The sequence below is a fragment of the Heteronotia binoei genome, chromosome 21 (assembly GCF_032191835.1).
Source record: "Heteronotia binoei isolate CCM8104 ecotype False Entrance Well chromosome 21, APGP_CSIRO_Hbin_v1, whole genome shotgun sequence".
Taxonomy (NCBI): Eukaryota; Metazoa; Chordata; class Lepidosauria; order Squamata; family Gekkonidae; genus Heteronotia; species Heteronotia binoei.
In genome coordinates, this window is record NC_083243.1 from 173,250,307 (window position 1) to 173,359,603 (window position 109,297).

Sequence of the window (109,297 nt, forward strand, 5' to 3'; positions counted from 1 at the left end):
GTGTGAAAAACCTCAGCTTGAGACCCTGGAGAGCCGCTGCCGGTCTGAGAAGACAATACTGACTTTGATGGACCAAGGGTCTGATTCAGTATAAGGCAGCTTCATATGTTCATATGTACAGTTCCTTTAATTTCGGGGGGGGGGGGGGACAAACAATATGCTGTTTATTTTTTAAGTCAATTGAGCATGGCTAATGTCACTTAAATACTGGCTACGGCTACATTTCCACTCAGTTGAGCTGTTAAGTATTTAAGAACGTTGTAGGCAGGCCTGTAGCCACAGGGGGGCCTGTGGGGGCACTGCCCCCTGACTCCTGGGGGCCCTCCAGGGCGCAGTCTACTTTCCCCCCCTTTTTGCCATGGCTGAGATGGCAAAGTATCACCAGCGGGCAAAGTATCAGCAGCAGCAGGTGGAACCAGGAGAGCTGAGCAGGGCAGTGCCCTGCAGCAGGAAGAGAGGAGGGAGGTAGAGGAAGCCACGTGGCATGGGGCTACTGGCTGCAAAGTGGGGGAGAGGGAGGTGGAAGGAAACCCCTACCCTGCTTGCAAAGTTTTAGGGCTGGCTCCTCGGCTTGTCCACTTTCAGAGCCTCCAGCTTTTGCCCCTATCCCAGAAAGCTTCAGAGAAGAAGCAAACCCTGCAGGGGATGGGAAAGGGTGCCCCCTGACTTTTTAAAAAAGCCCCCCAACTTTTGAAATCTTGGCTACGGCCCTGGTTGTAGGTCTATTCATGTAGTGTATTACTACTCCGTCTCCCCCTCCCCTCTTGGAGCTTAAGGCGGTATACGTAGGGTACTATTCAGGTACTAGACTTCCTTTAGCTTCGGAAAATGCTGCATCTTGTGGCTCTAACACTAAATCCTAGAAGTAAACCCTTACTTTCTTAGCATTGGGCTACAACTTTCAGCAGTAAATTGCACGCTTCGTACAGATCCTTGACCAAATACGCCGTGACACGCATGAAGATGAACACGAGCTGGGCATCCTCCGCGGGCAGCACCACGCCTACTTTTTCCTTTTGTGACGTAGCAGCCTGCGACGCCTTCCCTCGACGCTTGCCCGCCTCCTGTTTTCCGCATCCCGTGATGCATCGCGAACACAGCTCTGCATGCTTCCTTCCACCATCCCGTCAGCCTTTGCGGCTCCGCGCGCGGGAAGGGAAGATGGCGGCCGCTGTGGTCCTGGCGGATCGAGGGTACCTGGAACTGAACGCGGCGGAGCGAAGAACGCGGCGCAGGGTTCGGGAGCTCGTGTTCAGCCTTCCAGGTGCAAACTAGGTTTGGGTCGGTGGGTCTGAGTGGTGATTATGATTGCTAGGGTTGCGCTTTCGTTCTGCGCGCGAACTGACCGACCTGCCTCCCTGGTCCATACCATTGCAGGTAGTGGTGTGTCTCCTTCAACTCTGCGATACGCTGACAGCGCTGGCGGGTACTGGTACCAGAGAAGTGGGCAGTTGGACTCCGTGACCAGAAACCGTTTCATCCACTGGTGAGTGCTGAGGGACACGGTCTCGCCTTCCTGCTTTATAGCCAGATAAGTTGTCTGTCAGTATCAGATGTGCTAGCCTATGCATTCTATGCATAGACCAATGCGGGACAGGCAGGTCCGGCCACTGCAGCCGCTGTGGCCGGACCTGCCTGTCCCGCATTGGTCTTGTCAGCCACCAGCGAGCCTGCAGCAAACGTGGACTATTGCACCCTTCTTAAATCTTCGTTCGCGAAGCCAAGCCGAGAGAGAGAGAGAGCCTATGCATTCTACCCGTAACGGAGTTTCAGGCTTAGGAGAGAGTGACTTATGCAGTTATCCAGTTGAGTCCTGTTTTGCAGCAGACAGTGTCAAGCCAACCCCAATTTTAAAAACAATTGAAGATCCTATCCTAGGGTGAGGAAGTATGTCCAAAGAGTGGCAGGTAACTGAGCAGCTACTAATAAGTACGTCTGAAAATTGAATGGCTTTGAAATTAAAGGGTCAGTATCAGACGTCATAGGAGATCAGCTTTAGATAAGGGTGCAAGGGATCAAGGGTAAGTGTGGTGAAAGAAAAGCAGAGAGTGATCATGTGAAAACTGAGTGTCAGCAAGCTGGTTATGCTTGCTGATGGCAGCTTTATCATTTGAACAAGTGAATGGCTGTCATGGCACAAAGGGAGAGACAAACAGGACATATCCCTGATCTTGTGCTAGGCTTTGAATTCACTCCGAAAGGTACTGCTGTAATGAAGCTTAGCATCAGAAACAATAATCTCTCACCCAAACTGGAGCTAGTTGTACTACATAGTTTGATTGACTACTAAGATTTGTCAAAATTGCTGTGCTCTGTTGAGAAGGAGGAACTGCATGTCCAGATTGACAGTGGTTTCTACAGTAGGTGCAAAATGCAGCGATGGAACAAGTAGAATGACTGTTAAATGGCAGTGTGCAGAACTGACTGGTATTCTGATCATGAAGCGTTATGTCTGTAGACCACAGAGTAGACTACTGAGATTTGATATGGCAAGGAATTTGTAACAATGACAGGGGCTTACTCTTTGGCAGTTGTTAGGAAAAGGTAATATTAATAGAATTAATGGGGAAAGAATATCTGCTTGTTGCCAATAAATTAATTCTCAGTTTTGTATGGTTATTCAGATACTACCCATTCTGTTTTATCATTAATGTTCTTGTCCCTCTCACAAGTTGATTTGCTTACTTTTAGTGCTAAATGTTATGATCTGGAATTTCATAGCCATGTTTGTTTTGGTTCTGGTGACTATTTCCTTGAGGAGGATAGAATGTGATAAATGATTGCTTAGTGAAACAACCTACTTGCCATAAGGGTGTGCAGAAAGAACTTGTGATTCTCATAAGGAGTTGCTTGTGAGTGGCCCCCAAAGCTTTTAGTAATTTCTCAAATCCCTATTTGTGTTATTAATCTATATCCTGATGCAGAGTTGAACCTGTTGGCAGTTGGGGTGTATCTTGGCTTTAAAGTGCTACTTCAAGGAATGAAAAGGTTCATTCAGTGGATTAACTACTATGAGGCCCATATTTAAGGCTGCATTGGAGTTGGCTTGGCTGCTCCACATCCGGGTCAGAAAGCTTATACACACACTGTTCTTGCTCACTTTACCTCTTCCTTCATTCCTCAAGTGCATGGAGCATGGTCGCTATTGTGGGGGAGCCTTTGTCCCAGTGCACAAATCTTCCCCAATGTAATCAAAGAGTGATTAAGCCGTGTAGCTTTGGATGGTACACTGCAGGATTATACAAAAGTTCTCACACACACACAATGTTTGTGGTATGTTATACGGTGAGACCTGTATACTGGCTCACGGAGAGCCGTAGGCCATATTTGCAATTACCATCAACCATATATACAGTTAATATATATGGCAGCCCTGCCATGCCAAACACACATATACAGCAATATAACATAACTATTAATCTTAAATATGTAACTGTAATCTTTGTAATTGCCTTGTGTATCTAAAGCAGGGGTGTTGAACTCATCTGATTTGACATAAATGGGACTTTGTTGGGCCAGGCCATGTGTGTCATAAAATGTGAAGTCAGGTACCAGAGATGTAAACTTTATAAAAAAAACGCAAACATTAGCTCTTGCAATATCTTGTTTATTTATCTGATGCCCCCGTGCTGCCTTTCCCCAGCCTGCTCTCATGGTCACTGCTCTGAGCCTAAGACCCAGGGGGAAATATGAAATGTCTGGGCACTGTGAGCTTTGCAAGCTGGCATGACCTCTTTGAAACAAATACCTACCTTCCTTTCTAGCTGGGACTCTGGCAGCCCAATGTACTGATGAAGATCTGAAGAGGTGGATGGTGTAGTGTTTGGAATTGGCTGGAAAGTACAGGCACCAGTGTGCTCAGTGTGTCCAGCCACATGCAGCCAGAAGCAAGGGACAAAACAAAGGAACTTCTGAGAGCACATGGAAGAGAGGCCACTAGGTGGGCAGGCAGCCTCTGATTGATGCCAAAAGAGACAGGGAGGGAGGCGTGGTGCCTGTGTAAAGGCTTCCAAGAAGCTGATTAATAATAAAACTCATTAGGGAGACAGCAGCACCAATTTCAAAAGATGCACACCTGCTTGGGTGGAAAAGAGACTTCTCTCCTTCTTGCTTGCTGTTTCACCCATCCACCAGGAAGAGCCACATGGGTCTGCATCTGCTTACTTCCCCCCCACCCCACCCCAAAGCAGCTTTTGTTGTCCTGCACTGATTGGAGTAGCTGGTTTTTATATTGCCTGTTTGCTCTTATCAACAAATCCACTTTTCATTTTTAATTCTGTTCTTTAATTATTAATAACACAACACATGAGAGAGGCAGCTCACGGGCTGGTTTTGGCCGATGGGCCGTATGTTTGACACCTCATCTAGAGTGACAGGAAGGGCTTCTCTCTCCCTCCCTCCCTCCCTCCCCTCAGCATGAAGCACAGCTACTCAGGTTGAAAGATTGCCTGGGTATCCAGAGAGAAATAAGACCTCCCCCACTGTGGCCAGCTTGCTCTTTTCCCAGGTGGCTGCCACAGTGATTGAGCGATGTCTTCTGTGTATCCTGTTTGCTCTCTAGCAGTTGCCTAAGTACTGCTATGATAATACAGAGGTTGCAGAGAAAGATGGGAGGTTGTTGGAGGGGAAGGTCTTTTACTTCCTGGAGCCCACAAGTCACAGAAGCTCACATTTTACCCATCCTCTGGTCCCTCTGGCAGTAGCTTTAAGGTGGGAACCACCTGCAAATCACAAGCTCATTGGTGTTACCCACTTTCCTGATACATGGGACAAGTGCTACTGTGGTAAGCAGAAGAGCACTGCTGGCATGTGACAAGTGGCTTCTGAGCCACTGAGTATCGTTGATCCATAGCATGGCCTCCATACAGATCAATACTGGGTTGGATAGTGGCCCATAAAGAGTAATCTGTAAGTTTATAACTGCTAAATTATTGTGCTTGTTCCTTTTTCTCAGGGCTGCTTCAGGTGGCACATTAGAGCTGGTAGAGGAGTCCCTGGATATAAATCTTTTGAACAATGTTGTTCAGCTCAAATTTCAAAACTGCAGCCTTTTACCTGGAGGAGTGCATATCTTTGAAACACAGAATAACATTGTTATCTTGATCTCAACCAATCAGACAGTGCACAGATTGATGTTACCGCATCCTGCCCAGATGTACAGGAATGTAAGTAATCTGTTCCGTTACTTCTGTTTTTTTCAAAATCTTGAAAAGTGTAATTCAGTATATTTAGGCAAAATGGTACGTGTATTGAATATTCTAGGTTCCGATGACTCTCCAAAGCATCATTTGGATGATTATTAATTATTTAGTGATTGGAAATTGTGTACATTTTCCAACTATTCGAAGCAAGGTTTTCTCAGGGGTTTTAGAAAAAATGTAAATGGGGGGATTGAGTATCTCATAGCTAAACATGTTACTAGTTAGGGACATAAAATGCATAATTTATATCATGTAAAATTATACTATTTCTGTTTGGCATATTTTTGATATACAAAGGTATGTGCAATCCTTTTGACTTCAATCTCTTTAGGATTAGCCTTGTTAAATTTAGTACAAACAAAATAATAAATTAGCAAGAGAAAGCTGAAAACTGGTGTACCCAGTGGTATTTTTAACCATTGTTCCCTCTAAGCTGAGTTGGTGTGAGCTAGCTCACAGGGTTTTTAGCGTTCGTCTCACACATTTCTTGGCTCAGGAAGGATGGCCCCAGAGCAAACTATGCAGTAGCCAATTCACTCACTCACAATTTTAATGTCGGTAGCTCACGAAGTAGATTTTTGCTCACAAGATTCCATGGCTTAGAGTGTTGCTTCTAACTATATGCATCTTAGTTTTTGCCATTTGAAAGTTAGGAAAAATTAAAAGTGGGAAGTGGGAGCCATTTTTTGTAATAAAAGACCCAAGGTCCCTTATTTGAATCTAGAATTAGTCTTTGTGTAGCTGCCCTGCCATTATTTACTGAATGATACTAAGTGGGAGGTTACCAAGGCTGTGGCAACATTTTTGGCAGATATTCTTAAATTTAAATCTGACCATGTATGAATGCATATGTAATCGTCGTTTCTTTTTTAAAATTTTATCTCCCAACGTTTAAACTTGGCGTGTATTCAAGTGTATTCTTGCAATTGCGATTGTTATGCCATTAAAGGTTTGGTATGGTAGAAGATTTGGGTATTGAGTTAACCTTAGCACTATTGGAAACAAAGTAGTTTATCATTATCATATTTATTGCAGACAGAACCAGTTGCACTTAAATAATACAAAATACATTGAATATGATTGCAGACATCGGTGTTTTTAATCGTCTTTGTAGTACACAGTTCTTAGAATTTCGATTGAGTAGAACCTGGTCTTAAAAAGCATTTAAGGCAATCAAAAACAAAAAAAACATTTAGTAGTTTTTTTTGTAGGGGGTGTTGGTAAAGACCTCAACATTTTTGCATAGGGGAGAAAAGGTTGAGGTTAGGATGCGTTTTTCATTTTTTCCCTGAGGCCTTGACCTCTTGACTGCAGGCTCATATGCTCCCTCCTTGCCTTTCATATAACGCTTGCTTTTCAGTTTAATGTTTAGCACTATCTGTAGTTGGCTTTGCTGTGAGAGTTGACAATTTGATTTCTAGCCCGCCCTTCCCACAAACAGGCTTAGGGTGGGTTACAGCATAACCATAAAACAATAAAGCTTGTATGTACATATGTTAAAACTATCAAATTTTAAACACTAATACTCTGCAGAGCCAGTTTGGTGTAGTGGTCAAGTGTGCGGACTCTTATCCAGGTTTGATTCCCCACTCCTCCACTTGCACCTGCTGGAATGGCCTCGGATCAGCCATAGCTCTTGCAGGAGTTGGCCTTGAAAGGGCAGCTGGTGTGAGAGCCCTCTCAGCCCCACCCACCTCACAGGGTGTCTGTTGTGGGGGGAGAAGACATAGGGGATTGTAAGCCACTCTGAGTCTCTGATTCAGGGAGAAGGGCAGGGTATAAATCTGCAGTTCTTCTTCATTTAAACAATGTTATCTAGAAACTAAGTTCATGTTCCAGTGATTCAATAAGTCCTGAGTTATTCCAATAAATAGTCTCCAAATCTTAAGGAACCAAGTCTTCATGAAAAATAAACATGAATCCCAGCCAGGATTAAACATACGGATGGGCATGAACCAGGAAAATGAAGGTTCATGGGGACTCACAAGCCACTAACCTTTCCATTTAATGAACCGGTTTGTGGTGCAGCACAGCTTGCAAAAGGCATTTAAAGGGAACATGTTCTCTTTAAATGGCTTTTGCAAGCCGTACCACAAGAGTGCATTTGAAGCTTGCAAAAGGCATTTAAAGGATTCCCTTTAAATGGTTTTTGCAAACCATGCTGCCGCCATTGTGGCAGTGCAATTTACAAGTGAACACAGAAAGCGTTTAAATATCTTCCGAGTTCTCTTGCTGAGTCATGGCAGTGCTTGAAGAAGGCATTTTAAGAGACTGTGGTCTCTTTAAATGCCATCTCCAAGCTCCGTTGCTGGTGCCAGCGTGTCTGCTGACATGAAACCTCCAGAAACTACCTGGGAGGGTCGTGGGAGGTTCATGGTGGTGGGATGGCACAAACAGGGTCTGGTTTGTCATGAATTTAGATTCATGAGCTGGTTCATGCCCGTTCCTAATTTTAAAGAAACTTGTTTTAACAGAGATTCTGATTCTCCTTTGGAAGAGAACTACTAATTGTAGCTTGCCATGAGGACTAGACTGGCAAACTATAGCTCTGAACATGTGATAGGAAATAAACTCTGCATGAGAGAGAGGAGGAAGTACATGAGTCTTTTTTTTCCCCCTGATTCGAGCCTTTGTTGGAACGAATTTTGAAATGCATAGTTTCTTAGCCAAATATTTGGCAGCCTTCTTTACAGTTAGAATTTTGCCAAATTCTTCTAATTGTATATTCAATAACATTGTTTGCTTGTGTTCTTATTAAAGCAGTGGTCCTCACTCTGTAGTGGCCCCGTGGCGCAGAGTGGTAAAGCAGCAGTGCTGTAGTACTGTGGTCTGAACTCTCTGCTCACGACCTGAGTTTGATTCCGGTGGAAGCTGGATTCAGGTAGCCGGCCCAAGGCTGACACAGCCTTCCATCCTTCCGAGGTCGGTAAAATGAGAACCCAGCTTGCTGGGGGGAAAGTGTAAAAGACTGGGGAAGGCAATGGCAGACCACCCCGTAAAAAGTCTGCCGTGCAAACGTTGTGAAAGCAACGTCACCCCAGAGTCGGAAACAACTGGTGCTTGCACAGGGGACCTTTCCTTTCCTTCCTCACTCTGGACATTGTGGAGAGCCACATTCATAACTCTCACCAACCAAAAGAGCCACATGACTATTGTGTGTCCTGTGCACCACCTCAGACATGCACAGACAATAATATAACAGTGCCTCCCAACCTTCTTGAGTATGAGGACCCCTCCTGGTTGCATTAACCCTGTCAAAAACAATTTTGGACCCCCACACAATGGTAGTTGCAAAATAAAAGTCTGTCTGCAGAAGCACTTAAATACAGAGATATTCTAGGGAGAGCAAAGAACGAAATAGACTAGAGAAGGTAACAGTCAAGCAGCAGATGTCAGCTCTGTCATAATGAGTTCTTCTCAGCCTCTCAGTGCCTGGAAAGTGTTGGGTTAGGGTGTTGTCACAATCCTCACTTTCCTTTGCTTTTAAAGAATTTTCGCTTTACCTTCTGCACTTTTCAGAAGATTGCTTATGCAGCAGGCAAGAAAGACAGCTGCTTATATGCACAGAGTGCAGACCTGAGCAGGGTTAATGCAGCCAGGAGCTCCACTTACCAGAGGCGGATGGCCCACATCCCACAACTGGTATCCCCCTACGGAGGACACCAGTTGATACCCCTATACCCCATCCCACAACTAGTGATACCCCATCCTGCAACTGGTATCATTAGAAAATTTGCTGGGAGCAAATTTAGTGTGGAGAAAAATGAGTAGGTTCTCATAGACTAATAATAATAATAATAAATTTTATTTATACCCCGCCCTCCCCATCGAGGCAGGCTCAGGGCGGCTTATAGGACATGGCAAAAGCCATATTAAAACAGTAAAACAAGATTATACAGTTCAATACAGTTAACAATTAAATATTTAAATAATCTAAAAACAGTCTAAAAATATAATTTAATAGTGCTACTATCTCAGTTATGTTAATGTTAATGATGGCGTGATGTTTATTCCAAGCTCCGTCTTAGAAGGCTAGCCGGAAGAGGGCGGTTTTGCAGGCCCTACGCAATTGGCCAAGATCCCGCAGGGCCCGCACCTCTTCCGGCAGCTGGTTCCACCATTGGGGTGCTTTTATAGAGAAGGCCTGTTCTCTAGTTGTTTTTAGTCTGGCCTCTTTTGGCCCAGGTACTTCCAGAAGGTTTTGTGAACTGGATCGTAGTGCTCTTTGGGGAACATATGGAAAGAGATGGTCCTTAAGGTAAGCAGGTCCTCGGCCATATAGGGCTTTAAAGGTAATAACCAGCACCTTGTAATGAACTCGGTAAACAATTGGCAGCCGTAGACTAGACTATGAAGAAAGTGATAGGTTATAAGAATTTGTTTGTTGTATTCTGTGTTCGTATTTTTTTTTTAATCAAATGTTGCAGGAGAAGAAGAAATTAATTTTAAAAACCATTTGACTTTTTTTTTTGATTACTAAACTTATTTTAACTTTTTTTTTTAAAGGAGGTGATAACAGAAAGTCAAATGCAGTCTATTTTTATGGATATTGGGAAAGTTCATTTTAGGGATCCTTCAAACTTCTGTGTAATTCCTACAATACCTGGACTGGCAGCTAATTCCACTGCTTCTGCAGCTTGGCTTAGCAGCGACGGTGGAGCACTCTTTGCTCTTCCTTCTGCCTCTGGTGGGATTTTTGTTCTTAATCTGCCACCCTGTGATGCTCATGGTAAGAATATAAGTTGTTTCGATTTGTTTCAGCTTGCTTGCCGTTAAAAGTCTCAGAAATTATATTTTAGTTATATAGTATGTTTTTATGCTAAGGTTTTCTTGAGGAGCTCAGAGCAGCATATATTCTGTGCTCCTCCATTTTATCTTCACATCAATCATCTGTGATTTAGGTTAGGCTGAGAGGGTGGACTGGCCCCAAAGCCATCCAACATGTTTCATGGCGGAGTGGGGATTCCACCATGGATCTCCCAGGTCCAGTGTTCTGACCCGCTACACCCCACTATTGTGTGAAACTAGGCGATTTAAAAATATTTCCAGATGCTTAGAATGGTGTTTGAATAAATCTGTTATAATAACGTAAATGTTTAATCAGCTATTTATTTATGAGAAATAGACTGGAATGTACATTCATTAAACTGATTTGAATGTGAGAAGTACTGAGCAGACACCTTTCCAAATAACACTTCCTTTCTCATTCTGTTCTATCTTTGGAACTTTTTTGTGGAGTTTTTATCCTTCCTTATAAATCATTGATGGCTCCTCATGGTAGGATTATTTGTCCATATTAAAACATAGTATGGTATTTCATGTTCAGTTCATCTCAGTATACACCAGTGCTATATTTTCCTAGTGCAGTTTGGGTATCTTTGTCAATCTCTTAAACATTTCATAACTAATTTTGTCTTATACACTTCCTTCTGGAACTCCTATAAAGTTATTATCGTCTAACTGCTTTTATTACATTGTTTGCTAGACATGGAACGAACTGTTAGCTAATCAATTTTCTTCTTTGTAGGGATAATTTCAACAGTGGAGCTGAAACAGAGTTCAGTCATGCAGCGTTTGCTTACAGGTTGGATGCCAACAGCTATCAGGTTTGAATTTTGTTGGCAAACAAAACTAGACTGTAACAATTTATTAGAATTATCTACAGCTGTTGGCAGAGTTGGAATGGCTTGAATGAACTTGTCTCCCATTAATCTTGCAGTGCTGCTACTTGAATTATACTTGTGTTTTAGCAACTTTTAGTGATTTATGAACATATAAATTAATTTGTACTTTGCCATTTACCCAGGTCCCAGTTGTCATCAAGATGTGATAAAATGCTGGAGCTTTAATGTGCTGTTTCTCTAGTTGATCTGTTTTAAATTTATTCAATGAAACTCTGGATTATTTACATAGTGACATGAGAAATAGTGACATGAAAGGCATCCAGACAGAGCAGGGATATATAGTGTGCCTAATGATTTGAAGGGTACAAGCATATCATAATGCCCCTGTATAAATCGATGGTGCGGTCTCATTTGGAGTACTGTGTGCAGTTCTGGTCGCCGCACCTCAAAAAGGATATTATAGCATTGGAGAAAGTCCAGAAAAGGGCAACTAGAATGATTAAAGGGCTGGAACACTTTCCCTATGAAGAAAGGTTGAATCGCTTAGGGCTCTTTAGCTTGGAGAAACGTCGACCGCGGGGTGACATGATAGAGGTTTACAAGATAATGCATGGGATGGAGAAAGTAGAGAAAGAAGTACTTTTCTCCCTTTCTCACAATACAAGAACTCGTGGGCATTCGATGAAATTGCTGAGCAGACAGGTTAAAACGGATAAAAGGAAGTACTTCACCCAAAGGGTGATTAACATGTGGAATTTACTGCCGCAGGAGATGGTGGCAGTCACAAGCATGGCCACCTTCAAGAGGGGGTTAGATAAAAATATGGAGCAGAGGTCCATCAGTGGCTATTAGCCACAGTGTGTGTGTGTGTATGTATATATATATTTGGCTGCTGTATGACACAGAATGTTGGACTGGATGGGCCATTGGCCTGATCTAACATGGCTTCTCTTATGTTCTTATGATTTCAAGAATTGATGGTCTTCAGCCTTTCCCATTTAGCTTATATCTGAAGCCTTGAAATGCTTTTGGGTTTACTGCTGTAGGTGGAATCCCATGTTGCAGAGGTAATAAAGATGCCATTCACAATTCCAACTAGTAAGAAGGCTGTTTCCTTATTTTACATTAGAACCTGATGTCTCTTGTTTGGATCTGATGTAATATAAAAATTAAATTTTGGAAGTGGGAAATCCAAGTTCAGATTGCCGCTCAACTACAAAATTAACTCAGCCATAGTAATCTCAGCTAGTCTATTTTATGGGATTGTTATAAGTGTAACATTTGTTTGGTGCATGCTGAGCTGAGAAACTGTTGAATAAATTGCAGTCAAATAAGTTGCTGTAATGTACTTGATATGATTTGCTCTGGATGATTCTTGGAAATTTTAAATACAGCTGAACTTGGTAGTCATTTTGTTTAGGATTGCTTTAGATGAAAAAGTAGTATTTCAAAATGTGGGATACTGACTTTCTCTAAATCAAGAATGTATTCTAGTGTGCCCAGTCCAAAGAGCAAGGATGCACTATTTGTTGTTGTTAACCATTCAGTTGTGTTTGACTCTTGGCAGTTCTATCGGCCAGCTCTCTCCACGTGGTGCCAACTTTTATGGTGTCTGGCCACTATATTCTTTGGTAGCCTGGTTTCTTTTTGCTGCTACCCAATCCAAGCATAATTGCTTTTTCTAGTGAGTTTTTCCACATGACATAGCCAAGATAAGTCAGTCACAGTTTTGTGATTTTTCCTTCCAATGGCATATCTGGTACTTGCTTGTTTGTCACCTTTGCTGTCCAAGGAATGCCATTCTTGAAGTGATTTGCTAAACCATGAACATTTTCAGAAAACCTCTTTACTTGAGCTAGCTAATAGGGGGGTGGGGTTTTAATTTCATTTTTATCTTGCTTTGAAGAGATATTTCTTATATAAATATGTGTTGTCTATTCCATGCCATTAGGGTTGCGTGGATTGGTTTCAATCCAACAATGTAGAAAAAAATGGCAATTTCCTTAAATTGCTAAATCTCTTTTCTGGAGGTTAGACTACAGCTCAAGCTTCATTAATTTCACTCACTATCTCTTGCCTGTGTTCAGCTAACCTGAACTGAAATTGTATTTCTCATGTGCTTCCTATGGGTAGGTTTGTATAAGTAATAGAGGAAAGCACTTGAGGATTTAAAAAGGGCAGGATATTACAGTCACTGAAAGCTGTATCAGTATCTAAAGCTCAGTAGCATTCTGGATATACCATCCTTAAGAGAACATAAGAGAAGCCATGTTGGATCAGGCCAGTGGCCCATCCAGTCCAACACTCTGTGTCACACAGTGACCAAAAAAACCAAGTGCCATCAGGAGGTCCACCAGTGGGGCCAGGACACTAGAAGCTCCCACTCTTCCCCCTCCCCCCCCAAGCACCAAGAATACAGAGCAACACTGCCCCAGACAGAGAATTCCAAGAATATGCTGTGGCTAATAGCCACTGATGGACCTCTACTCTATATGTTTATCCGATCCCCTCTTGAAGCTGTCTATGCTTGTAGCCACCGCCACCTCCTGTGACAGTGAATTCCATGCGTTAATCATCCTTTGAGTGAAGAAGTACTTGCTTTTATCAGTTCTTACCCGACTGCTCTGCAATTTCATTGAATGTCCACGAGTTCTCGTATTGTGAGAAAGGGAGAAAAATATTCTTTCTCTACCTTCTCTGTCCCATGCATAATCTTGTAAACCTCTATCATGTCACCCCCTCAGTTGACGTTTCTCCCCCAAACGTTTTAACCTTTCTTCATAGGGAAAGTGTTCCAACCCTTTAATCATTCTAGTTGCCCTTTTCTGCACCTTTTCCAATGCTATAAGATCTTTTTTGAGGTGTGGTGACCACAATTATACACAGTATTTCAAATGAGGCTGCACCATCAATTTATACTGGGGCATTATGATACTGGCTGATTTGTTTTCAGTTCCCTTCCTAATAATTCCCAGCATGGCGTTGGCCTTTTTTATTGCAATCGCACACTGTCTCGACATTTTCAGTGAGTTATCTACCATGACCCCAAGATCTCTTCGTAAGTCTCCACCAGTTCACACCCATCAACTTGTATTTATTGTTAGGATTTTTGGCCCCAATGTGCATTACTTTGCATTTAGCCACGTTAAACCTCATTTGCCATGTTGATGTCGTGTTAACGCCCAGCCTTGACAGATCCCTTTGAAGTGACTCACAATCCTCCCTGGTTCTCACCACCCTGAACAATTTAGTGTCATCCGTAAATTTATCCACTGCTTACTGCCAACTCTAAATTATAAATGAACAAGTTAAAAAGCATCAGACCTGGTACTGAGCCCTGCGGTACCCCACTGCTTACCACCCTCCACTGAGAAAATTGCCCATTTATACTCACTCTCTGTTTCCTATTAATTAGCCAGTTTTTGATCCATTTGTATAAGTAGGATACATTATTATAAGCCGACAGGAGATGAAATGTCTCTGGTTCAGGATAACTCATCTCAAAAAGATGGCTCACCCTTGCAGCGGCACACTTTTCCTGCTCTCTCCCAGAGCTCAGCTGTCCTTTCCCAGAGCTCAACTGTTAGGATACATTATTATAATGTAACCACAGTTACTGGTGTTATCTAATACAAATTTTAAAGAAGCTTGTTGTTTTGACTTTAAAAAAAAAATCTGTGTTTGCTTATTGTATTTAATCAAACATACTTTTTAATTCCAGAGGGGATCAGAGTCTTTCAGACCTTCCTGTTAGCTTGTCGGTTCACTGCCGCGAGCATGATGCCTTCCTCTTTGCCCTCTACCAGGATCATAAACTTAGGATGTGGTCTTACAAAGTGAGTGTGAACGTTTGCTTCTGACGTATCTACTTGTTAGCGGCTGTGATTGATTATTCATGTGATTTATGATGCTTTTTAATTGCCGACTCTTGATAACTTGTCACTTTGAATAAATGCATAGCACAAGTTACATGGATTAGTGGAAGTCCTGTATGTCAGTTGCATCTTGTTAATATAGATTATACAGTGCATGCTAGGCTGCGATGTGTGCGTCAGCAGTAAATTCATGCTAGCTCCCAAATAGAACTTAAATTGGACTGTTACTTCAGCTGGAGGTTCAGCACCCTTGGGTAACGTGGCTTTTTGAAGAATGCGCAGGAGGAATAAACTCATCCCTCTCTCACTGAAGCTCTGTGGGTGATTGAACGATGGAGAAAAACATCAGAGAGGCTGTAATAATAGGACCGGATCTACATGTTTTTTGAGGGGGGGCAAAATTAAAAAATGATGCCCCGTTATGGGCCATTCTATCTTACGGTTCCATAGAATACAGTGGATTCCATACCCGATTTGGTGCCCCCCCTTCATCGGCATCTGGGGCAAGCAGCCCCCTCTGCCCCCCCCCCGATCCGACCCTGATAATTTATTTATTTTTTATTTATTTAGAATTTATATCCCGCCCTTCCCACAAGTGGCTCAGGGCGGCTTCCAACAGTAAATCCAGCATAAAAATTAAACAATATTTAAATATGAAAGAATTAAACATTTAAAACAGATAAAACCTTAAAAATTAATAAATATTCTAAATATAAAAGAGGAATGTATCCTAACACTAAATGGGCAAAAGTTGTCTGAACGTGTGACAAAAAGAGGCATTTTTTTAGGTATGATAAACGATACTGGCATAGAAAAGTTAGTCATAGAAAGATAACCCTGCATTTCATCCCAGGTAATATTTGAATCTAGTGTGGGAGGTAGAAATAGTTGAACCTTTAGGAACAGTGACTATGGGTCTTTCAGACTCAACCACACAAGGGTTGTGTAAGCAGGTGATCTGAAAGGTAACGGCTTTATGGTTCTTGGAAACAAATGTTAAATGGTCTGAAAAAGTGTTTGTACAGCTGTTAAGGTGCAGATGCATAGGAAAAACAACATCAAAAACGATTGGCCTTTTGGCAGAACTGGTAAATGACACAATGTTTTGGAAGGGGACTTGGGTTCAGGAATACAAGCTGAACTTTAGGATAGGGTTGTGTGCTTGGAATAAACTGAGCATGAAAAAATACCCAAGAAATACTTTTATTGGTATTTAACGGGTATTTTCTCAGCCATTCACTGATGGGGCTAGCAATTTGGGATTTTTCAAGGCCAGAAGATAGCTAAAGTTACAGGACATTTAAAAAGAAGAATAATAATTGCAGATTTATACCCTGCCCTTCTCTCTGAATTAGCGACTCAATGCGACTTACAATCTCCTTTATCTTCTCCCCCCACAACAAACACCCTGTGAGGTAGGTGGGCTGAGAGGGCTCTCACAGCAGCTGCCCTTTCAAGGACAACCTCTGCTAAAGCTATGGCTAACCCAAGGCCATTTCAGCAGGTGCAAGTGGAGGAATGGGGAATCAAACCCGGTTCTCCCAGATAAGAGTGGACGCACTTAACCACTACACCAAACTGGCTCTCAAGGGCTCTGTGAAGTACCAGTCAGGGTCAGCGTGGTGAAAGTGACCAGTGTGTCTTTTTCTGTCACCTTCACCCACTACCTCAGGCACACAAAATAAAATCCAGTCAGAAAATAACTAAGTACCAGACGTTTTTAAATTCAAAACCAAAAAGTATATTTATTGATTTACAGAAGGCAAGGAGGAGAGTGAAATAATAGTCATTGGTCTAGTTATTAACAAATGAATTGGCAGGCAGAAGTTAAATGAAACAAACAGTCTCTAATCACCAGAGATGTTGGCAGGCTGAAATACTATTAAAATATAAAACTGGCAGGCTTACGATATATAAAGCATATAAACGGGCAGGCAGTGCTTCCTTAACCCTAGGAAACACTCTATTCAGAGAAGATTATCAAACCTATGCTCAGGCTTCCTAAAACATAAAATAAAAAAGGGTCACACACTCTTTGCCTTTCACACAGAGGATTGTCTTACTTGTACCAGAAATATCCCCACACAGATGCTCTCACTAGCATGCAGGCGGACCCCAGACCTTAGAGTAATGCCTCAGGACTCACAGCCTTGAGTTCTATCTCACCAGTCCCTCAATCCCATGTGTTTCAGTCCCACCCAGCTAGTGTTCCTATCTGTCTCCTGGGATTTCTTCTCAGCCGCAAGAATCTAGTGTCTTCCTCAGCGTGTTGGTGTGTTCTTAAATTAAACCAGGAGGCTGCCCTGAAGTTCTAACAGATCTCCTCAGCAGAGTCTTCAGTTTCCCTCTGCTACCAGTGACACAGTGGTGCCACCAGTCGGAGAGTTTTTCCACACAGAAAGAGCCTGGTTTTGCCCCTTCTTCCAGATAACTCTCTGTCAGACAGAATCTCAAATCCAGTCAAGGAACTCAGCCCACAGGATGTTCTCAGTATCTTCCCAGTTGATATCCAACTCAACTCCACCAGTACTCAGACTGAACTAAACTGTGAGGCAATTTCTTCCACTGCAAGCCTCCTTGCAATTGATACATTTGGTATCCATGGCTGTGGCTCAGCCAATCAGAGTGAGCTGTTCTCTGCTCACCCAGGCTAACAGGTTCTCAGTCCCTTTAAATGCCTTTGGAGTTCATGTGCTGCCTTCCTCCCTTCCATTGGAGAGAAGAATTACTTGGAAACAATGGAGGATGGGGACACCTTCTCTGGGAGCCCATAGAATTGGACTCCTTGGTCCAATCTTTTTGAAACGTAGGAGGTTTTTTTGAGATCACCAGTAGCTATGCTGCATATATGGTGCCTTTACCTCAAAAAAACAATCCCCCCCACCAGAGCCCCAGGCACCCTCAGATTGATTCTCCATTATTGCCTACAGGGACCATTAGTTTATAACGGTCCCCACAGGGTATAATGCAGCTAAAAAAATTGGCAATCCTAAATATTTCCCGAATCCCAATACCATAATGATGTATACTAATATTTTTCAGATTCCATATGCCCAAACATGAAAAATACATTAATTTTTTTTTTTTAGTGTGTGCATGTCTCTACTTTAGGAAGCCATTGGGAAGAGATATTATTTAAAATCAGTTTTTACAATAAGAGTGCTTTTCTAAGGTACTGCACAAACAACATGTCATTCTCTGGAACTCAAATGTATCAGTAAAACATCTTTTCACAATTCTTGGGATAGTAAATTAATATAGGTTCATAGTTCCACACATGGTGGAGTTGCAAAAAACCCCCTGACATGACATTAACATACTTAAAAATAATTTAAAAATTCAGCTAAAATTGCCTTTTTTCAATTTACATACATTGGAAAATGTGAATGAGTGCCCATGTGTTGTAGTGGTTTGAGTGTCAGTCTGCGATTTGGTAGACAAATTTAGATCCCCATTCTGTCATGGAAACTTTCTGAGTGACCTTCGGCCAGTTACACAGCCTAACCTACTTCCCAGAGTTGTGAGAATAAAATGAATGAGAAGAGAAATGATGTAAGCTACTTCATCTTTCCATTGAGCAGAAAGTCAGGTTATGAATAAAATAAATAAGAATTCAGCATACAAACCTCTCCATTTGTCATGGAGGCCGGGAGTCAAATAAACTAACCATATTTTACTAGCAGCATGATCCATCATTTTTCAGCACTGGAAATCTGTAATGAAAATTTCAATTGGTGTATGATTGCGCCCTTTTTGGGGGATAATCTGATTTAGTGAGTCAATTGTTCTAATAGAGTTGTTTTCAAGTTGGAGTAGAAAAAAAGCAAGCAAGCGCCGATGACCTCTTTATTATGTTAGAATCAATTTGTATCTCTTGTCAACTCACATTCAGCAATTTTTCACCCTTCAAGCACCTTCATAAAGACTTCTTTTGTGACATAAGCAATGCTTACATTTTGATTAGAAATATAACATTCTGCTAAGCTGTGAAAATAAATTGTTTGATGCCATCTTTTTGTGTCTTAGACAGTCAGTCAGTCAGTCAGTTTATTGCGGCTCTAGGCCAATCAACAACAACAACACAACTCATCAATAACAGTACAACACAACACCAAGCTAAAATATAACATAACAATATAAAACTATGTACAACCATCAAAATAGTAATAAAATTATCTGACGTAGGCAACACTTAACTAAGGGCATCTTCTTTCAAATACAAACAGCATTAAATTTCTTCCTGTCAAGGTCGGTAACATATAGAAACTTAGCAAGATCCAGAGAAAGTTGATCACTCCCATCCCCTAAGAGGAAGTAAATGACTTGGGCCTGATTTAAAGATTTAGCTAGCATTAGATGGTTCCGCAGAAGTCTGTACCTTGCCTCTGTATGGAAAAGACAGTTCAGAATGAGATGGGGAACTGTATCGACCTCCTCCAGGCCGCACGGACAGATCCTGTCTTCTAACGGGATCTTGTGGAAACGGCCCGTCAGTACTGCTGTGTCAAGAATGTTCAGGCGTGCCAAGGACAGCATCGGCCTGATCTTAATTGGCTGTATCTTTTCTAGATACCTGGCACATTTAAGATCACTTGTAAAAAAGGTTGGGATATACGTCCCCCCAACTTTGGCCAGAGATTGTTTTAACTCCAATTCCAGTAATCGGTCTCTTAGACATATTCTGTTTTATTTAGTGTATAATTTGAATAATTCTTTAAAAGCAGTATTGTGAACTGTTCATAAATCCGGCTGTTCGGTTTTTCCATCTCTTGTTTTGACAGTTTAAATGTTTGTTGTACAAGCCGCTTTGTGTTATTTATCTGGCATCTTACCTTGGCAGGATCAAATGTGTCTGATGGTGACTGATATGCTGGACTTTGTGCCTGTAAGTAAAGACCTGAGGCTTGCTGCTGGAATTGGACACAAGCTACAGCTGGCATATTCTGAGACACTGGGGCTTTATATTGGTGTGTACTTGCATGCACCCAAGCAAGGACAGGTACTATAATGTTTTGCAGAGAACTTATGTGTATGATAAATGGATTTCTGAGTTGCAGAGGGGAGAGATTTGTTTGCAGATTTCTGACTTTCATTGTGCATTCCAGGCAGCTTACAAAAAATTGTAATTTTTATCCTTTTAAATATAGCTTTTAGTTTGTGATGCTAGACTACAAACAGTTTGGAAACATTGTCAATTTCAAATCTCTTTTTCGTTTGAAAAAGCAGGGAACTGCAACTTACTTGTCCCTTAGACAAGGCAAAGCGTATTTAGAAGGATTTATACATCCATAGCTGACATTTTCACTTTGTTTCTATCACAGGGGAATTGGTGCAGTTTTTACATTTCAGAGACTCTTGTGGCAGAATGGGCAAAGATTTATATTTTCTGCTTGTGCCCCCCCCCCCCACTTCAAAGATTTACCAGTTGTTTTGGAATGCCTTGATGAGAAAAGCCTCTAATTGCAGGATGTTTGCTGCATCTCAGGAGACATTTGACAAGTAGACAGTATTGGGGGGGGGGGGGAATTACTTGCATTCCTGTTTTACACTATAACATCACAAGGTCCTGTGCTGTGTCTTGAATAATCGTCATTAGATGTTAGCATCTGAGTAATAATAATAAATTATTATTGTATGGCATTGTGCGTACTATAGCCAGGAGATCCTAAGATTGTCTGGCAGTCAGAATTTCGAACTCTTTAGTGTTAGGCGGGGAGCTAGACTTTTTTTTAGGCAATAGACAATTCAGAGGTGGTTTGCTATTTGCCTGCCTTTGTGCCATGGCCCTGGTATTCCTTGGAGGTTGTCCTTCCTCTTCTTAGCCACAGCCGACCCTGCTTAGCTTCCAAAATCTGACAAGATCAGGCTAGCCTGGGTTATCCAGGTCAGGGCATCTGAGTAAAAAGATACAACATAATTGTTTTATATTTATATTTATTTCCGCTAATTGCAGTGTTGCTGGGTGTTTTTTTTTTCCCTGCAGTTCTGTGTCTTCCAGTTGGTGAGCACAGAGAGTCATCGCTATAGTCTTGATCACATATCATCATTGTTCACCTCTCAGGTAAGAATCACCTTTTCTCCTGGGGCTGATGAAGCTGAAGATGGGATGGAGAAAGTAGAGAAAGAAGTACTTTTCTCCCTTTCTCATAATACAAGAACTCGTGGGCATTCGATGAAATTGCTGAGCAGACAGGTTAAAATGGATAAAGGGAAGTACTTCTTCACCCAAAGGGTGATTAACATGTGGAATTCACTGCCACAGGAGGCGGTGGCGTCCACAAGCATGGCCACCTTCAAGAGGGGGTTAGATAAAAATATGGAGCAGAGGTCCATCAGTGGCTATTAGCCACATTGTGTGTGTGTGTGTGTGTGTGTATATATATATATATATATATTTGGCCGCTGTGTGACACAGAATGTTGGACTGGATGGGCCATTGGCCTGATCTAACATGGCTTCTCTTATGTTCTTATGAAGAGATGCTGGCCATTGTTCGTTTTCAGATAAAAATGAGATAAATCTGCTGGGCATGTACCTTGAATAGAGACAGTGGGGACTGAATAGGATTATATGAGCCGTATGGATTTATCATCACTCCAACATGTCATGGAGCTACTTTAGCATGTCTTTAGATGGTTCAGAGTTTAGAAAAATACAATAACAATGCATTAAACCCTGTCGGGGATTTCTGTGCAATTCTGCAGGGCCTGTAAGGCAGAGATGTCCCACTAGGCTTTCAACTGAGGACAGTGACAGTCTCATCTTAAACAGGCACCCTGTCTTTGCTTTATCCTTGCTCCCCACCTCCCCGCACATGAAACAGCCAGCAGTCTGCAGTTGGGAAATTATCACTCAGCATCTATTTTTAATGTTTAAATATTTCTGCAATGTATTTTAAGTATGTTTTCCTGGGATTGTTTTCATAATGTAAATCATCCAAAGCCCTGCAGTAGCAGGGATTGGGCAATCCATAAATTTAATAAATAATAAAGAAAATAATGTACAGATTCTGTATGAGCGGTCTAGTCCTTAGTGCCCCTATTTTCTAACAGTAAACAGAATTTTTAAGAAGCGCTTATAGATTTACCAGAATTTTGAGTTTTGTCCTCAACATAATTCTGTTTCCCTTTTGTGATCTATTAGATTAAGCTACATTAGGGCCGACTTTTAAATTAATGTATTATTGCTTATTCTGATGCATTCTTTGCTTAGGAGACACTTGTTGACTTTGCCTTAACTACAGCTGAGATCTGGGCACTCTGGCATGATGATGAAAATCAGACTACTGTAAAGTACATCAATTTTGAGCAGTAAGTTTTTTTCCTCTCCATCTCTTAAGAAAGCTTATTAGCTTAAAAGTAAGCTTTTACTATTTACTTTGAAATGTTTCTCATTGAACCTTTCAGTTCAATGGATCTGCTTGTAATGGCAGCTATTCTGTGATACCTTTGGTTAGCAGTGTGGGGGAAGAAGGATGGAAGTTAATGGATATCGCTATTTAAATATGCTGCATTTAATTTTTCTTCTTGGAAATAATCATTCATGATCTGTGTGAAGTCTATGATGTAACGCTTATTAATCGTGTGCAATCCTCTTTCAGTAATGTAGCAGGTCAGTGGAATCAAGTGTCTGTGCAGCCCTTGCCAGCTGAAGAAGTAGATATTAGAGATGACCAGGACCCAAGAGTGAGTAGACTGTAAACTAATAGAAATAACAACATTTTTATTTATTTATTTATATTTATTTATATTAGGATTTATACCCCGCCCTTCTCACCTAAGTGTCTCAGGGCGGCTTACAGCATAATAATTCAAACACTTCAGTTTAAAACATTTAAAAATACAATTAGAATACAATTAAACCATAAGTTAATAAAAACAAGATAGAATAAAACCGGCGGTCTATAGATGCATTTTGTTCCAACCAAGATATTTTCATTGTCAGTTAATGTTATAGGCCTGCCGGAAGAGGGCTGTCTTACAGGCCCTGCGGAATTGCCCTAGATCCCGCAGGGCCCGTACCTCTTCCTTTTCTATTTCATATTTTATAGTATCGAGAAGGGTAAAGCTCATTTGTGTTGAGCACAAATAAGATTTGTGTACTCATTCTTAGAAGTCGTGATGTTTGAACCAGTTTGTGAATTTGAATGTTGAAACATACATTGTTATCTTTTATAGTTTAGAATTTCATGCAAGCATAAACATAGTTCACGTTATGTGGGGGAAAGTGCAGTGAATTGAAAGGGAAAGCACATAGTCAAAAGGCAACCTTTAAATAGATTCTCTACTGAGCCTAGATCAGGAATGAAACAGGCAAATTAGATGGAAGTGCAAGATTTCTCCTTTGGCTGATTGGAATGTGCTTCTGGAACAGTAATTTTTAGGTGTCCTTTGATGCTGCTTTTGGTGTTCCCAGTGCCCTGAAGTGTTTGGAAACAGTATGTAAAAATAATCTGTATTTTGATTGAGGTATTTGTTGTTTTCTATAAGTATTCTTTCGTATTTCTCCTCATAAGCCTTTCTTGGTTTGCTTCAGGTTTTGGAATTCTAGTTGCTGTTTTGGGAATGCAGCAATGTTTATAGGTCAGTTTAGTTTACTTTTCTCCCAGCTGTTGATAGCATATTTTGTAGTATATATCATAAGCTTGGTATCCATTGGACATACTAAAAATGCAAAGTTCATATTTGGACATAGTTAGGATATAATGCTGTCCCATAGTTGCCACTCAGCTGCATTGGAAGGAGGCTAAAATTATAAGTGCAATCAGTCTTTAAAAATATATCCTGTAGACCTCTTAAATGTAATTTCCAATCATGGTGTCTCTTACAGGAAACATATACAGAGGCTATCTTCATGCCTGGCCAGTTTGCAAATGCTGCTTTGCTTAAAGCATTACAGGTGAGAAGACTCTCATGAAGTATTTTCTTTGTTTATTCTGTTGCAGAGCTTATGAAATTAATGGGAATTGGTATTAACAAGCCAACTTAAAGTTCTATGACATGAAATGGCAAGGCTGGCATTCTAAACCACAATACTGCTTTGCCCTGCCAATAGCTTTCCACTAGCTGTCACCTAAATGGAGCATTCTCTTGGGTAGCCGTTGGGCTGCAAATTTAAAATGGCAAAATCCATTGCACAACAAAATTAATCACTTACTTGAACTGTATGAGAGCTCAGATGTGGAGAACTGTAGTAGGCTTTTGTTAGGTAGATAAGGCTTTCTCATAGATGGCTCCAGAAGTTGAGTATTTTATCAGCTATCTTTTTATCTGCAGAAGTTTATGATGCTTGTATGGGAGGCATCTCCAACAAGTGACCCTTCTAAAAGAAGGATGAGGTCTTGGGGCTGCTCTGAGAGAGTGGGACAAGCACTTATCTGGCACAACATGTGCCATGTTGGGTGCAACTGGCCAGCCATATCTGCAGCTTTGAGGGGCGAGGATGTGCTGCTGAGACTGCAGAGGTGGATGGAAATGAGTGGGGAGGTGATGCTGGCTAATTATCTAGAGCCAAGGCAGCTGCTGGAGAGAGACTTAAAGGCAGTTATGCTCAGGAACAGGGAGGTAGAGCAGGAGATGAGGCTTGACAGGCACAGGAGAAAACGGGACAGAACACACCAAGGCAATGATAGAATCTGGGAGTGAGGGAATTGTGGGTGTCCCTCCCTCTCTATGTGAGGTCACCTTCTCTTCTATGACCTGGCCTAACTCATTGGCAATGACTGAAGTAACAGCTATATTATTATTTACTACACAATACAGCTACATTTAATGGAAAATCACCGTCAAGAGAAGAAATCTGGTACACTGGCAGTAGGTGAAGAGGAAATGTGTACCAAATGTTTTAGAATTTTAAACAATACGTGCAAATACAGAGTGAAAACTGCATGCTTGAGAAACAGTATTGGTTTGAGGTAGCAAAACTGATAGGCTGCACTTTGCTTTTGGAAGTTACATAGGTTAAACTCACAACAAAAATTTCAGAACTGTGTTTGAATTACCGAAGCATGGATAAATTAAAGGGAAGGATATGAAAGGCCAGAAGTGCATAGTACTGCAGTGACAAAGAGTTTAATTGAATATTGGTTTTGCACACAAAGTGTAAAAGGTTTTTTTTGTGTAAAAGGTTAAACATATGTTGGATTTATTCTCCACTAAGGGGAGCATTATTGACAGATTTATGGAAAGTTTAGTATAAGATGCTGGCGTACTCATGGAAACCACATATGGTCTCAGTGTGGGAGTAAATCTTACTCATGAAAGGTGCCTATTAGGATTGCAGTCTGGAGTAGACATTGAGCTTTAGAGCTGAAGACAAAAATTTGAGTTTAAAGAGAGTGCTGATAGCACATGAAGGCTGGAGATTGTTGCTTGGGGGCAGAAAATTCCTGTAGGATGAAGATTGGAAAAACAGGAACGTTTGTTATCTGCCAGTCATACGGCTTGTCACTTGAACAGCAGTGATATTAATTGAGCAAATTTGGGGAATGACTTGTCAGTTTTATTAGTAACACTTCAGTGAACCTGTGGTTGATGAATCGTGTGAAAGTCTTGGGATGCTCTTAAGAAATGTGAAGAAGAATCACTTAGTGGAGGTAGAACTGTTAGATTCGAGTCCAGCAGCACCTTAAAGACCAAAAAGTTTCAGGGTAGAAACTTTCAAGAGTCAAAGCTCCCTTCATCAAACACAAGAAATGGAGGTAATTTTCCTCAGTTCCATGTATGAAATTGTCTGTTTGGTGGCGATCCTTTGGCAATGAGAAACTTTCTTTAATTTTGTTAAAAGATCTTTTCCCAAGGGGCTGAGAGACTCTCAGACTTGTCCTGGGATGCGCTGAAAAGAGAAATTACTATAGCTGTGGAGAATGAGGTAAGATTTGTTCTTGTCTCTGTTCTGTGTTACCTCAGTTGTTCCTCAGTTACTGTTCACCTGAAATACTCAGCATACCTAGGATTCTTGTATATATATCACCCTGTCCAACATGATCACTAAGTACTGAAATTAATGGTATAGTGATGTTTTGAATCTGGAGACTTTTGCATACTCTTGGAATTTTAGTTAGGTAATAATCACTGATCCAGTGGTTAGTCAGATATATAATTAAATATGCTGATAGACTATGCACTTGTGATGCTAGCGGAATAGAAAGCCTGGATCATATTATTTTGCACTGTACCTATTATTGTGATCTCCGAGCCTTGTTTCTGGAGCCATTACTGAGACCAAAAAAATCAACCTGATGAGAGGAAGACACTTTTCTACTCTTTAACTGTTATGTAGTGACTATGGAAATGGTGGCCAAAGTTTTGTATCTGGCTGCCAAGAGAAGAGATAGTATTAATAAGTGTCAATGATATATTACTGCTGTTTCCTTGCCTGTCTGTGGTGCTGTCATATGCCATTAAAGGTTGTCGTTATCGTTAAAAAATATATAATTAGAAAATACTTGATTCTCTACACCGAAATAATAGGATTGGGATTTTGTTCACTTCATTATACTTGCCTTTCTCTCCAATGGGGACCCAAAGCAGCTTGCACAGTATTGTTCTCTTCATTTTATTTTTGCAACAAAATACTCTGTGAGGTAGGTTAGGCTGACTGTGTTACTGCCCGAGATTACCCAACAGGTTTCCATGGCGGACTGGTGATTTGAATTTAGATTTCCCAGGTCCTAATTTGAATCTGAAAAAACTGGCTCATCTACTGCATGCTAGAATTTGTGTACAGTAAATGCTGCTAAACAGTGCCATTAATCTGTACTCCATCTTGCTTTTGATCATGTTTTCTTTCACAACAATGTAGGCCTGTAATCTGGCTGTGAGGGAAACAGAACTGTTTTAGGAAATTACTGAGGTTTTAATGGAAGACCTACATTATAATTCCTATTTGTTCATGCCCATGGCACTTCCTAGGTGACTTTACACCATTTGCTGCCTCTCTGTTTAACATACCTCACAGTGTTGTTGGTATGGATAAACAAGTGCATGGGAGATATACGGATTTAATGAAGGGGGCTCGTTTGTGGGTACGGAAGGGAGGTACATCTAGGGTTGCCGTTAGCAGTAATATATTCCTGTTGACTGGCCTCTTTAGCAATATTGTTCTCAAACTTTATCTCTTTGAGTTTAGTATATATAAATAGACTTTAAGGTACTCTGTTTGCCAAATGTAACTGGTGTCAATAATCGCTGTTGAACTAATTCTGCTCTGTAGCTTGATGCAAATGTACAGAAGCTTAGTTTGTATTTTATCTATATGGTGTTTTGATAGAACTATCAAAACATAACCATAACGTTAGGTATATGTTAATAGTGAATATTTTTTCTTTAATTTGTGCAGAATGCCAAAAAAATGTCGCTTTGGTTTCTCATAATAGATTAGAGGATGATTATTTCTGTCGTGGTTAAAAATGGCATATTGTTGTGGTGTTAAAATGCCCATTCTCAGGTAAACTAGTCTTAAATCTGGTCTGTCTTTCAGTTTCAGGGCAATATTACGGAATATGAAGTCTCCCAGGAAGAGTTTAGACAGTTACAGATAGAGTTCTGGTCAAAATTCTATGCCTACTGCCTTCAATACCAAGAAGAACTCTCACGTCCACTTGCCTTGCTCTTGAATCAATACGCTAATATGGTGTGCCTGCTGAAAAAGGTAAGGAACAGGCTATTAGGAAGCAAAATGTAAATGTTCATCTTAGGGAGGAGGATGAACATGTTGCTAGCTAGCATATCTCATTGCAGAATTCCTAATACATAACATTTTTAATGGACATGGCAAGTGCCAAATTACAGGTTGGACACAATGTATTTCTTTTACATTTCTTTCTGCTGAGCAGATTGTGGTCAGACCTTCAGGCTGCAGTTCTGAGAAGGGCTTCAAAAACCAAGAAAATTGGGGAAATTTGAGCTTATCTTTTTTTGATTCCATCATTAATCTGTAGCTTGCCCTTCCTTGTTAAAGGCATTTTCCTCACAAATTAATCGTTTTCCATAGTCGAGTATATGCAAGGGGCCATCCATACTTACAGACATTTAAAGCTGCATTTTTATAAGACATTCTGCTTTAACGTTTACAGACTAAACAATGGGTATATTTTTCTTTCTCAGGGGTACCTGTCGTTTTTTGTACCCTGCTCCCTAGTGGATCACCTGTATCTCTTGCCTGATGAGCCCCTGATGAATGAAGTCGAGAGCACTGGCCTAGATGGTAATGGAGAGATGGAACAAACTGTCAAGGTTGGATACTATGCGCTGTCAACAGCAATGGCAGAAGAGGCAGCACAACTGGTTTTGCCTTCTTGCTGTAGCTACCTGTGCTTCATGGCTTACTGTGTATGTGGGTCCCCTCAACCCCTGCCACCCTCTTTTGGGGCTCTCAGAGAGTTGCTGTCTCCACTAGTACGCTCTGCTGGCAGTGCATAGGATTCAGTGCACTGTTTTAAAGTTGTTACGGCACTTGAGTAACCATCTGTATTGTCAAGGTAGACAGAAGTCTAATTCAAGGTGCAGTCTTTACATTTTTTCTAGAAAATAGTCAGAATTCCCATAGCTACTGAGACCCAAACAGAAAAATGAGATACTTAACTTGAACAGTTGACCTCTTGGCCATAATGATAAACTGCTTTAGAATCTGAATATCTGAAGAAGTATCTTTAGTATCTGAAGAAGTGAGCAGTGACTTGCAAAAGCTCATACAGTACCACAAATTTTGTTAGTTTTTAAGTTGCTACTGGACTCTTACTCTTTTCTGCTGCTTTAGAAATTTCCTTCAGTTTTAAAAGAGTTTGTCATGCAGAACTTCCGTTCATAACAAATAAGTATAAAGCCCTTTGGACTCACAGATGTAGTTTTTAAAAATTCTTTGAGCCATGGTTGAGACTTTTAGCTTAATTCTTGTCTGCATAAAATCTCCAGCCCTTCATACTTTGTTTTGCAAAACTGAAATAGGACCTTAGTTTGGCATAGCTGGAGGAGAATGAAAAAAATCCTTCAGGCATCCAAGTTTATCTCCCAAATTACATTTCATGATTTACCAAAGGAGAAGGTTCATCTATATAAAATTTATATAAAAGAACATTTCTTCCCATTTTTCTACCTCCCTCCTTGAAAAATCATACATGTATCCATTCATACTTGAGTATTTCTCCATGAATGACAGCGCTCCTCCTCCAGAATTCGTCTAAGTGAGCAACAGAGACACTGTTCCTCCTATGCTTGTCCTCCAGTTACATGAAAAACCCAGATTTAAGAAAGCCTATTTCAGAGAGATCTCTTTATGGGAAGTAATCCGAGCGTATACCAGAAGAACTGTGTTCTTCACTTGGTGCAAAAAAGGAGATGGGGTGGAAGCAGTAGACACCCATTACCACAATTATATACCTCTCTGCATTATTTGAGACCATTGGGGGGTGGCAGGGAGGCTGCCATCAGCCCTTTGGCATTCCACCAGGATCTGTTGCTAGAACAGTTTTTCCCACATTTGTCCAGCTAAGCAATAAATATGCAGGCGTGGGCATAACTTTTGCTGTCAGACCTTACCGGCTAACTGTAGTCTTTTTAGTGGACCTTCCTCCCCAAGAGCTGATGATAATAAGTTGAGCACTTGCATGAGAAAACTGACAATAAAAACTGTGTCAAGGTCAAAAATGAGTTTGATTAAGCTAACTAGGAAGGCTAACCCATTCTTAGTAGGCCAGTAAAAGGAACTTTTGGTATGTCTTTTGAAGGCATATGGGGTGAAGGCCTAGTCTATATTTGCTGTAGCTTTCTTTTTACCACCGTTGGTGGTTGTATTGTTGTTAATGTAATCGTTTTGAAATAAGTGCTGTGCTTTTTTTTTTTTGTCAGAGTCTGAATTTTCGCATGATCTTGTAAGTCTCATTCAGTGCCTGAGGTTAATCGGTGAGTCAGTTTCTGTGGAGATGGCACTTACAATGGAAATGGATTGCTGCCGCCTCCAGCCTCCAGAGAGAGCAGCAGAACAGATCCTGAGGGACTTGATTGCTAATGACACGTAAGCATCGGATTTCAACTAGTAAGCCCTTATAAAGACCAAGAAAGGGATCTTGGGGTGGCACTGGATGGCTTAATGAAAACGTTGACCCAATCTGCAGCTGCCGTGGAAAAGACAGATTCCCTTCTGGCCATAATTAGAACAGGAATAGAGGATAAAACTGATGCCATCATACTGCCTATATATATGACTCTACGGTGAGACCACACTTGGAATATTGTGTGCTGTTCTGGTCACTGCACCTGAAAAGGATATTGTGGAGCTTGAAAAGAGCAACCGAAATCATCAGGGGGCTAGAGCAGCTGTCCTATGAGGATCAGTTAAAATGCTTAGTGCTTTTAGTTTAGGGGAAAAAAAGCAAAATGGCAAGTAAAGGGGGACATGATTGAGCTTTGTAATTATTATTATTATTATTTTTTGCCTGGTGTGGAGAGAGTGGGCTTGAAGGGCAGGAGATTCAGGAGACAAAAGGAAGTACTTCTTCACACAGTGCATAGTTCAACTGTGGGACTTGCTGCTACAATCTGTGATGATGGCTGTCAACTTAAAAGTCTTTAGAAAGGGGAGTGGACAAATTCATGGAGGCTGAGGATATCAATGGCTACTAGTCAAGATGGATATGTGCTCCTTCCAGTATCAGTTGATGGAGAGCACGGGCAGGAGGTTGCTGTTGTAGTCATCCTGCTTGTGAGCTTCCCAGAGGCAGCTGGTTGGCTGCTGTGTGAACAGAGCGCTGGACCTTTGGGCTCGTCTTCGTGGCTCTTCTTACATTCTTGTGAATTGTTAATTTCTTCTACAGAATTTACTGGATTGGATAAACATAGAGAGATGGCTGCAAACTACTGTCCCTCAGAAGACAGGCCAGCAAAGTTGGTAGCCCCTCTCTGTGAGGGATTGTTTTTCCAGTCCACATTCTGCCTTGTACAGAAAAGCAAGATTTGATGTCTGAATCATTTTTCTGTGATAGGAAAAGGAGACTAAAAATCTTTTCATAAAAAACTATATTTTCGGTTTTTCTGAAACTCGTTATTCCCTTATGTAGCTGAAGACACCAAATCACCGAGTGTCTTTGAGCTTAGTCTGAACTACAGACCCAAGGATTCCTATGGATAAAAAGCTGGGACATCAATTAATAACTGTACAGTCTCTTTGATATAAAATCAGTTCTCCATTTTTAAGGTTTGTAAGTCCATTTTTCAGTGGAAGTGGATAGCTTTCCACATATTCCACAACATAAGAGAATGCAAAGTAATTGTTTGCCCCTTTCAGTGGAAGGATACCTCCTGTCATATGTGGTAGTTTTTTATTACAGTTTCATCACTTTCACCTGGGCATTGTAGTTTATGAGGATCTGAGTGAAAAAACTGGTGAGAGGCCATAGGATGCCTTGCCTCATATAGGTTAGGGTAATCTTCTGTGTTTATCAAACCTAATTTCAGAAGTTCTCATTATACTTTATGCAGCCTAATGCACATTGCTTGTCTTTTTTTCCCACAGAGAGAATCTGATGGAAGATATTCACAGCAAGTTACAAGAGATCAGAAATCCAATCAATGCCATTGGAGTGCTTATTCGGGAAATGGATTATGAGACAGACGTGGAAATGGAGAGAAGATTTAATATTGGTGAGAAGACAACAGCTCTACTTCCTATCCTCACCCCCCCCCACTCCCAACCAATTAAGTGAAATTTGTTTAGGAAGTCTATAGATAACATATTTTGCCCCTACTCTTTTTTTTTAACAGCTCAACCCCTGAATGTGCATATGAAGTTTTCACAGCTCTATGGTAGCAGCACAGCAGTGAATGTGATATGCCGTGGTGTATACAAGGTCTCTGTGACCCGTTTTTTGATTTGTCGGGATCTGCTGATTTTACAACAGCTTTTGCTGCGACTTGGTGATGCTGTAAGCATTTATTTGTTTATAAAACATATATTGAGATGGCTCACGACTAAAACAGTATATTAAAACCAAACAAGCCACTAAAAACAAGCCAGGGCATAAAAGCAGACACTTAGCATCCTAAAATTATATTCATAGCACTCCTTTGACTAAAAAGCAGATTTTAAAGCCTGGGTAAAAAAAATGTTTTGGTTCTGGCACCGAAAGGAAAGGAAAGTAGGTGCCAAGCGAGCTTCAATAGAGAGGATGTTCCTTGAGAAAAGCACCACCGTTTTTTTTTTTTAAAGCCCTATTTCTGGTTGCCACCTACCTCATCCCTATACTGAAGACAGGATCAGGGCTTGAGAAAATCTTTTGACAAGCTGATTTTGTCACCTCAAACAAGAGCCTCTGTAAAAATCCTTAAGTACGGTTTGTGCATGATTAGAACAACTTTGTCCATTTTTTTGAGTAGAGAAAGAGGCAGAACAATAATGGAAAAGTTATAGATGCAATAAGTAAATCCCGCCTGTAAAGTGTCTTCTAATGCTATCAGCATCAGCTTTATGGCATACTGGAATAATCTTGGGGTCCAAAATGTTCTTAGTATTGCTTCTTAATATTGTTCCATGCCATGCTAACTTTTATGTCATATAGCAGGCCACATACTTACGACTCCTCCGGGTTTCTGCATGAACTTGTGGTGACTGAGAGCCAGAGCTTCCTTACTTAACCCTTTGAGCTGCTTGAAGTAACATTCCTATCTTTCATTGTCATGATTCAGAGACTTCCCTCATTTTTATCTTGTATTTAGGAATAGTATTGAAACTGATTATTTTATGGCAACTGCAGAAGGAGAGAATGAATCCAGTAGTAATTTATATCTTGATCATCAGTTTGACTGAAGTTTAATGGATGCTAATGTGATTTTTTTTTTTAAAGGCAAATTTGGGAGGAGGACAGGTATTCCATACTCAGCAGAACTTACTGCATCGTACTTCTGTTCTGATATTATCTTATTACCTGATCAGGTGGGCAAGTCAGCGTTTGGCATCAGATGTCCCAGTTGATGAATTGTAAGTTATAGCCAGTGTCTTGTTAATATGAATGATAAATTAGGTGTGATCACCTTTTTCACTTAGTGTGAAAGACTTAAAATGTTTTAATAGTAATTCGCAATTTATTTGGACAAGCTTTTTAAAGCTCTGGTCGGGGTTATTTCGTAGTCTTTTCCTATTACTACTCTTTTTCCATGAGGTGTTCCTAATAAAAATGCTGTTCCTCACCAGAAGGAACTTTCTAAGATCAAGACTGATTTTGGTGGGTAGTGCTGTTCTGAAGCAACAGAACAAAGATCAAATCCTGTGGAACCTTTAATAATAATAATAATAATAATAATAATAATAATAATAATATTTTATTTATACCCCGCCCTTCCCGCCAAGGCAGGCTCAGGGCGGCTTACAGATATGGCAAAGCCATTGAACAATAAAACAGTTATACAATTCAATAAAATTACAATTTACTGTTAAATTTTTACATAATCTAAAACAATCTAAAAACAGTCTAAAATAATCTCTACTCGCTGTTATCTCAGTTATTAGTATTTGTGATGGCGTGATGTTTATTTCAAGCTCCATCTTGAAAGGCTAGCCGGAAGAGGGCGGTTTTGCATGCCCTACGGAACTGACTAAGGTCCCGTAGGGCCCGCACCTCTTCCGGCAGCTGGTTCCACCATTGGGGTGCTTTTATAGAGAAGGCCTGTTCTCTAGTTATTTTTAGTTTGGCCTCCTTTGGCCCAGGTACTCCTTTGGCCCAGGTACCTTTGAGACCAACCAAGTTTTATTCTGAGTATAAGCTTTCATATGCTTTGTATCTTGAAGAAGTGTGCATGACACGAAAGCTTATACCTAGAATTAAACTTTGTTGGTCTTAAAGGTACCACTGGACTTGAACTTTAAGTTCAACACTATTTGAGTACACCTTGTCTCAACCCAAACATAACTTCTATCTGTTGGTGCTTTGGCACATAACTTGAGAAGATTTAATACTATGGACTGGTGATCTAGAACTGTAAAACTTCATTTGTCTTTATTGTGTCTGGGAAATTCATTGAAAGCTGGTACATTAGCATTTTTTGTTGGTGCTCCTTCAAATGCTCATCACAGTACTACCCAAAATGGAGATATTAGCAAGTCACTTGGCCCTGAGAATTTCCAAATTCCCTCATTCTTGCTTTAGACTGGAAAATGGTGTGTAGTATGTTTCTTTTCCACACATCCTTCAGTGGCTCCTATCTATCAGATTATATCCCACCTTTCCTCCAGAATGCTCAGAGTGGTGTACAATGGTTCTCTCCTCCGTTTTATCCTTCCAGCAACCCTGTGAGATAAACGTGACTGAGTCAGAGTAACCCATAAGCTGTATGGCTAAGTGGGGATTTGAACCATGGTCTCTCTAGTCCTACTCAAACACTGTAATATACTACACTGACTCTCCAGATTTGAACTGATTTTTTTTTTAAATTGAAGGATTGTTAATATTTATGTCATATTAGACTCTAAGAGATACTTTTCTTAGTCTGATAGACTGTTCTTTATTTAGGGAATCCAATCTTCAGCATCTTTCTGTACTAAAGCTGACAGATTCTGCAGCTCTGACACCACTCAGACTAGGTAAGAGGTCATTGAAATTCTTTATACACAAATATAAACTTATACAGTGTTTAAGATTGTTCCAGGTGGCTGGAACTGTTTCATAGACCTCAGATTTCCAAGGCTCAATATAAAATGCTTTAAAGTAGATTTCAAGCTAAGAATCACACCAGCCAAGTAAAAAAAGTCTTAGGGGTACTTTACTGTAGCTGCATAGTAACTGCTTTTCCATGAATGGTTCTCACATAGTTAAGGCAATTTTTTATTGCCTCAGTTGCATGAGTCTCCCACATGGCATTATCATCTGCTTCCTCTCTTGTTAGGCTAAATCCATATGTGGGATCCTTGTAGATCTCCTATAATTGAGTTACTTAAACACTATTCCAGCTACATGGGAGCTGTTCAGAGAAAATAATCTAAGGTGACATTTATGATTTAATGTATGGTTTTTTCCTTAATATTTTATATAACCGTATTAAATAGAGAAGATTTCAACCTGATTCAAATTTTAATAAATTTAGATGGAACTCACTGATTAAATGGGTTGGGGGTTCCCCCCCCCTCTTATCTTGGTTTCTGAATCCTTAGTTCCTTTATCAGTAATGGAAGGAGTAAATTTTGTACTTACCACCTTGAGCTCTGGGTATACTTTTAGTCAGTGGAAAAGGGAAATCCGTTATTCATTCTTAGGGTAATTAGGAGTTGCACTCTTCCTGCCACAAAACAAGAGGGCTTTGCATAGTCGCATGCCTCATAATCCTTTTGTAACAGACTTCCAGGGTACAGCCATGTGCCATGAGGCACCTAACATGGACAAAGAAGAGAACAAAGTGCAGTTTGGCACTGAAATTCCTGCTTACAGTACAGCAGGGAATACCCACGGGCAGGCCTGGGCTCTGTAGGCTTCAGTTGCTAAGAGGGATGAGTAAGCAGGAAGCTGTAGCACCCAAGGAAGTGGGTCAGATGAGGAGGAACAAATATCTGTTAGTGTGTGCCCACCCAATCATTTCAGGATTGGCTAGAGGAATTTATGGATAGCCAGATAGTGGGGGGGGGGGAGGGGAGAGAGAGAAAGAGCGAAGCAAATAGATACCCTCCATCAAAGTGGCAAGCTAGTCAGGCAAGCAGGAACTTGACCCCTGAGAAAACCCATTCCTTCCCCACTAAGGCAGCAGCTCTGAGCCCACTCAAACTAGGTAACGAGTTGCTCTACAAGCAGGACCGTGACACAGCTCCAATCTAGACCTTCAGCCTTCACTACAAGTGCCTTTTCCACTGCCTCCAAAAAGCAGCAGAAGTGCCCAGCATCAGCCATGATTCCCATTGTCCACTGGAGGGAAGTCAGTTAGAAAACTTCCATCAAGCTTAAGAAGCTACCTCTACAGACAAGCAGGTAGTTGGAACCATCAAAGAGGGCTACTTCGTACATCAGATCCAACGAGACTCTTCCAACTAACCATATCCTAGATATCAAGACAATAGAGTTTATGCCACAGTTGTTACGTATCTTTGAACATTCAGCACCCACCCCAGAAACTGCTTAGCATCATTGCCTCATGGTAGGAAAGGGAGGGGTAATTTTCCTTCAGAGGTTTTCCTTTTGCAACTCATCAGGCTGTAGGATGGATGGTTTGCTGCAAAACTGGAACTAGCACAAAAACATGAACAGCATTTTCCCCTGAAGTACCTGTTACTGATAGCACCAAAAGTGTTTTCTCTTCAAACCCCCTCCCCCGCCCCGGTTTTGGAATTTCCCAGCACCCTCCCTACAACTGCAACCCAGGGTACTCTCCTTAAGTCATCACAGGATCTAAACAAGGTTTCACTTACTCAAGATACAGTTTCGTTAGACTTGTGCAGACCAGCACAATGCTGTTTTACATTCAAGGGATGATGATCTCAGCAATTGGCGTGGCCATTCTGGATGCCATTCCTGGTGTCTTCAATGGCTTCTTTTCCCTCATCAGGAGAATATTGCTCTCTGCAAGCCTCTATCCTTTCTGGTTGTTGAGAAATTTCCTTTGCATCCTTCCAACATGTCCATGATAATACTGTTCACCTTCTCCTTAAAATGGATGCAAGCCTGAGGGGCTGGGTTGCCTCTTTGCAGTACTGGTTGCTCAAGGGTAGTGGTGTACAGTCAACACTTAGTACATCATCAGCTAGCTGGAGCTCAAGGCTACCTATCTACCCGGTCATATGTGGTTTAAGTGGGGCTGCCCTTGAAGACTGTCTGAAATATATGGTTGGTACAGAATGCTGTATCCAGAGTGTTGACTGGAGTGGATTGTAGGGATCATATCACTCCAATATTGTTTCATCTACACTGGCTTCCGATTTGCTTCTGAGCTCAATTCAAGGTGCCGGTATTGACCTTTAAAGCCCTATATGGCTTGCGGTCAGCATACCTGATGGACTGCCTTCTCCTATATGAACGTAACCATCTAATCATATTCTGAGGCCCTGCTTCAGGTGCCCTCACCATTTGAGGCTAGATGGATGGCAACCCAAGAAAGACACTTCTCGGTTGTGGTGCCAAAACTTTGGTACTTCCTCACCAGGGAAATTCATCTTTCTCCCTCTATTGCTTTCTTCTGCCAGCAGGCGATGACCTCTTTGTTTTGTTTGGCATGCCCCTAATAACTGTTAGTGGTCCCTCCTCCCTTGTTTATGTACTTAGATGTCTTTATTTTAATATATGCTGTTTTAATGTCTTAAATGTTTTAATGTTTGCTGCTTTGGGGAACCCTATTTGACTGGAAAGGTGGTATTGAAATGTTAAATAAAATGTATTGGGGGCTCATGTTCTGTTGTAAATGGACAACATGACGGTGAAACCTTATATAAATTGGCAGGGAGAAATAAGATGCCAATCTGTTCAAGAAATCAGTGAGTTTCATCAGTTGGCCAGAGGACATCTCTGAAGGTTCTGCACATTTTTAATGAATTCTCAGATTCAAAGCAGAGAGTTGAAACTGGCAGATATCAAAAAGGGATTTCAACTCTTAGATTTTCAAAACATTATGGAGAAGATTCAGCACCCTCTACCTGGACTTCTTTTTAAAGCTTTTCTTTTATTCAAAAATTCAACAGCACTTTCCACAGGTCTCAGTCGTTAGTCATTCTTACTCCATATGAAACTCCCTAAAGAGAAGGAAAGGTGTAAACTGAATGTATGTAGGGGTTTGTGTCAGTTTGGTGTAGTGGTTAAGTGTGCGGACTCTTATCTGGGAGAACTGGGTTTGATTCCCCACTCCTCCACTTGCACCTGCTGAAATGGCCTTGGGTCAGCCATAGCTCTGGCAGAGGTTGTCCTTGAAAGGGCAGCTGCTATGAGAGCCCTCTCCAGCCCCACCCACCTCACAGGGTGTCTGTTGTGGGGGGGGGGAAGGTAAAGGAGATTGTGAGCCGCTCTGAGACTCTTTGGAGTGGAGGGCGGGATATAAATCCAATATCTTCTTCTTCTTCTACATCAGACACTTCAGAATTCTATACAACTGACTGGTTATCTTTTCAACCAACTTCATTTGGAAAAAAAATCTCAAAAATTATTCTAGCCAGGGGCAATAAAGGCGTGCATCACCTTATTGGCTGGGATTAACACCCAGCTAATTTGCATAGACCCGCTTGTGAAACAATTTATTTATTTCATTCGATTTATATCCCGCCCTACCCCACCGAAGCGGGCTCAGGGCGGCTCACAACACAAAATTCTAACAATAAAATCAAGAATTAAAATACATTAATAATTTACACAATAAAATAAACACAATTCGTCAGCGTGCTATCCTACAGTGCTATCCTACAAGAGGAAGGGCTAACCCAACCTGAATTCTGAAGTTCATTGACAAGAAGAAACTTCCACATTAAGTACCAGTGTTCTCTTTTGAAATGGTATGACTTTGCAGACTTGAAATAGTCTGTGTGCTTTTGTTTACGTTTCACTGTTTGGGCTTTTCAAATTAGAAAGTCATTACGTAAGCAAGCGAAAATCTGTTTTTTAGCTGCTACTGGACTCTACTATTTTACAGCAGCAACTGGACTCTTTACTATTTTGCAGCAGCAGAGTAACATGGCTAACTCCTCTGGATCTGCTGCCAGAATGGATTTGTTATGCTCCAAAGTGTAAATTTTGTGTCTAGGAATCCTAAAGTAGGTACTTAAAGTAGATTTATGAGAACTAAGATTGGGAAAAACATTCAGATTAAGCAGTTGAGTGAGTAATCTGTTCCCTGTGGGATTAGTATACCTTCTGTCTACTGAGCATAGCCTAAAACCTTAAGCAGTAGTTTTATGTAATATTGATAACTTTGTTTTAATTGATTCTAGTGACCAGCCCTCAAACTATTGTGGAGCTGTTCTTTCAGGAGGTAGCCCGGAAACACACAATATCTCAGCTGTTCCCACCTAATGCAGCCTGGGATGAAACAGGATGGAGTTGGACTCAGATGTTTTCTGAAATTTCCAGTTGTCTCTTACAGTTGTTGTATCCTTCAGAGTTGCAGCTTCTACCCCGACCAGGGGAAAGAAGCTATGTTTTCTTCAAACCTTTTGTATAACAGTGTGAACTTATAGAGAGTCGAAATGTGCAACTGTTGGGGGGTGGGTGGGTATTTTTCAGATTAGAATTTGGCAAAAATATTGGTTATTTGGATCCCTCAATACTGTTTTGGGATTCAAGTCTGGGTTTTTCCAGGATTCTAGAACTACTTGGACTCCATTATTCTCTATGGGAGACCTTTTTAATGGAGCTGGAGTAGCTCTTTAATCAAATGAAAGCAAAATTGCAGAGGAGCAAGTGCCCCCAGGTTTCAAGTGAACAGGACTAAAGGGTCCAGTTCTCTGGGCCTGGGAACAAGGTGCTCTCAGCTGTCCTACTTGCAGGGGTGTAAAGTGGGAGGGGAGGCCCTGGAAAAGGGCACCTCCATTGCAAAGGAGGGAAGGATGAAGAAAGAGCCAGTCAGACTTGCAGCACTGCGAGACCAGGCAAGACTCTTGCTGGCTGTGAGCCACATTCTGTTGCCCAGGAAAGCTGTTAAAGAGGAAAGAAGAGGCCTGGGATCCTTCAAATGCTGGCCATAAATATTTCTGGAAATATGGGGCCTGGATACCAATATTCCCGAGAATCCCAAATACCGTTCCCGATACCCAAGAGTATCCTTGGGAACCCTATTTGAGTGAAAAGCTGACATATAAATAAAAATTTAAAATACCTGAAAATACCCGAAAATAAGGTACTTTTCAAGTATATATTAGGTCTGGATATATATTAGCACACATCCCTAGGAAGAGAGCCTTCTAAACACGTTCTGGGGGAAATGGAAGCAGCCTGGTCTTCATTCCTTGTCACTGTCCATTTATGCAGAAGACCCTTAGAAGTAGGAGTGAATTAAAACCAAGAGCCAAACAGAAATTACTAGGAATAGCTGTCAGAGCAGTATTTAGTGGGGAGTATGGGCTGCGACTTATATTACAACGCGTAAGCATTACCTAGATGTTACTTCTAAGTTCTTTTGAGTTATATATATTTTTATTGAAATTTCAAAAAAGGGAGGGGTAAGGGAATACAGAAGTGGGTAGGGGAAGAAAGGGGTGAAAGTAAAATAAAGTCAACCTCAGTCGACTTAGGTTGACATCTAAGTTGAATGAAGTCAACTTAGATTGACATCGAAATTCTTTCCATGATCTTTCCCCCATCTCCGTTTTCTATTCTTTTAGTGTGTTTAGTTCACTTCTGTTTCTAGCGCGCTCATGAACAGATTGCAGGCCACTCGGGGAACACCCAGTTTTCTTTATATTAAAATGGAAGGTGTTGTCAAAAACTTGAACCTAAATTCCTTATACAGCATTCAGGTGGCCAAGTAATCCTGGTTTCCTCTTTCCCGAATGTCTGATGGGGGCTTGTCAATATACTCAGCTGCAGGTGAGCTGCAGATGGGAAATCCTCTAAACATTTATTTCTATATGAGTAGAAATATTTCTTAAGTTGTAACCCTTATATCTTAAACAAATGTTGGCGTTTGTTTAGAAGCTGGCCTTAAGTATGTATTTTGTTTTATTTTTAAAATTGATGCTGTTCTAAGTCACAGGCTTCAGTGGTATGCTAAAAAAGGGATAAAACGAATTGTGAGCCATACAGCTGTAGTTTTTATCACCGTTCACAAATATACAGTAATAACATTCACGAAAAGTCTACCCAGAGGACGCGGACTTATACAGTATACCCAGCGTTCTCACACCAACTCCTAGGGGTCCATTAAAGGTCCACACATCATATTAGTGGGCTGTTGCCTCCATTCCTCTTATGTTACTTCAATCAGAACCTCCGGAATTACTGTGAACGCAGATGTAACTTCATTAGGGTTTGTAGAATCTTTCGGGCTCAAGTTCTACTGGAGAAAGTTTTTCTTCCAGACGTTTCGTTCTCGGCTGCGGAGGACATCCTCAGTGGCGTTGCAGCCGGAGCAGGCGCTCTGACCTTCTTGGCTGCTGTGCGTTGAGTATGATAACTTTCAATAGAGTGAATATGGGACCGTACTCCTAGATTTCGTCACAATTTCGTGTTCCCGGTCCTTCCTCAGCCTTTATCTCCCGCTGACGCTGCTTCTCGGAGCCACAGTATTCAATTTACAAACATATATTAACTCATGCAATTACAGACATCTGTTTCCAGTTCTCCCATTAATGTTTCCGCCCATTAATACGATGTGTGGACCTTCAACGGACCTCTAGGAGTTGGTGTGAGAACTCTGGGTATACTGTATAAGGCTGCGTCCTTTGGGTAGACTTTGTGTTAATGTTATTAGTGCATATTTGTGAATTGTGATAAATAGAGTACATATACACAAATAGAGTGTAAAAGTGAAGTTTTTTCCTGGGGAAAGGCTTGGTTTCTCATTAGATACACTGGAACTTTTTGTAACATATTATTGCAGAGCTGTAGTTAACTTGCATATTTACACAGGAAACAATTATTAATTATTTTTAATTCTTTGAGGCTTCTGGATAGTCATTTATATACTTTCTCAAACTACCAAATAATATCACCATTACAGATGTAATGTAAACTCTCCGTTAATCATGTCTAAAGAATGCATCCTTCCTTGTTGGAGCAAACTCTTACTATTCCTCTTTAAGCAGTACTTTGACACCAATATTAGCCATGGCTGAAGCTAGCCAGCTTTCTCCTTATTCTATGATCTGAAACCACACTTTGGCTTAGTTCCAGTGTCGTGATCAAACCAGAGTTTTTATGACACATACAAACCTGGCTCTTGTGTTTCCTTCATCTTGTGTAGCACACTGAGCTGGAAGTATTTTGTTAACGCAATGAATTGTGGTATTCAAACACTTAACAAAGTTAAGTTTTGAGCCTATGGGCACCTTTGGAATTCTGACATAGGGTGGTAGATGCAACCACAAAATGGTTAATAGAGGTGGAGCCAACCACTGAATTTCCGCCATGCAAAGTGGAACCAAAGGAAATGTCAGACAGTGTGGTCATACACAATTCTAATAGTAGGTTTTCAACATTTCCGGCAAAAGAGTTTAACAGGATGCCTTTTAAAATGAATATATTGTTTAAAATATTTTCTGAATATGCACACCTTAACTTTTGTCACACAATGAAGATCTTTGTGTTATAGTGGCAGCTGTTACCTAAACAACATTTTAAAAACCTGCACAGCCAATCAGAAGCCCTGCTGGCCAAAAGCCTCACCTGACGACTTTGTAAAAGTAGTTGGCAACCACATTGGAGAGCCCCATTATATCCACAGTACTAAACCCCAAGGGGCATCTGTAATAACAGGGAAAACTTTACTAATGAGCTAAAGAAGTTGCACGTGTATTCAGTTTTTAGACACTCTCTGTAGCGATTTGGAACTGTTCTTAGCTGGGATCGTCTGTTTAATTCATTGTCAGCCAGTTAGTTTGGCATCTTGCAAAATTAAGACATCAGCGGCTGTGGAGTTTGGAACATAGTATTTAGGCTGTGTACTGAAACACTGTATAATGACTCATTAGTCCATAAAACATTGACACAGGTCTTGTTACTGGGATGGAAGAATGTTTTTTTGTTAGAACCTTGCTCTCATTGGTGAGTGCTGTGTTTATTTTAGGAATATATTCGTTTACTTGAACCTTGGTGTCATGTGAATGTGGGATCCTGCTGTTTTATGATGGGACGATGCTACCTTGTTATGGGAGAAGGACACAAGGTAATCTTTTCTTTCCAAGCATAAAATGACTGTTTGCTTGAGACAAAAGAATTGATTTAGGCAATGGGCCGTTAAAGTGTATTATACATTGATCTTGATGTGTTTTCAGATTCTTTTTTATTTTATTCTTAATTTCGAAATTAAATATTGAACTGAACATGAAAGAGTGAAAAAGCAAGAAGAACACTGAAAAAGTGGGGAGGGAAGTTTTCTAGGGAATGATTTCAGGAGACATTTGTTGTGTTAGATAGCACATCTTCCTGAGTATTTGCATAGAAGAAAAGTCCCCCCCCCACTTTGTTGTTAAGCTTCTTTTATGTGCCAGACTGTCTCTTACTTAGCATGGTGTTTTACAATATATGTAAGTTAACTTCTAATACAGTTTTTCAGCATTTGCATTCTCTGGCTGTTCTAAAAACTTTGATCTGTTACCTACCAGGATGGAAATGCTGTTATCCACTGGCATGAGACTGAAATAGCATATTCATTACACAGTTCATGGTGCTCAGAACTAAGCAGACATATAAAATGTGTAAACTTGTATCTTGCAACTCCTGTGGACAGCTGCTTGTTCCCTAACTATACTTCTTGCCACTGAAAAAAATGTGCAATTGAGTAACCCTTGAATAATGGCAGAGAGTTCCCTCGTTTTCCTTCTTGTTATCATTCTTATTGTCTGACTTGAGTTGCAAGTGGACCTTGGCATATGCTTGGGTTGCTTTAGCAGCCAAAATGATTCCTGAAGTCATACAAGATGACACTGTGAGACTTCACATACATTTTTGATTGCCCCAGCATTCTTGGTAGGTAGGTGTTGAGGCGTGCCGTTCTTGTTCTACTGTGGAGCATGTCTACAAAGTGCAGTGCCCTTGGCTAATCATCAGATGTACACTTTCTGACCACTGATCTTTGGCTGAATGCTCTGTACAGTTTGGCAGGGCCTCATGGCACAATGATTGCAGAAGTCTTAGCAATTATCTGGGTTGTCGAGGTAGTCCCAAATGGTGCCTGAAGAATCAGAAGAATTCACGTGCTATATTTGGATGGCTTTTGCAGTCTGTCACTGCAAAGAAAACACCTCGCTCTGCCTCAGTACGAGGCGGGTGTAGGTTGTTACAACATCCATATGGATTTTGGCTGCACAGGACTTGTCCTTTCCCAGGTGCAACTCCTTGCACCCCGTTGAGTGCTCTTCCAGTAGGCTTGCCAACATTTGGGATGGTTGAGCGGGAGAAAGTTGTAGTAACAAAAGGGAGCTGAAAAGCCCTTTTGTATATGCAACTTTTGGATCCCAACTGATAACATTTTTATTTTTGTCAGGTGTACTATTATGCTGGGCAACACTCTTCTGATATTATCATAGCAGTAGTAGGGTAGTCTGAACTGGTCTGGTTTATTCTGTTGTCAGGACTTTATTTGTGTTATATGGGACATGTTAGCTTGATTTCTGCTTTGCTTACAGGCTCTGGACTGTTTCTGTGAAGCAGCCTCCGAAGTTGAAAAAGAAGAATTTTTAGACAGGCTAATTAGATCAGAAGATGTAGAAATGATGTCAACCCCACGGCTACAGTACTATGATAAGGTATTTTGTTAACAAGCATACAAAACACTGTTTCTAATGGTGTTCATGTGCTCCCTACTTATGGGAGGGCATATGATATGTTATTAGTTCAAATCTTCACAGTAGTTCAGGTATCATTTCAGTGGCTAAATATCTCTTTTCTAGGTTCTGCGTTTACTAGACACAATGGGTCTACCTGAGTTGATAATTCAACTTGCAACGTTAGCTATTACAGAAGCAACTGATGACTGGAGAAGCCTGGTAAGGGGTTAATATTCTCATGTTGAATTGCTCTTCCTTTTGATACTACATTTTCCCCTCCATCAAATAACCTTTCCTGCAGATTATAGTTTGGTTGAAACTAATGTACTTGTCTTGTAGGCTACTTTGAGGACATGCATTTTCAAACACCACTTGGATTTAGGACATAACAATCAAGCATATGAGGCTTTGACCCATAATCCAGACTCTAGCAGGTAGTATTGCCTTTCTTCTAGCTATGCAGCATTGTTGAATTGTTTGTAACTCATAATGACCTTTGGGGCTTTCTGCTATAGTATTGAAATAGTAACAGCAAATCTAGGCCAAAGAAAGAGAGGTTTGTGCATGGGAGATTTTTACTTCTTGTGCAGCAAGAACTTCTTGTGCTCCTCTAGAAGCATTTTGTCTATTCTGGCAGGAGGAAAAGTAGCAAAAAAACCTATGTGAAGTACTTGTTTGAGATAAAAGTGGGTTTTCTTTCTTAGGCCTATCAATGCTAGCAGGTGATTTTGTTTTCCAGAGTGAAGCCAGACTTATAAACAACTCTAGTTGAAAGTAGCAAATTTCTATTAGAGGGCAGGAAAGGTTTGTTTAAAAGACTGTTACGTTGGATTCATGGGACTACTCAGGACTTTTTTTGTAGCAGGAACTCCTTTGGATATTAGGCTACATCGGGGTGTGTGTGTGTAGCCTGATATGCAAAGGAGTTCCTGCTACAAAAAAAGGCCCGGACTACTTTATCTCTCCATTTGGTGGATTCTGCAGTCCCCTGACACATGGTTCTGTATCTCTTTTGTACAAGGGCTAGTGCATGTTTGGCTCCCCTACGGTACTTAAATACAACCTGCATCCGTACTTGAATGATGTTTTTTGAATAATCAATATGGAGAGCCAAATCTCTGTTCACTATTTCGTTAGGGCAAGTTCACAATGCACATTATCATGTATTTACATTTTTTTTTTAGTTTAAAGTAACACCTGGCAACTAAACTCAGTGTCCAACTTTGAAGTCTTCACTATTCCGCCCCCCCCCCCCCCCCATCAGCCTCCACTCCCTCCAATTCTGTACATGCAGAAAACTTAGAGAAAGGCATGGCCACATCAGGAATCGGAAAAAGCCTGAAGCATTCATACTGCTTCTGATTTGCACCAAAGTCTATATAATGTGGGAAATGAGAATAGAGGCTCACGTGAGGAAGGTTAGTCCGTTACATCCAGAATCAGGTGTTTGTGTGAGAGGGTGTCTGTCAGATTTTTTTTTTTTTGTACTGCCTGGGTGTTGTGCTTTCACAAGAGGGGTAAGCATTGATAGCCGTAATTAAATTTATGATTGCTGCTGGTGACCTGAGAACTGTTTCTCACACTCATCAGAGAATCAAAATGTTAGCAGTTGAAAACACTACAGAATTACATTCCATGTATTCTCAACTTTTTTAATGCAACTGTTTTATACATTCAGCTGCAAATTGTGTTGAGAGTAATGAACACTCATGTAAATCTGCTCTATGTGTTATGGACAGAAATGATAGAAATTGTAACATGTTCAGAGAAGATACTCAAGCAAGTTGCTCCCCCTTCTGTGCTAATACTAACATATCCCAGTTTGTTTCCAGCCACACACATTGTTCTCCTAGCAAGATAGCAACAAATCAGAGGCTTACATCCTGTATGCCAATTTTTCCCCCCCATATCAGCGTAACATGCTTGGATCCTTTTGCTTACTGTTCATATAAGATTATTTAAAGTTCAGTGTTTGAGAGAGAGAATTTGTTTTTTCTCTAGGCAACTGGATTGCTTACGACAGTTGGTAGTGGTTCTCTGTGAGCGTTCCCAGCTTCAGGATCTTGTGGAGTTTCCTTACGTGAATCTTCATAATGAAGTAGGTAGTCTGTGCTTGTTAGAGTCAAGGTAAGGGTGTATAATGGAATACTTTAACTAGCGTTTGATAATTATCTGTTATAGGTTGTGGGAATAATTGAATATCGTGCTCGTGCAGTCGATCTGATGACTCACAATTACTATGAGCTGCTATATGCTTTTCACGTTTATCGCCATAACTACCGGAAAGGTATGTGTGACTGGATTAAAAGACAATTGCCTTGATTTTCCAAGCAGAAGTTCATGCGGCTGTTAACATATATAATAAATGGGTTGGATCTTGCTTACAAGGTGGCATCTAGTACATGCTACAAAAGTTTAAAGGTTTTATCTTTAAGAACTAATGGGTGCCAGACAACTCCAGATGTGGAATTCTACATCTGGTGTTTCTTTCATACTTGTGATGTGGTGGCTACAAAGGTATTTCCAGGGAAGTATATGTGAGTGAGAGTTCTATCAGTTTTACTTGCATGTGCCCAAAACAATAAGCCAGACCTGCAGGGGAGAAAGTGTCTCTGGGAGGACCACTTGTAGGGGATATCATCTGGTACTCCACTAAGCACCTTCTCCCACATCTACATTGATTGTGGGCGGTAAGGGGTTGGATTCAAGCTTTTGTGATCTGAGCTTCTATTCACAGCAACTGATTTTTCTCACCTTCACCCAGAAACCTCCATGTCCTCCAGCTGCTTTCCGACTCTCCTGAACCATATGCCGTGAGGTTTATTGCTTTGGAAGGTCCCCCAGTTATCAACAGCTGCTAAGGGGGGGCAATGAGGGGCTATCGAGGGAAGTGAAAGTTGAGAAAGATCAGTTTCCATGAACTTGTTCTGTTAGCAAAGGTTTGGATCCAGCCCTTTGCGTTTATCAAATTAGCATCAATTTCTATTTTGAGTCTATCCTCAATTGAATAAATTATTATAAAATTCAAAGGAAAGTAACTGTGGGGAGAATTAGACACCACATATCCCTGATGGAGTCTTGCACTTTATGATGATTGTCCCTGGAGCAAACTTTTTCGTAGCTCCACGATGCCTTCTTTATCATAGCGAAGTAAAATGTTGCTGCTGCTAAGTATTACGTTTTTCCTTCCTTAGCTGGAACAGTGATGTTTGAATATGGAATGCGGCTGGGTAGAGAAGTTCGCACACTTGGTGGACTGCAGAAGCAAGCAAACTGTTACCTTGCAGCTATTAATTGTTTGCGCCTGATTCGCCCTGAATATGCTTGGATAGTACAGCCAGCTTCTGGTGCAGTGGTATGAACAACTGCATGTTTTTTTTTAATGTTTACTTATTATCAGCCTCTTTTGTATAAATACCCAGTTACTGTGTAACTAGCATATTAATTAGCACACGTCAAAGTTTTTTTCAGCATTACATTGGAGGCAGATGGCGAGGTAATTTACAACATTTGAAGCTTTCACTGTAATAATTCCCTAGGTTATCTGACAGATTGATTCAAAATAAATATTGTTTTTTTGTTTCAAAAAACAAAAACGTGCCCATGCCCATACATAAGGAATTAAGGAATTATATTGAATTTAGAGATTTAAATACATTAAAAGATTAATTCTCAAGGATTCTCTTTCATTTTCTGCCACACACAGAGCCCCCTCATCTTGAAGCCCACAGACACACCTCTTCCCTCCTGTTCCTACACAAGCCTCTATCAGAAATGATGGATCATTTTGATCAGTCCATTGTCTTTTTGGTTGACATCTTCTTTTTGCAGCTTTTCTAATAGCCTTTTTAAAATGCAGCAGCATCTGTACACAGTATTCCAAATGAGACCATGCTGTAGATACATACAGAAGCATTATTATATTAGCAGTTCAGTTCTCAGTAACTTTCCTTATGTGTGAAGGGGTTTCCTCTTGACAGACTTTGAAAGTGGGGAAGGGTACAGGATAATAACATGTCTTTTTAAATTCACAACACAAAAAATTTAGTTGACCTTGAAGAACTGATTTATTGTGCCACATTCTTTCACTCTCATGCTCACAAAGACATACATAGCTAGAGCGACAAGGAGTCCTTAAAATCCCCCTGAATTCTTGTCTTTTACTTATGTGAAAGATCAACTGTCATAGTAAACACTTCTCCCCATTTATTTTCTTTGGGTCAGGCTGTCATCAAGATCTCAGAGCAAAGCCAATGGAGAAAGGAATAATACAGAACTCAGAAATCCACCAAACCCTTGCCGGGAACACACACACCCCTGCTCAGATCTTGAGGTTTTTCTTGTATTCGTTTGAAATTGTTCCTTTTGTATCCCAACCTTACCTGGCAACATCAGCCCAGCAGCAATATAGCTGCCACTGGATGAATTATTTCCTCATTGGCCCATGTCAGCCCCGTTCTAGCCCTGAGTCTCCTCCTCATCCTGGATTCATCCTAAAGCTCCATTCAGCTTCCATCCCCTGCCAACCAGACTTCTCTGATTCAGGAAGGCAGCTGCTTTGCTAAGGGACTGGTCTGGTGAGTTCTTCTAAGGTGGACTGCATTCTCTCCCCCCCCCCCCAAGCTGCACATCTTTGGTGGCATTCCTATGTAGACAGGCATGACCACTGGGTGGCAAAAGTTGCTGCTGTCTAGTGAAATAGCAAAAGTCCAGCAGACCAGAAGCAATAACGCAAAGGAGAGAGAGAGAGAACAATTTTTGCACTGGTGGGATTAAATCCCAGAAACATGTCCCAGCTGGATAATTATTATATTCCAGCTCATGTTTAACAAAACTGCTAAACGCAGAATGACATTTGGCCAACTAGATCCACTTCAAAGGGAACTTTGTGCAGATCCCCAAGGAGGATTTACAGTCAGCCTGTGTTGGTAGATAGACTTTTCCCAAGAGGAAGAGAGGCTAACTACCTGTTCCATTTCTGCAGCAGCAGGGAGACTGCCAGGGCATTGCAAAGCCAACGATGGCTGCTGAGCAGGCCAGGAGAGGGAAAGGATGTCGCATGATACAAGTGCTGCTGCCTTCCTATGAAGTTGCACCCTGGTGATGTGTTTGGCGTGAAGCTGGCTAGCTGTTGCACACTCGCAGCCCAGTGGTACTCAGAGAGCAGGCAAGGAGACGGCAGTCAAGGCAGCTCTGTAAAGCTGTCAGAGAGGAGCATTCACTAGCCTCTGCTGTAGTCTCTGGAGAACAGCAGCTCAATGGAGGCTTTAACTTCAGGAGCTCTTCCTCCTACTCCAAGTTTCTTCTCCTCCTGCCACCTGTCCAGGGAGGCTGTTCATAAACTGAAAGCCTGTTTTTTTAAAAAGGGTCTAGTACACAAGAACATAAGAAGAGCTCTGCTAAATCAGACCAGTGGTTCATGTAGTCCAAAATTCTGTCTTACACAATAGGCAACCAGTTCTTCTGCAGCAGGGCTGTCAAACTCTTGGCCCTTGGGCTGGAACCAGCTCACCCAGGGCTTCAATCAGGCCCACGGCAATTCCCCCCTCCCCCACTGTCCTCACCCTTTGAAGCTCCAGGGCTGCCAACAATGCTGCAAGGAAAACATGGAATGGATTTTCCATTGTCTCTGGGCCCAGATAGGCAAGGCCCTTAAGGGAAAACCCATTCCGTGTTTTTCTTGCAGCTTTGTGCTGCAATGTATTTCAGTGGAGTGGAGCGAAAGCAGTTTCACTTTTGGAGTGTTTTTGACCAGTTGAAGCTCCTTGCAAATAAAGGGTTGATCCTTTGAGCCAGCTTGTCTCTGCTGAGTGGATCTGAGAACTGGTGCCTAGTGAGTATTCTAACCTGGGAACCCACAGCCAAAGGGAGATATTACACTGGAGAGCCATTGCCAATCTGAGTAGATGGGGTAGGGTAGGGGGGGTGAAGCTTGCAATGCCCAGCCATTCCAAGTTTTCCTAGGCTCAGAGCATTTTATATTTTTAGTTTCTCCTGGGATTCTTGTGCCTTTTCTTCATGTTTTGTTTTATAAATTGCATTGCCAAATCCCACTATTCCCCCACCTTTCCATTTTAAACAAACTATCACAAAAGCTTTTAAAATAATATCTTTAATTGTGTATCTGTATCCTCTATAAAGTTTATATCTCCGCTACCTGGCACGACATTTTATGACACGCATGGTTTGGCCCCACAAAGTCCCATTTGTGTAAAATTCAGCCCTCATAAAAAATGACTTTGACACCCCTGCTCTGGAGATTCAGCAACAGATCATAGAGATTAAGGCCTTTCCCTAATGTTGCTTCCTGGCTCTGGTATTCAGAGGTTTACTCTTTCTGAATGTGACTCCATATAGTCACCATGGTGACTCCATATAGTCACCATGGCTAGCAGCCACTTACACAGTGTACCAATGTATACTGTCAGGGAAAAAAATCTGAATAAAAGTATATTAAACATGATTAAGGAGTAAAACGCATGGGAGACTTTGCCTTGTCTCTGCACCCCATTTAAAACAATGAAGAGAGCTATGCCGCTGACAGCAGGAAAAGTCTTGCACAGTAAATATAAATTGTGCTGCTTTGAGACACCATAACTGTGTGGTTGTATGAGAGGCTGCTGTAAGTCTGATCGCTGTTGTGCTGTTTGTGCTGTTTGTTTCCTGTGGACCATATTGCTTCGAGCAGCTTCAGTATTGGAGCAGAGAAGCATAAGAGTTTGAGGATAGGTGGGCGGTGAGGAAAATGGTAAGGGGCTGTTTGGTTTAGTTTAAGCTTTTCCCACAGGCTGCTGTCTGAACCTTCCCGTTACTTTTGAGATGTTTATCAGTCTAAGCGTTCCTTTGTATTAATACTACTTGTATCAATAGGACTAAAATAGATGGGCTGAGCGACTGACAGTGCAGTTGCCGCATTCCATATTGACGGAATGAAATTTTGGATGGAAAAGTGCACAGCCCTGATAATGACTTAAGTAACTGTGAAGATGTTTTAGAGACTTGAGAAAAATAATAAACTTGGAGTCCTTATCCTGTTTCATACTAGTATGAACGCCCGGGCGCATCCCCCAAGAGAAGTCATGATGGAGAATGTGCTACTGTCCCAAGTGAGTGACTTATTCTTAGAGCTCTGTGCCTACTGCCACAAGTTCCGTAATGAAAGATCTGGATATAAATGTAATGAGTATTTGCTGTTAAATTCTGATTGTTTAAATTATATCTGATTTGCTGGATTTCTAAATAGTATATTTGAGTCATGGTTGCTATACCTTATTTCTTATCCCCACATATTATTTTCCTTGTGTTCATGTGTATTTGCTTAAGTAGCTGGACGATCCCCTTAAGATATAAAAGTTTGGTTTGCTGCTCTACCACACTTCTGGCTCAACAGCTAATAGTTTTCAGGACCAAATTGGCATTCCACTTAGAAATCTTTCAGTGCCAACTTAGCAAATAAGTTAGAATAAAACTGCATCACAAAGAAAACAAGCGTGCTTTTGCATTCTTAGTCCCCGCTGCACAGTAAGTTTGGTGAAGCTCAAATTAGTGCTTGAAATTCATCTTCTTGCCTCTTCAAGGTTTTTTAAATCTAGACTCTATAAAAGTACATATTTTAAGAACTGAATTTAAGAATATGAGAGCTTTTGTCAAGAAGGGAATAGTTAAGAACTGTGGAAACTGAAGAACTGTGACAGGAAGCCAAATAAATAAAGGGCACCAAGCCCACATGTTAAGAGGGCTTCTGTAGAAGAGAATTTTACCTGCCACTTCAGTTCTTTGAGGAGAAAGGTGATAAGATCTCTTTAGCTTGTGATACCAAATTTTTTTCCCCTTAAATTGTTTGACCAAGCGGAAGATTGGGCCCCAATATACTACTGCTGACAAAAAAATCAAAGTTCTTATTATATTTAGAAGTCAGGCTAAATATTACTTTCTTTTCATTTTAAATATGCGGCCTCTTGCCCAGATTGCCCGAAGGTATGGGCTAGGGTGTCACCAGTACGCTGATGACACCCAGCTCTATCTACTGATGGACGGCCAGCCGGTCTGCGCCCCGGAAAACCTAGATCGGGCACTACATGCCGTGGCTGAGTGGCTCAGACTGAGTGGGCTGAGGCTAAATCCTGCGAAGACAGAGGTCCTTTGCTTGGGTCGCTGCAGCCCGGGAGGGGGAATCCCCCTACCAGTTTTTGACGGTGCGCCGCTGACAGCAGCGGACAGGGTCAGGAGCTTGGGGGCGCTATTGGAGCCTTCCCTAAAGATGGAGGCTCAGATAGCAGCCGCTGCCAAGTCCGCGTTTTTTCACCTTAGGCGGGCAAGGCAGCTGGCCCCCTTCCTGGAGCGCGACGACCTAGCAACAGTGATCCATGCTACGGTCACCTTGAGGTTGGACTACTGTAATGCCCTCTACATGGGGCTGCCCCTGTCCCGAACTCGGAAATTGCAGCTGGTGCAGAATGCCGCGGCCCGGCTGTTACTGGGTCTCCCAAAGTGGGGACACATTCGGCCGGGTCTTTGGACCCTGCACTGGCTTCCAGTGATATACCGAGTCCGGTACAAGGTGCTGGTTATTACCTTTAAAGCCCTATATGGCCTGGGACCTGTCTACCTGAAGGACCGTCTCTCCCCACATGTTCCCCAGAGAGTACTGAGGTCGGGAACACAAAATCTCCTTACTATCCCTGGGCCAAAAGAAGCCTGCTTGAAATCCACCAGAGAAAGGGCTTTCTCTGTTATGGCCCCTACATGGTGGAATCAGCTGCCGGAGGAGGTGAGGGCCTTCCGGGCCTTGTTCAGTTTCGCAGGGCCTGTAAGACGATCCTCTTCCGGCTAGCTTACACCTAGCTAAGATGAGAACTCATTGTAGCTTGCCAGACTTCTGTTTTATATATATTTGGATTGTTTATTAGTTTTTAATGTTTTATCTGTTTTAAATGTTTAACTGTTTACATATTTAAATATTGTTCAATTTTTATGTTCGACTAATTGTTGGAAGCCGCCCTGAGCCACTTGTGGGAAGGGCGGGATACAAATCCTAAAATAAATAAATAAATAGTTAACACAACCACCAGAGCAGCTGGGGGTGACCGGGAAAGTCCAACATCAGGAATCTTCCATTATGAAATGGTGATTTTGTCGTTCAGTCGCACAGTCGAATCCGACTCTTTGCGACCTCATGGACAAAGTTACGCCAGGCCCTCCTGTCTTCGAAACGATGATTAAATTAGTGCAATTAAGGGGGGGTAGCGCTGTTTTGCTATTACTTGCATGCTAATTTTTGGTCCTCATCTTGCCTGTTTGTACTCTAAAGATGGATACTTGAACTTGCCAATATATCGCAATTATATTTTGACACAGCGGGAAGCCAGATTGAAATCTTGGAACTAAAAGATTTGGAAAGAGAATGCACCCTGGCTCGCATAAGGCTAACTTTGGCTCAGCATGATCCATCGTCAGCTGCTGTGGCAGGTATGATTAGAATTATACTAATTGGAGCACCTAAGTGTGATGTAGATGAGAGTAACTTAGTCTGTGTGTGTGGGGGGGGGGGGGGGTGGAAGCCAACAAAGGACATGCTGCTGTGCATTTCTTATTCTAGCTCCTGCATGTTGCTGTTGTGTGGAAAGGAACCGATGTCTTCATTTATGGCAGACCCTCAGCCCACAAAATGCCATCATTTATTACAGTATTGCTAAATATGCAAAGAAGACGGGTTCTATATGGGCTTTCATGATTATAATGGACACAGTTTGCCCAGTAGTTAAAGGCCGAGTGGGTGGTTTGCATCTATAAGAACAAATGCTGCAAGTACTGCCTATGCAAAATTACGACCAGTATTGAAATTGGGGGTTATTTTTTATATTGATTGTAGTGTAGAAACATACAGATCTTCTTCGTGGTCTCTGTGCATCACACTGATGGGATATAGGCGCCCGCGCCGATCTCGATCGGTATTCTTGAAAGCTGCGGATTTCCGCGCCCAGGGCCCAGTGCGCATGCGCAGAAGCCCCACCGCGCATGCTCACAGGGACCGGAGCAGACATCCCGCCAGTTCTCTTCTGACCGCCGTTCGGATCAGTCGATCTTTCGCCACGGTCGGTAGAACCCTTTCTTGGAAGTTGCGTTATTACTATTTGAACTTTAATAGGACTTTATTAGGACTTTAGATACAATTTTCCAAAAAACTTGGGAGCGAGGGAAGCGGACTTTCTCGGAGGAATTTCCCCTCAGCTTTCCTTCCCGCCTTATATTGATTGTAGTGTAGAAACATACAGTTGTGTAGCATGTAAGTACTCAGAATTTCTGATTATTCAACGTTTTAAGGTGACATTGATCCAGTTTCATTGTTTACCCAGGAAGCTCATCCCCTGAGGAGCTGGTTGTCCTGCTGGTTCAGGCTGGTCTCTTTGACACTGCCATTTCTCTCTGCCAGACCTTCAACCTTTCCTTAACGCCTGTATTTGAGGGACTTACTTTCAAGTATGTAACAAAATATTGGGCTTATTCAGGTACTGAACACGAGTGCTATAATATCAAGAAACACCCGTTGATCTTCTGTCAAAGTGTATTTTTTTTAAATTGTGTTTGAGTATTTTTTAAAATTGTGTTTTGGTTGAAACAATAGTCCGCCACACAAAAAACAAACCCCAAAATAATTTCTGTGCCTCTGGATGCAGTCCTGTGTCCCTAAGATGGGATTGCTTGGTAAAGAGGGAAAATGTGATATGGACAGGGAGATGACTGAAATGAGGCCTTCACTTCTTCGTTTAACTGCTTTTGCTTATAACTGAGCCATTTCTAGTTTGAGAGGCTTGGAAATCTGTGGAATACATCGCCCTGGTAATCAGTTACTGTAAATTGTGGAAGCAAAATGAGACTGGGTGAATTGCTAGGTAAAAAATGTTATTATTGATTTAATTTTCACTACTTCTCCTCAGTCTGTTGTGTGGATCAGTTTTGCTTTTATTGTTGTGCTTTTCCTTTCCTGTTGCGGTGATGGGTTCTTTTACTCTGGATTTCATACTTTCAGAATAAGGGGAGATATGGACACAAACCTAGTCCAGTAAGGGAGCCGGGGTGTTCCCATAGGCAGCGAAACTGTTCCACATGCTCAAAGAATGCCCATCTAGCCAGGCTCCTATCTAGGGTTCTTCATTGCAGCTATTTTTAGCCACTGCCATAGTATCTGTAGTTGATATAAGAGGTAGACTTTGAAGATGAATGAGGCGTAGGTCCATATCCCTGGTCAGATCGCCTTGAGCGAATATTTGTTCTGCAGCACAATCAGCCAAGGTAAAACAGGATAATTTCTTGTATGCCATCATGAGCTCCTCTTGCAGGAATGGAATGCATCCAAAAGTTCTCCCCCCCCCCCCTCTTTTTTTTAACAAAAGGCTTATAGTTATGGTTTATATACCTGTGGTGGTGATGTGTATTCCAGATGCATTCAGCTTCAGTCTGGAGGAGAAGCAGCTTTGACAGAAGCATGGGACTGGCTAGCTGCAAATCAGTTCTCATCAGTAATTGCAACCAAAGAAACAAGGTAATGGGATCCTTATGGAAAATAACAGATTTTCTGATTGTGGCTCAAAGGGCAGCCCGTATACCCTTTCCCCCTATTTTCTATTAAGAAAAAAAACAACCCTCTTGTTTTGAAAACTAACACTGAAGAACAATTTAAGGTTGTCAAAGATTTCAGGTTTTCACAGCTGGCAACATCATTAGGGTTTGTAGAATCTTTCGGGCTCAAGTGCCGTGTTCTACTGGAGAAAGTTTTTCTTCCAGACATTTCGTTCTCAGCTGCGGAGAACATCCTCAGTGGCGTTGCAGCCGGAGCAGGCGCTCTGACCTTCTTGGCTGCTGTGCATTGGCTGCTGGTCCTGGTTGAGGACAGCCTAATCTCTCTCAGGCCAAAGACTGAGGTAGGTTGGCACTGCTGCTTTTACTAATTCTCAATGCACAGCAGCCAAGAAGGTCAGAGCGCCTGCTCCGGCTGCAATGCCACTGAGAATGTTCTCCGCAGCTGAGAACGAAACGTCTGGAAGGAAAACTTTCTCCAGTAGAACACGGCACTTGAGCCCAAAAGTTTCTACAAACCCTAATTTAAGGTTGCTACAACAACCCAAAATACCACTTGAATGTCTTTTGTCCTTGATTTCACACATCATGCTTTACTTGAAGCTGTTAACCCTTCATTTTTCAGATCTACCTGCTCTCCTGGTGGACCCAGCTTTGTGGGCTTTTTGATCCATATGATAGTATCATCATGGGAACTTGATGTGTGATGACAGACTAAACAAATCAGACAGTGAGAACACACACACACACACACAAACTAAGATTGATTGATTAAATCAAGAAGAAATTGGAAAGATTTATATTCCACCTTTCAACTATTTAGGTTTTCAGAGCTGCTCACTTGCACAATATAAAGTATCGAGCAATAAAACGAATTAAATTAAACAAATAAAATAACAGCCTTCTAAAAGTAGCCTAATGAATAGTTGAACGATAAAAATGCAAGGAAAGAACACACAAACATGGAATGGAAATGAAATTAAACTGGGACTGGAGTCAGAGAAACATTGCACAGTAAGATGAAACTAGCCAGACAAACCCAACAAACAGACATGTACGGCAGTAGAAATTCCCATGGAGAGGGGGTTCTTTCACTTTAAGTATCCTGCATGGGGTGGTACTAGCAGAGCTGTTCTCCAATATAAGACTGCAGAAAGTGCATTCTATAAAAGCCCAGTGTTAAGAATATAAATTTCAAAGAAAAATTAACACGTTGAATTCACTGCCACAGGAAGTGATGGTGGCTACAGTCATACAAAACTTCAACAGGGGATTAGATAAACATGTGGAGCAGAGGTCCATCAGTGACTATAAGCTGCAAGGTATAGATGGAACACTGTCTGGGGCAGTGATGCTCTGTATTCTTGGTACTTGGGGGGCAACAGTGGGAGGGCTTCGGGAGTTCTGGCCCTGCTAGTAGACCTCATGATAGCACCTGGGTTTGGGCTACTGTGTGACACAGAGGTTGGACTGGATGGGCCATTTCCTGATCCAACATGGCTTCACTTATGTTCTTAGCAGTCTGTATATGTCGTAGGAGTTGGGGAAGGGAGGGGTTAGAAACAATCATAAATAATGACGACTAATAAAAGCCAAGTCAAAATGCAGGGATGAGAGCCGTCTACTGGTATCCCAATATAAATGTGTATATACAGATAGTTTGCACAGGGGGACTACCTTTACCGTATAGATCTGATGACATAGTAAAGTGTACTCTTATTGAATTTTAGTGCAACAGATGAAGCATGGCGTCTTTTATCATCCTACCTGGACAGATTCAAGTCTCAGAACAACTTATATCATCGCTGTGTGATCAACAAGTTACTGTCTCATGGGGTGCCCTTGCCTAACTGGCTTATCAACAGTTACAAAGTAAATGCTTTATTTTTGCAAAATTAAATTGAAGTTTGGGGAGCATGGATGTTACAGAGGGATGTGTGTTAAATCTGTTTCAGTAACAATTTAACATCAGTGGTATTTGTAGCTTAGTGTAAAGTTGTTCATGATTGTCAAGGAACTGAAGATCAGTGCTGTTTATTTATTTATGATTTGTATCCCGCCCTTCCCACAAGTGGCTCAGGGCGGCTCCCAACAATTAGTCAAACATAAAGTTAAACAAGTATTTGAATATATAAACAAAACATTTAAAACTGTTAAAACCTTAAAACCATTACACATTCCAAAAATATGTCTAACAGGAGTCTGGCAAAGCTACATTTAGTTTCTCATCTCAGCTAGGTGTAAGCTAGCCGGAAGAGGGTCGTCTTACAGGCCCTGCGGAACTGAACAAGGTCCCGCAGGGCCCTCACCTCCTCCGGCAGCTGATTCCACCATGTAGGGGCCATAACAGAGAAGGCCCTGTCTCTAGTGGATTTTAAGCGGGCTTCTTTTGGCCCAGGGATATATCATCAGGAGACAACTGAATGCTTAAGCAGAGTGGCTGAGTTGACAAGTGGACAACAACAAATAGTCCCTAAAAGAGGAGATCTTCCTCCAGATTGTAGATTGATTCAGCCAGCCAACAGGAGCTGCACCTCCTTGTCTCCGACAACCACCACCATTTCCCCAGACTGTTCTCCAGATTCCAGGTTGCAATGGTAAAGCAGATGGATGCACTACTTTCACTGTAGCCTCCAGGACTGATCTATATCTTATAAAAGCCCTGCTGGATCAGATCAGTGGTCCATCTAGTTCAGCATCCTGTCTCACACAGTGGCCAACCAGTTCCTCTGGAGGGCCAGCAACAAGGCATAGACCAAGGCTTATTATGTCTGAATGGCTCTGGGATTCAGAGTCTTAGTGCCTTTGAATGTAGAGGTTCCTGTTAATCACCTGAATGTAGAGGTTCCTGTTAATTGAATGTAGAGGTTCCTGTTAATCACCATGGCTGGTAGCCATTGACAGACTTACCTTGTATGAATCTATCTAATCCTCTTTTAAAGCTATTTATTCCTTTGGCCATCACTACATCCTCTGGCAGCAAAGTCCACATCACTCTCTGTGTAAAGTAGTATTTCCTTTTGTTCGTCCTGAACCTACTGCCATCAGTTTCATTGAATTCCTTTGAGTTCTAGTATTTTGGTAGGAGAAAAAGTTCTCTTTGTCAACTCTCTCCATCCCATGCATAATTGTATAACCTCTATGATGTCACCCCTTAGTCATCTCTTTTCTAAACTAAAAAGTCCCATATTCTAGCCTTTCCTTATAGGGAAGGTGCTCCAATTCCCTGATCATCTTGGTTGCCCTCTTTTTCCCAGCTTTTTCTACGATACATGACCAGGACTGTACATAGTATTCCAAATGAGGCTGGACCATAGATCTATACAGGAGCATTACAGTATTGGCCATTTTATTCTCAATCCCTTTCCTAAGGGAGAGATGTCTTCTTAGGTGGTTAAGAATGAGGATCTTCTTTTCTGACTGTCTCCATGGCCAGAAGTGTGTAAAAACTTGGTGCATTATAGCTGGAAAAGGTGTGTATGGGTGTGTCCATACTACACTAAATGATGCGTTTTGCAACTGGGTTTTTGCTATTCTTACACAGTGAAAATCCAGTTGCGAAACACATTATTCAGTGTAGTGTGAATGCACCCTATCTTTCACAAAGACAAGACAATCCTGAGAACAGAACTTACATTCACACATTCCCAGCATTCACGGGAAATATTACCATCCTTTTTGTTCCCTTGTACATCCAAGGGAGAAAGAGTGACATGCTCTAACTTGACCCCCAGGATCTGTTGGACCCCCAGAGAGCTCTAAGAATCTACATCAAGTGAACAACAGCTTTTTGAAAGACTGATTTCCTATTCATTGCGATCAGTCCACCTCACAGAAGAAGAGAAGTTTTCTAGAGCTTCAGTAAGCTGTACTCTGAGGCAGTGCATTGCTCAAGTGTATCAATTTAGTAAAACTCAAAGAATGAGGCTTGAATGCCCTCCACTTTCCTGGTAAAAGCTGAGATCCAAATAGGGATACCATAGAGGATTTGGGCAAGCGTTTTGGCTTTGAACACTTTAATAGCTGCTGGAGCTAATTGGTTGCCCCTTGCAAAGAAAAACTGTTTAATTTGAGCAGCTGAACATTTAGCCAAGTTGATGGTGTTGTTACGATGTGAAACCCAGCTTAACTTGTGGTTAAAAGTGATCCCCAAGTATTTAAAATTTTTTGTTTGCTCGATTGTTGAATTGCCAATAAACCATCTCTGTGGGCGCCAGCAGTTTGAAAAGACAACTACTTTAGATTTGGTGTAATTGATAGTAAGTGAATTACAATTACAGTAGTCATAAAAGGCATTCAAATACCTTTGCAGGCCCACTCTTGTACAAGAGAGGATGGTAGTGTCATCGGCATAAAGTAATAAGGGGACCGCTCGGCCTGCAAGGTTTGGTATGGTAGTAAAACTCAAATACCTGCAGGGATTACAGCTCACTCTACCCAGAGAATGGCTTCAAGAGCAGCATTGGATGCTCAGGCTTTGGCCAAAGAGATCTGCAAGGCAGCTGTATGATTGTCCGTCTTCACCTTTGTTAAGCATTACAAATTGAATAGCTGATGCAGCCTTCGCCAGGAGGATTCTGCAAAACGTGGTTCAGGTGGAGTAATATTCTCTACCCACCTGAAATGGGATATGACTGCTTTATAAAGTCCTGTGACAAGATGTCCTCCCCCCCAACAAGTACTGAACATTGGTACAATGAGGGTTCCTTCTGCTCTGAGGAAGGGAGGGCATCTTGCCCCACCCTGTCAGTAAGGGGAGAAAGAAATAATCCAGGTTTTTCTCTTGCAGACTTCCTCTTTCCATTTCAAAGTATTGTAATGCTTAACAAATTCAGAGCAATGTTTTTCTAAATACTTCTTTGGGAGTTACTAAACTGAATCAGTGGGTGATTCCTGCCCAAGAGACCAGAAAATTTTGGTCCTGCTTCTTTGATGAGCAGGTAGAAATCACCTAGGAAAAGATGCCCCACCTTCCTCAGAGCAGAAGGAGCCCTCACAGTAAGTGTCAGCATCCTATTTATTTACTTCACTTAGAGTTTGCCTTTCTCAGTGATACTCAAGGTGGACCACAGAATTAAAAATAAAACCAAAAACAGGCAGCATAAGACATCCAATAAATAATGCAGTAGGACTGGGACAGTGATGACAACTGGCTTGAAATGTAATTTGGAACAATCTTAATGGTCAATCACAGCAGTACCAAAGAGTTGCCGAGGATAGCATTCAAGAGGATGGAAAGGGTGCCCAGTGATGTATTAAAGCCTTTTTAGGCAAGTGATTTGCAGAAAGCAAAAATAGGTAAACTTTAGGCAAGTGATTTGCAGAAAGCAAAAAAAAAGATAAACTTTTTATCTCTTACTGATATTGGATAGAAAGAGACTTTCAATGCCCTTGGTTAGCTATTTGAAACATTTGCCAAATAAAGGAAAGAGCTTACAAATGTCTAAGATGGAGAAGATTGGAAGCGATTTGAAGATCTGAGAGAATGCCAGGGAGGTGAAATTGTCATAGGTTAAGTACAAGGTAAGAAGGTAGTCTTTTCCTTTGATTGTCATAAATTGACCCAGGATTTTGCATTCATCTACACTTGCCTCAGATTCTTGGAAACCTCACCAGCAAGAAGTGAGGTCTACTTGTTGGTGCTTTCATTGCAGTGCTCAAATATAAAATACAGTACGGCTTGGAACCAGCCGTTCACGCTGGCTTCCCTGAATTGTATTTGTTTCTTCACAGAAGGTAGATGCTGCTGAACTTCTCCGCCTCTATTTGAACTATGACCTGCTAGAAGAAGCTGTGGATTTGGTACTGGAGTATGTGGATGCTGTACTTGGGAAAGGACATAGTTATTTTGGAATTGAGGTAGGGCGAGCATGTCTCTAATTCATAACTATCACAAACCTACCACCTCCATAGCATTGCCAAGTGTGCTAAACTCTCAAGTTAGGGAACCTGCTCCAGGAGGGTGGCTGGTTTGGCAGGAGCAAACAAAAGGCTGAAGTGCAAGTCCATACACCTCAAGATATTGCTGCCACCAGCCCCTTTGACTGCCTAGACAACCAGAGACCAAGGGACCAAGCCTCTAGCCCTTCTCAGGTCTAGACAAGAATTCAGATTGAAGCCTCCTGAATTCAAGAACACACCAAAATATAATTAAAGTTATTTATTAAAAGGATGTGCAAGAATATGCAACAAAGAGCAAAGAACATTGAGGATAAAATAACAAAGCAGGATAACTAACCTAGATACTTAAAACAATGGTCTTCTAATCCAGAGGTTACTTAGCAAGGCAAAGTCTGAGATACTTTCAAAGTCCAAAATCAACAGGTGCCCAGCTGTCATGGCCCACTGCAGTCAAAAGTGTCCCAAGGCTAGTTGTAGTCCAAGTAAAGGGTGAAACTAGAATAAAGATTCTTCCCTTTATCAAAGATTTCAGGTTTTCACGGCTGGTAACATCATTAGGGTTTGTAGAGTCTTTCGGGATCAAGTGCCGTGTTCTACTGGAGAAAATTTTCCTTCCTTCCTCAAGGATGTTCTCCGCAGCTGAGAACAAAACGTCTGGAAGGAAAACTTTCTCCAGTAGAACACGGCACTTGATTCCGAAAGACTCTACGAACCCTAATTTTTCCCTTTATGCCTTGTAGCCTGCACTGGCATGATTTAGGCTAGCCAATCAAATGTAGGCTCAGTGATGTAACCCAACTGACTATTGGTGTTACTGACCAGGTGATGTCTCCAATCAGATGAGATTGCCAGTTAGTTTCTGATGTTCTGCAGCTTCATAAGACCCAATTAAGAAGCTCCCACAAATTTTTGCATTAACAAGGTGGAATGTGTGGGCCCATTTTGGTGGCCTTGAAACTATTAGTGCAGATGAAACACCCTATATCCCTCCTCCATTATCTCTCCCTCTTGAGTCATTGTCAGCTTGGGCTTGATGTTCAGAAAGCAGAAATTTTTGTGTCCTGTTGGCTTTAACCTAAACCAGTGTTTCAGTTTGAACAAGAGACTATGAAAAAGGCCTAGTCTCTTGATAATAATGTATTTTAAAGAATATTTTTGCATTATTGTTAAAGTATATAGCTTGTAGAACAGGCTTCCAACACAAATTTTTAAAGTGCAAAAAAGGAGTAAATATTTGTACTTTGGTTACGATGAAGCCTTTTAAAAACAAGTTTCCTACTGCCTGTTTTAAAGAAAGCATTGCTTTATTTGGATAACATGAATAAATATGCTTAGTGGGAAAATCATTCATCAAAATTTATTGCTTCAATCCAAAATTCAAACCTTTTTTTTTTTTTTTAATTTTGGCTCTGCAGTTTTGGCAGTGAGCAAATGTAGGTCCACATAGTGGCTTTAACTCCAGTCATAGCTGGGATGTTTTCTTCATGATACAGTTAATGTTCAGAAATGTTCCTTGTAGTTAAATTGTATTCAAGTTTAGTTTTGTTGTTGATTAGGTCCCATTGTCAGCTACATCACCAAGGGTTTGGCTTCCATATTCTGCCATCGACCAGCTTCTTCAGGCGCTAGGGGAAAACACAGCCAATCACCACAACACAATGGTAAGTACATCAAGTGAAAACCAGAATTCACCAGAGTGGTTTTTATTCCTCCTCGCTATATTCCAAACAACATCAGTTTATAATATAATAGCGTTATAGAACTTAATCAAAATTAGATTAGATTTAGATAAACTGGAGGGGGCGGCATTGTTTGCCTGATTTCCTGTTCTTGCTGCAGCTTCATATGCTGCACGACTTATGAAGAAGAAGATGAAGATATTGGATTTATATCCCGCCCTCCACTCCGAAGAGTCTCAGAGCGGCTCACAATCTCCTTTACCTTCCTCCCTCACAACAGACTCCCTGTGAGGTAGATGAAGATATTGGATTTATATCCCGCCCTCCACTCCGAAGAGTCTCAGAGCGGCTCACAATCTCCTTTACCTTCCTCCCCCACAACAGACTCCCTGTGAGGTAGATGAAGATATTGGATTTATATCCCGCCCTCCACTCCGAAGAGTCTCAGAGGGGCTCACAATCTCCTTTACCTCCCCCCCCCCACAACAGACACCCTGTGAGGTAGATGGAGATATTGGATTTATATCCCGCCCTCTACTCCGAAGAGTCTCAGAGGGGCTCACAATCTCCTTTACCTTCCTCCCCCACAACAGACACCCTGTGAGGTAGATGAAGATATCGGCTTTATATCCCGCCCTCTGCTCCGAAGAGTCTCAGAGCAGCTCACAATCTCCTTTACCTTCCTCTCCCACAACAGACACCCTGTGTTATCATTTTGCACTGTCTCCTGATTCTCAGCAAAGAGGGCGGGGAGCATGTGGGCTGCTGGGCAAGGCATGTAGATGAAGGAGATAAAATCACATTTGCAAGATCACTCAGTTAGAAGGAACATGGATCCCACTTGTAGGAAACCAATAGGTTTCTCCAGTGGCTTCATTCAGGCTCGGAAATGTGTAGGTAGGACCTAGCATACATCCTGCAAATCCGTGCACAAATTTTTATTTGAGAATAAGCAAAATGATTCTGTAAGAATAATCTCAGTCACCAAAAAAAACTCCTTCAGTCAGGTGGCAAGATGTATTATAAAATGCAGTCATATCTTCCATTTTGAATACTAGCAACTAACGCCTGTTACCGTCGTGTGATCATACTGCTTTTTCTTCCAGCTCTACCAGAAGGTCCATGACAAATTAGAGGACTATCAACAACAAGTCGCTGTGACAACTCACGATCTCCTGTATCTTCGAAACTAGCAAATGGCCTGGACTATGTGGCCTCTCTGAATCACTTTGTGCCTGGTGGCTTCCGAGACAAAGCTACACATACTGAGCTTGAGGCTGATGTACATAATTGGCATGAAATATGTGAGGTGTTAGCTTTGCATATGTTGGCTGGGGCCAGAGGGAGCCCTGTGCACTGCGGGTGGTGCTATTACACAAATTTTATTTTTTCATAATGATCCTAAACATTCCCGATGAAGGAATAGGAGATGTTTTATAACATACTGGAGATGCTGAATTAAAATAAAGTTGGCAGTCATTTCCAGTAATGCAAGTTTGTATATTGCATGTTCCCGACATCTTTCTACTGAAATATTTCGTATTATCGGCTTCCTTTCTCGTATTGTACAATAGATGGGCTCTCGATAAGCTTTTATTTATTGTGACACTTTTGAATTGCCTTTAATAAAATTAAAACTTTGTTTTAAATTCTCAGATATTTTTTTTTTTAAACTAAAGGTGGCTCGACATTATGTATCCTTTTTTAAGGCTGCCTATTTTGAAGGAAACAAAACGTGATTTGCATTTTCATGGGAATAGAGAAACTATTGCAGCTTTCCTTGGAACTATGTTTTCTGCCTGTAATGATAGCTTCCAGCTGGAAGAAAACCAGTTTATTTTAGGATACTTGTATCCTACCTTTCCACTAACAAACAGTGACCGAGGTGACTCACAAATACATATCCGTATAGTAAACTATAAAAAGCCATAGCATTTTGAAAAGCACAGCAGCATTTTTAAATCAGTGCAGTGATACAAAAAAAACATAAAATAGGAAAATAGCATCAACCAATAGCTCACATCTGCTTAGGGCTTAAAAGTAATCACTAACTCTTGAATTGCGCCCAAAAACAAATTGGAACCCTGTGGCAATGTTGAGGTGTTCCTCATGGTGGTTCCAGTTAGGACTCCATACTATATTTTGACCAGTGACAAGGAACTCACTCTTCAAAAGCAGGCTTCACAGAGGATGTTACACTAGTTAAGTATAGTTAAGGCATGCTTAGTTATGGCCAGATCCATTCTCTACAGGAATAGCTACAGCTGGAGAACCAGCTTTGTTTGGCAAAAGGCATTCCCGGGCTGCTTCGTAAGTCCGTTTCACCAAAAAACAACCATATTTAGAAGTACACCCAACCTGCAAATGTGATTCTTCAAGAGAACTGCCTCATCCAAAATAGATTGTAAACCTGTTCCCTGTACTATCACTGACTGATATGACTTTGATCTTGTTTAGATTAAGTTACCTTGACTCTGGACAGCAGTCAAGGTTGTTAATGCTTTCTGGGATCTGATGGAAAGGGGAGAGATGATCCATTCACATATTGAGTACACCAAAGCATCTAATCTATTTGTGCATAGCACTATACATAATCTGAATGTTTTTAATTCCCCCCAATGAAAAGATCTATTGATACAAAGACATCAAAAATTTAGTATCTTCCTTTTTTAAAATTTATAACCCATATCAATCAAATAATTCTTCTCCCTTTAAAATTGCTTCTGAACAATTTCTCCAAAGTACCTTACATACAAATTTTAAAAAGAATGAGTGATAAAACAGAAACCCATGGGACCCGACAGAACAAATCCCACACTGCTGACGATCTGCAGCAATAACTGTTTGTGGCAGAAGTTCCTGGTGGAAACTGTTAACTTCCATTTCAGTGTATCTGAGAAAGTGTGCCTGCAAACCACCAAAGCTCATATCTTGAATAAACTTTTGTTGGTTTTAAAGGTGCCACTGGACTAAAAAATAGGATGCAAAGTGTTTCCCCATGGTATGGTCCTCTGTATCAGGCTGTTGATAAATCCAGCAGCAGCAGCATCAAAGATGCACAGCCCTTATCAATCTCCTTTCCCTTCCTCCCCCACAACAGACACCCTGTGAGGTGGGTGGGGCTGGAGAGGGCTCTCACAGCAACTGCCCTTTCAAGGACAACCTCTGCCAGAGCTATGGCTGACCCAAGGCCATTCCAGCAGGTGCAAGTGGAGGAGTGGGGAATCAAACCCGGTTCTCCCAGATAAGAGTCTGCACACTTAACCTCTACACCAAACTGGCTCTCTTCCTTCCCCACAACAGACACCCTGTGAGGTGGGTGGGGCTGGAGAGGGCTCTCACAGCAGCTGCCCTTTCAAGGACAACTTCTGCCAGAGCTATGGCTGACCCAAGGCTATGCTAGCAGGTGCAAGTGGAGGAGTGGGGAATCAAACCCGGTTCTCCCAGATAAGAGTCTGCACACTTAACCACCACACCAAACTGGCTAGAAAGAAAATGAAGCCCATTTTAAACAAACTAGCGGAGCAGAAGGTTCGTTTTCGGTGGTCTTCCTCCACTCAAATCACTGTGGTGCATCAGGGTCATCGTTTGTCTGCCTCTGACTTCATCTCAGGATCTGAACTCAAGAAACTTCAAATTGAACCTCCTAAACCTACTGACTCTAATTGTGCTGGTTCATCTCGACCACCCAACCCGTCGTTCCTTCAGAAATCGAAATAGCGACGCTGAGTACATTATATATATCTTTTCTTTGCCCAATGCTTAGTTTAATCTATATGCTAGATAACGCTTTGAATATATCTGACTTCAAATTTTCTGTCTTATAGGGTTTGTTGCTAACATTTTTTTTACATGTAAAGGGGCAATCGGAAGGACCTTATCTCTAGCTCTCTATATACAGTACAAATTCCAATTGTTGCAATTTGCATTTAGTGTTCTATTGTTCTCTAGTAAGAGACAGATTAATTTTGTAACAATAAGGGAACTGGGAGACGCAATGGCATCGCAAAAGAATGGAAAAGCCCCAGGTCCAGATGGATTGCCTGCAGAATTTTACAAAGCTTATGAGGAGTCCTTATTGTTACCATTCAAACGTCTCCTTGAAAGGATTCAAGATGAAGCCCAAATACCAGACTCCTGGCAAGAAGCCACAATATCCTTAATTCCAAAAGAAGGTGCAGATTTGAAAGATATTAAAAATTATTGTCCAATCTCTCTTTTGAATGTGGACTATAAAATTTTTGCAGCAATATTGGCACAACGCCTGAAGAAAGTTCTACAGTCCACAATGCATCAAGACCAAGCTGGATTTCTTCCGAAAAGGTATTTGAAAGACAAATGTTAGAACAGTCTGTAATATATTGGAATATTATGAGACTCATCCAGAGAAACAATTGGCATTAATCTGTTTGGATGCTGAGAAGGCCTTAGATAATGTCCGTTGGCAATTTATGCTGCAGCAATTGAAGGGAATGGAATGTGGTGAAAATTTCTTGAGCGCAATAGAATCAATATACTCCTCCCAAAGAGCAAGAGTGATGGTGAATTAACAAAAGCAATTGATATCCAAAAAGGTACAAGACAAGGTTGCCCATTGTCACCATTTTTTATTTTATGCTTAGAGATACTGAATAACCAGATAAGAGAAGACACAGATATCAAGGGAGCAGTGATAAAAGATGAACAATATAAATTGAGAGCCTTTGCAGATGACCTGGTTTTTATACTAGAGCAACCAATAGATTCAATTGACTGTCTTATAAATAAGATTAACCAATTTGGCTACTGGGCAGGACCGAAGATCAACGATCATAAAACAAAATTTTTGTGTGCAATAACGTATTTCCTGGCTCCCATTATATCCAACAGGCTTTCAGGCACCTCCCAGTGTTCCCAATGTGGACATTTGTTTTAGTACAGGGGTGTCAAACATGCATCCCGGGGGCTCCTATAAGGCCCCCAAGCTACTGGCTGCCATCTGCTTCCTTCTCCCTCTCTCGTCCTTCCTTCTGCAGAACAGCTTGCTTTGCAAGGCTTGCTCAATTGCACAGGAGCTACAAAAGTAAAGCCTCTATTTTCTCCATTGGTTGAGACTCCCCCCCCCTTGGGGAGGAAGGAGGGGAGGGATAACTTGCTTTGCCAGGCTCTCTCAATCGCACAGCAGAGCTACTGAGTCAAGCCTCTCTTCCTTCTATTGGCTGAGGCTCCTCCCCCTTCTGGTCCCCTGGGAAAGGAGGGAAAGAGCCAGAGCTTCCTTTACCCAGTTATCTGGATCCCATGGGAAAGATACAAATAAAGTACCTTTAAGACCAACAAGTGCTAACGTTTTAAGGTGGTTTTTTTTTTTAAATGTGTTTGTCTGTGTGCTTTATAAAGTTTATATCTCTGCTACCAAATCTTAAATAGGTACACACATGATCCAGTCCAACATGGCCCGGCCCAACAAGGTCTCATGTATGTCTAGGGCTGCCAATCCCCAGGTGGGGGCAGGGGATCCCCCGGTTTGAAGGCCCTTTCCCCGCTTCAGGGTCATCCAAAAGCGGGGGAGGGAAATGTCTTCTGGGAACTCTCTTATTCCCTATGGAGGTTTATTCCCATAGAAAATAATGGAGAATTGATCCGCGGGTATCTGGGGCTCTGGGGGGGCTGTTTTTTGAGGTACATGCACCAAATTTTCAGTACAGCATCTAGTGCCTCTCTCCAAAATACCCCCCAAGTTTCAAAAAGATTGGACCAGGGGGCCCAGTTCTGTGAGCCCCAAAAGAAGGTGCCCCTATCCTTCATTATTTCCTATGGAAGGAAGGAACTGAAAAGGTGTGCGGTCCCTTTAAATGTGATGGCCAGAACTCCCTTTGGAGTTCAATGATGCTTGTCACACCCTTGATCTTGGCTCCACCCCTAACGTCTCCTGGCTCCACCCCCAAAGTCCCCAGATATTTCTTGAATCGGACTTGGCAACCCTATCTCATGTATGTCAGATCCGGCGGCCCTCATAACAAAATGAGTTCGACACCCCTGTTTTAGTACGTCCCGCCCCAACTGAGTCACCGTCGCTACTTCCTTGTGCGTCTTTAAAAATAACAACTAACGTTTGTATTTTTTACTCTGCGTATTTAAATAACAATTGCACTTCGCGCGCGAAGCCCGCACACGGGAGCGCGCGGCCGACACGACACAAAAGGAGAAGCGGGTTCCCACGCCGAGCGCCCGTTTCCCTCACCCTCCTCCCACCGCCAAGCCTGCCCGGCCCTGGCCGACGATGGAGGCAGGCCCCGCCCCGCCCTCCCGGCTCTCCTTGCGCTTCCGCCCCGCCCTCCACTGGCAGGCCCGAGCTTGACTCGCTTTTCTTCTCCGTCGCCGAGGAGGAGGCCGCGGCAGGCCTCGATGGGGAAGAAGTCGCGGGCGGCACCGGCGGGGCGGCGGCCTATCCTGCAGCTGTCGCCGCCGGGCCCTCGCGGAGGCCGGGAGGAAGCGGCGCCGGGCGATGGAGATTCGGCCTCGGAAGCCGGTGAGGAGGGCGCGGGCAGGCGGCGCGGCCTACCACTGGGGGGGGGGGGTTGTTTGGGGCTGCGCGATTCCGGGTCTTCCTTTCTCCCGCCTGAATGGATATTGGGCCCAGTTACCGCGCTTCCCCACCCTCACGGGTGTTCTCGGAGCGGCTGTCTTCGCCCTCCTTGACGGTGGTTGTCGGACAGATGACAACAGGGCTGCCAAAGCAGCGACGGCGTGCTCGGCTGCCGCTCTTTCCTTTTCGCTTCCATTGAATGCATCGGAGCATCGCCGTACTGATAACCATTCGATGAACTGTTTGTTGCTTTCGAGCGTTTTGCTATCGACCCCAACTGCTTCTCTTTAGCTTGGAGAAACGTCGACTGCGGGGTGGCATGATAGAGGTTTGCAAGATTATGCATGGGATGGAGAAAGTAGACAAAGAAGTACTTTTCTCCCTTTCTCGCAATACGAGAACTCGTGGGCATTCGATGAAATTGCTCAGCAGTCAGGTTAAAACGGATAAAAGGAAGTACTTCTTCACCCAAAGGGTGATTAACATGTGGAATTCACTGCCACAGGAGGTGGTGGTGGCTACAAGCATAGCCAGTTTTAAGAGGGGATTGGATAAAAAATATGGAGCAGAGGTCCATCAGTGACTATTAGCCACAGTATGTATATATATGTGTGTGTGTCTGTGTATATATATATATATATACACACACACACACACACACATATTGGCCACTGTGTGACACAGAGTGTTGGACTGGATGGGCCATGGGCCATTGGCTATTGGCCCATGGCTTCTCTTATGTTCTTATGTTCTGTTGCTCTTTTCTTTTGCATCCTCACTGTGAAGAAGACCATTCTTATAATTCTTATAATTTTTACAGATGAGGAAACCAAGTCTGGGAGACTTAGGACTCCGAAGGGTGTTCTGACTCACAAATGTTTATGCTGCAATAAATGTTGCTAGTCTTTAAGGTGCCACGGGGGCTCCTGTTTTATTTTTTCAGAGCCTCCCAGTAAACCTGTTCTGGCCTGGTTTTCGTTTTAAGGCTATCCAAGTTCTTTCACAAACTTAACTGGTGTTTTTTTGTTTACAAATGGACTTTATATTTACCTGCTCACTGAAAAACAAAACAAAAGGTCTCCCTAGCTGTGATGACCCATTAACACCCGGAGGCAATTACTTTTGTTTTTGCGCAAAACGTGCAAGAATATGTGAGTGACGTTTTCCTCTTATTCTGGTTAGTGCTTGTGGATCAGTTTGCTGGTCTAGAGACCTAGACCAATTTCACACTAGAGCTTTAATCCTAGTTTAACTCTGTCCTCAAACTGACTTTCTACACTAAAATCATAGAGTCATAAAGTTGGTTTCTAGGATTCTAGTGTAGAAAGTCAGTTTGGGGATAGAGTTAAACCAGGATTAAAGCTCTAGTGCGAAATTGGTCATAAAGTACAGTTGATGAGCCTAAATTTTTAGTCCAGTCAGTAGTATCTTAAAGACCCACAAAAATGCCCAGCGCATACACTTTTGTGAGTTGTTTGAGGCTGTATACAGTTAATGAAGACAATACAGATTTTCATAGAAAGAGATGGAGTGGAATGTAATTATTTTTCAATAGTGATGTGATAGAGAGCACCCAGTAGATCTGCCTAGTACAGTCTTGTAACCACAGTCTAAACATTACTCAAAATAGCAGTGGACTTGCTAGCTGGAATAAGGCTATTTTCCCAGCAAAAAAAATAGCAAACTTCTTTCTAGCAAATGAATTACAATTGCATATGCTCTGCACAGTTATAAGAACAGCTTTTCCAAAACGAATGTGGTTTCCTACAGTGAGTTAACAACAAAGTTAATTGGTATAGTGTGGAATATATGACTTTGGGGGGAAAATGGGGATGGTAAAGCTCTTGCGGTTTAGAATAGCCTTCTAAGTGTCTCAAAAACAAATACATTAGCATAGGATCTTGTGCCCTGAATTTTTTTTCTGTTGGTGATGGTTATTGAATGGTAATATTCAGTTGGTTGTTTTCTTGACAATGACTATTTGTGTATACCTAGAAAAAGTTCATCCTTTCTTTAGGCGGCTGTTTTGGTTAAAAAATGTCACTATAATTCTTATTAAGTTATAAATTTCTCACAGTATTTTGTCAATAATTTAAACTGGGTGGAAGGAGTGAATGATAGTTGCAGAGGGTAGTTGTGTCATCTGTAGTAGAGCAACTACAGTCCAGTAGTACCTTGGAGACGAACAACATTTTTGGGGTCTGAGTTTTTGAGAGTCAAAGCTTCCTTCATCAGATACAAGTAGGAATGGAGATTTCTGAGTTCTTATATCCCAGTATGAAGGTGTGGAGGAGTGTTACAAAGAAAGGAGTCAGGATGTAGAAAAATGCAAAATGTAATCAGAGTGTGGAAGGAAGGCATCTTGTCCTATGCCAACTCTTAAAAGTCTGTCTGCTTCATGAATACTCCAAAGTTTTTATTTGGGGTGATGGAGACAGAAAACATAACGCTTATAAAACTGCTGTTACATTCTCAAGTACAAAGCTTTCCTCAAATATATGTATTTTAGTGATTGGTGCTATAAAACATATTATTTTTGTTCTTCTAAGTAAGTACAAAATAGCTGCAAAACATAGCTACTTCTCCATGCATTAGGGAAGAAGTTCTGTGGTCCTGCTAAAATATGCCAACTGTTTGCTGATCTTCAGTAAATTAGATAGGTGTATGTATGCTCCCATTTAATTAATTTTGGAAATGCTAGTAAATTTTGCTGAAACCTTCTTAAATGTTTCTTATTTGTATGTAACTTTTTTTCCAGATGAATTTGAGGCAACAGAAGAGGCTCAAAGAACAGCTCCAAACCCAGCCCACAGTAGCATGCCTGTTGGGCCTGTGGCTGTCAAACCAACAGGTACAATCTTGCTGTTTCCTTATACTCTAATTGGTAGTTATGAACATCTAGAAGTTGGTTCACTGTAAACAAGAAAGCATTCTTCAGAGCGGCGTACAGGCAGTGAACGGTCTTTGTATCTGGTGGATCCTTAACTGCTAATTTATTAAGAATTTTCATGTGTGTTTTCTCTTGGAAATATATGGAATATTATTAAGCCTTTTATTTTAAAACTTATTGTTGGTCTACCTTTATTGTTGGTCTACCTTATTGAAGTGTTATTAGATTCCATGCTTCCTTAGCTTATCCAATGGAGCAGGTTGTTAAAAATCAAGAACATCTTTTGATTATTGTAAAGAATGATTTAGACTGGCATGGGATGGAGAAAGTAGAGAAAGAGGCAGTTTTCTCCCTTTCTCACAATACAAGAACTTGTGGACATTCGATGAAATTGCTGAGCAGATAGGTTAAAACGGATAAAAGGAAGTACTTCTTCACCGAAAGGGTGATTAACATGTGGAATTCACTGCCACAGGAGGTGGTGGTGGCCACAAGCATGGCCACCTTCAAGAGGGGTTTAGATAAAAATATGGAGCAGAGGTCCATCAGTGGCTATTAGCCACAGTGTGTGTGTGTATGTGTATATATATATAAATTTTTGGCCACTGTGTGACACAAAGTGTTGGACTGGATGGGCCATTGGCCTGATCCAACATGGCTTCTCTTATGTTCCCAAAGGCAGGGTTGCGACCTGGCACCAGGCCGCAGAGCCCTCAAAGCTGGGCTGCAGGGCCTCCAGTTCCCTGGCCGCCCCCCCCCCCCCTGTTTTCCCTCGCATCGCGCCTCCCTCCCCCAGGTCCCGCGTCTCTTTCTCCCTCCCTTCCCCACCGCAGGCAAGTCAGTTTCATGCTGCGCAAAGCTGTTCCCCTCCCTCCCCACCCAATCGCCCAATTGGAGGGAAATCGGCGTTGAGCTCATTCCGCACTGGGCCAAGCCGGCCACAGGTTAAAGAGACCGCGGCCGAAAAGGGCATATGGCTCCTCCCTCCCTGGCACTTCCTTCACATCCAGGAAGTGCCAGGGAGGGACGAGCCATACGCCCTTATCGGTTGCAGTCTGTTCGAACTGCGGCCGGCTTGGACCAGCACAGAATGAGCTCAGCACTGATTTTCCTCCAATCGGACGATCGGTCAGGGGTGGGGAGGGCTTTGCGCAGCATGAAACTGACCTGAGGGCTCCATGGCCGGATTTCCCACCAAGAGTGAGCAGTTTTAAAGGTGAGTTGCTCCCGTTCTTTTCCTTTCTTTTCTCTTTCTTCCTTTTGTCCCTCCTTTATGTCACTCTTTTCCTTCCTTCCTATTTCCTTTCTCTTTCTTTTTTCTTTTTTTCTATATTTTTCCAACCTTCCTTCCTTCCTTTCTTTCTTTCTTTCTTTCTTTCTTTCTTTCTTTCTTTCTTTCTTTCTTTCTTTCTTTCTTTCTTTCTTTCTTTCTTTCTTTCTCTCTCTCTCTCTCTCTCTCTTTCTCTCTCTCTCTCTCTCTTTCTCTCTCTCTCTTTCTTTCTTTCTCTCTCTTTCTTTCTCTTTCTCTCTCTTTCTCTCTCTCTTTCTCTCTCTCTCTCTCATCTTTCTCTCTCTCTTTCTCTCTCTCTTTCTCTCTCTCTCTCTTTCTCTCTCTCTCTCTCTCTCTCTCTTTCTCTCTCTCTCTCTCTCTCTTTCTCTCTCTCTCTTCCTCCCTCCCTCCCCTTTCCTTTCCCTTTCCCTTCCCTTCCCTTCCTTCCTTCTCTCTCTATCTCTTTCTGTTAGTCTTTTCCCCTTCCTTCCTTCCTTCCTTCCTTCCTTCCCTCCCTCCTTACTTCCTTCTTTTCTTACTTGCCATTGCTAATCTGAGTAGACCTGGTGGGGGGGGGGAGAAGCTTTACGCACCCTGACATTTAATGGTTCCCCAGGCTGCCATTTCATGTTTTCCCAGGCTGAGAGCATTTTATATTTTTAATTTTCTGCTGTGTGGTCCTTGTGCTTTTTCTTAATGTTTTATTTTTAAAATTGCATTGCAAAATCCCACTATTCTCCTACCTTTCCTAAACAAGAGTTTTAGGCTTGTTTGTATATCATTTCCTGTCTCCCGGCTCCACCCCCCAAATTTTAGTGGGCAACAAAGAAGAAATGTAAAAATAACTGGGCCACGGGGGAGGGGGGGAAGCTTGGGAAACCCTGATTTAGACCTTAATATTGGGGGGGGGGGGGTTGAGATTCTCAGTCTGTATGTTGTTGGTTGAATCTTTTAAGAAAGCATGTCTGCTTTTTCTAAATGTTTACATGCAATTGGGTATTTATTTATTTATTTTATTCCATCAAAGAAACAAACAAAACAGATTAAAATTACAATAAAAACAGCTAAAAATAAAACTGACAGAAACTCTGCCTCTACAGTAATGACCTATCTTTCCAAAAATCTCTCATATCTCAAATCGCTGGGGTGAGGGTGGTCCTGTCCCAACAGAAGGCTTGGCAGAAGAGCTCTGTTTTGCAGGCCCTGCAGAATTGAAGCCGGTCCCACAGGGCCCGGGTATTCAAGGGGAGCTCATTCCACCAAAGTCCAGGCCCTGGTTGAGGCAAGTTGGACATCTCTGGGATCAGAGACTACCAGAAGGTGTTGGGTTGCTGATCATAGAGGGGCTCATATGGGGAGAGTTGGCCCGGAAGGTATGCTGGCCACTGGCCATATAGGACTTTGACGATAAGTACTAGTACCTTAAACTGGATCTGGTACTTAGTAGACAGTCAGTGCAGTATGCACAGCACAGGATGGATCTGTGCCTGCATAGGCAACAACATTAACATCCATGCAGCTGCATTCTGTACCAGCTGGAGTTTCTAGAGTGGGGCCAAGGGCAGCCTCACTTAGAGACAGTTACACTAATCCAGCCTGAAAGGGACTGTTGCATGGGTCACTGTTGCCAGGTCCCATGGGGTGAGATACGGAACCAACTGCCTGACCCTCCTCAGGTGGAGAAACGCAGATCTGGCATTGTTAGTGATCTGGATGTTAGAGAGGCATCCAGGAATACCCCCAGGCTCTTCACCCCTGCCGTAGGCACCAATGGAGCCCCATCAAAGGATGGAAGCCTGATCCCTAATCTCAATCCCCTCTAACCCAGGCACAGGACCTCTGTCTTCAGTGGATTCAGTTTCATTCTTACTGTAAAAAATTAGAAACAGCTTTCACGAGTTTCTTTCATAGATTAGTGATGAAGGAAAAAAACCCTGGCATTTCATTATGTCAACAACAAAATGTTTTGGAATATAGTACGAGGCTGTTCGCAGGCTCATCAAATATTTTCATCTCTTGAATGAGGTAGAGATTTGTGTCAGCAATGGTAGTGTCAGTCTTCAAAACTGGAGTCTACTACTTTGGTTTTTAGCACAGTCCAACAGCAGCACAAATGATTGCTTGCTAATATAACTTGTTTCATGTGGCTTGGACTGAAAACTTGCATTACCACTTTTTTTTGATACAATGACAAGCCTTCTTTGTGAGGAGGGGGGCACTGTAAAAATATTTTAATCCCCGGATCTTTCTTTTGGTAATTATAACATTAAACTACTATGCAGTGGTAGACAAAGGATTGGATCAGCTTTTCCACTAATGAGAAGCGGGGAAACAAGGATCTCTGTTGACCTCCAGAAAGACTATGAAAAGAGATTGTGGGGACTACACAGACCAAAGATATATGTGGCAGAAAATGTAGTGAGGAGAGGAATTCAGTGAGAGTGAATGCAAAAGCTGGCTGGATCTAACTCCTGTTCATTATGACTTTTTTGTTCTAGGTGGCTTATGTTTGCTTGGTGCTTATGCAGACAGTGATGAAGAAGACAGTGAGATGTCTGTAAAACCACAGTCTACAGGTGCAAATAGCAATAATTCAACGGACATTGACAGCACCCTGGCAAACTTCCTGGCGGTTAGTAGGAACTCTGTTTTGGCTCATTGATTGACTAACTCTGTTTTCAAAACTGAAATAGAAAATTTGGGAGGGGGATCTCACAAATAAATTGTAGGTTGCAATCAGGCAAGAAATTGATAATATCAGGTGACCGCAGACCAGTATGTTAAAAGGGTCAGGCTGGAAGTATTTAAATCTTTGGCTTGATGGCTGTTTCGGCATTGTTCCCAGTGTGGATTATTTGAACCAAATATTGTTTGTATTTGTCTTCTCGTTGGTTTCATATCATTTTTAAAGGAAATAGATGCAATAACAGCTCCTTCCCAACCTTCTGAGACTGTCACTTCTTCTGCTGCTCCACCTCCAACCCCTCCTCGCCCAGAGCCCAAGGAATCTGTCACCAGTCAGATTTTATCTACCACAAATGGAACGGATCAAGCAACGGAGTGGCAGTATGACACTCAGTGCTCGCTGGTGGGAGGTGAGTTCTATGTAGAACCAGTGTGATATAATGGTTAGAATGTCCGACTATAGAGCTGCCAATGGGAGACATCCTGGCAGGCCCTCCCCGCCCCCCCCCCCCCCCCCCGGGATCCTTTCTGCTGCTAGGTAGGATGATGAATGAAAAATTGAGCCAGAATTCACTGTCATGCCAGTGGTGTTGCATCATATCTAGGCTGAACCGGGAAGTGATATCACATTGAAGGGCTCCAAGATGACCTCTGGATTCATCTTGGAAATGACTTCATGTTATAAACATGAGAGTGCCTCCCCCATGTCCCTGCACCCCCCCCCCCGTCAAGTCTCCCTCTGGCTGGTAACCCAATTGAACTAGGATTTGGGGGTTCAAATTCCCCTCTGCAGTGGAAGCTTTTTGGGTGACCTTGGACCAGTCACACAGTCTTACCTCATAGGATAGTTGTAAGGATAAAATGAAGAGAAAGCTGTGAGCTGCTTTGGGTCCCTTTTGGGGAGGAAGGCAGGTATTCTGTATATGAATAGCAAGGATACATAGTACCCCTAATTCCAATAACTTTTTCCTTTTATTTGGAGTCTGTGATGTGGGAATCTGAAAGCTAATATCCTGCAGTAGCTAATCTGCCAGTGTGCTGTTCAGTGAGTGACAATAATGTGAGAGTGGTGGAATGATACATTCACAGCCATTATCTTTCTCTGGTGGCATATAGATGAGGATGCTCAATACTATAGGTCAGGGGTGGCCAACGGTAGCTCTCCAGATGTTTTTTTGCCTACAACTCCCATCAGCCCCAGCCATTGGCCATGCTGGCTGGGGCTGATGGGAGTTGTAGGCAAAAAAAGCATCTGGAGAGCTACCGTTGGCTACCCATGCTGTAGGTTGTGTCTGTTTGCCTGCAACACTAATGTAAGAATTTACTCATTGAAGTCTGCATTCTTTTTGCAGTGGGAGTTGAGATGGGTGACTGGCAGGAAGTTTGGGATGAAAACACAGGCTGCTATTATTACTGGAATACTCAAACCAATGAGGTTACTTGGGAACTCCCTCAGGACCTGGCAACACAAGTTCAAGGTCTTCAGCATTACCAGCATGGGTAAGAAAGACGCCCACATGCAAGCTGAATCTGAAAATCCTTGCGTTTCCATTACTAAGTATGCTATTCTGTTAGTTCTGTAACAGAGGCTGATGAAAACTATCTGATGGCTACAGACTTAAGCTCCCAAGGAAGAAATGGTGGTGGTGTTGGCAGTGCTGGACACAAGACAGCAGCTTTGAAGCGTGAGCTGAAGAAGGTCAGGATTGCTCTGACTGGTTTAGAGCCCAATATACATGTCTACACCAGAAAATGTTCTTCTTGGAGTATCTGTTTGGTATTGGTACACACTGGGTTGTTTGTTGATTTAGATCGGTGGTCCCCAACCTTTTTGGCACCAGGGACCGGTTTTGCTGCCACTGCCACAGCCCACCCTAGGGTTGCCAAGTCCAATTCAAGAAGTATCTGGGGACTTTGGGGGTGGAGCCAGGAGCAAGGGTGTGACAAGCATAACAGAACTCCAAAGGGAGTTCTGGCCATCACATTTAAAGGGACCACTGCACACCTTTTAAATGCCTTCCTTCCATAGGAAATAATGAAGGATAGGGGCACCTTCTTTTGGGGCTCATAAAATTGGATCCCCTGGTCCAATCTTTTTGAAACTTGGGGAGAGGCCGTGAATGCTATGCTGAAATTTTGGTGCCTCTACCTCAAACAACAGCCTCTCCAGAGCCCCAGATACCCATGGATCAATTTTCCATTTCTTATGGGAATAAGTCTTCATAGGGAATAATGGAGTGCCCAGCAGACATCCCCTCCCTTTCTGATGACCCTGAAGCAGGGGGAGGGCCTCCAATCTGGGGGATCCCCTGCCCCCACCTAAGGATTGCTAACCCTAGCCCACCCCCTCCCATCCTGCGCCGCGTTCCATCCCCCCCTCCACGTGAGCAGAGCAGCGAGGAAGCTTGGAGTCAGCCCTTCCTGCTTCGGCAGGGCCCGAGGTGAGCTGTTTGAAGAGCAGGCGAGAGGAGGAAGAGTTTTGCCCCCTCCCTCACTTCTGGAAGTGAGGGGTGGTGGAGAAGCCTCCTTCAGCATGCTATTAAGATAACTTAGAATCAGCCCGGGCCCTGCCTAAGCGGTAGAGCCGAGCCTCACCCTCCCCCCCACACCCCCCATGATCAGAGGGGTGCTGCGATGAGGCTCAGGCAGCTTCCACAGGGCCCGGGCTGATTCTAAGTTATCTTAATAGCGTGCTGAGGGAGGGGCCGAAACTCTTTCTCTTCCAGCTCAGTCCGGGCCCTGCCGAAGCAGGTAGGGCTGACTCCAAGCTTCCTCGCTGCTCTGCTCACGGGGAGGGGGGCAGCACAGTGCTGGGGAGGGGGGGGCGGGCCATGGTGCCTCGTTGTGCACGGGGGATGGAGCGTGGCACCTCTTTGCAGCTCTGCAAACGACAAGTGGGGGGCGGAGGATGGAGTGGTGGCCCAGTTGCTTACAGGCCATGGCCCAGTAGTGGTCCGCGGCCCACGGGTTGGGGACCCCTGATTTAGATGACACAATACTGAGAGCACTTCAAAGTATCTTAACAGCATAGCATAGTATTAAATGTTATAAATAAGTCATAGAAGTTATGTGTCCTGTTGCATCTGGAGAGTTTAAAAGAACCATCTTGGCGAAGAAAGGGTTTTCAAGGCTCAATAGTTAAGGTATATACTTTGAATGAAGAAGGTCCCAAATTCAGTCCCTTATGTATCTGAACATCCAGTCCCTCGTGACTACAAGCTCTGAGCATGTTTCCTTTGGTTTCCGAACTTTCGTTAAATGCTGACCCAATTTTGAAGAGTAGTAATGTAAACTGGAAACTTGTTTTTCTTAAAATGTAAGTTTTTGTTCTCAGGATGTCAGGTGTCAAATTCCACATTTACTGTAGTGAAAACTGTGGAAGTAGGACATACTTAGACACGTATATCCTGCATGGATGATGGTGATGGTAATAATATTTACCATCTATTTCTATCCTGTTTTCTATCCTACAGTCAGAGTGGTTTCCATATATACAGGCAATACCATAAAAGTTAAAAACTAGCAATAACAGATTACCAGACAGTAAAATAGGTCAGTCTCCAAAGACCCTTTTATATAGTTCAGTGTTGCATTTTCCCCCTTAAGAATTGCCAGAAATGCCACTTCCCATGTATCTCTAGACATCCCATTGCAAAGGACAGTGGAGCAACTACTGTAAAAGGTCACGTGTGAGCTGAAAATTTCCTGACCTCCCTTGGCATTGGGATTGTGAGCTTCTCCTATTGTTATGAGTATAGTGCTCTTGAGGGCACATTCTGGGAGAGGTCGCCAGCTACAACAAAGTTGTAATATTATGAATAAATAGCAGCAGCATTTTTGCTGATTCTCTGCCATGAAGGAGAGTTAAACTATATGTTAAACTATATGCCTTGAGGGCACATACTGGGAGAGAGAGCTAGCTACAGAAAAGTTGCTAAAAGTTTGCTGATTCTCTGCTTTGAAGAAGAGTTAAACTGTTTCTACAAGAATTGATTATATGAGTTTATCACTTAATCCAGTATCCTTTATTATTAATAATAATAATAATTGTATTTATTAATCACCCAATCCCAGCTTTTGCAGGGCTTTGTACAATGTGCAGTATCCATAAAAACAGCAAGATAAAATAAATGAAATCATTAAAAGGACATTTTAACAATCAGATGATGAGTACTGATTAATCCCAATTCCAACTGCCAGCTACTTTGCGGGCAGGGGGGAAAAGGGTGAGGTAGACATAGATAGCAGAAGGGGGTTCTAGCCATGATGGGAACCATCACTATCCTCAGCCAAAGGCCTGGCAGAACATCTCTGCCTTGCATGCCCTGCAGAATTGTATGAAATCCTTCAGGGCCCTGATGGTGTTTGGCAGAAAGTTCGACCAGGTTGGGGCCAGGGACCACCAGCAAATTGCTGTATGTAACAGAGTGTCGGCTGCTGCTCTCTGTAGCGGTTTGTGGAATAGCTTGCTAGGAGAACTGTTGGTATTCTTAGAGAAGAATATTAATTATAGCAGAGTTAGACATGAGTAGCACAGCAGAGAATACACAGAGATCATGTGTGTGTTTAAAAAGAATATGATTGCTTTACTTAAAACTACAGGGGAAGGGTAAGCTGGGAATAAAATAGCAGACACTAACTTCTACATGTTTGCAGCTTGAGAAAAAGCGAGGAATGGCCTCTCTTCTTCAAACTTAGACAAAGGGAGGAAGAGATGCCATCTCTTGTGCAGAATCTCTAATGCAGAATAGGCAATACATTGATTTCCAATCACAACGCTCAATTACTGGTCATTTAACTAAGCCCTCCAACAGACTTTCGAGGACTTTCTAGCTAACAGGTTACAATAAACACATGTGACTTCCTGTTGACTAACGATAACAAGGTTAACTCTATAGTTACTAGCAGATTCAGACATACCTTTTCTGGCAATAATGTATGTTGTGCATCTTGCTTCAATACCTGTTTTTTTCACATAGTGGAGGTCTTATGCAATTTATAGAGGGGTGTTTTTAAGTGCAGATGATATCTTGACAAGAATCACTGAACTGAAAAATCCTCTTTAGTAGCAGTGGTGTAGAGATGATAGAAACTGGTATGGTAAAGCTGGAGACAATCTTTGAATAGGAATAGCAGCAGCAGTGCCTCTGTATAACCTGGTGGTGAAACAAAGTAGCATTCAATAAGAAGCATATAAGAAGGACGTGGGAAGGTCTTCTGATATATTCGAGCAAAGCTTAGGCATTCTGTAGCTGGAATACACATTATCTTCCTTGTCATTTTCTGGCTTGTAGGAGCTGGCACCTTGTCCATACATGATATGTGACCTTGGTGTGGAATGGACTAATGACTAAAACTGATCTCTCCAGTCATTAACTTCCTTGTATCTCTAAGATGGCTTTGATTGTTCTGCCATTGGCTTTAGAAGATTAGTATTTGGAACATAATCCCATTGATTTAACAGGAAGTGAATGAAGGTATCCAAGCCCTTTCAAGCTGCGAAGAAGAGAAAAAGGGAGTGGCTGCGTCACTGCTGGCTCCATTACTTCCTGAGGTGGTGAAGGAGGAAGAAGAGCGCTGGAGGAGGAAGGTTATCTGTAAAGAAGAGCTGGAGCCCTTGATAGAAGAGGATGTGACGGCAGAGCAAGCAGCAGTTGCTGAGCATCTAGAAAGCAGCAGAGACCTTGGGGATGACCCTTCTCAGGAAGACTTGTGCAGTGTGGTACAATCAGAGGAAAGTGCAGAGGAGGAAGAAGAGCAGGATACTCTTGAGCTGGAGATGGTCTTGGAGAGGAAGAAGGTGAGTGAATTCCTGTGGATGTAGAGTTTATTTTCCTAATGAAACTGAAATGGGTTTATCAGTTTGGAAACAAGAAAATTTGCAATAGAGGAAGGTCTGGGAGTGATATTGGTTGTCTGTCTGTCGGCTGAGGCAGAAAGGCAACATGCAAGAGCCTCTTTTAACACTGATAGTTCCTTCTGTTTAAATTGGCTGTCCTAGAAGGGTGGATTCTAGGGGCACAGAAGGAAAGAAATTGTGAGTTCTGACTTCTGTGGTAGGAGCGATTCTAAAACTGGCCAAGAGACTACATGTAGCAGAATTGATAACAGAATAATTGCTTTCAGGTACTACTATCTCTAAGTGATTCTCTTTTGTATGGCAATAGTTGCATCAGCATAATATTGGCATGTCTGTGGCCTTTCTGTAAAGTGTGTCGAAAATTTGTTTTACATCTGAGCATTTTGTTCCCACAGTCTCTTTCTGTGCTAATGTCTTCATGTAGTATATGGGTATTTGTCTTTTTGTTGGAGGAAAAACACAATACATGGGCCATATAGAAGAGTGAACAGTCTTCAAACAATACAATGTTGAGAACTTCAAGAGTGGTGGAGTAGGAAGTATACCTCCAGTGGTGGAATTCTAGCAGTAGCTCCTTTGCATATTAGGTAACACCCTCCTGACGTAGTCAATCCTCCAAGAGCTTACAAAAAAGAGCCTTGTAAGCTCTTGCAGGATTGGCTACATCTAGGGGTGTGGCCTAATACGCAAATGAACTCCTGCTAGAATTCCACCTCTGTATACCTCTATTACCTAAACAGGACCCAGAGAGGGGGGAATTAGTTGTCAGAGTTTCCAGAAGGGTAACAAAGAATAATTTGTTTGTGTATATGGAAGTTTTATTCCAGAGCAGTATTCTCAAATGAAAACCAATTCAGTGAAAGATTTATTTACTGACAATTGAACACACCACTAGGAGCAAACCAAAACAACCAACCCTTAGGACTACAAATGAACCACACTCTCCCTCCCAGGAGACACACACACACATTTTACAAGGATAGAGGAAGAAAGATGAAAGGGAAGGGAGGAGATTTGATACTACTTGAGCCAAAGGAGATAAGAAATGGAAGATTGCAGGGAGTCCCTGCAGCAGAAGTCCAAGGCAGCAGAGTGTTGACAAGAGGGGCCTGCAAAGTGGTCGCAGGGGTATCTAGGTGGTAGGAAGACTTGACACGCCTTCCACCAACTTGGGATGGTCTTTTACTGAGGAAAGGTCCCAAAGCTAAGAAGAAGAAGATATTGGATTTATATCCCGCCCTCCACTCCGAAGAGTCTCAGAGCGGCTCACAATCTCCTTTCCCTTCCTCCCCCCACAACAGACACCCTGTGAGGTGGGTGGGGCTGGAGAGGGCTCTCACAGCAGCTGCCCTTTCAAGGACAACCTCTGCCAGAGCTATGGCTGACCCAAGGCCATTCCAGCAGGTGCAAGTGGAGGAGTGGGGAATCAAACCTGGCTCTCCCAGATAAGAGTCTGCACACTTAACCACTACACCAAACTGGCTAAACATGAAACTCCATTTTCTCAGGGTTGGGATTGGTCTGAGATATGTAGTTTGAATTCGACTGGGCAGTTTGAAGGTAACAGCTATCAAAACCTGGCAGGAAGACTAGGAGGGAAATACCTGTCATACCAAGCTGGGGCAATAGTTGGACGGTTTTAGCATATTGAAAAAGGACAGGGTTTGGTGGTTCATGCTGGATGGGTCAAATGTTAGGATGTTTTTAAAAATGGCTGGGTTGGATTAGGGATAGTTAAGGGTTGCCCAGATGTCTACAGCTGGAAATGGTTCATATTGCCCGGATAAAGTATTACACATGCCTTAAAGCTGGGGAAATGTAAATGCTTTATGTATTCCACTGACACCCTGCTTCCATGATAAAATTTACCTTTGGTCATGGTAGAACAGATGTGCCTTTTAGACTCATTCTTGGGATCCCCACTACACTTACAGCCCAATCCAGAGATAAGGGGCGGCCAGCCATGGCGTAGCTGCCGTGCCGCTAGTAGACTTCCCGAGGACTTCGGCATGCTGGAGCGTGGGGAGGGGAGAGGCGTAGCTCGCCGTGAGGGACACGGTCGCCATGGCAACGCTGCTGGTGGAGGCAGCCAGAGGGGAGGGCCAGCCCATCCCCCCCATTGGCCAGTCTTGGCGCATGCGCCGCAGCTCATGACAGTCAGGGATGGGGAGAGGCAGCCCCAGAGAGGCTGATAGCCACCCCCAACCCGCCCCCAAACAGAGAATGGAGCCAATGATGGGCAGACCATCACAGGCAAAGAAGATATGTCCCACCAACACTAGGAGGGAACAGCAGTGAGGCTGGGCATGTGCGCACGAGAAGCCTGGCTTGGTGGCGAGGTGGGGGTGGGGGCAAGACAGGCCCACACGGGACCACGGAGACGCCATCAATCCCCCTCACACCCTCCCGTTGTCAGAGACTCTGCCAATGGCAGGCAGACAAGCAGGAAGTACCAAGTGCAGGAGTTCGCTATCATAGACAGCGGCTGGAATGTGTGTCTGGGAGTGAACAGCCCAGCAGCAGACACCCCCCCACCCAGAGACCCCCTGTGCTGCCCTGACGCCCCCTGCCATGTGCATGGAACACCTCCCCCGGGGGCCACAGAACTTAGAGTGCGAGTGCATCAGCCGCAGAACTCTGAGTCCACTTCATCAGTCCCCCCTTAGTGCCCTGCGCACAACAGCCCCGTGGGGTTGGGTAGGCTGTCAGCCCAAGCAGGCTGAGGGGCGGCACTCCCCTCCCCTGTCCAGCCATGTGGGGGGCAGCGTGGCAGCTCCTAGACCATTCCTCCCCCCAAAAGCAAGTCTGCCCACCCTCCCAGGCATTCCCTCGGAGAGGCCACTGATAGAGGGCTGGGGGGGTGTTGCCCAGGGAACGTGCAGCAGATGCCAAACGGGAGAGACAACAGAGGGCACAGCTCAGACTTTATTTTTCCGGAACAGAGTGCAAGTCTCCCTGGCATGCGCTGGGCAGTCTCGCTGTGGGCGGGGCTCCATTCCGAGCGGTGGGCAGAAACAGCTGAGGGAGTGGGGGGGTGGAGTAGCACACGTGGAAGCCTCTGTGTTGGAGTCCCACCTGCAAAACGGAGATAGAGATCAAGAGCACCTTCAGGGGCAGCGGCTGGAAGAGCGGGCTGCATTTCAGCCGGGTGCTCTCTTAAAGGGACAGTCTCTGACCCACCCCCCCGCAACGAGGCAGCTGCCACACACACCCCGTGCCCTGCCAGGGGTTGGGAATGTGGCAGAGGGCAGACCAAAGGAAGGGAGCAGGCTGCAGCACAGGGGAACAGGGTCAGCAAATGCCCCCTGCTGAAGCCCACTGCCTGGTTCAAATGTCAAAGACATTTGCACAACGAGTGGTCGAGAGCGAGAGGAGGGGGAGGCCAGGGGGGGCAGTGGAATTTACCCAGCCATGGGCGACAGTCCTCGCATGCAGAGCCTCCAGGAGCCCGGAGCCTGTGGAGACCTGGAAACAAGAGCAGTTAGCCCCAGGGGAGAGACCTCTCTCTCCCCCTCGCAAGTCACAGGTAGTGTCAAAGCAACCACGAGGTGCAAAACCCGGCACCAGCGTGCCTGCCTGTCCCTCACTCTAAGTCTGTATGGCCGGGAGCTCGCCGGCAGAGCTTCCCACCACGCGCTCCTCTCCCTAACAACTGAGTTGTGCAAGGCCAGAGCGGAAGTATTTTTAGGAGGGGGGAGACTGCAATTGGGTGCTCGGGAGGGGGCTTGTCAGCCTGAGGCGTGAGGGGATTGGCAAGGCAATCACACCACTCCCTAAGGGGTTTGCGAGCTTCCACAGCGGCGGAGGCAACCTTTGTTTTTGGTTTTAATGAGTGCCTATGGGGCACGCCGCCGTTTTTGCAGGCGTAAAGTTGTGCCTCTTGGGGGGGGGGAGCGTGTCATGGGCCAAACTGCTCAGGAAGCAGCCTAAGCCTGGCTGCGCACCCCAACTCCACCCCCTCTTCCGCCTGAACGCCGCACTCAGCCTCACTTCCACCCACACTTGGGCGCATCCCTCAGGCGCCACTGCCCTCGGATGGAGCAGCGCTTGGGCGTCCCCCCGCCCACGGAAGTCCCCTCTGCTGGGGTGGCGCCAGTTGTATGTCAGCGCAAACCCTTCCTGTGCCCACATGCTGGCTCTTCTGCTCCCAAAAAACTTTCCACCACCACCACCACCCCCCCCCGGATTGCGCTCTTAGTCTTTCAGAGGGTGCCCTGCGAAACAACTAAGGGAAGATTGGGGACCAGATTTGTGGGGCCTCAGTAGGAGGAGGGGTCAGGAGCGTCATAGAAGGGAAATGTTTCTTGTATAGAGGGAGGCTTCTTCTAGACAGATCAGGGCAATTAAATGTAAGAACTGCAAGAATAAAATGTGAAACAGAAAGACTTGTTTCTGTGATGCTAAATATCCTTTTTTTTCCTAGGCAGAACTGCGAGCTTTGGAAGAAGGAGATGGCAGTATTTCAAGCTCAAGTCCCCTTTCTGAGGGAAGTCAGTCAGATCTAGCACGGCGGTTACTACCAAAGCCAGGGAAATGGAAGCTATTTGGGGTTGCCAGTCCAGAATCTACTAGCCGAGGGTCAAGCAAGACGGGACAGGAGAGTCCCGAACCTGGGGAAACAGGCAAGTGAAAGGGCCATTTCTGATCTCCAGGCTCTTTTATCCAGTAATGAGAGCAGTTTAAGTTCAGTAATTAATTCATAAAATAGTAGGAAGTAACCAACTGTTGGTCACTCTTTTGAAGATTCTTGCTCTGTAATCTCAGTGCCTTGTCTCACAGGTCTCCTACAGCTATGTTAAAAATCAGGATTCTCCTGCCTCTTTGGCAGATCTTCTGTATCTTTTTTTTCCTGCTTACCAGTGGAGAATGAGATTTACCAGTATTTTCTGTTTTCTTGCTCTCTGTTCAGTGGTGAAAGAAGTGTCAGAAGTTGCTGATGAGAACTCAGGCAATGAGCTGGACGCAGAAGAATTGCAAGAAAAAGTGAAAACACAAGGGTCTGTCAAGGTGGAAGATGAGGAGCAGGATTTAAGGGTACATGGGCCAAAGCAGGCATAAAGCTCTCCTTGTTAGGACAGTATTACTGGGGTCAAATTAAATGAGTGAGTGCGCATCTTCAGATAGATTTATCTCCCCCCCCCCCTTTGTTTTCTCAATGACAGTTATGTACATGCCCTCTGCTCATGTGCCAACAAAAGAGTCTGTACAAAAATAATGCACACACTCTTTTCTTGGTATAGTGGTTAGACTGTAAGATCTGAGAGACCCAGGTTTGAATCCCCACGCTGAATTTTGGGCCAGTCACACTTTCTTCACCTAATCACTAGATGATTGTTAGACTAAATGGAGTCTCTTTGTAAGTCTCTTTGGGTCCCCTCTGGGGAGAAAAGTAAAGTATAAATAAATTGTGGGAATTGAGCTTGCAGTTAATATTTGCATACGACTAGTGTCCACGTAGTCATGCAGACCAGGTTAGTAGAAAGAAAAGTCAGTTCGTTTTTTTAAAACTCACTCTCCCATGTTCTTTTCCTCTTGTCTGTGGTGTGAAATGGCCCTTGGATCACTGTTTTTACTTAATCTGACTTGGGGGACTTTGAAACTCTGCAGCTTATTGCATAGAATGCTTTTGAAACTGGTCAAAGTTATGATTATTCTCTAGGGTGATTTCTGGCATTGCTTTTTACTGACACATTCAAAACCATCACTAGATGGGAGTGTCTGCTTTTTGGCATCTTGGAGAAGTGGCACTGAAATATGTTACCTTTAAGATGTGTGTTAGAGAGATGTACAGTGAGAAAGGTTTGTCTTATGTATTTTGGTGTTCCCTGAGACCAATAATTTGTTGTTTTAAAAAAGTACTGTTGGGAAACAACATGTATGAAAGTAAGCTAGAGTTGAATACATTACATTGTATATATGGGTTATGTAACTCCTGCAGTTTAAAGACAAGAATATTTAATTTTGTCCTGGCAGGAATATCTTAACTGCTCCATGAGGAGTGTACTCTGGCATTCTCTAGAATTGAACTGATTGCCACAAAATTTATCCATCAAATTTTACTGGCTCTGCTCAAGTCACACATCTTGTTAAAACAGATGTTGTCTATATGCTTCAGAGAGTAGTGCAATAGCCTTGTGATTGACAAATTCCTGACCTCTTGCTTGCCTTATTTCTGGCAGTTTCAGATTGGAGAGCTGGCCAACATGTTGATAAGCAAGCTTGAGTTCTTGGGCATCAGTAGACAATCCATCTCTAACTTCCACATGCTACTGTTGCAGACTGAGGTAACTGAAGTTTTAGCTTTTGTTGAAAATAAATTATATAGTATAGAGAGTGACGGCACTGCTGTATGATAGAACTGAATCTAGCAAGTTTAGGTACTGTGGCTGGAACAGCAGGATCTTTGTGCTTCCTGCCCCCCCTTCCCCTTCCCCTCCCCACCTCCCCAGCTTAATGCTTTAATTCAGCATTGTATTTAAGGCCATGTCAGCCTGTACATCATCTCCTTGATCTTGTTGTATGTAATTTGTTTTGCTACTTCTTGTGTTGAGCCAGCATTGTCCGAGACTGTAGGGATGCTGAAGGAAAATTGTCTACAGATGTTTCATTCTTTCTTGCTTCTCTGCCATAGACTCGTATTGCAGATTGGCGGGAAGGAGCTCTCCAAGGAAACTACCTCAAACGCAAATTGCAAGATGCAGCTGAACAGCTAAAACAGTATGAAATAAACGCCGCCCCTAAAGGCTGGTCCTGCCACTGGGACAGGTACGCACTCTTCTCCCCCTTTCACCTTTCACATCTCAGACATGATTTGTGACCATCACCACCTGCCGACGTGCCGTCATCTGTCTGGAGACTGAGAGCAGCTGCACTTAGCGGTGCTGAGCGGGCAGAGAGCCTCCAGCACGTACAGAGTTCTGGCCAGCCACAAAATTGGAGAGATATAAAGTCTGTGTTAAGTGTGTTGAAATGGATTTGATTCCGCGATTGGACAGAGCTGGTGTTACTCTTGAGTATAAATGCGCTAAGGAGGGCGGGCACGGGGGGTCGCGCATGCAAGAGCTCTGTGCACATTGCAGGAACTCAGGAACTCCGCTCCCAAGTAACATCTGTGTCCTTATGGAAAGCTCACTGACTGAGGATCTCAACGAAGAACAAGATTACTATCTCCTGCCAGCAGGTCAGACCAAACTATTTCTTCTTATATTTGGCTTTCTTGATTATTTTTGTTTATTTGAAATCTTTGCTCTTTTGTTTTTCAGCTCCCAGATCCTCTCCCTCTCAGTAACAATTCAATATGTCTGACACCAAGAATATCATAAATGTGACTGCAGCAGTCCATGGGGGAGCAGCCACCTTTCATAAATTGGGCTGTTTCTCTTTTGCTATTCTGGAAGAAATTGAACCTTGAGTCTACTTAAAAAGTCCATTTCCTAGTGCATCCTTCAACCCTTATAGTATACCAGACACAAGCGGGCAGTGTCAATAACCCTCTGACTCTTGGAGTGGAGGGTCAGGACTGTGATCACAGAGCCAAGCAGCACAAACAGTTTGGAGCAAGCCCATGTTGTATATTCTTCCTCAAAGCTGTTTGTTGCCTTGGAACAGCAGTTCAACTGCAAGAGGTTCTTCCTGTGAGAGCACTGCGCTGTCGCGGGAGAGGACCATTTTATTGTGCCTGTACAGAGGGGAGAGAGTAAAGCCTCGTTTTCTTTCTTGTGATTTAGGGATCATAGGCGCTATTTCTATGTTAACGAGCAAACAGGCGAATCCCAGTGGGAGTTCCCAGATGGGGAAGAGGAAGAGGAGGGGCAAAACCTTGAGAATAAAGCAGAAGCTCTTTCTAAACCAGGACTGAAGGAGAAAATTGAGTCTGGTGTGGAATCTGCTGATCACACAACAGGTATTAGAAGTGGTGGGTTTCTGATCAGATGGAAGATAATTTTTGGGAGGTAAGGCTAGATTCACAATACAGAAAATAAAGTTGTGGAACTAACTTCATTGTGGGAATTTCTCTGCACCGGTCATGCTTCCCACACTATTTGCGCTCTTCATCATTCCTTCTCCTGGCAGCCTGCGCAGCTTCTTCCCATTCCCTGTTTGCTTCCCTCTCAACCAACCACACACCTTTTTCTGTACTCCACCACCCCAGTCTTTATCTTCGCCCACTCTTTTCTCCCACTAGCAGCTCCTGTGGCCTTTCTTTTCTTTTCTCCTCTCATTGGTGCCTCTTGGCTAACATAAAATGAGGCCCAGATACCTCAGCCATATCTGGAGGTGTCAAGCAACCTCCAAAATGACCTCAAAGATCTCTTTTGATGCTTGCAAGATCCCTGTTGGAATTTTTTTTTAATTCCAGTGTTCCCACTTTACACACATGTTGTTGCTAAGATTTTGGGAGTTTTAAAACCCCAGTATACTTTTTTTAGGTCTTAAATTTTTCAACAAACATTGGGGGTTGCCCCAAGTTTGCAGGAACTTTTCCCTCATCTGCATGTAGTCCCACTGTAAAGAGGGGTTTTTTTCATGTTGACCCAGGATACAGGTTTGGAGCTATGTGTATAAAATCAAAGGGATAAAGGAAGACAATTGCTCAGAATGTATTCACGTATTTAAACATTCAGCTGAATAGCGGAGGTGAACTGAAATGAGTTTATTATGCTCAGAGCATTTTTTTTTCTGTGCTCACATTGTAATATTAGCTAGCTATTCTGGAGAGTCACACAGTGTACCTCCTGCACCATTTGAGGACTGGAAGTGCAGTTTCTTGCAGCTTACATTTAGGTATTATTCAGTTGCATTTGAGAGTTTGGGGATCTGGTTTAGTGGGGTGCTTAATGGCATAAACCAAAAGGATGGCTTTACAAGGAATGTCTTGCGCTGGAAAATAGAAGAATCCTAAAAGCACAGAGAGGAAATGATGCACTGGATGGTTTGCTTGTGTGGGTGTGAGGTAATCAAAGATTTTACATGTGCTTCCTTTTAGGTTCTCTTGGTAAAGAGTCTGGTCAAGCATCAGCTGCCTCTCTTGTGCCTCTTAGTCCATTCTGGACTGTGCTTCAGCCCTCTGTCCCTGTACTTCAACCTCCTTTACCCTTGGAAATGCCACCTCCACCGCCCCCACCACCAGAGTCGCCACCTCCTCCACCACCACCCCCACCTGGAGAAGATGGGGAAATACAAGAAGTAGAAATGGAGGATGAGGGAGATGAGGAGCCGCCAGCACCAGGAACAGAGGAAGATGCTGTTCTTAAGCCTCTTCTCCGACCAACAGTTGCCAACAGTCAGGTGAGGTTGTATGCAGACTGTGAGAAGGTGGTATCAGGTGTCATTGTACAAGCCGTATGGATTAGCAGATTTCTTTTTGGCGCACGCTAGTTCTGCATGATGAAATTGTCTTGCCCTCTTTGCAAAGAATAAAATGCCTGTAAAACAAACTAAACTAAGGCTAATGAGATAATACAATCTCATCCTGATTACGTACCAACAGTTGAACGCAAACTCAGTGGGCTTCCAGGTAAAAATCCACTTCACCTGAATGTTCTCATCATATTAATATGCAGAAATTTAAACACTGAAAGTTCAAACAAATCTAACACTTGAAAGTTCAAAATGCAACAAAGAAAATTAACAATATTTTCAATGTTAAATAAAAGAATTCAAAATGCCAAGTACCAAAAAGTGCAAGGTCAACAGTTAAGTTAATTCACTGAAAAGAAACTGATACAGCTGAAGTTAGGCCTGAGAGTTGTAGTTGTGGATAAATATTGGGAAAGTGATTTATTTCAGTTACTTGGTTGCTCTCACAAAGTTCTTTGACAGTTCTTGAACAGAACGCTTTTTAATCGGAATTTGATTTGGTCCATATGCAGCATGAAAATATGTTAATTATACAAGTGGGAAAACCAGCAGAACTATTTCAGATAGAGGAAGTAAGAGTTCCACCTCTGCAAAGAATTGGTTGTCAGATATCCATAAAGATGCTTATTGGTAAGATCTGAGTATTAATTTTTAGACATATGCACTTCCAAGACATCTTCTGAAAGATTACTCATTCCAAGAATAGGGCCATTTTTTTACAAAAAAACCCTGTTATATAAAAAAGTGTCTTTAAGCATGTAGGCAAGTCAATACTGATGTATACCCAGTCAGGATTTCAGAGGTCCTTATAGAGTATTGGAAACCTTCCTGTGTGAGTCACTTAGTCGGAGCACAGGAGCCCTGAAGTTCCTGGACACCCAGTAATTATATCAGGGAAGTGCACATCTGTATGTTAAGGGAGGCTCTCTGTTTAAAGTTTTGTGGAAGAAGGTGTGTGTGTGAAGAAGATCGTTCAAATATCTCAGTAGTGCAAAAGATTTGTGATACTGAAGTGAAGTATGTGACATGACCTTTTTGACAGATGGGAAACAATTGAGTTTATAAAGACTGGCAGATCAAACTATGCAAGGAGATAATTTCCTTGGTTTATTAATGGGTTTGTGTGGTGTTCCAAAAGTCCTTTATTGACTACCAGACTGTTCTCTCTCTCTCTCTTTCCAGAACAACTCTGAGACCAGTATAGCCACACCTCTGTTGGAGAAATCTCTAAAAAGGAAAGCCTCTGAAGTGAGTGCAGGGTTGGTGCAGCGAGCAGCAACTATTGGAAGCTGTCCAGTGCTCTATGGCCAGTCTGTCTTGGGCGCAGGTGAATGTCCTTAATCAGATTCTGCTTTGGTGCTTGATATCTCTGGCAAAGAATTCTAGCAATGTTTCCATCTTTCTCTTTATACAGGCCCTCAAACACCGGGGGTGAGCTTGCAGCAGAGTTACCTTGGAGTAACACAGCCAACACTCATGAGCTATTCAGAGTGTAGTGTCTCTGTTGGACTTCCAGCCAGCACCACACAGCTGGTTCCTTCTCGAGGGGTCCCACATGCCACCAGTACTACAGAACAGCTACCGCCGCCGCCACCGCCGCCTCCTCCTCCTCCTCTCTCACCACCTCCACACATTTCCAAAACACTTCCTCCAGAAAAGTCAAAAAAACTCAGGAGAGGTGGCAAGGTGAATACTTGATTTTACATTTTCTTTTCTCTCTGAAAGAGCCAAAGCTAGCAGCAAGCTGCATATAGTAATGTGCGTTATTTGTGTGTCAAGCTTAAGAAGGTCCACCTTGCAATGAAGGATATACAGTGGGATATCTCAGTACCTTCAAAGCAGAGAAAGCTATGGGATTTCCAGAGTCCATGGGCAAAAGTAAACCAAAAATGTTACGATGAGTCGGTCAGTTCTGATCACCTGGGAAGTCACTGGTTTCAAGCTGTTTATTTTCCTGTTCTTGTGCCAGAGTGCTGGCTTCTGTGCTGGAAGACGTGTTCTGGTACCGAGAATTTAGAATGAGCCTTTTTCCCTGAAAGAAATTCATTTGCTGTGTAGAGTTTATAGGAGTTGGCTTCATCCTTTACCTCAAATAGCGGAATTTCCTTTTCATTATAATACAAAGCAAGTGCCACTTGAAAACTGTTCTTTGACCATAATCATGAAGCTTTTTCTTTTCTCCTGATGTGAAATGCCCCAATTTGGGACTAGCAGAGCAATCTTACGTAGAATTAGGACCCTTTTAAGCCCATTGAAGTCAGGCAGCAAAATGTTACATTCCTATCTCCCCTGGTTTCTTGTAATAAAGCAAGCATATTTAAATTGTAAATTACCTGAGCCAGCATCTGTAATCAAAATTGGAAGCTAAGGGTTGTCTGATATTATTACCTCTGATCCTCATCATATTCTAAATGTTTTGCTGTAGAGAAAAAAGACCAAAACAAAGATGCCATCTTTAGTAAAGAAGTGGCAGAGCATTCAACGGGAGTTAGATGAGGAGGAGAACTCTAGTTCCAGTGATGATGATCGGGAGGTGATGTCACAAAAGCGAATTGAGGAATGGAAACAGCAACAGTTAATCAGGTATGATGGGGCTTGCAAAGTATGACCAGTCTGGGAGTTGCTGTAGCATATTGGCTGAAGGACTGATCTGTGAAAAGGTCATCCCTAATTTGAGTTTCACATCTGTCACAAACTCGCCTTAGGCAAGTTATTTTGCTTCAATCCACCATGTACATTATGGAGACAATAATACCTAACATACAGGATGTTGAAAGGATTAGCTAATGTATGTATTTAGAACACTTGAAAGTATTTACATAAATGCTGAGAATGTAAGTATTACATTGGAGGCCCTCAGGAATCACAGAAGGAAAATTGCACCACTTTTCATAAATGCCGTATTTTTCGCACCATAAGACGCACTCCCCCCCCCCCCAAAAAGTGGGGAGAACAGTGTGTGCGTCTTATGGAGCGAAGGTACCGGTACCTACCTTCCTGGGGGGGGGGTGCGATCCACTGCCTCCGCCTCTGATCCCGGCGCTTCCCCCGCGCCTGGCTCCAGCTCTGAAGCTTACAGCAAGCGCCGGGATCGCTCCCTCTGCTCTCCGATCCCGGCGCTTGCTGTAAGCATCAGAGCTGAAGCCAGGCAGGCAGGCACGGAGGAAGCACCCGCCCCCTCCTCAAACCCAGCGCTTTGCGAGCGCCGGCTGTGGAGAGGGCAGCATGCTTTCTCCATGCCTTTCTGCCTAGCTTCAGCTCTGACGCTTACAGCAAGCGCCGGGATCGGAGGGCAGAGGGAGCGATCCTGGCGCTTGCTGTAAGCTTCAGAGCTGGAGCCAGGCAGGCAGGCACGGAGGAAGCGCCGGGATCGGAGGCAGCGGATCGCCCCCCTGGAGGAAGGTGCGTCCTATCGTCCGGAGCGCCTTATGGTGCGAAAAATGGTAATCTCTGCTAGAATAATTCCACCCTGACTGGATACATTGGGCTAGCAGAATCTCATCAGCTCTTGAAAGCTATGCAGTGCTGGCCCTGGTTGGATGGGAGATCCCCAGAGAGTACCAGAGTTGCTACACAGAGATAGGCAGAGACCTTTGAAAGTCTCTTGACTTGAAAACCCTGTGGGGTGGCCATAAACTGGCTGTGACCTTACAGCCACCCCCTCAAAAAAATCTGCCCTTTCCCCCTTAATCTATTGTAAGTATTTTCCTCCTGGAATCTGTTCTCATCAGGCTTAGGGGTGTGTATAATCTTTTTCCTTTGATTGACTTGTCATTCTTTGCATACAATGGGGGTCTCCAGAGTATGGTGAAACCTCCTTCCTTGTCAGTGAGTAGCCTGGAATGCTGCTTCTGTTGTTAGAAGAAGATGATATTGGATTTATATCCCGCCCTCCACTCCGAAGAGTCTCAGAGCGGCTCACAATCTCCTTTCCCTTCCTCCCCCACAACAGACACCCTGTGAGGTGGGTGGGGCTGGAGAGGGCTCTCGCAGCAGCTGCCCTTTCAAGGACAGAGTCTCAGAGCAGCCTACAATCTCCTTTGCCTTCCTCCCCCACAACAGACACCCTGTGAGGTGGGTGGGGCTGGAGAGGGCTCTCACAGCAGCTGCCCTTTCAAGGACAGAGGCTCCGAGTGGCCTACAATCTCCTTTACCTTCCTCCCCTACAAGAGACACCCTGTGAGGTGGGTGGGGCTGGAGAGGGCTCTCACAGCAGCTGCCCTTTCAAGGACAGAGGCTCAGAGCGGCCTACAATCTCCTTTACCTCCCTCCCCCACAACAGACACCCTGTGAGGTGGGTGGGGCTGGAGAGGGCTCTCCCAGCAGCTGCCCTTTCAAGGACAACCTCTGCCAGAGCTATGGCTGACCCAAGGCCATGCTAGCAGGTGCAAGGGGAGGAGTAGGGAATCAAACCCGGTTCTCCCAGATAAGAGTCCGCACACTTAACCACTACACCAAACTGGCACACTTAACCACTACACCAAAACTTTGTTGGTCTTAAAGGTGCCACTGGACTCAAATTTTGTTTCCGAGTAGTTGTTCTAAGATGGGAGAAATATGTTTCCATGTGTTTCAAACAACAAATGAGTTGTCCTATTTGCACCAGTTAAAGCTTCTGTGTAACATTCAAGAACAGCTCCACTTATAATCATTATACTAATCTAGCCTAGTTTGAAATTGCAGAAGCATGGATTAACATAGCTGGATTCTCAGGAAAATAGTGTTTTATACCAAATTCAACTGGCAAAAGGCATCCTTTGCCACAGCATTTACCTGATTTTCTAAAAGATTGGAATCCAAAAATACCCCTATGCTCTAATTGAGATGGTCAGATTCAGTCATGGTCCCATTTGATGAGAGCAAGGAAATTCTCCCCCCCCCCCTTTATTTAATTTATTGATTGCAAAACCCAACAAAGACATACTTACGCTACATCAACACAAAATCGACATACATAAAAGGGGCTAGAGAATACGGGAAAAACTTTCTCTTTATCATATGTCATTCAACCTCATAGTCTTGCATAAGCCATTATAACGTCAAGACAAAATTACTATCTCTCATATTAGCATATACATCAATTTTTCTAGCTCTGGCAGAATTTATTTATCCCTCTCATTTTAATAATCTTTCACCCCTTTGTTAACCACTCATAAAATAGAATCCAATTATTCTCAACATATTTCTTAGGTTTAATTCATATTTGAAAGCTTGTCCATCTTGGCTGTATCTATTATTTTAACAATTAACTCATGCATTGTTGCTGCAGTATTAATATGGACTATCAACTGTTTTTCAACTTTGCCTGTTTTGTGTGGCATTAAGTTTAGAAGGAAGAGCTCTTGGTTAAACGGGATTACAATTTTCAACATTTTTTGAAGCATTTCATGTACTCTCACCCAAAATTCTTTGACCCTTTTACAAGACCGCCAAACATGAAAAAATGTTCCTATAGTATTCTGACATTTCCAACATTTATTTGAGAGACCTTGAAACATTTTTGCTAATTTTACTGGGGTCATATACCACCTGTATATAATTTTGTAAATATTTTCTTTGAAAGATGTTGATTTAGTATTTTTTATATTTGTTTGCCAAATCTGAGAACACTGCTCCAAATTAATTGTATGACCTGCATTTCTAGCCCACTTAATCATTACGTCTTTGACTACCTCATCCTGCATATTCAACTGGAGGGGGTAACATTATAGTTTACTAATCTGTTCTGTATCAGTTTTTAGGAAAATTTTAGCAAATATACGTTCTTCCAAATGGAATCCTATTTCTTTGTCTTGTATCTAGACTTTATTTGAGCCATTCTCCACCCATCCAAAGGCATATTCTGTTCTGCCAATTGGGTACTTGTTTTTAAGATCCCATCCTTATCCAATAAAATTTCATATTTTAGAGGAGTTTCATGTATTGATAAATGGGGCTGCGAACACGCTTCTAGTGGGGCCACCCAGTTTGAAATCTTGTTATATAAAGATCTCCTTATTTTTTCCCATGTTGTAATTAATTACTTTCGTACTAGGTGGTTCTTGAAATATTTGTGGCCCTCTATTTTATACCACAAAAATGCGTGCCAACCAGTTCTTAAATCATGGCCTTCAATCGTTAATATCCTCTTATTTTCTAGCTTTACCCACTCTTTTAACCAAATAAGTATATTCTCTTGGTAATAAATTTCCCAATTAGGTAATAATAATCCTCCTCTGTCTCTAGAATCCTGCATAAGTTTATGATTTATTCTTGCTTTCTTGCCTTGCCAAACAAATTTGCTAGTTAATTTATTCAAAGCATGGAAGAAGACCTTATTTAACTGTATTGCAATGACTTGGAATAAGAATATTATTTTAGGCAAAATAGACATTTTCAGGGCTGCAATTCTACCAAGAAATGACAATTGAAGATTACCCCATTTACTTATATCTTGCTCTATTCCTTTTATTAACTTTGAATAATTATCCTCATATATCGTACTAGTAAGATAAAGCCCCAAATATTTTACTTTTTTGACTACTTGAAATTTAGATATTCGTTGTAATTCTGTAAGTTCATTTTTTGAAATATTTTGACCAAGATCTTCACCTTTTCAACATTAATTCTCAACCCCGCCACCTTGCCAGATTTCTCCAATTCCTCTTTTAGAATAGACTTCATAGGGTCATCTAAAATAAATACCTGATTGTCTGCGAACGCTTGCAGTTTGTACTCCTCCTCTTTTATTCTTAAACCAACAATATCTTTATTGTTCCTGATTGCCCTATTTAGTACTTCTAAATATAGAATAAATAATAGAGGAGACAATGGGCAGCCCTGTCTAGTTCCTTTCCAAAGATTAATATTATCCGTTAATGTGCCATTCACAATTATCTTAGCCTTCTGGTTAGAATATCTAGCCTCCATTATTACTACAAATTTCCCCCCAAACTTCATCTGCTTAACCAACTCCAAGAAGAACTGCCAATCAACTTTGTCAAATGCTTTCTCCGCATCTAAAAAGACTAAGGCCATCTTAGCTTCACTGTGTTGTTCATAATAGTCCAATACATTCATGACCATCCTAATATTGTTTCTTAACTATCTCTTTGGCAAGAAATCACTCTGGTACTGATGTGTAATTTGAGCCAAAATTCTCTTTAGTCTTGTTGATAATAATTTTGCGAAGATCTTATAATCAGTGTTCAGTAGTGAGATTGAACAATAATTTTTAACTTCCTTTAGATCCACATCTGGTTTGGGTATTAGAGTTATGTTTGCTTCCTTCCATGTCTCAGGTATTTTAGCTTTGGCCCATATATGCTCCGTCAGTTTTTTAAAAGGCAATAATACACAATCCTCAAAAGTAATATAGAATTCCAATGGAATACCATCAGGCCCGGGTGATTTTCCTTTCTTCATAGTAGATATGGCTTCTTTGATCTCCTGGACCGTTATTGGGTTATTTAGCATCTTTCTCTGATCTTCCCTTATACTTGGGAGTTCTTGGGCTCGTAAATACTCGATCTGGTCTTTCTCCTGTATCTCTGTTTTCCCATATAGTTTCTTATAAAAATCTTTAATCAGTTCAGCCAACTCATTGTTTTTAAATTTCTCTTCACCCTTTTTATCTCTTAAAGAGAATATTTGGTTTTTCCCTTTCTCTTTCTTTAATTTATAAGCTAATCATCATCCAGGTTTATTTGCATGTTCAAAATAACTTTGCCTTACATATTTAATCTTTCTTGCCATTTCTTCTAAATATAGAAGATTCATCTGATGTTGGAGGTACTTTATCTCATTTTTCAAAGTCTTAATGCTAGGATTTATCTTAAGGGACTCTTCTTTAATTTTAAGATTTGCCGCTAATTCATCATATTTCTTCTTCTTAAGTTTCTTCTGCCATGAGTTGAATTTAATCGCCAAGCCCCTAAAATATGCTTTACTGGTGTCCCAAATAATATCTGGAGAAGACTCCTCTGTGGTGTTGACTTTAAAAAATAACTTCATTTCATTCTCTACTTCAGAAACAAATTGATCATTATTCAGTAATAGAGTGTTTAGCCGCCAACTACGACATCTTACTTCATCTCTCCATGTCAGTAACAGTGGGCTATGATCTGCAAATGTTCTGGCCATAATCTGAACATCTAAAAGATCTCTCATCATCCCCATAGTAAGCCAAGCCATATTAATTCGTGACCAGGATTCATGTCTATCAGAATAGAAGGTAAAATCTTTCGCAGAGGAATTGCGAGTTCTCCAAGCATCTAATATCTTTTACTCTTCCATAAGTCTCATGAAACTTTTTGGCAGTAATTGACCTTTCATCTATGAACATATGAAGCTGCCTTATACTGAATCAGACCCTTGGTCCATCAAAGTCAGTATTGTCTTCTCAGACTGGCAGCAGCTCTCCAGGGTCTCAAGCTGAGGTTTTTCACACCTATTTGCCTGGACCCTTTTTTGGAGATGCCAGGGATTGAATCTGGGACCTTCTGCTTCCCAAGCAGATGCTCTACCACTGAGCCACTGTCCCTTCCCCTGTGAATCTGCCCTGCAGTTCAAATGGGATTGCTGATACTTACTAATTTTTAAAAAGCAAATGTATTTAAAATATTTTAATACTCCCTCACTGCGTAATGTATGAAATGACTGACTGACAATAAAAATATTTATTTATCTCACTTTTCTCCGTTTCTCTAGCATATTGTCTTCTGTGCCTTCAGCCACCATATATCCAGGCTCCCTGTCCTTACTTGCCAACCTCTCAGGACTTCCTCCCAACAAACGTTTTTTAGATACTTCGAAGCAGGTGGCCCACAAGTACTTGCAGGAGGAGGGGGGATTTCACCCCACCATGATCCCCTCTTTCTCTCCCATGAAAGCCCACACCGTTTCTCCCCTTTCCTGTTTTCATCTCTCCTTTCCACCCACCAGTCTACTTACCTTTATTTACCTGTCTTCAGTTTCCCTTCCTGCCCTCCCCTTTGCATCTTCTCCCTGGAAAATGCTGGCTGAGTTGTGTGCTGCTGGTCTGGGCCAGCCCAGTTGTATGATGGGGAGATCACAGGGACTTTTGACAGGCACCTCACTTTCCTCTGTATTCCCCTATCCATACGATGTCCTCTTTCTCTCCTCCTGACAGCCCCCACAGCTTCACCCTTCTTTCTCTCCTTCCCATCCACAAAGCAACCTACCTTTTATATGCTCCCCATTTTGCATTTACTTCATTTACACCTCACCTTTCTCCACAATAGAGTCCCAAAGCAGCACATATTCTTCCTCTTTCCTCCATTTGAGCCTCATAACAAACTTGTGAGGCAGGCTCAGGCTGAGAGTGTATGACTAGCTCAAGGTCATTAAATAAGCTTCCATAGTAGAGCTGGGATTCGATCCTGGGTCACCCAGATTGTAGCCTGAAACTAGGATTGCCAGTCTCCAGGGGGAGACCGGAGATCTCCCACTTTTACAACTGATCTCCAGCAGGCAAAGATCAGCTTCCCTGGAGAAAATGGCTGCTTTATGGCATTGTACTGATGTAACTAACTATCTTTGTTTGTCTACTAGATTTCCTATCTTGTGAATTATCTAACACTGCATTCAGTTCCCATATTACACAAATATCATAATTGTATGTCTGCAAAGTTTGCTGTAGTTTGTTGTAAAAGGGTTCCTGATTTTCATTTGGTGCACATACGTTTACAATTAGGATTTTTTGCTCCTCTTTTTGCAGTTCCACCAAGAGAACTCTCGCATCCCCTGCCATATAAATACATCTTGATTTAAATCTTTCACTTATGTATGTTACCACCCCTTTTTTATTTTTGGGGTCCAGTGCAGTATACACCTTCCCAAGCTTATTTTCCAGGAGACGTCTATCCTTCTCCCTAATGTGCACTTCCTGTAGACATAAAATATCTGCTTTCATCTTAGCCAGTTGTAAATATATTTTCCTTCTCTTCTGTGGTATATTGAGCCCATTAACGTTTACTGAAATTAATTTCAGCTGCTTACTTTCCATTATGTTTGATATTCTTTACTACCATTTTTATACTCCTTCTTCTTTTGCAGCCTTGTTTCCATGGGCCCACTTGCCCCCCTCTCCTCAGAGTCCTTACCTTCTTGGGACAATTGTTCTGAAGAATATATTCCCTCTCCTTTTTCCTGGCCTTTTTTTTTTTTTGCATCTTTATGAGTTTTCCCCTCTTTATTTCTAGTCTTTTTAATATTGTGTCTATCCATAACTTCTTCTAACTTAAATATTGAATCAATTTTGTATCTTCATGCTTCATATGAGAATAACAACCCATCTATAAGGGATTGATTTCCTCTGTAGAAACTCTGCCAACTGTTTATAATCATATCTTCTCTTTTGTACCTGCCAAGGTATTTCTTGTAGAATTCTCACACTTTGATCATCTATTTTCAAATATTGCTTTTTAAAAGCATTCCACACTAACTCTTTAATCTGTCTTCTATTGAATTTAACATGCACCTCCCTAGGGAGAGAGAGGTTTCTTTGCATAAGCCGTACTGACTCTTTGCACGTAATCTAGCTCCTTTTCTAATTCATTAGATTCTAAATCTACTGCAGGCTTCACATATTCTTGATGTCAAATCCTCTATCTTTTGTTAAGGGATGTTTTGGAATCTTAAGACAGTGGGAGCAGTATCCAGTTCTAACTTCGTTACCCTATCTAGTACTGACTTTTGTGATGTTTCTACTGTTTCCAACCTTTCCTTTACTACTTCCAGCTTTGTATCAAACAGTGAAATTCTTGAGTCTGTGCTTTACCAGACAGCACACTTCCAGTTTGTCTGCATTTAGCTTTAGCTTATTCCCCATCCCCTACTTGGCCACAGCCTCCAGCCTAGCACATACCTGCAGGACTGCTGCTGAGAGGCGATATGATCACCATCTTCAAGTACTTGAAGGGCTGTCATTATAGAGGATGGTGCAAAATTGTTTTCTGTGGCCCCAGAAGGTAGGACCAGGACCAACAGGTTGAAATTAAATCAAAAATGTTTCCAGCTCAACATTAGGAAGAACTTCCTGACAGTTGTTAGAGTGGTTCCTCAGTGGAACAGGCTTCCTTGGGAGGTGGTGGGCTCTCCTTCTTTGGAGATTTTTAAACAGGCTGGATGGCCATCTGACAGCAATGCAGATCCTGTGAATTTAGGGGGAGGTATTTGTGCATTGTGCAGGAGGTTGGACTAGATGATCCTGGAGATCCCTTCCAACTCTTATGATTCTATATATATATAATATATAGGTCTGGTAGCCTAACATTTTTCCTGTTGCTTTTGACAGTGGCATGGCGGAGAGAAATGCTAATTTTGAGGCACTGCCTGAGGACTGGCGAGCTCGGCTCAAGAGGAGGAAAGTCACTTCAAGCACATGAGTCATCTTTCTCCATTTTTTAAAACCACACATGTACAGTTCATATCAAAATGTTTTACTGTTGTAAGATAAACTGTACCTTTTAGAAGAGACATGCATTTCGGTTGAAGGACCTGACAGAGATCACATCGACTTGGAAATACTTTTTGAGGTGTTTATGGCAAGCAGGCATCTGAAATAATGTGTATGCTTGAGCACTCCTGTCTTAAGAGGCTCCTACAAATCCTACTTCAAGCAAAGCTGAAATACTGTTCTGTCCAGTTCCCTAGTAGAACTGGTACTATGAACTGATTCATGCACTCTATTGAGTTGGAACTGGATTCAGTTATTTCCACTCTTCCTTGTTAAGCAAAAAGTGTTTCATCTAACCTCTGTTCGCAAAATGTCCAGCTGTAATTGCCATTTGTAATGTCTGTAGCTTGTTGTTACAGAATGGGCAAATGAAGGATACATATTCTTTTTAAATAGCTCCAGAACATGTTCAGTTCCTGATTTTTGCCAGCGCCTTGGTTTTGGGCAACGTTGTTCTTTTTTGGTGATTGTTGACTCGGACTCTTGTTCCTGTCATTATCTGTATCAGTCTTTTTTTTTTCTTCCCCGAGCATTTCCACTTGTAACATTATAACAGAATAATTTTCTCTTTATAGGTTTGGTGCTGTAACATGCTAATAGTTCCACTGATGTAGTTGCAGCCTAGTGGCCAGTCAAGCAGGCAGGATTCAGTATGAATCCTACCACTCCCAAGTTCAAATTGAAGGGGAGAATGTCCTTCTGCCTTTTCTGGTGAGCATGGCGAGGCAGTGGCATGGGTGACTGGCTCAGCGTCTGTAAGTGTGCAGTTGCTGACTTGCCCACTGTACTGGATGCTGGCCAGTCAGCAGTCATGCCATCTACACAGTGTTTGCCCTGGCTGTCTTGTCTTGCCCACCAGTAAAGGTGGCACCCTGTCCCTTCTGGTTACTCTTCTGACATTCTAACCAATCTCACAAACCATTCTTTAGAAGCTACTACTAGTGAAAAGGAAAATAAACTAGTCTAAGCCCAGTTTTCTCCCCATCTCCCCTGCTCCCTGTCACGTTCCAACAAAAGTAGGGTCTTTTCCCATTGAAAGCCAAGCTGAATATTTATCCAACCTGTGTATGTCTTTAGTTCCTTCCCTTGTTTCATTTTTTTAAAAAAAATCCAAATCAGGTGGTAATGATTTCCTGTAAACTGAAAGAAAAGGTAGTTTATTGCTGAATGCTGTTTGTATTTCTCTGATTTCTGGCTTTGTAAATTTGTACATACACATTAATAAAAAATTTTGATACTACTGTATCTTCTTCATTGAACTGCGGATATGAAGATAACTCTGGTACAGAAATATTTATCACAGATATCAATATAGATTGTATTACAATTTCTTCTACAATTTTTATAATTTTGAATTGGTGCATACCCAGGACAGTTGGATTGAAATCCAGATTGACAAATGAAATCATATTACAAATTTTCTGTTATTTACTTTGAATCACATTATTGCTGCACTGTTATATATCCAGATCTTGAAACTGGTCCATCGCACAGATGACGTAATCCTGAATAAATTTTGAGTCCAGTAGCATCTTTAAGACCAACAAAATTTTATTCAAGGTATAAAGTTTCGTGTGTACACACAACACATACTTCTTCAGAAACAATGAAATGGGAGAAAAGCATTCAAACTTAAAGATACGGTTGAGGGAAAAACCAAATTAGCATATAACATTTTGACACAAAGCAGGGACAACAAGCCAAGTACACGGGGTTAACAGCTGTATGGATCCAATTAAAGGGAAACAACAGTTCAAGCAATAAATATGTCAAAATAGGAGATAAGTGTGTAAGAGAATATTTTCTAATTGTGGGAAAGTTAACTTTATGATGCCCATCTGCCTCCCCTCAAGCATGAAGGTAACAATTGCTATATGTTGTTCTAAATACTATACCAATATAATGTTCTTAGAGGTGTTGTGTTTGAAAAAAGATCTATACCTATATATTGCATTCTATTACAAACATTATTCAAAAGAGGGAAAAAATAGGAATACATAAAAATACATAGGATGTATAGTCCTTACAGACATTGTTCCCTCTAAGTTGCAGAGTCTTGTGAGCTCCTGGCATTAAAGTTGGGAGCTACTGCATAAATTACTGTGCTCTGGGGCCATCCTCCCTGAGCGAAGACAAAAATGTGTGAGCTGGAGGCTAAAAATCTGTGAGTTCGCTCATGCTAACTCAGCTTAGAGGGAACACAGTTTACAAATGTGGTCAAAGACTCACCTGAAGGGGCCAGATTGCTGCGTGGGCAGGGAAGGACTGGAAGAGGTCCCCCTCCCTTCGTTGGTGGGAGCCTCGGGCAACTGCGCTTGCTGTCCCCATGTAATCCAGGGAGGCCAGCCTGGTTGGTCAGTTCTAATTTTGGCGAGCGGTGATGTGGAGCCTGCTGAAAGTTATTTAAAGCAGCACTCCTGGAGGGTTTAGCAGTGCGATTTTTCATGGGGTCCTCACACACCCTCTTTTTCAGGTTCTGGTGGTTTTGTCACAGCTGGGGTTTTTTTGTACATCAGGGCGGATCCATTTGGGGGAGACAGGCCTGCGTGCCCACCTCCTCCCTTTTTGGGGACTCCCTTAAGGGGCTTGGGGTGTGAGCCACCATGCGGGTGGCCCAGCTCGGGGGGGGGGGGGGCCGTGCCCAGGCTGACCCAGATGGCAAGTGGGTACCACTCAGAGGCATCCGCCCATGTGTTACCAATGATATTTGCCACTCCCAGGTTTTCTGCAGCAAGCGGGCTGTGGGACAGCTTGATCAATCAGCAGGCAAGCCGTTCGATTTCTTGGATCCGCCTCCATGCTTCGCCAACGCTCCCTGGTTTGTAATCAATAAAAGCTGCGGCCTGATTTTATTCCATAAAGATGTGTGGTGTTTTTGTGGCTCTCCATAAGACCTCTCCTTACTAAGCCCTGTGCCTGCAAAAGATGTATAGAAGTGAGAGCGAGAGAGGAATGTATAAAAATACAAAGAATGTATAGTCCTTGATGGGAATGAGTTTAGTATATGTAATGAGATAAGAAACAGATAAGTTCTGGATGGGTGTTCCAAGTTTGGTCGTATTTTGTAATTCAGCAATTTTCCTTTTCATTCATTGTTCCTGAAGTTCCTTTGCAATAAAACAGCTACTTTGAGGTCACCCATTTCACCAAAGTCTCTAAGATGTAAAACCCCCCTTCATGGGCTCTGCATTAGACTCTGCCTTGTGACTTTTTGGTCACACTCTTGAGAGCATCTCCAAAAGACCTCTGCTCTCTTCTTTAGTCAGTCTTCAACTCCCTTCAGCCCCATAACTGACTTTTCCAATTGCCGAGCTGCCACTCTCCTTTGACAGTTTGAAGCAGTCCACCAATGAGAGTGAGTTCTATCAGCTGTCACTCACAAGTCCTTAGCATGCATATTGCAGCTGTTTGTCACATAAGGCTCATACCCTGAATAAAACTTTGTTGGTCTTAGAGTTGCTCTGTATCTCTCCTGTGCAATTGAGGGAACTTGGCAAAGTAAGGGGATGAGGAGCTTCAGCCAATGGAAGGAAGAAAGGCTTGTCTCAGTAGTTCTGCTGTGTGATTGAGAGAGCCTGGCAAAGCAAGCTATCTTGCTCTGTAGCTCCTGTGCAACTGAAAGAGCCCACATAGGTGTTTAGGATTGAACAGATATAAACTGGCACACTTCTGCTGAGGTAACTGGCTTTACATGATACAATGTTTCTCCTGTGCAACTGAAAGAGCCTGGTGAAGCAAGCTGAGACACAGAAAGAAGCAGATGACAGCCAGTTGCTTGTAGATCTGATAGAGCCCTGTGGGGGCCAGATTAAGGCTTGCATGTTTGACGCCCCTGTATCAACTAATAAAATGCCTGGCATTCAACATATCGGAAGCAACTTCTGCAGACCTTTGTGGTAGAATACTTATTGAGAATATAGAGGGTGGCTTCGCCCTTAGGGAAAAAAGCCTGTTTTCCAGAAGAGGCTGAACCTACAAACTCTAGTGAAAAGTTGCAAAGTTACTTTCAAAATACAGCAAGCTTGCATAAATTAAAATTGTAAACCAGTCCATCAAATAATCACATCTTGAGGGGAAAAACAGTCCCTTTATGAAACTTAAGTGTCCAAAGGGGGAAAAGAGTGACAGGCTTTGGAAAAGGGATTTTGAGGTGACGGTGAAAGGTCCTCAAAAGGTGCCAAAAGCCCAGGTTACTAGTCTGATTGGGCAGATAGTAACAATTATGCCAAGAGGAGAAGGTCTAGTGCCAAGAGGAGAAGGAAAGACCTTGGTCTTTTAGGGACCATGCTTGAGCACTCAAGTCTGTGTGAAACGGTGAAAAGAAAACAGCCAGAAATATAGTCCAGTTATAAAAAATTAAGAGCCATTTGTGAAACCTTGAGAGAAAGTTAAGTAACTTTAAGGGAAACATTGTATCATGTAAAGCCAGTTACCTCAGCAGAAGTGTGCCAGTTTATATCTGTTCAATCCTAAACACCTATGTATATACCAATACCCTTCCCTGCCAGTTTATTTTAATAATCCAACTTTAATCCATCCCTATGCCTAATGAGCCATTTTCTAAAAGGTAAATTTTGTCTAGAGAAACAGCGACAAGGGGATCGATTTTAGTGGAGTGCTGGTTAAATTGGTCATGCCCATTGCATAATTGGCAGCGGCAGTCGGGATTTAAGATTCCCCCTTGTCACAACTTGCTACAGAGAGAGAATTTGTGTGTCTCTGTTTTGTTGGCTGTGTTTTGTTATGCCAGGGCTCTTCTGGGTGCAACTGGATTTTCCTCCCCTTTATCACTGTATTCATGCCTTCACGATCCAGTCTTCCTCAGTAGGAAAGCAATGTGAACTATTTAGATGAGGAATAACAACAAGCCGTTGAGGTGGATTAGGCTGAGAGTGGGTGTCCAGACCACGTTCACCCAGCACATTTCCTTTGTATCTAGGCTTCTCAGGTAAGTAGGCTGATACTGACCACTATACATTGCTGTCTCTATATTCTTGCATTGTCTCATAGGAATTGTAGTTATTTCTCTATAATTTTGTTGACAAACACATAGCCCTCAGTCTGTGTCATGGTGCCTTCACATATTCTTGACCAGCACATGAAACAACTTATGTACAAAAGCTTGCAATGCCCAGCCATTTCATGTTTTGCTCTGGTCTTAGGCCCAAAACACTGACCATGTGATTGCTGCAATGAATGTCAATAAATCAAAACTAGGTTTGCCACTTACAGATACACACCTGAACAGCATACTCAAGATTGCTACAGCCCAGACATTGTCTCCAGATTTTGATGCAATAATTCAAAGCAAGAGATGTCAGTTATTAGAGACTGTTAAACAAAATATTGCAAGAGTGCTAATGTTTTAAGCATGTGTTTAAGTTTTCAAAAATCTTTGTTTTTCTGCATCCTTTATAAAGTTTACATCTCCACTACCTATCATTAAAATCTGACACACATGGCCCTGCCCAGCAAGGTATATAATGTCGGATCTGGCCTTTATAACAAATGAGTTTGACACTCTTTGATAATGCATCCCTCAAAATCGCATCAAGAATGCTTCACATGCCCTGACCTGGCTAGCCCAAGCAAGCCAGATCTTGGCAGATCTCTGAAGCTAAGCAGGGTTGACTATGGCAAGTACTTGGAGGGGAGACCTCTTGGAATTCCCTGAGTGGGAGACCAGAGGTAGGCTATCAAGCCACCAGGGCCGGATCTAGGGGGGGGGCAGAGGGAGGTGCTTGCCCCGGATGCCGACAGAGGGGGAGCGCCAAATTGGGTATGGAGTCCATTGTATTTTATGGGACCGTAAGATAGAATGGCCCATAAGGGGGCACCATTTTTTAATTTTGCCCCCCCCACCTCAAAAAACATGTAGAACAGGTCCCGCAAGCCACTTATATCTGAACGTCCTCCATGCCCTAGTCGGGGTCGCCAGAAGTCTCCGTGACTTCCAGGCAGGCACACACTCACACGCACATA

The 109,297-nt window shown here is 42.5% G+C and overlaps 2 protein-coding genes across 3 annotated transcripts; both read left to right on the top strand.

Annotated features, from left to right (window-relative positions):
* The first annotated feature begins 1,111 nt into the window (after window positions 1–1,111).
* Window positions 1,112–64,876, top strand: NUP160 (nucleoporin 160). Of its 2 annotated transcripts, XM_060261974.1 has the most exons (36): window positions 1,112–1,264; window positions 1,378–1,486; window positions 4,955–5,165; window positions 9,708–9,930; window positions 10,729–10,807; window positions 14,547–14,661; window positions 19,541–19,699; window positions 20,684–20,761; window positions 21,913–22,010; window positions 22,301–22,385; window positions 23,530–23,598; window positions 25,486–25,569; window positions 27,181–27,351; window positions 27,807–27,906; window positions 29,547–29,712; window positions 31,210–31,337; window positions 31,458–31,618; window positions 32,537–32,670; window positions 34,199–34,269; window positions 38,578–38,734; window positions 40,102–40,171; window positions 42,369–42,467; window positions 43,930–44,049; window positions 44,194–44,289; window positions 44,410–44,504; window positions 46,072–46,168; window positions 46,252–46,357; window positions 47,265–47,425; window positions 51,116–51,176; window positions 53,428–53,538; window positions 54,426–54,549; window positions 55,511–55,612; window positions 57,378–57,519; window positions 61,381–61,506; window positions 63,105–63,209; window positions 64,334–64,876. In XM_060261974.1, the coding sequence occupies exons 1-36, from the start codon at window positions 1,162–1,164 to the stop codon at window positions 64,418–64,420; spliced, it is 4,203 nt and encodes a 1,400-aa protein (XP_060117957.1). In that variant the 5' UTR covers window positions 1,112–1,161; the 3' UTR covers window positions 64,421–64,876. The 2 variants fall into 2 exon arrangements, 1 of the variants encoding a protein (XP_060117957.1); XR_009556569.1 differs by lacking the exons at window positions 63,105–63,209; window positions 64,334–64,876 and having other exon boundaries at window positions 1,122–1,264; window positions 54,426–54,578; window positions 61,381–61,399.
* A 4,719-nt stretch (window positions 64,877–69,595) lies between these two features.
* FNBP4 (formin binding protein 4) lies at window positions 69,596–104,555 on the top strand. Its single transcript, XM_060261976.1, is given in 16 exon segments — window positions 69,596–69,735; window positions 72,551–72,643; window positions 76,451–76,584; window positions 76,864–77,047; window positions 77,990–78,137; window positions 78,213–78,336; window positions 82,102–82,437; window positions 86,921–87,131; window positions 87,416–87,531; window positions 88,677–88,781; window positions 89,129–89,262; window positions 90,225–90,400; window positions 91,484–91,785; window positions 93,040–93,543; window positions 94,283–94,440; window positions 103,154–104,555. Coding segments are annotated over 16 exon segments (2,940 nt in total). The 5' UTR covers window positions 69,596–69,611; the 3' UTR covers window positions 103,245–104,555.
* The last annotated feature ends 4,742 nt before the right edge of the window (window positions 104,556–109,297 follow it).

Bases quoted from the DNA above. Each gene is read 5' to 3' on its own strand.
- NUP160 (XM_060261974.1), top strand. From the start codon at position 1,162: ATGGCGGCCGCTGTGGTCCTGGCGGATCGAGGGTACCTGGAACTGAAC. The intron at 10,808-14,546 runs GTTTGAATTTTG...TTTTAATTCCAG, and splicing joins TGGATGCCAACAGCTATCAG to AGGGGATCAGAGTCTTTCAG. The intron at 47,426-51,115 runs GTATGAACAACT...GTTTCATACTAG, and splicing joins AGCCAGCTTCTGGTGCAGTG to TATGAACGCCCGGGCGCATC.